Below are 144,179 nucleotides of genomic sequence, written 5' to 3'. Positions count from 1 at the left end.
GTGACCATTTTATTACAGGTAAAAACTGCCTGTCTACCTTTGAAACATTTCTATAACTTTGAAAGTTTAATATCATTAACTGTTTAACATTTTCATGTTTTTATTTAGGAAAACCTGCTTCACTTTTCTCACAGAATGATCCTGATTGGGTTCCATCCTTAAATCTGGGGCACAAAAAGTTTAAATTTGAGGCTGAAAAATCTAGAGAACGTTATTTAGGACACAAAAATCGTTCATTGTTAACAAGTGGAAATAATTATATGTCTTGTAGAAACAGCATCACTGATTTAAACTCTTCTGAAGAATCAGTTGTAGACTTTCAAATAGATAATTTTGAAAGTAGTGAATCGAATGTCTCAGAAAGTGTTACAATCGATTATGAAAACTTAGTAAATGCAAGTGTTCAAACAGATATGACTGTCACAAATATTAACCAAATAGAAAGTGAGTATATATATAAAAACAAACTTAATTATGATTTGCATGCAAATTTAGTCAAACTTCATGTGAGAACTATTGAATAGTTTGATACAGATTCAAAAGTAACATTTTACACTAGATTGCCAAATTTGAAAATTTTATGTTGTTTGTTTAACTTTTTAAAGCCTATTATAACTGAAAATGGGAACTCAGTTTTATCGTACTTTGAAGAATTTTCTTTGACATTTATGAGATTGCGTTTAAATCTATCTATTAGAGACCTTGCTTATAGATTTGAAATTTCAAAATCGAGCTCATCAAAAGTATTTTTAAGATGGATTGGCATTATGTACTTCAGAATAAAACATTTGATTAAATGGCCTGCTCGCAATGAGCCTTATGGAAACTATGCCTTTATGCTTCAGAAAATATTTTGAAACAAAGGTGGCTGTGATAATTGATTGCTTTGAAATATTCATAAATAAGTCATCTAACCTACGTGCAAGAGCAACAACTTGGTCACAGTGCAAACATCACAATACCATTAAATTCTTAATAGGTGTAAGCCCACAAGGTGTGATAACATTTGTTTCTAAAGCTTGGGGAGGACGTGTGATAAATACCTAACAGAGCATTGTTCAATTTTGAAAAACATCCTTCCTGGAGATGTTGTTTTAGCTGATAGAGGTTTTAACATTGCTGATAGTGTTGGCTTTTATTGTGGGGAGCTAAAGATTCCAGGATTTATGAAAGGAAAGTTACAACTTACTTGTTTAGATGTAGAAACAACCAGGAAAATTGTCTCTGTTAGAGTACACGTTGAGAGGGTTATTGGATTGTTATGCAACAAATATAAAGTTCTACAAAGTATTATGCCATTAGATAACTTATATACTAAAGATTCTGGATTATGCTCAATAGACAAAATTGTTATTGTTTGTTCTTCTTTGATAAATATATGTGATTCAATTTTTCCTGTGGAATAGTTTTTTAAAAATTTAACAAGATTGGATAATTAGTGAAACTAGGATTTGTAACAAAAAATAAACAATATAAACTATTTTTATTAAAAGACTACATTTTTATTTCATTTGTATACAATAATCGTGATCAATAAAAACTTTCTTTTCTTTTTTAAAGTAGTTGTGTTCTTTTAGTATTAATTTATTTTTATCTGATATTTCTTTCAAAAAAAGATTTCTATGGCTGTAAAATTTGTCAATTAGTTCTGGTAAAATACATTCTTCAAATAATTGTTTACATTTTATTATATTCCTGTCCATAAATTCAAAATCCGGAAAAATTCTTTCGCAATACCAATCTTTTGATGCCCAAATAAAAAAATCACAGTAGTTACTTGATGAAGCATATAACTGACACTCAACCTGATAGTAATATTTATGTGATTTTTTGAGAGCTATATAAACTCCATTATTTTCCAGACAAGAATTTTTAGGATTTAATAATTCACTAATGTATTTATCTCTCGCACCATATGGACACTTTATCTCCAGACAACCATTTTCACAACAATCACAATTAATAGCTGCATCTGGCGATGCACCAAGGAAGGTTTGATGAACTGAAATAAAAAGCCCACAATTTTTTGTTGAAAGTGTCAAAATCAATGCTTTTTTTTCATGGTCATTTCCCCATTTTGTTGCTGCTGTGCAAAATAGTGCTTGAATGGGGTAACATATTTGCATAATCAAACTGATTGGTAGTTGGTTGATGCTTGCGCAGCATACACTCCTAAATTTTGAAGCAGTTATACAACCTGCCCTAAAGTAAAACCAGTTTTTACTTTTTCCTGCTTGAAGTCGCGTGGTACTTTCAACATTTTTTCTTTGCTCAATTGTTATTGTAATTCTTTTTTTTTACAAAAAGCTAAGAGTTGTTCAAAGTTTTAAAATATATTGTTCTGGTAAAGATCTGAAAATGATTTCTGTTATTAGTGATGGTTCATAAGGTTTGGTAAACCCAGGAATAATTGAAAGAATAGCTGGTTTTGTTCCACATTGACTCAGGTCTAAAAATAATTTATCAGTTTCCTCTTTTGTTGGAATAGAAACATTTTTTCTATGTGTTATTTTTTTTTTTTTTAATCACGCCATGAACTTTATTATTTAAATTACATTGCAAAGATTTGGCTGAGGTAAAATCAATATCGGAAACAGGTTTGAATTCTATAAAGTTTTTTTTCCCTCTTTTTTTTTTATTGCTGATTATGATAGAGAATTTTATGCTGATTAAGAATCGTATAAAAACATAGGTCTGAAAACCAACAAAAAGTGCTCTAAATCGCTGTTGAAGTTTAAAAATTACACTAAAAAAAACGCTAATATTCGCCATTTTTCATACTCGGTTATAAATAAAATTCTTTTCAACGACGAATTTAAAAAAGCCTGGTTTCTATCGAAAATGCAAAGCAAAACTGTTAAAAAATGCCGTGCGCATCATTTTCTGATTTATCTCTGGCCCAAACCCTAACCCTGTCTCAAATCATGTACTTTTAATCGCGCCAATCCCTATTTGTCAGTCGATGTATGTACATTCAATTGCGCCAATCCCTATTTTTCAGTCGATGCAAGTACATTTTTTTTTTTTTTAAATTTTTATTTTAGGTGCCCCAAGAAGTCCTTACGGTCTTGTCACAGAGCACCGCGGAAGTGCATTTAACCAGGAAGTTCACGCCTCCTTCCTTACCGCGACGCGAAAATTTGTCCAGAGCTCGTTTCGAACCTGGATCTCCTGCTTATAAAGCAAGCGCTCTTTAATAAACGACATTTTATTGCGCCAATCCCTATTTTTCAGTCGATGCACGTACTTTTAATTGCGCCAATCCCTATTGTCAGTCGATTTATGAACATTTAAAAAGCAAAGTCTAAAATCAATTTTTAAAAAATTAATTAAAAATATATAAAATATATTAACAAAAACATTTAATTTAATTTAAATATAATTTAATTTTGACGACAATAAAAACCGGGTCGCGTAATTAAAAAAAGATTTTCTAAGCGATTGGTTTTAAAATGTAAACTTTGATGTAAAACGTTTTAAAAAAATGGTGAATATTAGCGTTTTTTATAACCATGAGCGAGATCTCATCTCGTTCTCGTTTCTCGTGAGAAATGGGACTTCTCGTGAGAAATGAGAAATAGAAAATTCTCGCGAGAAGTAGAACGAGACTTAAAAATTATATTATTTTCCAAATTAAAAATTATTATAATTTACAAAATGCTTAATAATTTGTTTTTTTAATTAATTAATTTTTTGACTCCGTGAATTAGATTTTAGTTGTTCCAGCAAGTTCAACTAAATCAGAGAGATTTTTTAGCTTAGGTGGAAATGTCGTCCGATCATCCAGACACAACTTACACCCAGAAAAAGTAGAACAAATCATCTTAATCAGAGAAAACATTGTCTTGTTTAAAAGTTTGGCAAAAAAATTCTGAATTAATATTTGAAAAAGTTGTTTACATTTGACAAATGTCATTTGTGTCTATTTGTCAAAACCATGTTTACATTTTTTTTTTTTAACTTGGAATTTAATAAATTTGTTTTCAAAAATTGTTAAATTTCTCTTCTCGTCTCGTTCTCGGTCTCACGAGAAGTACTAACTCCTCGTCTCGGTCTCGTCTCGGTCTCGTCTCGGTTTGAAAAAACCTAGTCTCGCTCATGGCTAGTTTTTTAGTGTAATTTTTTAAACTTCAACAGCAAATTAGAGCACTTTATATCGATTTTCAGACCTATGCTTTTATATGATTCTTAATCAGCATAAAATTCTCTATCATAATCAGCAATAAAATAAAAAAAAAGGGGGGGGAGAAACTGCACTAGCGCCGGAAGTTTCAAGTATGAATGAGTATGAAGTTAAGTTAGCAGCCCGACGTACTTTAAAAAAATCATTTTCATATCAAATTATGAATATAACTCCGTTTATAAACTTATAAACTGGACGTTAAATTGGTTCCATGGTTCCCCATAAGAATAGTCACATTGTAATTTATAATATATACAAATAAAAATAGATAATAACACAGCTTATGAAACAAAATTCTACAACTCATATTCATAATGATGGTACGATAATAACATAAATATTACAGCAATATGGTAACATGTACAAAAAATCCTCTTACGACTACGATTTCGTATAACATTCCGCTGCTCCGCTTACTATAATTACGGCGACCGTCTTATTTTTGAAAACAAGGCGTGCTTTTAACTTCTATTATATATTGTTCACCCTGTGGTTTTGACGATGTACAGCTGTTTTACGATCCACCGTTCCTACCCCGTCATTAGTTTATTCTAATTATACGGAACTAAACTATACCGCCATTATGGAGGACAAACAAACGTAAACAAATAGATCGGCAATGTCAACAGAAAGCAAATATTTGTCTAAGTTTGATTCTAATGCAAAGCAAAGATATTTGGAAAAAGTAAGCTTTATAAACCACGTTGACCCATATCTTCTTAAAGATACTGATTTCTCCGATAACGTAGACAGTTATCCAACTGTTACCAACTGTTATATCCAGATACTGTGAACTATTTTTTATTTGCTCCTAGTCCTCTTACTAAGGATCAATTGAAAGCATATAAAGCTCTTGATTTTTATAATCAATTTGTATCAGGTTGGATTATCAACGTTGGTTTGAAATTATTTGAGAAATATGTTCTTATTCATGGCAGAGTAGGTTACTTAATTTTTAGTTCAATATTTAAACAGAAATAGCTTTTTTGTTTTAATTGATGTACCATTAAATCCATGGATTATTTCGGAGAAGTCAGGAATTATAGTTTGCGCACATTGCAATTTCATGGCTGGTCTTGGTGAAAGCTGTTTACATGTTGGGGCAGTACTATTTCATATTGAGTGTGCAGTTAACATTAAAAGTTCAAAAACATGCACCGAAGAAAAACCGTATTGGTTACTACCAAGCTCTAAAAAGATATGGTTATCAAAAAAATACATAGAATTTAATGTAAATCGACAAAATGGGGATTTTAGCTTTCATTAAGCTGTAATTGTAGATACTGTGTTTTGAAATTTATAGAAAAATTTGAAAATCCTATCACATTTAATTTAAAACACGGTATGTGTGAATTGTATTTGTTAAATAAAAATTATGGCCATTTAGGGGGTATTTAAGACGGGTGATGGGTCAGCCGACTCCTCCTAGATCTAAATTTTGTATTCAATATTTTGAAAAATCATTAATTCTATTTATCATTCGCCAAGAAGACGTGGCTTAGTGAAAAATTGAGTCATCCTATTCCTCCTAGAATAAAGTCTAAATACTCCCCTAATTCCAATGAACTAACAAATGTTTAAATTGTTTTATGAGTGGAGTATTTTTACAAACTTGTATGAAAGTTCAAAATAATAACCAATTAACAAATGCTTATTTCGCACTAATTTACTTAAACTAGTATTGAATTTCTATTTAAATGCTCAATTAGTAAGCAACGTCCACATGGTAGTGGTTGAATCTAGTCTTTTAAAGCACCACATTTTGTTGGTATTATGAATCATTTGCTTTTACTTACCACAAACTGTATTTTATTAATGCTCTTTAATCTCAACCTAAAAATTATCATACTAAATTGCATAATTTACTGGTTTCAAACTAAAGAATAACAGATAAATGACAGATTTAATAAAATTATGTGAAAGCTAAAAATAATCTCTTAAAATAAAATTCAAAAATGAAAACAAATATGTATGTAATTCAATAATTCAAAAATGAAAACAAATATCACTTTCTTTATTGCATAAAATATATAATTTGAAAATACCTAGTCTTCAGGTAGAACAATTCTTACAGTTTCATATAATAATAACAACAAGTGTAAACAAAATTAATAATTGTAAAACATAATAAAATAATTGTAAAGTACTTATTCAGTCTTTATTAAGTCATATTCAGTCTTTATTAAGTCTTACTAACGCCCATTTCATCAACCAAATCTTCTGAAGTGACAGACACTGGAAGATTTATCCAAAAATGTTTTCTGTTTTCTGGCATTACTAGAACAAGTTTGTCAACGATTCCTTTTTTTTATTGAGGTTAATTCCTCTATGTTGAGTATTTTTTTAGGGGCATTTGTTTTAATGTTTTTTAATAAATTATTTTGTAAGAAGTTTAAAGTCTTTGGCTCTCCATTAAAATCTGTCCAGTATTCCATAAAAGTTGATTATCTTGAAAATTTAGCCATAACAACATTGTTCATTTTAAATCCACACAATGTATCTGTTTTTACATTGGTAGTCCTTTTTTTATTTTGCCACTCATAAAAATCTTTCAATTCTAAAATATTTAAATTTTGTCGGCTTTAGGAAATAAAATTATTAAGGTCTTCAAAGTCATATATATGCCTAATTTTTTTAAATTTTTTTTCAATATTTCCATGGACCCCATCAGCTGTCATATGGGTATGACCCTTAGTTAGGTATTTCATTGTTACTGATTTTGTATTTTGAAATAAGGAATTTGTTGAATTTAAATTACATACCAATGCCGTGTATAAGGTCCAATTTTTTTTCTGGTCAGTGCAATTATCAGCAAAATTTGTACATCTCTTTGGTTACTAATTAAATCCAATATTGAGTCTGTAACATTTTCAGCTTTACACCCAGCAATGGCTTCATGCCAAAGTACATAGTGGCATAAGGCATTTGGATTTAATTGAGCAAATGTTTTATTAAGTACCACTAGTCTACTGGTGAAAAAAGAAGATTTAGTATCTCGCATATTAGGAATTAATATAACTTTTTGTAAGTCCATTGAGTAGATACAAGTTAACTCAATACTCAGTTTAGAATCTTCCTTATATTTCGACGTTGCTGCTACAGCCTTGGCTATGGTTTTCTAGAAGTGTAATATTATCTGTAATTTCATTCTCAGTAGAATTTTCAATTATATTTTGATAGGTATAGCAATCTTCATATTTGTTATTTGTGGGGTTTCTTACAGATGTATTTAAACTCTTGAGAACAATAGTTTTTATGTTGAGAGCAACAATCATTATACATGGCTTTTACTGTTAGTCCAAAAGGCAAGTACATTATATTTGGTGCATCTTACAGATGGTTTGTACAGCCGTATATGATCAGCTATAATATCTTTGGGTATATATTTTTTAATATTTTGCTGTCCTCTATTTTCAGTAATAGATAACATAAAAAAATTACTGTTCATATTTTTAACTAGTTCTGTTAAAACAGAATCATTTGTATAGCCAAGAACATTTAGAAGAGCGGTCTTACATACCTGTACTTCTTTTTTTTGGAGTCTGGAAGTTTGTAAATCCTGGATTGTGACTTTTTAAAGCTATCAACAGAACCCTCCTCTGTTCTTCGACGTTTTACAGATGAAATTGTTACACATTTTGCTAAAAATTGTCTCCTCTGGACATACGTTGTCAGAGACCAATAAGTTTTCCATAAAAACTTTTGATGATCAGTGGATAGATTGTCTCTACAATTATTTCTACACTCTACAGGTCATGTAAGAGAACGGTTTGGATGTTTTGTCTGGACATTGACATTTTTTTAATTCCCTTTTTTCTCATAATACTGCTTTCTTATCTGTCGGATTAAACTTTTTCTTTTTCCTTGCAGTTTCAATAAGTTAATTATCTGGAATATGTAAAATATTTATATACATGTAAATATGATGTAGTAACAACTGCATTGTTGTAGGTATATATAAATTATTTAGTACCTTGATGTTCAGTAATTGGGATTAAATCAGGATCAAAGTTACTGTCATCCAAATCCTCTTCAACTAAAAAGTATAAATACTAGTATACAATTTTATGTGACATTTAAATATGATTTATTAACAAATGCATTGTTGTGTATATAAATTATTTAGTACCATAATGTTCAGTAATTAGAATATAATCAGGATCTAAGTCACTGTCATCCAAATCCTCTTCAACTTCTTCAACTAAAAAATATAAATATTAGTTTACAAAATGATGTGACATGTAAATACGTTATATTAATAAATAAATCTATTGTGTAAATAATTTATTCAGTACCTTGATCTTCAGTTATTGGAAAAAAATTGCTGTCATCAAAAAAATTTACAACTTCTTCAACTAAAAGATATAATAAACACTAATATAAAATATAAGATTACGTGTTAATATGTTGTGCAACTAACTAAATACTATGTGTGTATAAAACATTAAGTACTTTCATTAACAGTAATAGGAATAAAATCAGGATCTAAATCATCTTCAACGTTGAATTACATGTTAATGTAAATACATAATATAATAATTAGTAATTACTTAAGAGAACATACGTACGCGTCTTGGTAATGCATAATTGTGATCCCACTCCATATTTCTTTTTTTGATTAGTTATTTAATGTAAAAATTTAAGAATTAAAAAAAAATTGTTGCTAGTAGTTAGTTACTGTGTTTTGTTTTTGAATTTCACTACGCTTGAAATATATTTTCGGCAGATTAAAATCATAACAAATTCAAAACACACTATCTACAACTTTGTGTAGATACTGGGTTTTGTTATTATTTGTTTTATTTATCAGAATAAAATGTTGTAGTTACTGTGTGGTAACTCCTGATATAATTGTCTGTTTCCAAAGAGGATATTACATACAAATTCTGCATGAGTTAGTATCAAAGAGTATATAAAAAAGTAAATATTGATAAAAATGTTGGTTACTGTGTTTTGACGTTGTACAGTTGAAGATAAGTAGCCTTGCTTCCGCTAGGTATAGACTCAAAATGCTTAAATTTCAGCATTAATCAATTGACACCAGTTATAATTACTCTGTTGAAGATGTTTATCGGTATGTCTCTGACAAAATAATTATTTATTAAGTTAAAAAAATGTCAACTTTGTAGTATGTGTATATATAATCAACTATTTAAGTTAAACTTTAGTTTAATTTATGATTATGAGTTTATTATTATTGTATATTTTATTTTATTGTATATTTTTGACGTTAATTTTTTACTGTCTCAGCATCTCAAAACCCACAGTTGTTTTGGGACTACCATTTTTTGCATAGGTTTATTTTTTAATTTTGCTCAGAACTATTTAAACAGTTCTGAACAAAATTGACAAATATCTGTCAATTTTGTTACATATTTAAGTGTTGCAATTAAGTAACACTAGATAAATTTATTGAAAACAATCCAAGATTAAATAAACCTTTAATCAAGTTTATGAGTCTATCTTTGTTGTAAATTCATTATGGATTTAAATCTAATTTTCAAAAACTGACCCAAGTTACAATTCAAAAAAAAGCTTTTTGTAAGGACCACTAATTTTTAAACCCTTCTACTTGATGGACTTTTATAGTTTAAGTTAATATACTTATATTAATACAAAGTAATTTGTATAGAAATGTATTAGTATAGACCTTTTTGGACCTCTAGCCTTAACAAAACTTGAAGACAAATATATTATTACCATTACTGATCATGGAAGTAAATATATTGAAAAGTTAACAATTTATGTTATTACTTTATTATATAGATTTGATACTCTTCGAAAATCTCCAAAATTTGTGATTATTTTGATAAAGTCTGCTTATTTCCCTCAAACTAATCAACGAGAAAAAATTTCAAAGTTTAAACAGGTAATAATAAAGTTTAGAAGAAAGCTGTTTATTAATGATAGCATCATTGTAAAAAGGCGCTGTAGAAGTTCAAAGTTTTCTAAAGTTTTCTTTAAAGTTTGTCAATGCAGTTTAAAGACAAGGCTTTAGATATTGTAGGAAAAACTCTAATTATTAGTATTATTATTATTAAGTCAATAGTTGTAAATATTTTTTTTTAATTGACTTAATACAGAAAAAAAAAAATAAAGTTGTAAAATTGGTTTTAAAAATAAAGATAAGTTAAGAATTCCTCTATATTTCACTTTCATTTAGTTACTATCAGAACTGTGTTTGCACTTATATAGTATTACTTTTGTAATTTAACATTTAAAGTCACCTATTATTACTAAATCCACGTTTGAGTCATGTTTTATGTGACAGATGCAAAATGTCGTTATTGAGACATCTTGAAAAATGAAAGTAAAATTATTTAATTATGAGCTACATTTGTACAATTTTAGTTGTAATCGATGCCTAGAAGCATTATAAAGAATATTAAAAGATGGAAACAATGCTTTCTCCATCACAGTGAGTGGAAAAAAAAGATAGCGATCGCCACACCACTATTACCATTTTTCAATCTTCAAGAAATGATTTTTCTCGTTTTATATTTTAAACTGAAGATTTGGTTAATAAAAAACTACGTAAGATAATATATGTTAAAAAAAATAAATAAAGTTATTGAAAATAATAAATGCGAAGAAGAAAAAGTTGAATGTTTTAGGCGACATTTTGATAAAACCGCACACTTGAGAAAACATTGAAATTTTTAAATTTTAACTTTTTTATTATTATTTTTTTTAACACAACTTATATTTAAGAAACTATATTAAAGTTTTTACATTTTTTACAACAAAAAAATTTAGTTCCAACTACATATTTAATTGGTAAACATGTTTCTTTACACAACCTTTTTCGACACATCGAATTTTCGCATTGCAAAATATGTGCGTAACTGTACTCTACACTTTTTACATTTTGCAACTTTTAATCGTTTGGCTGCTAGTAATTGTTCTTCATTATTGTTTTGCTAAGGTAGCTCAGCATTGTCATGCTCAAGCATTTCAGTACCTGGCTTAGAGAGTCTACGCTTTGCTCTAAATTTTGCAACTTTCACGGCTTCTTTGTTGCTTTTTCTTCACCTTTTTGTTTGAGGAACTCGATCACATTTACTTCGGTAATACATTTTCCGTCAAGTTTTGACATGTTGCACTGCTTCGATTTCTTAACATGCAATTGATTTTTGGCTTGAAAAAACTGCTTTAACTCTATATCGATACTGTTTTTGCGACACTCAACACATGCTTGATACCTATCAAAACTTGAAACTGGTGTAGCTAAGAAAGATGGTAATCGGTGTGTAGTTGGAGTAGGTACTGCGGCGGCTGTTGAAGATGATGAAGCTGTGTCTGAGCAAGATGGTGTAGGTGCTGCGTAGGCTGCTAAAATTGATGAAAGTAGATTAAACATTTGTGTGATTGCTAATGCCTTATGATTTATGTTGTTTTTATAAGCGGAAATAAAAGCCAGTGTACTGGAAACCAGTAATTGCATGCAAGTGTGTAAAACATTTACCACTCTCGTACAGCAGTTTGAGCGAAAGTGGAAATTTTGTTTATCTAAATTCTTACATTTTGAGTCTTTCTAATGCTTTGTAAGAATTTCTTTTCATGCTTGTTTGACATGACAACAGACACCTCGATCTAATGTTTGTAGAATATGTGAAGAATGCTCTGGTAGACAAATCAAGATTATATTGTGCTTTTTGAACAGCAATACTGCTTCCAAAGTTATGTGAGTTGTATGCATATCTAATACAAAAATATGAATACCACCAATTTGCTCAGTTTTTGGTATAAATACTTCTTTCAGCCATTCAATAAGTGTATCGTGCTCCATCCAACTTGATTTTGAAATTGAATATTTGGTGCCAACTGGACCACCTCTTGCCCAGTCAGGACAAAAGTTTCTTTTGGCTTTGTATATTAAAAATGGTGGTGCAAAATGCCCATCAGCCTTGCAGCAATTATTTACAGTATAATGAATTTTTTCATTGTTCCCAGTAAGTTAATGCACGTCTTGTCCCTTTTCAACACACTACGGTTGCTTTGCTTTGAACACCCAAAAAACCTGTTTCATCACAATTCCAAATGTACGACCCAGAAGTTATACCAGTCTGGTAATATTGCTTGGCGACGCATTCAAAATAACGATCAATTATTTCTGGCGTACAAGAAGCGGCTCTTTTAGATGCTAAGTTATTCGCTTTTCTTGTTGAAATTTCTTTGGACCATCTCTTCATAAAGGCATAAAACCAGTTTTTACCAGGCTTGCCAATTTTGAATAAGTGCAATTGCTCTTCGTATTTAAGGTAGCCACATACAAAATCTAGGATTTTATTTCGGGTTAATCCATAACCCCAGTCACTAAATAATTGTAACGCATGCACCATTAATCTTTCTGTTTCATTTGAGAGTACGTTGTTGTACCTGAGCCATGGAAGCCTTTGTTGTTGTTATTTTGGCGATCTTTGAGCGTTGAGACTGGAACGCCATGTTTGAATGCAGCTTTTTTAGTGATGTTTTATTTTCTTTGATATCAGTTAATGCGGCTAGTATATCGTCTTCCTTGTATGCTTTTGTTTTTTTAGTTAACATGTTAAAGTGAGTGAGTTAAATTGAATTGAGTGAGTGATGAGATTTGATTGAGAAATAATATTTTTGATTGAGAAATTTTTGATTGAGAAACAATTGATTGAGAAATAATATAATAACTGGTTTTTAATGAGTAAGAGATGATTATATTAACAAATAACATTATAGTTCATTTTTAATTAAACTGGAATTAACACTAAATTAATTAGATAAAGATAGGCGCCAAGTCACTTTCATAAAAGAAAACTAATTATTTAATCGAGTGTACGAGTTTTTTTTACTTTTTTGATTTTTTATTTAACTTTTTGTTCTAGTTGCATAAAAATTATACTCTCAGAATTAAAATTAAATTTCCAACAAGATAGTGCTAAAATTATTTTTATATCAGTTTCGGTTCAAGCGCTATTTTGTTCGCAACCATAAAAAATATAAAAAATTTTGCCTTCCCGTTAAAGTTATATAAAAAAAGAAAAAAATGGAGTTGAATTGACATATAATTTTAGCAATTCGAATAGAGGAGATAGTTCTATGTTTGAATCTATTTTAATTTTTTTCATAGCCTTATCTGTTTAGTTTTTATTTGATAATTTCGATCAGTGTGCGGAATGATATGGTGTGCCGTTTGACCCGGTTTTACTCTACTAACTTTATAATTAATCTAAGAAAAAATTATATATATATATATAAATCAAAACACAAACACTGTACATACAGAGTATGTACAGTGTTTGTGCTTTGACGTTAAAAAACATCTGTGATGGAGATATTTTTTAACGCTTTTAAGTATTAAATAAATGAATTAATAAATAAATACATGCATAAATAATGCATAAATTGTTAAAGTAAAAATTGTATTAATATTGCAATAAAAGTATTTTATTACAAATATTGTTACTATACTAAGCTGTGGCTAACTCAGCTTTTGTAATTACATGATTGACTGACTCTTTTAGGTGGCTTATTTGTTTGTACAAGGCTACCCATGGTATTACATGCAACAAAGTTTGTACAAGATATTACTACACGGACATGAAGTTGTCAGAAGAATGGTCTTGCCTAATGGCATTCTTTCTGAAGAGGCACAGGAAGCAGGAAACAAAAATTTTAAACGTTTCTGTGAAAACTACACACGCAAATGCAGACGTTCGAAAACAAATTATAATGTATTATGCCGACTCTGGTGCTCATCAGATTGGTTATCTGATTGTGCTTATTACCATATGAATTCTTATTTTATGCATGTGCGTTTGTTTTATAAGCCGTTTACGTATTTCAAATTTTCTATGTTTTATTGCGCTACTTTTTTGTTTTTATTATTAATGAGCTAAATCTTTACCTAGGTCTAGACGTCTCACAGACGTCTCCTGGACAACGCATGACCACTTGGTACCAAAATATCTAATATTTATTAGTTATTTAAAAAAAGACGGTTGAAAATGCGATAAAAATTTATTCAAAAATACAATTATCTGCGTGTAACTAAGGAAAATATCTGGTTGTTAAGCAACATGTCCGAAGAAATTAAATAAAGTTTTGACTTTTATATAAAGTGCGACCTCGAATTGGTACTTATACCAAATTTAGTGAATATAACACTCGTAAAAAATCTGCAACTATCAAAATAGGTTGCTGCTATGCAATTTAGGTATCCATAAAACAACGTATCCATAGCAACCGAATTAAAAATATCCCCCTCATAAGAAGAGTAAACCTCATATAAATACGCAAACTAACTATAGCGTATATAGCACACATATAACAACTGCAACTCCCAAAAGTAGGTTGTTGTGAAGCAAAGTTAAGTATTCATAGCAACCCAATAAAACCAAATAAAAATATCACTATCATAAGTACTCATATTAGTATTCATGCTAAATTTAGTAAATAAAAACCTAATATTTAGTCAGTTATTAATTTTGTCCATTAAAAGTGAATTCTGGACTATGAAATTATTTTTTATTTTTTCTGTTAGAAAAAAAATGTCTGAATTTTAAATTAAAGTATCATAAAGCCAATTTAGTTAGATTTTTACCTGACTGGAGTCAAAACTAATTGAACACATTTATTGTCAAAATTTCTTGGAATACATTTATCAAATGGAGACCGGCACCAACTTTGATTTTGTAAACAGCATTAAAGCGTAAAGACCCTCAAAAGCAAAGAATTTTTAGATTTATTTTAAGGTAAGGAGGTAGGGGGAGGAGGAGAATTTAAAAGTTAAATTTATAGCAGCCGTGGTGTAGTGGCCAGAGTTCTGGGTGCGTATTTCGTAATTCTTGCGTAGCTCAACTGAGGTTACGGAAACCATACGTTCATTTTTATTTTCGTAACTATTTGATATTCACCGATGTCTCGCAGCATTTCAGTATAGTTAGAGTTGCGCACGAGTAACGCTGGGAGCGTATTCATTAAACTTTTTTTTGCGTAAATTCAAAACTGTGCGTAAATTCAAAAATTTGTTTTTAAAAAACTTGCGCGATTGCGTTTAAGAAAACTTAGGTAAGTTTCTTCGTAAGTTCAGCACTGAAAAATTGGTATTCACCAAACTAAAATGGTATTTACCAAATTTTTAAAAACATGTTCAGATCCATTTAGGCAAAAAAGATTAAGATTAATAAATCTAAGTTGATCTTTGTCATAGTCTGAACCACCTGTGTGAAACTATAACAACACCTAAAAAATTAAGTGATTAGTCAATTGTGAAGTTTGAAACGGATGGTGGTAGGTCATTTTCGATAGTGAGTTTCACACTTATTTCAACTGATAAGATATGTGAGTCAAAGCTTTGCAGTCTTGTTTCAAAGAAAGCCAAATTATAATCTCCACAAACATTAAAAATATATAGTGTCAAGCAACAGCTTGTCACTTCGCTTGCACAAGACACACCAGAAATATATTAAAACGACAGAGCTCTTTTTGACTTTATAAAAGTTAAACTCTTTGATCATTTCTTGTGACATAAAACTTGCAAACATTATCTATGGCATACAGTCTTACAGAAGTAAGCATCCATGTTGTTGGTGTGGTGTTGATGTGGTGTGTTAGTGTGATGTTGACTCCTCAAAACTATTTAAACTCAAATTTAGAAAAAAATATTGACACTAATAGTTGTAAAAAAACGTATTTTTAAACAAAAAAATCTTGAACTATTTAAAGATCAGCTATCTTTACTCTGTCGGAATCATATTGATTTTAATGACAATACTAGGAAACATTTTATAAAACAATGTTTTTTGTTTACGACGCTAATATTCCAATTGTTGAAAAAATAATAAAAATAAACAAAAGCTCAAAAAGTCCCTGGATTACGAAGAGATTAAAAAAACTGTCTAAAATTAAACAGAAGTTATATATTATTTATCAAAACACAAAAACACCTGTTTGCGAAAAAATATATGAAAACCAGCGGCGGATTTAGGTTTCGGCACATTAGGCGGCCGCCTAAGGAAAAATATTATATTACTATTTGCTTTACATTTTAAAATTTCATCGGGCAACTGCTGAAGAGTAACTATATATATATATATATATATATATATATATATATATATATATATATATATATATATATATATATATATATATATATATATATATATATATATATATATATATATATATATATATATATAAGACAAGCATACGTTTTTATAGTAATAATATACATATGTTTGTCTTAGTATTACTAAGACAAGCATATGTTTTTGCAATAATTCTATAAAAACGTATGCTTAGTCTTAGTAAATTACAAACAGCTAGCATAGTTTTGTAATATTACTGTTGTGATGTTTTTATGTGTAAGTACATATAATTTTTTTAACATAGATTTTGCATGATGTCAATTATAATATAAGCAGCACTTTTTCCAGATAAAATACAACTGATTGATGTTCCCTAAAGCTTGATGCCTAGCAATAACTGTCAGTTATATATATTTATTATTAATCAGGTTCATTTTATTTAAATTATAGAGTTGATGGTTAGTGCTAAAATTTAGAAGTTTTAAGCACTTTCTAAGAGTTGTGTTTTTTATTGGTTCAGTTATTCATAATGGGTTACCTGCGAATGTAACTCACAGCTGCGAGTTACCTTTATTTATTAAAAAATAAAATTCTAAAGGGTTGTAAAAATTGTTTGTAAATGTTTTGTTTGCATTATTTGAATTTATTTTAGATCAAATTTTGTAACTGCCTCTATAATTTAGTATTGTTGACTATTGTTTAAAAGTATTTGTCAGTTGAAGTTTCACGGGTTCTTACCTCAATAAAATTGTATTTTAATGCGATGTTGTATTCCAACATCCAAAATTTAATGGTATAATTAGCAGTGGTAAGTAAATATTTTCTTTTAATAGCATTTTGAAAATCACGTTATATAAATCTGGTATTTATCTAAAAATGTGGATTGTGCTCAGTACGGTTTTTTTTTTAAACTTTCATAAGTTTTAAAAATATTTCCATATAATCTTATGGAGTTACATTGCCAGTGCTATAGCCCTGGGCCCCACATTTTTAGAGGCTTCGGTTCATAGAAAAATATATATTTTTAAGAGAAACTCTGAAAATAAATTTTTTGATTATTCATGAAAAGAGGCCTCCTGCTTTAAAACAGTCTTGGGTCCCAAAAAGTCTTGATCCACTACTGTATATTGCCAGGGGCTCCGCCAGCATTTTTTGGTCTTTGCTATAGCTAACTTTCAGACATGGAGCAAACTCCAAACATTTATATGTTTATACTTATGTCAAATTAGGATGCTTTGCAAAAAATTGCGATGATTGGAGCCTGGGAACAAAAAAGCCCCACAATTTTATTCCAATGGTTTACATATATCAAACTGGTTTAAATGTAATAAGCTAACTTTAAATATTAATAAAAACATATGGACTCTATTCCATTCGTATGCAAAAAAGCGATTTTTACCAAAAAACTTTCCGCAACTCTATGTAGACGAAATTGAAATAAAAAACGATTCCGTTAAAAAATTCGTAGGCGTATGTCTCTATAAAAACATCTCCTGGAATCAACATATTAGTTATGTATTTACTAAAATTTCAAAAAACATTGTGATTCTATATAAAGCTCTTAACTACCTTAATAAAAATTGCTTAAGGGGCAACTACCCTCTAAATTTTTCAAAAACTAAAAAAAAAAAATTTTAACTAATATAGATCGAAAGTTTGTGCAGATTTTTAATCTGCAAAAAAAACTATATGCTTCTTAACAAGTTTTTAGCCAACATTTGTTGTTTAATCCTAAGTTTAGAAAAAAGCTCATAGTAACGCGCATAGCAACGGAGGAATGCACTTTTTTTGTGCTTTTTTAGAACTTCTGTTTCAAATAGAGATTAAGATTTATATCCTATTTGCTACCTAATATTCTATTTCTTATTATATGTAGACTTAGCCAACATATATTGCTTCTAAAATATGTTTATATCAAGTTATCAAAGCTTATTTATACAACAACGAAAACAAAAATATGAAAAAGCTAATGTGGGTGCATTTGAAACGACATAAATATTATTATTGGTATAAGTCAGTTATTTAAATTTATGAAAAACTAAAGGCACTTAACTTTAGCCGGTTACAGACTTATAAACAAGAAGTTAATAGAGATATCATCATTTAGGACGAGTGAAAGTTTTAGGGTTAACCTAGGTTTTTATGATTTCAGCACTTATCAAATAGCGATAAGTCAAAAAAATATGCAGGGAATACTATGAACCTGGTAGCTTTCACAATAAATTTTCAAAAAGTCATGTTTTTTAAGTTTAATTTTAAAAACATCCCTTTTTTATGAATTTATTTTTTGTTTTGCGTTTTCCAAGACTTTGCATTTCATGCCCGCCGTAAAAAATCTCAAAAACTATAAATGCTATTATAATGAAATTTTCAGGGATTGTACATTTTATCAATATTTGTGATATGAGTGGAGTAGAATCTCTTATTAAACTTTAGATTTTGAGTTATCGGGTTTTTTGTATTATATTTTAAGCTTTTTCTTAATTAATCAATTTGTGTTTACTTATTTTTTTAAAAAACTAAGCTTATTAAAAAATCGGCTCCACTCAATCACAGTTTTATATATTTAGAACAGTTTTGCTAAGTTACTCACTCCTTTACTCATTCTTCCTTATTTTTTTAACAGCGTAAACCCAGTTTTTTTTAGCATTTTTAGCCATTTTTATTGGTTATAGCATAGCAACGAGCTACTATTTTACAAATATTTTTTTATTTTTAATTTCAGTATAATACTTTTTGTTTGGAATAAGAAAAAAGTTAGATTTTTGCGGGTTTTTTTTTAATTTGAGGGTAGTTGTTCCTTAAGCCAATTTTATTACTGTTTTATCCGTAGTTACGTAAATTATGTTAACACTGCTTGGGGGAGTACACTCAGGGTCGTCCTGAGGGGAGGGGCGTAGGGAGTGTCTACCCCCCCCTACGAAATTTATTTGTCGGCAATTCGGACACTGGAGTCGGCAAAATTAGATCTTTAATTGGGAGTTGGCAATGTCAGCAGACGAGTACCTTTTTTTTTTTTTCCAATTTTTTTTTTTTTTTTTAGATAAGTTAGTAGAAAAAATATCTTCTTGGTTTTAGTCTGCAAAAACCAGATACGTCCCCCTTCCCTCCCCCCCTCCTCCTCATAAAAACCTCTTCGGGACAGCCCTGAGTCCAGTAAAATAGAAGTTGAAACCTCTTTATCATCGTCCAAACATTCGCATAATTAACTATGCTGATCATTTTACACATACAAAACCTATTTTTACTGAAATGAGATTATTAAATTTATTTGAACTCAATCTGATTAAAGTTTGTTGTTTCTATATTTATGGAGAAATAATTTACCCCCTACCGCTTTTAATTATATTTTCAAACTCAAACTTAACAACAAATACGATATAAGAAACATGAATTTTTTTAATGAGCCGTTTTGTCACACAAAACTTAATCAATTTTGCATTACTTATCGTAGACCCCACCTATGGCATAATATTGTTCTGCGAAATTTTAATCTACCAACTTCCTTTTATCCTTTCAAACTCAATGTAAAAAAATGCCTTTTTTTCACTTGATAATATTCTCTGATACTTTTAATATATTGAAAATTGTTATTCAACTTGGATTTTATTACTTTTTTACTTTAATTTTTACTTTATTTTTTAGTATGTTATACTTGTCTTTATTTTGCTTGCTTGTATTTTATAAGGTTCTGACAACAAGATCTTGTGATCTTCTATCAGATCCTAGCTTATGTTTAATTTTTAGCAGTTTACGTATGTGCGCATCTATAGGTTTGTAAGTGTATATATGCTTATATTTATATATGTGAGTGTTTTTCTTAGTTTAATTATGCTGACATTGGAATTTTTTTATTTATAACACCACATATATGGCATATATAATTGTACTGTGACATTTTAATGTTAGCAAAATAAAAAAATAAAAACTTTTCGTGAAATAAAAAAAGCACTATTAAATTTCATACGTTCTGGGGAAACTTCAAAAAGTCAAAATACGTCAAGAATTTTATCAATTTTCCATTGCTTGAATTTTCTGACAACAAGCTTGTGTTGAAGGTTGTGTTGAAGGTTGTTGAACGAATCACCATCTTTAATTGACAATATTTTAATAGTTCCCTAAATACTAAATTTGAATCAGGCCTTTTTATTGCAAACTTTTCTGATAATTTTCCGGTTTTCCATATAGCACGCGAAGTACTATCTAATATTGATAATAAAAAATGCTTTATGACATACAGAAATCTTTCTATAAAAAACTTAAATAATTTAAAAAACAAACTGCATATAGAACGATGGGGTAACGTTTATTCATCAACAGATCCTAATATTGCGTTTGATAATATCTCAAAGCACATCTCAAAATATCTTTGATAATATATGCCCAAAAATAACTACAGAAATAAAAAACAAAGGATACAAGAATCCATGGATGGCAATAACTTTAATTAAAACATCAAAGAGAAAACAAAAACTTTACGTAAAATTTTTGAAATCAAAAAATAAAGGTGATGAAAAAATCTGCAAAAATTATATAAAGTTTTTTCAACATTCGACAATTTTTATGTCGAATTTATGCTTATCAGCTTAATAAGCATAAATTCGACATAAAAAGGGCTTGGGCTATTATAAACCAACTAATAGGAAGAAAAAAAAAGAAGCATATTTGCTTACCACAAAAAGTAATTTCCGATAAAAAAAATTATAACAAGTGAAACAAATATATGTCAAGAATTTAACAAATATTTTGTTAATGTAGGCCCCTTTCTTACTTCTAACATTGCGCGACCAAATAAAACATTTATTAATTTTTTGGGAGAAAAACCCAACCCTAGTATAAATAATGAAAAGATAATTAAACTTGAATTTAATAAAACAAATTGAACTTAAACGCAACAAATCATGTGGATATGATGGTATTTCCAGTAAAGTAGCTATTTATGTTATCGACAACATTAGTAAACCATTATTTTATTTAATATCATCTTTATTTGAAAATAGTATATTCCCTGACAAACTTAAATTAGCCAAAATATATCCCATTCTCAAAAAAGGTGATTGCAATAATGTTTTTAACTACCGACCCATTTCTCTACTTCCAGTTTTTTCAAAAGTATATGAAAGAGTAATTTATAATAGAGTTAATAAGTACTTTACATTAAACAATTTATTATACAAAAATCAGTTTGAATTTCAAAGTAATTGCTCTACTGAACATGCTATTATTAAACTTGCTGAGAAAATATATAAGTCGTTTGATAGTGATAAACTGGTATTATGAGAATTTTATTGATCTTTCCACGGCCTTTGATACAGTTGATCACAGTATTTTACTTTCCAAACTAACATTTAAGTGGATTAAAAACTATTTGTCTAACAGAAAGCTATTTGTATTACTAGAAAAGTCAGTAGCCCTTGATATTACGTGTGGAGTTCCTTAGGGTTCAATCCTAGGTCCATTATTGTTTTTAATATATATTAACGATATGCATAAAGCTTCCCAAAAAATATCTACAATTATGTATGCTGACGATACAAATTTATTTTTTAATTATCCTGATGCAAAGACTTTGTTTGAAACTATGAATATTGAACTTGAAAATTTCAATCTCTGATTCATAGCAAATAAATTATCCCTAAATTGTGAAAAAACTAGCTTTATTCTTTTTCATAAAATAAAAAAAACCAATTAATCTTCGGTTAAAGTTGCCTAAACTGTTTATTAATAAAAATAAAATTAAACGTGAAAAACACACAAAATTTTTAATTTTTGATGAAAATTTGTCATGGAAAAACCATATTGGTTTTCTTGAAACAAAGGTTTCCTCTGTAATAGGTGTTTTGTATAAGCCAATACCTTTTCTCGATAGTAAATCACCTAATATGCTTTACTTCAGTCTTGTACATAGTCAGCTTTTGTACACAAATGTTGTATGGGCCAGCACCCATAAAACCAAATTGCTAAAATTGCAAAGTTTGCAAAATCACGCATGCAAAGCAATTAACTATTTAAATAGGTTAGTAAACCCGGCCCCACTGATGAAAAGCATGATGGTTCTAGATATTGAGAAACTTAACACATTACAGATATTAATTTTTATGTATAAGTATAAAAACAATCTTCTACCAAGCGTTTTTTCAGATAACTTCTTGATATCATTTTCTGAAAAATATAATCTGCGTTCAAATACCAGGTACGATTATCACCTAGGGAAAATTAAATCACAGCAGTCAAGTTTTCTAATTAAAGACCGTGGTCCGTCAATATGGAAACATTTCCGAAATAAAAATATTAAAGACCTAAAAAGCATTCCATCGTTTAAACGACAAACTTAAACGCATCTCCTTAATTCTTGACATATATATTATAGTTTAAAGTATTTGTTTTCAGATTTTTAAATTTTTTATTTCTTTTTCTTCTTATTTGTTTTAATATTTTTTTGTTTTCAATTTTTTACACTAAAAAAAAGAAGGGTTTTGCTTTATTGAATTTTTATCTAACTTTAGAATTTAAAGTGTTGTTTTTTTAATGAGTTACTAAAGGGGCTCTATAAAAAGGTTGTGATGATAAACGCATCAACCTTACCTTCTTTGAGTCCCTGACTGATTACTGATTACAACAGTATATATATATATATATATATATATATATATATATATATATATATATATATATATATATATATATATATATATATATATATATATATATATATATACATTAGAAAGATACAAAGAAATTAAAAACGTTTTTTATCAAGGTTTTTTATGTTTACGATGTTATTTAATTTATATGAAAAATATTGTTTAATAAGCAAAATAAAAGTTAATAACAATAATAAAATAAAGGTTACACCTTTTTTTAGCATATTAGGTGACTTTGGCCTACCGTTAAAATCAATAAATATTAAAAATGGTGTATTATTATTATGGTTCATATATAGTTATATTTTCAAATTGATATATTATGAAGAGTTATTATAGTATATGAAATTTATGTATATAAATTGTATATATTATAATAAAGTTAACAATGATCATAGACATTTACAAAAATATAACTGCTTTATAATAATTTTGCATCTTATTAAGGTTTTATACTATTATAAATTATAGTAATGTAACATCGTATAATATAATTTCAAAGTAATATCGCTTTATTTTTGTATAATATTATCAATTTATTACGGTATAATAACAATGTAACCACATAAAATCGGATCTTAATATATTTAAATTATATGCATTATGATGTGATATTATTAATAAAAAATGACAGTAAGGGATCGTCCAAAAATTACGTAAGGCAAACTTTCACAATGAGCAAAACAAAAATGATTAAAAGTTTTCCCTCGCAGAGTCTTAATTTAAAAAAAGATTAAAATAGCCTATTAAGTTTATTGAAAATCGCCGCGTAAAAGAGCCTACTTCTGTTTTTTAAAAATATTTTGGGAAGTAAAGTATTTTAATAGAAATAGTACATAGTAAGTATAATTGAAAAGTAAGTGCGTGCGTGCGTATATATATATATATATATATATATATATATATATATATATATATATATATATATATATATATATATACATATATATATATACATATATATATATATATACATATATATATATATATATATATATATATATATATATATATATATATATATATATATATATATATATATATATATATATATATATATATATATAAATGCAGAAAACTCTAAAACTTACGACCAAAAAAATAAAACGTATCTTATTTAATCAGAAGTTTACCGATTAACCTTATAGCGCATCATTTAATATATATCATATAATCTTATAACATGAAGGATTAAGATTAAAAAAGCATTTATGAAAAAATATTTGAAATAATGAAGAAATATTTTTAATAAGATGCAAAAACAAAAAATATCCAATATAAGCACCTTTTACTTGTTACAATGCCTGAATATATAATGTATGTATGGGATAATTTACTGCATGCATGAATGTGACAATTAAAAATAAATATCTCTGGGTTAGTAAAATACTCCGCTGTTATTTAATTGCTTTCAGAGTAAACTGGGGTAAGAGTAAACGAAAAAAAAAAAAGATGAACGGTTCAGCAATTTTGTTTCTTTTGCATTTATTTAAAGCTAAAACAAAAAATCTTTAAAGATGTGAGGCACCGTTATGTAGAGAATTTTGAGCTCTGTCTAAAGGTGTAAAAACTTAATCTTAAAAAATTTAATTTTGCCTTAACAAACCTAAAAATTATTAGCCTCGTAAAAAAAAAAAAAATTTTTATTTAAAAATTAACTTCAAAACTCCCAAAACTAAAATTACATTTTACTAAACAAAAAAGGCTGTTTTGTAGAAAATTTTATGACGATCAAAATTCTCTTTTCAAAAATTGAATTTGTTAGGTCTGGAAAAAAGTTATGAGCCAAAAACCAATATAAATATTTTTCGGGGAAGAGAAAATATGCTAATTGCTCACACTAATGCATTAAGATGAGCGCGGTTAAACTAAAATAAAATAGTTATTAATTAGTTATTAATAGTTATTAATTATTTAAAATAAACGTAAATAAATTTGGCAGCCTATGCTATTTATCTAAAAATCTTTGCTATTTATTTAAAAAATTACAAATTGCTTAAACATTTCAAGTACCATCTCAGCTGGCTTCATCACCTTCATCCGAACCTGCTTAACAACAACACCAATGACTCCTGCTCAAGCGTCTCAAATGTTGCAACACTTCACAGAAAGAATCAAAGGCAATTTGAAAAATGTTTTACAGCGTCACCATATTGAAACGCAAAAAATACCCAAAAGAGTCAGCATTCCAAGAGTTGAAGGCCAGTGTGTAAGTACATCTGAGGTGCTCGAGAAACTAGAGCAAGACAATGAGATCAAAAAGTCCAAGCAATTAAAGAAACGCAAAATTCATTTCAGTGAAGTTTCAGATGAAACTCAGCAAGTGCAACGTTCAAAAAAACCGAGACAAGACAAAGACATCAAAAGGTGCAAAAAGTGTCGCAGAGTTTGGGAAGAAGCATTGCCAACTCAAAACAAAATATGGAAACAATGTAAAGCTTTTAGTTGCAAGTCTCGGGTTTGTCAATTTACCAAAAAAAAAAAAAAAAAATTGGTGATGAGCTTTATGAATGAAAAAATGCCGCCAACCTGCTTCTGCCAATGAAACAACTTTTTTTTTTTAATTAATAAATAGTTTTTTTCGTATATTTGATTAAAGTAGTTTTTTCTAAACTTAACTTCTAATAAGATTAGTTTTCATTTTATTTTTAATTAATTTTGCTTGATTTTCTTAATATCCTTATTTAGTTTTGATTATCTCAATATCTTAAAAAATTGTTATTAAAAATTTAGTACACCTTTTCAAGATGTAATTGAGAACTTGAAAGTTGTAGTTAAGAAAAGTAAGATGTAATTGAGAAATACAACATATAATTTAGAAGTCGCAATATGTAATTTAGAAATTTTAAAATGTAATTGAGAAACCCAACATGTTAATAAGAAATGGCAATATGTAATTTGAAAAACAAAAGTTGTAATTAATAAATCGTAATATGTAAATGAAAATACATTATTTGTAAATGCGAATTCAATGTAAGCTTAAAGGTCATTATAATAGATCTTGGACATTTTTATAAGTTAATTATATCAAATTTAGCATTTGTATGCACCAGCAATACAGTAATATAGTAATGGAATTCAAAGATCGTTGTGTTATTTGTCAATACATTATGAATAAAAAGTCTGTTATTAAATTGAATCCGTTCAAGCATTTATTTCGCCAAATTTGTTTACCACCACTTCTGGAACAACCAGAACCACGTTGTCCAATTTGAAGACATGAAATACATACAACGGAACAAGTTGAAAAAAATATTTTATCTTCATCGAATGATAGAAGAAGTGTAATTGAATGTGCTGAGCGAAATGACGATTGAGTGACTCTAGCGCAAACTTTAGGTGTCAAATATAAGACAGCATACAATTGGGTCTGCAGCAGAAATTTAAATTTTATTGGAAGAGGTGGTTTTAAACCAAAAAAATTAACCGATGATCAAACCGAAGAAACACTAACATGGATTGAAAGTGACTGTCAGTTGACATTGGTGGCCATTAAAGAAAGAATATTAAGACAATTTAATATTAGCGTCAGCACAACCACAATTGCCAATTACCTCGAAGACAGACTATTTTTATTTAAAAAGTGCACAAGGAGCCCACTACAATGAATAGTAATGAAAACAAACAAAAAAGAGCTGAATATGTTAGGAACATTAACGAACACATCACAAATGGTAATCAGATAGTTTGGTTTGATGAAACAAATTTTAATCTTTTTTGTAGAAAAAAAGAAGGACGTGCTAAACAGGGGAAAAGAGCAATAATGAAAATACCTTCTTCAAAAGGTGCAAGAATACATTTGATTGCAGCTTTATCAACAACACATATCGTCATGATGGAAACTCGCAGAGGATCATTTAAAGCAGATTCTTGTAATGAGTGGATGTTTGCTTTGCTTAATCAGTGGGTTACATCCGGGAATCGTTTAGAGGATTTGGTCGTCGTAACAGACAATGCTCCATGTCACGCTCGTTTGGAAAGGGTGTTTGAAAAATCACCGGCTCAGTTGTTACGATTAGGACCCTACAGCCCAATTTTAAACCCAGTGGAAGCTATCTGGTCCAAAATAAAAAAAAATGTTCAAAAATGTTATTCGCATTTCACCTGTATTCGGTGCTGGGAATATGGAACAGCGAATGCAGTATTTAGAAAGAATTGTTACTGCGGCAAAAAATACAATAATGGGAGGTGATTGTACACGCGCTATACAACATACGACCACGCATTTCGCAACGATTTTAAATATGGAAGACGTCCAAGTTGGTGCTTAACTGAATATTGCAATGATTTTTAATGACGTTGTTTAAATTTAAATTTTTATATAAATAAATTATTTGTATTTTATTTGTTATTCATCTGAAATCTTAATTAAATTTTTCATAAACAAAAATAAAAAAAAGTTTTAATTGACACCTAATAGGATTTTTTCAGTTACCGCCTAAACCTCAAATGCCTTTTTTATATTATATTAATATTGTATTATTATTATATATATTTTATATTATTACAAAGTATATTAGGAATACAAAGTACAAAGAATTTTGTATTCTTTATACTTTTCTTAATTACAACTTTCAAGTTCTCAATTACATCTTGAAAACGTGTAGTTTACTTTTCCCCAATTATAAGGGGAAAAGTAAACGTTTTTTTCTTCATAAAAATCGATTTTTTTAAAGATTTTCAAAACGTTTTTTTCTTAATTTTTATCTACTTATTTGAGGTAAAAAATTCTCTTTAAAACAACAACAAAAAAATAATCATAAAAAATTTTTTCTTTAAAAAAATATTTGAATTTGAAGCTAAACCGTTTACTCTTACCCCAGTTTACTATATACAAAATAAAAAATATAAAATTGAATGTGTACAATTTTACGCTTGATTACTTCAAAAACAGTTTATTTTACGGTAACCAACCGTATGAATTAACATGATTATGGTTCAGTGGCGGATCCAGCATTTTTTGATCTTTGAGATAACTTTCAGACATGGAGCTAACTCCAAACATTTATATGTTTATACTTATGTCAAATAATGAGAGTTTGCAAAAACTTGCGATGATTGGAGGCTGGGAACAAAGAAGCCCCAAAATTTTTGCTACACCTGCCCTAAACGTGATAGCAACAAGTTGATAAAATATTTTTTGTACTATTCTCAACTAGAATTATATTTATCGATAATTTTTAAGTTTCATAGTATTATCTCTCAGCGTTCAATAATTATGACCATATAAAAATTACAACCCCCTCAGATTAAGGGGGGTTCAAACTTTATATTGTCATAATTTTTGAACGCTTAGAGATAATACTATGAAACTTAAAAATTATCGATGAATATAAGTCTAGTTGAGAATAGTAGAAAAAATATTTTATCAACTTGTTGCTCTCACGTTTGGGGCAGGTGTAGCAAAAATTTTGGGGCTTTTTTGTTCCCAGCCTCCAATCATCGCAATTTTTTGCAAACTCTCATTATTTGACATAAGTATAAACATATAAATGTTTGGAGTTAGCTCCATGTCTTGAAGTTAGCTATCTCAAAGATCAAAAAATGCTGGATCCGCCACTGTGGTTAATAATGTAGTTTTTTCCAATCCCCTCTAAAACATTATTGGCACACCATCAAATATAATAATAACTATACGGTAGTCCTTTTTATTTTTTGTTTAAACAATGAAACTACATAGCTAATCTTAATTCTCTTCTCGTTTTTTTAAAAAAAATGCGAAACTAAAATTTACCTGATACATTTTACACTTTATGAAAACAAAATAAAAAAACTTTCTTTTTAAAGAGGTTTGTGTAAATAGAAAATAAAAAAAATAAAAATACAAAGAAAAAACCAAAAGTTATTGGCGCTTATACCGAAGTATTAAACAGTTATACCGAAGTATTAAACAGTTATCAAATAAAAAAAATAAAATAATAATACTAGATAATAAATTTTTAAAAAGCGTAAAAAATAGCGTAAATATGCGTAAAAAATAGAGGGAAAAAAAATATATATATATATTTTTTATCTCATTTATATGATGACGACCAAACATTTTAAAAATAACGCTAAAAAGTAATAATCATAGTTAAAAAAAAAAAAAGAAAAATTGAAAAGTATAAAAAAATAAATCATTGTATAATTCATACACACACACACACACACACACACACACACACACACACACACGCACGCACGCACGCACACACACGTATGTGCGTATAAGCTCTCCGAATTAGAAAAATAAAACCTTTTTTTGGCCGAATTCCTACCCTTTGCCAAATACCGAACGTAAATTTCGAGGACTAATATTTAATATTTAGGGCACAGAAAAAAAGAAAAAACTTTTTTACAAGAGTGATGAAACGTTTTTTTGCAGCAATGTTTATGAAACACTCATCTATCAACATTAAGACGATGATTTTAAAGCGTTAGTTTTATTCAGAAAATTAGTTAATTTTTTGCTGTTGGGAATTATATTCAATTAAACATTTAAGATTTTCTTCTAAAGTTTTCATTTCGTCAAACTTTTTTGCTTCTTTAGCCTGTTGAATAAAACTTTTTAAGTTTTCAATTTGCTGAAGAATGGGATTTGATGCTTTTTCGACTGTAACTTGAGTAGGTCCCCATCCTAAATCTACTTTTTTTTCCCGTTCAACTAGATCGGCCTTTTTTCCTGAAATTGCTTCACCTTTATTCTTAGTTAGTGTATTCTCTGTCGGCAAAGAAATTAAATTAGTTTTCTCAACACGCATGCGTACTCGTTCTTGTTCTTTTTGCTTCAAATTTTCATAGTATTTTTCTTTTGAAGGCAAACCGGGAAGTGTAAACATATTTTCAGCTAAATAATTTGATGCGTAAGTGCGAATAGAACGCTGCAATCTTAAAGCTCCAGCATGTGGTTGTTTATCTTTGTCTGTTCCAAGAAACTGAATCCGCTTACTTAAAAAAAATTAACTTTAATTAAGATTGTTAAATAAAAAAATGCTAAGTTCATTAATTAGTCTTGGAAATACCTAATACTTTCTACAGATTCGTAGTACTTTAGAAGTTTCAATCTTGTTTCCGTAACCGACTCAAATCCATATTCAGTTTCTCCAGAACTAAATATATAAGCATAAAGTAATAATAATAATAACAATAAAAATAAACGTACACAATGATACTTTTATATATAAAAAAACAAAACGTTAACATACTTTAATGAATCAGCCATCTTTAAAAACTTTGGCAAAATCTCGTTTGCTTCATGCATGGAAGAAGTCATTTTCTTAAAAAAAAATAATTAAAATCAATATTTTTAAAAGCTCAATCAAGATTTTTAAATAAGATTGAAATTGAGAACCTATTAAAATATTCAAAAATTTATTCTAATCTTATAATATTTGGTTTTTTTATTTACTAATTCACATTTTTACTTTTTAGTTTTAATCGTTTTAAATTAGTTATATACACTTGTTCGTTTCGTCAAACAGTCTTTTTTTTTATTAGTTGTTTGTTTTGAATAAAACATTTCAATAAATTTATTATTATATAATTAATTTTTTTACAGGGTTTTATACTAGGAACTTTACTTTTCTTAACATATATAAATGATTTATCCTTAAAATCAAACTTTATTATTACGCAGGGCTCTATAGGCCAGGTGAATAAAAAAAAGCAATTGCTTTTACTCAGTAATTGGTCTGTGTTACGTGAATAAAAACTTAAACAATTTTGCCTAAGATTTTATTCACGCAAAGCTGAACAATTACTGAGTAAATTGCTTAACTTTACGTGAATAAAAATTTGAGTAAAACTGCTAAAGTTTTTGTTCACGTAAAACTGACCAATTACAAAGTAAAAGCAATGCTCATTTTTATTCACCCGGCCTTATACTTAGGGACCTAGATTCTAGGGATACTAGAACCTTTTTTAATTTTCTTTTCCATACATGATTTACCCTTAAAACCTAACTAAACTAATAAACTTTATTTTATATGCAGATTGCTCTCATCTTTTTTATTCTCATAAAAATGTTGTAAAACTTTTTAAAATAGTAAATAAAAAATTAAATAAAGTAAATGAATGGTTTATATGCAACAAACCTATGAATGTTTAAGACTAAATTTTATCTTTTCCACAAACCAAACAAAACAAATACCTCTTGTTCTATCCACTAATTTAATTAATAAAACTAACATCAATAGGCAAACATCTGTAAATTTTTTTAGGAGTGAACTTTTATGAAAACTTATAATGGAAACTTCATATACTTATTTTAAAGAAACACACCATAATTAAGCTACAAGATTTTTATTAATATATTTTATTCAGAATCGCAGACCATTTCTGTGAAAAAGCTTTCCAAACATAGTTTCTAGAAGTTAAACATTAAAATCTTAAACATTTTAAAACAGAATCAAAATGCCATTTATCACACACAGATTTTAATTAATTTTGTTATAAATGTACTTTTAAAATAGATAAGGTAAAATTTACAATAAACTAAATTTTATTGCTTTTGCAGTAAAGTAACTAGAACAATAAATAATATAAATATAAATAATACAAATAATATAAATATAAATAAACAATACTATGTGAAAACGGTACAACTCCTATTGGCCTTTTATCATGTATTAAAGAATTTGATTATTTCTTCACATTCAAGTAAACATTAATTTAAAAAACTTAAAAAAATGTTGCTCTCAAAAAACCTCATAGAGTTGAAGCAGAATTGTGTTTGCCATTGCTATTTCTCGAAGTTGCAACTGTCTAGATAAATAAAAACGAAGTAATTAAGTTAAAGGTGATAAAAAAAAAAGAGTAAGCATTTATAAAAATGTTTCACTAAGTTCTTTTTCTAAGTTCTTTCTAATAAATGTGTTTTATGATTATACAGTTTCTTACTAAACCCTGGGAATTGTGTCTGAAAGTTGTCTACTGCATACAGTAGTCCATTCTTTTCTTAGTTCATTTATAAACATATTTTAGTCAGTCAAGTTGGTCGCAGAAATAGATTTAGTTTAAAAACTTTTTAAAGCATTTATTTGAGCTTTAAAGCAATATTTATAAAAAGACTAAAGTCTAGTAAGTTAGACAAACCCTGTTTTGGTTGGATTACAAAGTTAATTAGAAAGAACTCCTCATTTTTTACTAATTTCTATTAGGTCCTTGTCTAATTAAAATGATTTCAATTTTAAAATGGCTTTTTGTGAACCTGAGTTTGACAGAAGCAGAGAGATTAAATAATTTAAACATATATCAAAGAAGGGATCAACTTAATAATATGAGAAAGAGCAACTCACCTTTTTAATATGCTATCTATGAAAACAAAAAATTCGATATGGATTTTTTATATCATACTATTATATAGCTGTCACATGTAAGTATATACCAAGACCTAATAACATATTGCAAACCTTGTAAGAATATCAAGACAAGAATCACAAACTCGTAAGCCATTGTCATCCATTGATTGATTTGATTTTATAAAAAGAGTCTCATCTAACTTTAATAAGGAAACTAAAAAAAAATAAAATCACAAGCATGAAAAAAATAGATTTCAAAATATTATGCTATGAATAATTTTATCATTAATTATATTAGATTTCACAAGGTCTTTAAAATCATGTAACAAACAGTATACTCTAAGCAGTATAGATTATAAATATTAAATAAATATTTATGTAATATAGAATACGTTCTAACTTTTTTATAAACATTTATTATATAAAAAGAATAGTATTGTATTACATATACTGAACAATCAATAAGTATTGTATTACATATAATGAACATTCAATAAGTGGTCAATTGCAGTATTAAAATGAGACATAATATAAACCCATAAGAAAAATACAAGAATAACAAAGCTATGATGTTAAATAACTTGTTTATTTTAATTTTGCATCAATAAGATGTAAAATTAATACAAATCAATAGTTTGGTAACTAAGTTGATAGTAGCCATATCTCAGAAACATAAGAACAGGAATCTGATCTTAATCTGGATCTGGAACCTGAGCATAATCAGCTGTAATAGACGTTACAGCAGATACAACATATCTGACAAAAAAAATCAGGAAGCAAGAAACTACTGGCAATTCCTAGTCCAGGGGCCTTGAAAACTAAAGATAACCCAAATTGTATCTGGATCTACTACTACTAATCATATCTAAGTCCACTAAGTTGTGGTAGCTGGTTGGTCCAGAGAGTTAGCTCCTGTTCAAAGTGGATAAAGCAGTGGAGGATGGAGAAAGCATTTATTAAATGTATTCTAAAATTATATTAAAAACGTGACTTGTATCAACAATTGTGCAGAGAGAAACCAAATCCTTGTTCAGGATATTGTAGGTAGACAAAAATCTGACCATACAATATATCATAAATTTAGTGACTAGGGACAACTGAAAGTAACTTAAAGAGGTTCTTTCTAAAATCTTGTTAAAAACATATATAATTTATTATCCCTGACTTATTCTTTTTGACATTTTTCTTTATTAAGAAAATGTGTAAAATTTTTGTTTTTAAAAAAGATTATATTATTACATATTGCTGATATTGAGAAAATGTTTTACATGATATTTTTTAAATTGAGAAAATGTTTTACATGATATTTTTTAAATAAAAAGATATTATATTATTGCCAAGTTTGAGCTCGAAAAACAAATTGTATAAAAATTTAAAAAATTAAAAACTTTTTGATCAAAATCACTACAAAATAAAACTTAAACAAAAACCATTTAAAAAATTAAACTTTTTGGAACACACACACACACATATACATATATATATATATATATATATATATATATATATATATATATATATATATATATATATATATATATATATATATATATATATATATATATCGAAAAGTAAATTTATACAAACTTCACTCTGTACTATAATATACTAATGCAACCATGTATTTATAAGGTAAATAAATTTTGTTGAAGATTACCTGGGAGCAGCATATTTAAATTGCTAAGACAATTATCACATACAACTCTGCCACACAGCCTGCAGTGATGACGACGATACGTTAAACTAAATTTCTTTTTGCAATGTGGACAGAATTCAATGCCTTTATCACTTTCCCATGGTACAACTTGCCTTTCCAGATCTACAGTTTAATAAAAACCATTAAAAATCTAATAATAAAAATTATATATATATATATAAAAATGTAAATATTTTTTAAACAGAGCCGTGTAAAAACTAAATAAATTTGATACCTTTTAATAGTGGTATTACATTTATAATGTTAAAAAACAATTTGTTTCAAAACTAAGCAGATTATAAGACACTCTAATTAGATTATACGACACACAAGCTTGAACATACTGGAAAATAAAATTAACAACTCTATAGAAATTAATGATGAAAAGTAAACCATTGAGTAATTATTTGAATGTTTTTTTTTGAAATACTTTTTATTATGCTAAATTTATTGAACCTAATATGTAATTATCCAGGCCACTGATTCCCTGAACTATTCTTAATCTAAATGAACTATTCTTAATTAAAGGAAGCATTTGATTAGATGGAGCATGAAATGTCTAAATAGACAAACATAATCACAAACAATAAGACCAAGTCGCGTCAAACAATCTTATATAATATAGAGGGATATACTAAGTAGTAGGAGTTGTATGAAGAGTTGGGAGTAGAATGAGGAGTTGTGTGGAACATTAAGTATGAGGAAATTTACAAAAATGGGTAAAGCAAAACAGTTATTCCCAGAGAAAAGAAGGTCGAGCTTAAGAAGATTGGCCCATCTAATAAAGCTATTGTTACTATAATTACTATCTAATAAAGCTATTGCTTCTCATTGGAAATATTTTCAGTTTTTGTAAATACCCCAAATATTGACTTCAAAAAAAAAAATCTTAACAAGAAACATTAGGCTAGAACCAAAGTCTGAAAGACCGCTAAAAGTTGCACTACATACACAAGTTTGGAGCATAAAAACTACATACACAAAGCAGAATGAGAAGAGCAATAAAAGCATAACTGTTTGTGTTACAAACAAATTTCATTACAACAAAGTATTCTGCACAATGTTAACAACAAATTGCGAATTAAATAAAAACCTTGACTCACCAGCTGTGAAACTCTTTAAAAAAAAGAAGCATTAAAATCAAATTCAAAAGAGACATAAATTCTGTCAGCAACATAAAAAATGGATACCACAGCAATGGTCTACTATAATCTGGAGTGAACCTCAGCTATTTGCACATGCAGAATGATATATTTGACAATCTCATGTTTCAAACCCCTGTTAATTCCAACTGTTAAGTATTCTTCATCAGGAGGTGTATAAGGTGCAGAACAAAGTGACCTATTCTTTCTCAAAAAGGGAGAGAGGATGAATGCTGTCAAATATAAAAAAGTATTAAAAGATCATTTATTTTCACTTATCAACATCCGTCATGCACAAATCTTTATGCAAGATGGTGCACCCTGTCGTTCTACAAAAACTGGCTGTGGAGCAATAACATTAAAACATTTGAACAGGTTTGATTCCCTAGATTTAAATTTTATTAAAAACCTGTGGCACGTAGGTAAAAATCAGTTGCCCTTGCAAGAGCAAGAACAATTGATGCAATTAAAGTTGCATGCCTGGTTGCGAGAGATAGCTCAAAAATTGTGTCAAAATTTATGCAATTCAATGCTGAAGAGAATCTCTGATGTGTGGAAATTAAAAGGTTACCCATAAAAATATTAACAATTGTTTTCATTATTGACATATACTTCTTGTGTTTAGTGTGTACATAGCTAATCAACCAAAAAATAAAGTTACATATAGAATAATTGACTATTACTCATTAATATAGAATTTATCAAAATTGCTAAACTTTTGCACATCACTGTATGTATGTATGTATATATGTATGTATGTATGTATGTATGTATGTATGTATGTATGTATGTATGTATGTATGTATGTATGTATGTATGTATGTATGTATGTACGTATTTATGTATGTATGTATGTATGTATGTATGTATGTATGTATGTATGTATGTATGTATGTATGTATGTATGTGCGTGTGTGTATATATATAGAGAGAGAGACAGAGAGAGAGTTTGGTTTTGTTTTGTTTTTTACTCTTTTTGTTCATTATTAACTTCATAACCAAGTCAAAACAATGTCATAATCAACTTCTGCTATTGATTTTTAAAGATAGGAAAAATTAGGGGTATTTCTCAAGTTACCTGTCAATGTTAAAAAACATTAAAGGAATACTTTAAAATTTTTCAAATACTTACAAAAAGAAATTAACAGCGACACACAAAGTAAGACAGCAAAAACTAACTTTTTCTAGCTTTGAGAACGTTTGGTAGTAAAGTGTTAGAGTTCTCTGTACAATAGATTCCACTCTTCATGAGCTAAAATTAAATTTAGAAGATACAATAAATTAAACTATTAAAAAAAACTTAACTTTAGTTTGGTTCTTAGGAAAAAATATTCTGAATGAATATTTATATATATGTATATAATTTAATAAAAATATAATGCATATAATTTGTACTATATGTATTACACAATGTCGTGTAACAACAAAACAATGTATATACAAATTTATAGTATAGCAACAACAACAACAAAAAATAATGAAAACTCTACAGTTTTTAAGAGCTAAAAGAAAAGGTTTTATAAAAAGTATGTTAACTTGGATCTTAAAAGAAGCAAAATTGTAAGTAAAAAATAAACTTTTTTTGATGGTACTTTTTTTTCAGTTCTTTTGAGTACCAACTTGACAAACTTTAAAAAAAATTTTTTTTTGCATACAGTATCAGAGAACTAAATACTAAGAAAAAAACTTTCCATTTAACAAATTACTTTTTTAAAAAAAAGTTTTAAAAAAACTAAAATTTAACTGATTTACAATCTTTTTTAATTTTAACCAAAACAAGTTTTTTTTATAGATTTGAGGAAAGAAGGTTTTATTTGGTACTGTTGTTACACAAATGTATGTAACAATTGGTTTGAACAACTGAGACAAATTAAAAAGTAATATTGTCTGAGCAGAAATGAAAATAATGTAAAATACTGAGAAAAACAAAACAAAACAAAAACATCGTTAATTTATAGAATTTTTATTTATTTATTTTTATTGTTTAGTATTTTCTATTATTGTCAACTTTAGATTTTTAAATTAAATTTAAATCATTAATATAAGCAAAATTAAATAAAATATTAACAATTCTTTTTCTCTCATGCAAAATTTTTTTTAAGTCAATATAATTTTAGCTTTAACAGAATGCTAGTGGAATGGAATGTTCATATTTTCCTTTAGTAAATAAAAAAACTTTGATTTGAACTAAAAACTAGAAGAACAAGAAATCTTTCAAAACATGTTTAATATATAAAAATTAATTTCATAAATATAAGCTTAATTATGCAAAGATACTTGCATAATTAAAGTTTCTTTCTTAACTTAAGTAAAATAACAGTAAAACATTGATGACTTTTATCTTTTGTTGCGCGGCAACAAAAGATAAAAGTCATTAACTTCAAACTCTGGTCTTTATCTTGTTCAATTAGTGCAATTATATTTTATGATTCGGTAGTAAAAAAAAATTAATTATTTTCCTCATTGACTTTTAACTGTTGTGAAAATAATAAATTCATTTTTAAAATTGGATTTTATAATTTGGCCTGGATTAATTGTAATTTAGTTGTAATTGAATGTTGGAGTAGTAGCAGCCAAAAAAATTTTCTATTGAATAATAAATATTTATTTTAAAAAAGGGTCAAAAACATTTACTTTTTATAGAACTTTTTATTTAATAAAATATATTGTTTACTGAAATATTTTAATCATATTTTAGGTGACCTGAATAAATTAAATATATATATTTTGATCATTTTATTTTTTTGCGTAATAATATTGCTACAGTTTGCAAATAAACAACAATTTTCAAAACACTATAGTTTAGCTAGAAATAAGTGATGACTGCCATTTCTCATCAAAAATACATTAAATGAGTTGTAGAAGCATAACATTTTACTTAAAATACTCACAAGCAATATATTCTCTTAAATATATCTACATGTAATTAACTTCCACACATGACTTCGATGCGTGATCATTCATGAACTGCATTTAAACGATTGCTGTGACTCTATGATACATAGTGCAATCCTGTAACTTTCTGGAAAGCTTTACTAATGCTTAAAACATCATTTAAGAAACATATATATAACGCTGAAATTTATATTTTTTAAGGAATTAAAGTTTATTTATCTAGTAATTAAAATTTCAGTTTTTCTGTTCTGTGCATGATTCCGCTTCAAACTTAATTTATTCTTTATTAACATTATTAATGTATACCATTTTTTGTTTACAAAATATTTATATAGGTTAGAATTAAATGAGAGTAAATCGGAGATGGTCAGTTTTATTAATATGAAAATAATAGACAAAACATATACAAGTTTGTGAGTGTGATTTTTTGTAAATGCCCATATGTATGTATGTAAATTTGAATCCAAAAGTGACCCAAAACAGATCTCTAAGAGCTAGGTATGTTAAATAAGTCAACTCTACCTATTAGACTTTAAAAAAAAAAAACTTTTAACAAAAAAAACTTTTAATTAAACTTCATTTTTAATACCAGTTTTGGCAGATTATAAATTATAACTTGAATTTTAGCAAGCAGAACTATCAAGAAGGGAATGGGGAAAGGGAGAGTCATGGCAAATTAATAACTATTGTTATAAATTTTCATTAAAGAACTTATTCTAATATTTTAGCAAAAGTACTTAAGTCGTAAGAGAAGTTCATAGAACTTCATCTATAAAGATACAATGAAACAGGAAATACTTAAATATTTATATATCATTTTAAACTGTGTTTAATTATGAACATTTTAAGTAATAGTTGAAATATTTTGAATGTTTATTTTATTAATAGTTGAAATATTTTGAATGTTTATTAATAAAGTTATTTAAATTTTATTACATACGTTTAAAAGAAAAATTTAAAAATGGAAAAATTTGAATATTGAGCATATGATAAATTCCATGTTCTACTTGGAGTTTCAGCACAAGCCATAACCGATGAATTGGTTTTAGTTCATGGTGACCAAGCTCCAAAATAAAGTACAGTTGCCAAGTGGGCTACTTTATTTAAGGATGGTAGAGAGTCTCAAAGATGATCCTCAGTCAGGGCACCCTCAAACCACATATACAGCTGAGAATATAAAACGTGTGTGAGCCATTATTGAAGAAAATCTGCATGCAACACATGATATAATTGAAGCCCTGACATCGAATAGTCGTTTTACAATCAACGAAATCATTCACAAGGCACTTAAAAAAAGAAAAGTAACATCATGTTGGATACCCCACGAGGGGTATCCAACATGATGAAAAGGGCTAAAGGGCTTTGATAGATCATTTCTGAAAAGGGCTAAATTTGATAGATCATTTCTGAAAAGGGCTAAAGGGCTTTGATAGATCAAAGCCCTTTAGCCCTTTTCAGAAATGGCCCATTGAGACAATGTGATATTAGTACAAGGGATGAGTCATGGTTTTATTTGAGACAAGTTGGACACAAGTTGGCTAACGCTAGTTGGGTCGGTGAAGGTGAAAGTCCAAGAACTATAGTAAGATGCAACAGGTTTCAGCCGAAAAACATGCTCTACATCTTCAAAACAACAGGTGTTATTCATTTGGGTTATGTTTAAAAGGGAGACACCATCACTAGTGGATATTATATAAAAAATTGTTTGAAACCTCTTATATGTGAAATAAATAAGCAAAGACCTAATACAGGGACTCAAAATTTCAAATTTCTCTATGATACCGCTCGACCCCATGTAACTCAAACCATCACAAATTGTCTAAACCAAGCTGGAATTACAATAATTCGCCACCCACCATACTCACCAGACTTAGCTCCATCCCATTATTGGCTATTCAAATTGATAAAAAAAAATCTTGATAACGATACTGACATCGAAAGTCAAAAAACTCGCATAGTGAAGCTACTTCAAAGTATACCCAAAGAAGAGTATAAAAAAACATTTGACAAATGGCGTGAAAGGATGCAACTTTGTATAGATAATGATGGACATTATTTTGAACATTTAATAAAATAAAATTAAAAAAAACTCTTTTTTTTTATTTATTGGGGAGTTCTACGAACTTTCCTAACGACCTAAGTAGTAGTTGTCATCAACTGTTTGTCATCAAAAGTCCTCTGCTAGAATAATAAAATATTTTTTTTGTTTTTCAATCTTGCTAATTTTGCATTTTTAAATAATATAGTTACAAAATTTCAAAAAAATACAGTTTAAGCAAAAAGACTTATATTCAAAAAAGCTTTAAAAGTTTCTATAGATTTTTTAATAATGACAATATTATTTTTATTGATATAATACAATGTTTTAACAATGACGATATTATTTATATTTCTCATATTGCAATATTTTAACAATAACAATATTATTTATATTGCTTTTATATATATATATATATATATATATATATATATATATATATATATATATATATATATATATATATATATATATATATATATATATATATATATATATATATATATAACACTATTACATATTGTTTAATACTATTCATTATTGTTATTTTTATTTTATAGTAAAAAATAAGTTCTAAATAGCAATTTAAGCAAATTTTACCTTCTCAAGCCGAATAAGAAGCTTATTCAATTCTACTACTTGTCTTTCAATTGTATTTTTTCTATGCTGGGAAAACAAATTGAAATGCGATTGGAAATGTCCTGGAAATAACACTTATTTTTTTATATATGCTAATATTGTTTTATATAAAAGCAAACAATAAAAAAAAATACACTTAAAAACTTATAAAAAATATTTTTTTAAATTGATAAATTGCCTGCCAAAACCAAAACCCTTAGTCAATCTAGCAGCACTCTTTGCATGTTTAACCTATTTGTCAGTTGATGTAGCAGCATTCCCACATTTTCTCTAGTCGATGTAGCCCTAGTAGCAGCAGGCTATAAGATAGTTGATGTGGCAGCACTCCGCGCATGTTTTACAGTAAAAAAAAATTAAAAATAAAAACATTTAGAATATTTTTATTTTTAAAAAAGTAAAATAAAACATTCCAATCTTTTAATTTGTGTGTTTTTGTGGTTTTAAAAAAACATTAAATTTAATTAGCTTCCTCAATTAAATTAATGAGTTTTGTTATAATCTAACCGCTATATATATATATATATATATATATATATATATATATATATATATATATATATATATATATATATATATATATATATATATATATGTATATATATATATATATATATATATATTTATATACATATATATATACATACATTTGGGCGTCCCAAATAACAATATTTTTGAAAAATATGCTCCCACCCCCTTAATGTGGTCTATGATATATATAAAATATTTTTAGGAGTACCGCAAGACCATTAAACATATAATGAGTTCCTAATACTATCACAAAAAAAATATTTATGTTGGGTCTGAAAGACAAAAAAACTTTTTTACCAATTTTTTGACAGTATTTTTTTTTCAATACATTTTTTATAATATAATTATCATATTTAAAATTATCTAATGATTTTTCATCATTTGAGACCCAACATGATAAACTTTTGAATACTTTTTTTTTGATAATATTAGGAACTCATTATTTGTTTAAGAGTCTTAAGGGACCCCTAATAATATTTTTCATTAAAAATTTTTTTAAAACCAGTGTTTTTTTTTTAATCATATAAAACACATTAAGGGGGTGCACTGTGGAAAAAAAACGTCTGCTTTGAATCAAAAATCAATAACTTTTTTGTTACTAAAGATAAAGTGTTGAAATTTTACGCAAATGTAAAGTAGTATATGACGCTTATTTACTTATAACTACGGAAATATTTTTTATAATAAAAAATTTTAATATAAAATTTGTAAATAAAAATCAAAAACTTCAAAATTGTCATTTTTATTTTATTTTTAACTTAACATGTTCTTAAAGTATATTAAGTATATTAAAAAACTTTGAAAGTATTTATACAGCAAAAAATACATAAAATGCTTATTTAATTGAAAAATATATTCTTATTAAATATATATATATATACATATATATATATATATATATATATATATATATATATATATATATATATATATGTATATATATATATATATATGTATATATATATATATATATATATATATATATATAAAATATATATACAATCTTTCTGCTAAACTCTAGACATAAAACAAACCCTTTTTTTTTTTTTAAATGGATCCCAAAGTGCGAGCATTTGTTATTTTTCCATTATACTTTCAGTTCAGAGCCTAATTTTAGGCTATCAAATCTGCATAGTTTTTTTGGTTAAAAAACATCTGGTTTCAATAATACATTTTTTCTCTCACCACAGAGTTTCTTAAACTCAGTTCAGATTTACACAATTATATTGGGTTTTCCCCTACATATTTAGTCTGCGGTGGTTATAAAAAACATTCGCTGTAACATGTTATGGTTTTTTTGTTCAAAATATTGTTAAGTGTTTCGGTTAGAATAAACTAGCATAATAAAAATAGTAATTAAGCAAAGCGTACTTTAAAATACATAAGATGAATATTTTTCTTGCAAAATAAGTAATCAATTTTTTTATATACATCACTAAGAGCAATAAAATCCAACATGGTTAAATTTTGTAAGATTTAAAAATCTTTATTTTTTTTAATAAATTGAGGAAACCGTTTTAAAAACGATCTTACATATATTTTTAACTTATGTTTATAATAATTTATATTTCTAATTCAAGAAACCATTTTTAAAATGATCTAGTATATATTTTTCAGATATATATAAAATTAACAAACTTGAATCTTATATTTTCGTTTAACTGCCAAACAGGAAACCCCAGCAATTTAAAGTTAAAGCTTTTTGAAAGAAACTTTTTGTATCGATGTCAAATATAAGCGCATTAATCAGACCTGATTCAAAAAATAAAAATAGTCAAAGCACTTTGTCTGGCACTTGGGGATCCCTTCAACAAACATTTTCCTTATATTAGGCTTAATTGCTTTATTACTTTGATTTTTAATTGTTGCATGTAATTAATTGATTAGCAAATATTTCAATATTTACATGAAAGTTTTAAAGAGTTTATAAAATGCTTATTATAGAAATATTCAGAATATTATTAACAATTTCTATACAGTGAGTTAAATAACCTATAGGTCGACTTTCAAAAGCTGTCAAGTATCTTCATCAAGTTCTTGAACATTTTTGCTGTATGCTTTTCTAATGCTGGCGATGTATTGATAGAAAGTGTACAAAAGAGTATGAAACACGTCCTCATTTGTAGCTAACCTAGAACATTTCCTGGCATGATAAAAGCAAAATCTTTTATAATCTTTATTACGGGATTCTTGCTCATCTACTGAAAGTTGACTGATAGACAGTACTTCAAAATGTTTTATGATATTTCCTCCGTGAAGTAAAATTTTGTGTACTGAAGACGGCCTTTAGTACCATCTATAATTACTCACATAAATGTGGGAAGTTTCTGTAGCATATGTACCAAAACTTTCAGCATTTATTATAACACCTGAGGAGAGAGCTTGTAGAATTATGTAAAGTCGCTTAATCAAATTTTTATTTACTTCAGTGATTTTAGAAAAGCAGCTTACATTGTAAAAAAATCTCCTAGAAGTATTACCATCATTGGTATTACCACTAGTGATGTAGTGATAGCACTTTTTGGCTGATGCCGATACTGATGCAGATGGATGAGAAAAGGCCGATACCAATGCCGATACTGATAAATTAACTAATTATTTAAATTTTGAAAATTCAAAACCATAAAACTTTAAATTGTGTAATCTTTTTCATTGAATCAGTACTGGTAAACAAATAATTGGACCCAAGTCAGAGTCAAATCATTATTTTAAAAATATTAGAAAAACTCTTTTAGTTTTTTTTACTATGAAAAGGAAACTTTAAAAAAAATACAGCTTTTGAGAAACACATTTTATTTCAATTTTAAAAAGAAAATGGTACTAGCTTTTTTTTTTCCAACAATATTTGCTTCAAATAAGGCTGTTACTGGAAGAGAAAAGATGAAGTTTATAGAGCAAGATAATGATTGACAGACAACTTAAAAGATTGCAAATTATATGAATCAGGAAAACAAGATGAAGAAAGCGAATTCCAAAGAACTGATATTCACAGGAAAAAACTAGATCATAGTAAAAGAATAAGACTTAATTGAATGACAAGTAACACAAGAATGAATTTTAGTAGATGGCACAAGAGACGCTAGCTCTTTAGAGCAGTGCCCATTAAAGTATTTGTAGAGAAGAGAAAGAGAAGCAACATTAGGACAATGTGATAATGGTTGGGGATTGGCTGCAAGAGCAGGTCCAACTATTTTTAAAATGCGTTTTTGCACCTTGTCTATAAGAGAACAGACATCATTGGAAGATCTCCTCCAGATCTGGCAACAGTATTCCAAACAAGGATGGATTTAAGATTTATAGAGATAAATAATAGAATCCGAAGTAAGAAAGTGACGAGCTCGATAAAGAGATGCAACCTTAGCAGATGCTAATTTTGCAACTAAATTGATATATGGTTTCCAAGAAAGATTGGAACTAAGAGTTAATCCTAGAAGATAAAGAGCAGATGACTCATCGAGTACATCACCGTTCATAAATATAGGAAGATCTAAATTATTGCAATAACGATTAACTGAAAAAAATTGGGTTTTATCAGAATTAAAGTTAACCGGCCACTGTGAGCCCCATGCTGTAGCAGAAGTGAGATCCTTCTCAAGCTCAAATGCCCCCTCCAAGTGTCTTATCAAGACAAGAATAAATTTAATTAAGCAGTTTACTTAGATATATAAACAACAATTATGTGTTGTTTAGGTATCTAAATTATTTTTAGATAATTAAGTTTTAATGAAATAAACTATAGGTCGACTTTCAAAAGCTGTCAAGTATCTTCATCAAGTTCTTGAACATTTTTGCTGTATGCTTTTCTAATGCTGGCGATGTATTGATAGAAAGTGTACAAAAGAGTATGAAATACGTCCTCATTTGTAGCTAACCTAGAACATTTCCTGGCATGATAAAAGCAAAATCTTTTATAATCTTTATTACGGGATTCTTGCTAGAATATAAAGAGCAGATGACTCATCGAGTACATCACCGTTCATAAATATAGGAAGATATATAAACAACAATTATGTGTTGTTTAGGTATCTAAATTATTTTTAGATAATTAAGTTTTTATGAAATAATTTTATTTTGTGATGTTCGATCCCCACCATGCCTCTGGTAGTACCGCGTTTAACTTGTTTCTCATGCAGTGGCCTTGTTTATCAAGGTTTGTGTTTGGGAGATATTAAGTTGAGAGAGGGTTGTAACCATAACTAAAGTAGCCTCCTCAACCGGAGTGGCCTTCATGGCTTTAGGGAGGTGAATTGAAATAAAAAAATAATAATAAAAATATAGAAATACAGTAGACTATACTTGAACACATATAGATAACAATGCTTAAATAGGCACCTTTTTAGGAATAACAGTAGAACAATACAAAATAAAATTATTTTAAAAACAACATTCTGGTAATAAAAATATAAGTACATTTAACTGTTAAGTTAAAGCTTATAAACATCATCTTAAGAATAATCAATATTGCCTGTAAATAAAGTCAAATTAAACAATTTCTCAAAAAAATTCTAAGTAATGCATAAAATTTAGTTAATTTATTATCAAATTATTATCATAATGCAGGATTAAAAAATTATAATGCTATTGGTTGGAAAATTGGTAAACTAATAAAAACAGGCTGATGCCGATACCAATTGTGTAAAAAGTGGCCAATTAAGCCACTGCCAATTAATCTGTACATCACTAATTACCACTTGACTGTTTTGGTTTGTCGACAATTAACCCTAGCTGTTCACGAAAACGTTTCTGTACCAAGGTCTTATTCTCTTTCTTTTGTCGCTCTTTTGTCACTTTTAGCTAACCATGTTTGTAAAGACAGGTTGTAGGAAATATGTAACTTCATTTCTACACACCGAATTCAGGCATGTAATGTTGACAGTCCGTATTATTACGAACTTTCATTTTCAGGCCTTGCAGACTCTTAAGTCAAATAGTTTATTTGTAGTGGAGTACTTTAGTTGGATTTTTATTTCATCTACAACAACCTTAGTTTTCTTAGGATTCTCTTTTCAAAATTCTATGCATATAGGTCGACAAAAAGGTACAGACAAAGGTGCTGGATTTCATCAAACAACTGTGTCAGTTACCTCATCAACTAATCCGATTGGTACCAAAGAATTAATAAATAAATTTGCATCAGAAATAAGTTCAGAGTCCTCTGGAAACTTCTGTTTGTACTCGCTTTGGCCAGAGGAGCCATCACAACCCTATTTACTATACAAAATTAAATGTTTAAATTTATTATTGTACACAGAATCTATAGTCAAAATTCGATCTACAGCGTGATCCAATAAATCTTGTATTTCCATAATTTTTGTATGCGTGTTCGTAATTCTTATTGCAGAAGATGGTGGATAGCAGGTCTGTTTAGTTTCTTGCAATTTGTAATATGGTGGGAATAAGGAACAGTTTTTTTTGTCTATCAACTTCCTCAAGTATAAATATTGTGCTTTTGTTAACTAAAAATCAACAAACATGCTGAGTGCTTCTTCATCCGTCAGTAAAACGTTTGTGTTTTCCATAAAACTCGAGACAGATATATATATTTTTTTTGGCAATCCCTAATGCTTCCACACACTTTGCTTCTGTTTCTTCTCCTATTGAACGTAATGCTTGAAGATATTCATTAGAGATGAGCTCAAATCCAATTTCCTCAACTAATGTGGAATTCTTTTTCTTTTTTTACTGGTCTCTGACATATCTCTATAAAACATGCACATATCTCCATAAAACATCTTCCACATTTTTTAAATGATCTAGATGGCGCAGGATCTATTTATACACTTTTCGATTTCGGTAAAAATACACTATATTCAGAATATAACCCATTGTTGTTGTTAGCTAAAAAAAAGCTTCCACTTTCCGTGACATCTTGGTTCATTGTTTATTAAACCACGGAATAATGCATCTTTGAATATCACTAACAATGAAACACAAGCTATCCTTAGAAACTTGATAATTTACTTTTAAAGCGTCTCAATTGACCTTCCTTTATCAATATAGGGAAATAATAGTTTACGTTTTGAATACTTAAAAGTTTTCATATTAAAAAGTAACTGAAGTATTTCTACTGCAAATTTGTTGCAGTGATATAAATTTTTCAACTCTTTACATATTATTTGCTAAATGATACAGTGTTCAAAAATTGCTGAAAACATTTTCACCACAAAATGCCAAAATTATAGAATGCATGTCCATCCAAATTTATTCTCAATCAAAAATTGACAAAAAAATTTATGCAAAACTATTGTTATATATAGATATAGTCTGAAACCACAATAAAAAATGGCTTTCTGTTTTCTGACATTTATTACTTTTTTATCCATAATTTTGGAAACCGCACATATCCGCACCTGATTTTTAATAAATCATTTTTATAGACACCTAAGCTACAAATCAATTATAAAAATGAAGCATGGGGAGCATGGGTTACTGCCAAAAATATCAGTGAACTTTAAGATTTTACATTTTCTAGCTCATTTTATAGTTCAATTTATTATTAAACAAAACCATGTAATTAAAAATATGAATTTTTTCTAAAATATCCATAACATGATTCTTTCAAAAATGTATAACACTTTATACTTATTCAAAAAAAGTTCTATAAAAAATAACTTTTAAAATGATGAAGTAAATAAGTTTCAATTGAACATTTACAAAAATATGAAACAGTAGGGCTTCAAAAATTATCTTTTTACATAAAATTAGCTGAAATTCCTACATTATAGTAAAGATCAACTATTAAATTATAAAAAAAATAAATAAATAAAATTTCAGTAGTGAAATTGAAATTTGAGCCAAAAACATTTATGGTACGTTTTTATAGTACTATTTTCCACAGTGGGCTGGCAGCATATTTCAAATATGTTGTTTTTAGGACATCCTAACATACATATGTACATACATAAATAAAATATTTTTTTCTCTTATCTTAATTTTAAATCAAAATATTTTATATAGATTACAATAATATAAAATACTACTATTAGAATTTGAATATATTTTATATAAATATTATTAGTAGATCAGTATAATAAAAAAAAAAAATTCTTTAGACCATTAATGTATGTGCATAATCTAGGGGATAGTCGCTGACAACTTTTAAGTCAGTATGACATCATCAATGACGTTAAGCTATAACCAAAAAACTTTCAAGAATTATTTGATAAACCCTTCCTAACATACAAATTGATGTAAATTTGATTAAATGTTTTGTAAAATAGATAATTTGTAAAAAATCAAAAAAAAGTAAAAAATATAATCTTGGCAAAAAAAAAAAAAAAATTTAAAAAACCTTTAAATTCAAAGTACAAAATATAATATTACTGGTATATATTATAAATATAATATATAACATTTGAAACATAAAAACTTTATTTAAATGTTATAATTGAATGAGAAAAACAATAACTGCATTCCCTTCACAAAAACTAAATAAAAAAATAAAAACACCTCAAGACTTATTTTTTTTTTTAAAAACAACCACATATTTTTTCAACGATAAAAAGTTTTTCTTTATTTAAAAAAAAAATATATACCAAAAAAACAAACCTATCTCTTGACTATCCCATAATGATATGTCAACTCCACCAGTTGCAGTAGTTCCGTAAGATAAAATAGAACTCTCTGAGGGATTTTCAGGCTGATATTTATTTTCAGGTTGTTTTAAAATTTTTCTTTTTGCTTTGCCAAATACTGAGCAAAGTTGTGCAATGACATGCTTCCCAACTTGATGCACATCTTCAAAATGAGAAGAAAGATTTGTTGGAGACTTTAAATCCTGAAGACAAATGGGACACAAATAACCTTCTTTTATTTCATCATTCATACTGCCATGATGTAATTTAACGTTCCATCACTTTCTAAATATGCATATACCTTTATATATATATATATATATATATATATATATATATATATATATATATATATATATATATATATATATATATATATTTTATATATATATATATATATATATATATATATATATATATATATATATATATATAACATAATATAACATAATATATTTATATATCAGGGAGTTATCTGTGTGTGTGTTTCAGGCAAAAGTGCAAAACCAGGCAATATATAAAATGTCTGCAAACTGTAATTTATTGCCTAAATTTTTTAGACGTTTTACAAATTAACAAAGAAAAAGAAAAGTAAAAATATTTTGACACAATGCCTGAAATTTTTTTTTATGTTAGTACTAAAATAAAAACTATAGTATAACATACTATAGTATGACAATATATAAGTAAAGATCTGTGACTCTTTTTTCAGAGCGTGTTTGGCATGTATGTTGCAAAGTTGTATTTGTTGATTGATTAATTTTATATCAACTTAAATTTTTTATTAATTTAGAATAGTTTAATTTTGTTTCGCTTGGTTTTTTTTTTTATTTCTAACTTTTTTGTTTACTTTATCGGTATTAAAAACTTCGTCATGTTCTGAAAAGTCCATAAAGTACGTACGCCAAAAATTTTGAAATTTGACACCCCCACCCTCTCACTTGTTGCCTTGCGTACTTTTCAGTCCTCTCCCCCCTAAAAAAAAACGTACTTTTTTTAAACACACCCCCTAACTTTTTTTTCCAATAAAAAGGTTTATTGAAAAAAAAAGGTGGAGGAGATACTTTATACGACTCCAAAGCCCTTCGTTGCAGCACAGGAACCCAATTTTAAAAACCTCTTTAAATATGTACATAAATGACAATGTGTTCATTTGGCTAAGAGGTGAATGTTATGTTCGATTCCTGGTAATATTCAGTTGTACTTTTTTTGTTTTAATAACGAATCAAATAAGAAATAAAGTATACTTTAGGCGGACGTTTTTTTCAGACACTCCTCTTTAGTAAGTCCGTAAAAAACGAGTCTTGCGCGAGATAATTAATATTGAAAACAAAGCCTAAAACCCAGTGCAGAGAATAGTCTGCCCATACCCTTAATTGTTGATGGGGGGGGGCAGCAAATTTTGTGCCCTTTTGCTAATTTTAGGAGCTTTTTATTTTAGCAAAACCTAGCGGTAAAATTTGGAAGATTTTGAGACCCTAATGACGTGTTTTTTTGTGGGGGTCTCCGACTCATTAGCCACGGCCCTGCTAAAACCTGTCTTTTGTCGACTCAAAAAATAGGTTGCCTGAAATACGCCTCGGAAAATTTGTACTTACGCATGTGTGTACATTGAGGCAAACTATACCCTCTACTCCCTTTACCATATATCTTTTTATGTTTGCAAACTAGGATCTTTAGTCTGAATTTTAACTTTTCTATTGATTAGCTGGTTAATTGTGATAAATTAAAAAGTCGAAGTACGTACTTTTGAATTAAAACTTCCTCCATCCCCCCATACAATAAATATTAAGAATTTTCATTTCAAATAAAAGTAGTTTGGCATGAGCAAGTCGCTTTCGTACGCTTTTTGAAGACCTTCCCTCTCCCCCAATGAGCGTATATACTTTATGGACGACCCCAAATGCATTCGTATCGAAGGTATGTTGAATTATTTTTCACGTTGAGTCACGTAAACTAATTAAGTGAAAAACCCAACTCGCATTCTACGTATTAAAAAGTAAATAAAAAGTTCTTTTGTTTTAAAAGTATTTTCGAACAAAAGAGTTTGCATAAATTAAGAAATTAATAAAACTTGGTACGACGTTACATTAAAAACATGAAACCTAAAATTTAAGAAGAGTAGTAGTAGAACGGGGTTTGAACTCACTTGTTAATTTTAAATATGCAACACTATGGAAACGTCCTTGCTCGAACTGATCGACAGCATCCATGACTAGAAAGACAACAACGTCTACCGAACCAGTACCAGCTGTTCGTGAAACATTTATTTAACATCTCCGGTGTTTTCTAATTTTTGACCACTTCCTGATAAATGCTGGTCGCTTGCAGATCTGAAATCAATAGCTAAGAGATGTTGGGTGCCTGCATAAAATCCATTTGGTGTTACGGCATTAGAATAGAGACGGTTTTATTGTCCATTTATTAGGATTTCTACTTTTTTAATATTCTTTACAGCATTAGACTTTTCGGGCTGTCTTGCAAAATAAGTGAATTAAGGGCAGTATATGAGAACGTACTTGAGACTCTCACATAAAATGTTTACATCGAAAAGCCACGAGGTTTGAGTTGCGTCACGTTGGTGACGTATTATTTGCTCAAAAATAAGCCCCAAGTGGCTTACGCTACCTTATGATACTTCATTAGCTACTTGTTGGGTATAGACAGTCTCATATTGCAATGCGATATTGTTGAGTGAATAATTTGGAGTTGCTGAAGTAGGCATAAACTATTTACTTAAATTTCTTTTTTATTTCCATATATTTCCACTCATACATTTTAGACTTGGTTTTACAACATGGTTTACAATTAAATTCGATATGAATGTATTCTTTTAAAGAACATAAGTAAACAGTTAATAAATTAATTTGGCCAGATGACAATCAAAGAAGAAACAGCCCTTTTTCCAGATAAAATGTATATTTTTAGAGGAAGCAAGGTCCGCACCTTGAATTATGTTGAATGGAAACTGCTGCACTATATCTTCTTTAAGTGACCCCAAGACACTGATATCTTTACGATGATTTTTCTGATTTTTTCCTCTAAATATTTTAGCAGTGAGTACGAGTGGGCATAAAATTCATTCAACCACCATTGGATTTTTCCACCTTACAACCACATCCATAATGACCATTATAACAATTAGAGCTTTAGCTAGTGCATCACAAATTAAAATATTTTACCCTTTTACTTGTATGACTTTTCCATTATTATCAATAATGTAATTTGCAATGAGGGGTCTTGCATAAAGTATGTATGCAAGAATGGGGTAGGGGGTTACCCAAAAACTTATGAATGCGTACAAGAGAGAGGAGGGGTGCGGGGTGGGTGATTAAAGACAGCAAGTATGTATACGGTGTGACTAATTCTCATTCTCTATCTATTTGAAAACTTGATTTCTTCTTTTATTAACAAAAGCATCGAGTTTCATGAGTTTAAAAAATTATTATTCTGTTATGAAACAAAATTAATATTTCTGTTATGAGTAATGTCAAAATAATTAAAAAATTTTTGTTTTTAATGCTTTGAAAAAATTATGCGTTGGAAAAGAGTTGGGGGCAAGGGGCTAATTTTGTAATAAAACATACACATAAAGTAGGAAGAGATGGGGAGCATAAAAAGCATACAGGTGTGTATAATGGGAAGGGGTTCCTTAATCAGTGGTTTTACTGCATACATGCTTTATAGATGTCCCCTAAGATTTTTTAACTCCCCCATAAAGTCTTTTCAGTTGTTTTAAACTAGCTAACTTCTGTAATCCACAAAACAACGCCACAATAAGTGGAATGGTTCACAAACATTGTCAACATGACACTAGATTGGCGAGAGAAACATATTTGCTCTTTTATGGATTAGCAGTCTGTCAATGGGTAAAGACTAACTTCATGAAGTCTATATTATTGCTCAGACCTCAAAATACCCTCTTTAATTTTTTTATTACCTTCTTTTATCAAAACCTTTTCATAACTTCATAGCGTCATAGCTTGTGCTAAAAAATCTACAGAAAAGTAATAACAATGTAATGTTTAACTCTTGTTAAAATAGATTTAACTGCCCATTGGCTAGGTCTTCTCTAAATGCCAGCAAAATATCTTTATTACTTTCATAATTACTGCTTTTACTATTTGTGGTAAGTTCTTAAATCCTTTCAGCTACATTTATGAATTTCAGTCCTATTAACTCCTATTTATGTTTAAAAATTTCACTAATTTAATAATCGTTATGAACGCTATGTAAAAATTTTGTTCAAATAAACATTCAAATAAACTGATTGCCATATGTTTGTTAACTCTGAGAATATAAAAAAGAGAGATTCGTTTCAATAATACAAACTTATGCATACATTGGCAAGATAAATATTGGAAATTATTTTCCACTTATTAAAACTACTTGAGACGGGATTGCTTTAAGACTCTTAGAGCTACAATGGTGTTAATGATGACTTTTAAAGCTACAAATATGTTAAAAAAGAAATACTCCCTATTAATAAAAGGGAGCATTTCCTTTTTAACAGAATTTTAGATGCATGCAGCTCACTTTCAATTGAAGGAGTAACATCAAAAACAGCTTTCAATTGATGGCTGAGTAGCAATCAAACATAACTGCTGTAATACTATAACAAAAAGAGTGCATAACAACACATTTACTTGGTATTCTAACACAGCGTAATATGCTACTACTATTACTACTAATATGTACTTAATTTACACGTTCACATTAATATTTTGAATATGTTATACAGTTATAAATTATAAATATAGTTCAATGAAAGCAGGCGATGCTGCTTGATTTTTTGCACAATCAATTACCAAAAATAATGTTATTTATAATTGTTATCTTAAATACAGATGTCCTTTTTAAAATAAGTACTAAAATCTAAACCGTATAAAGACTATAAAATAACTCTAGAATAGTTAGAGTGTTTTCAAATAAGAATATTGCGTCTTAAAGACGAAATAACCCGAAATAACCTAAAATACCCGAAATAACTTGAAATAACCCAAAATAACGCGAAATAACGTACGAATTAACTGTAATAAACATAATCTATTCAAATAATTAACAGATAAGACAATATTCGATATGATTGACAAATAATTAACCCAAAATAACCTGAAATAACCCAAAACAACTCAAAACAACCTAAAATAACATACGAATTTACTGTAATAAACTTAATATATTCAAATAATTGACCGATAAGACAATATGCGATATGATTGACAAATAAATAAACCAAAATATGCCGAAATAACGTACGAATTAAATTTAATAAACCTAATCTATTGAAATAATTGACTGAAACTATCACTCCTATCATTGACTCAGATTGATAATAAACTGAGTAATAAAGATATCTGCAACAGTGGTTTATCGACTTACATCAAACTATTTATAAGAAACTCAAATTAAGGGGATTCTACGTATTAAAAAATCAGATCGTATAAAAAATATTTTTCTGAGCATTTTTTAGAAACCGGGCCCTCTTGGGTGCGCCAATCATCCGTTAATTTCTTGTTATTTACAAATCGTAAAGTTATAAAGTTATATTTAAAGAAGACAATCCAGTTCATTTCTGTTTATTTTCAAAAACATTTTTTTCTTTGCTTTTTCGGCATTGTTATTGATCGCTCTGCTGTTAGCTTTTGTCTTTGACCTGGTTTCTTACTACCCTTGGGCATAGGAACTTAACAACCCAACCGGTACATTTTAATGATTCACCCCCACCCCCCACCTCATTTTATTCGAAGAATTGCCTCTGCATACAGTATACATGCATTCTCTGCCTTATTGAATGAAAGTTTGAAATGATTGTATAATAACATTTTTAATAGATTGAAATCTGTAATAAATTTTTAAGAGCCCTGCTTTGCTTTGCTGATGGTTGCCTCCATGGGTACCCTATTTTAAACGAATGTAGATAACGCACACCTTTACATAGCGCTTTATCTAACTTTGTTTCATATCATAATTAAGGCTGTCAACGGGTACCCGGGCAACCGGGTACCCCCCCCGTTGGTTACTGCTAGTGAATGAATCCATTTTTTTTGTAAAAAACTGAATTCCGGATTTTCGGAATTACAGGAGATGAAATCCGGAATTCCGGTTTAATTCCGGAATTATTATAGAAGAATTTAAAAAATATAAAGAAAAGAAAGTACATTATTTTTTAACATAAATGTATTTAGTTCAAAACAATAAAATTAAAACAAATTACAAAATAAGGAAATATTTCATATTAAAATATTTTTGAACTACATAAATAAAATTGCAAAATGAAAGTTCAATTTTCATTTTGATTTTTGAAAAAGCTTCTTAAAAAGCACAAAGTATCCAATGTTTTATCGTTGAGCCTTGATCGAATTTTTGTTGAAATGCTTCTACAGCGGAAAAAGCGCGCTCTGACTCCACACTAGTTGGTGGAATTGTTAATAAACTTTTGTAAAGATCTTCCAAAAGCATTCCGCGGGATCCCCCTTCATCGCAAAATTTCATTTCACTGCGAATTTCGGAATGAATCGATGATTTTTGTAGAACTTTTGACCGTGATTCCGAGAGTGATTCCTTTATCTTTTGCTGAAGAATTTCCTGCAAGGATAACTGAGTTTCCAATGATTCGATAGGTTTATCGTCATCCATTTTAGTAGACTCAGATACTGTCGGGTCTATTTCTAATGCTACTTCACCACTAAGTCTTTGGATTAGGGATATGATAATTTTGGTTATTTCAGTTTTCGAGCGACGCAAAATGTTCTTGTGAATTTTGGTTTTACCCCCATTATGCAAATATTGAAGAACATCGGATACCACAGTTCTTCTTCGATTAATTTGAACTTCAAACTCTTTTTTCATTTCACGGCCAATTTCTTCATTCTCATCAAAATTTTCACAACACAAACGTAAATGTTGCATCCGCAGAAAGTAAATTTGCATCAGCACGGCATAACGCGTCTACGGCTAATTTTATAGGCTTCAAATTTCTAGAAACTGTAGATATTATATTCCATTCTGAATCATTCAAAAATGTATCCGCTTTGATATCAATTATTGCCTTTTTTATTGAACTTTTCAAAAGATTAAAATGTTCTAACATGGACATCAGGCTACTCCATCTAGTCTTCGAATCAAGCAATAGCTGCAATTCCTTTCCATGATCTTCCTTCACATGTTTTTGCAACACTTCATTTTTTAAAGGGGAACGTCGAAACATTCGAACAATTACCCGAACTTTCATGATTACATTTCGCAATGTAAACTTTTCAGTAATTTCTACATCACATTCATTTCTCGTCCCCACTTGCATTCCTTCATCATCACTTAAATCTTCTTCATCAGAGTCCAGATCTAGGACACTCTCATAATCATCTTCATCTACCTCTTTCTCTGTTTTTTTGTAGATCACATTTACAATTGCAATCTGAATTGCATGAGCAAAACACAAAGTTTGTTCACATGGTAATAATCTACCCACTTTTTGCATCATAGAAGCACCATCAGTTACAATACACGAAATATCGTTCCTTATATTTAGCTGAAATGATTCTAACTTGTCCTCTAACAATTTTACACAATTTTCAGCCGCAAATCGACCATTAATTCGAGAAAGACCCGAATTCCAGATATTTTTCGACCCATGAACGTTAACATTCATATAACGTCTTTTTTCGAGAGGACGTCCACTCGTCCAATGTTAGACTAAAGCATAAATTCTTTTTTAATTGATTAATTTCAGCAATTTGCAATTGTTTAATTTTTTTAGTATAATCCATCACGACTTTCTGTATGCTGGTGGGTGATTTTGGAATATCACCGAATCCATGCATTGTTAAACATTTTCTTAAATCGTTTGACGTACAAAAAACACGAAACGGTAAACCATCAGAAGCAATCATTCTAGCTACTACGGCAGGAAAAGTTTCATCTTTTTTTCACTTGAAAAAATCAATGATCGTGTTCGTTTTTCTGGTTGTGCTCACAACACTATCGTTACTGTCAGATGTAGAAGCTGTTGTATTTTCATCAAACTTTCGCTTGTTCAAAACTGTTGTGTTTAGAACGAAGATGTGTGTGCATGGGAGTTGTACATCCACCCAATATCTTTAAAACTTGCTTGCATTGCATGCATTTCGCCACCTGATTTGTTTTCCCTCGTAGAAAATATTTCCACACTGAATTTGATGAGCTTTCTTTTGAAATGTCCATAAAAGTTTCTTCAGATTTATCTACCATACTTGGGTTGGGATTTAAAACAATAACAATGTAAGTCTACAAAATTTTTGAAACATAAAATTAATATAATGACTTACTTTGTCTGCTCTGCATACAATTTAATTTCTTAATGTTAATATTTCATTAAAAAAAAATTTTTTAATGCGTTTGCAGTAGCCTAAGCCTACTAAAATTTAAATTTTTTGAATTTATAACAATGAAAGTACACAATGCTACCATCTATAGTAAAAGTTCTTCTAAATTCGAAATTCTAAAAATTTCAAAAAAAAACTTTTGTTTTGTTTTTATATTATGTATTTATTCCGTTTTAAAAATTTTTATTACTAAAAACTGTTGTATTATACTACTGAGGATGACAACTTTGTTGTTGAAAAACGTTTTTAGTAATAAAAATTAAAATTTTTAGAACGGAAGAAATACATAATATAAAAACAAAACAAAAGTTTTTTTTGAAATTTTTATAAAAACAGTTCTAAATAACTTCAAAAATAAAATAAGAATTAAATAATCGAAATTCTAAATTCGAAAAATCCGGAACTTGCGTTTTTGAATTCCGGATTTTTAAAAATTCAAAATATGACGGAATTTCAGAATTCCGAAATTCCGAAATCCGGATTTGGATTCACTAGTTACTGCCTGGGCAGCATTATCAAATGACGGGTAACCGTTTTCCATGCAGAAAAAAACAAAATGTTTCCATTTACAAATTATCAATTCTAATTTTTTTTTTTAAGTTTTGAACCATTAATTGACATAAAACAATTTAACTATATGAAATTGGTATATAAAATAAGATTTTGAAGAAATAGTTCTAATTTCTTTATCACCGTTAGAATTTCTGAAAAATTGAATAAAAACGTTCGGAAAGTTATTTGAATTTCTGATTCGAATACCCACCTTTTATTCTTTATTATTTTATTAACCTATAAAAGCTCTGAATAGTGACTTTAAGTCATAAAAGACGCTTAAAAATGTAAAAAACCAAGAAGTAACGGTTTGTCCCGGAACGTCATGGTTTGTCACGTTATTCTTGGTAAGTTATAAACCGAAAATCACGTTAAGTCCCGAAACGTCACGGTTTGTCACGTTATTCTTGGTTCGTCTTGGTTCACAACTGCACCAAATTTTCGAGTGCGGTTATTTAATCGGAACGTCACGTTATTCCCGGAACGTAACGTTTTAATCGGGACAATTTTTTTAAAAGTGCGGCAACGTCTTGGTTCTATTGGGACAAAAGTTGCTGTCACGTAACGTCACGTAACGTTATTTTTTTGAAACGGGACGCCGAAGCTTATTAAAAACCTTGCTTATAATAAAGAGAAAACTAATCAGTCGTTAGTTGAAAATGACTTTAAATCTAAAGTAGTTCAAATGTCTGACTGGAACGGCAGGAAGAATATGACCATTTGATTCATAATTTGAATTAGAAGAAAATTTCTCTACAAATAGTTCCGCCTTATCCTCGGCAGTGCCATGTCTAGTGGGTTGGAGGTACCCAAAAAACCTGTCATTAGGACTCTAGTTTCTTAAAAATTTTCCTCCAAGTATTGCTAAAAAAAAAGCTCTTTAAAATATAAAAAAGACTCTTAAATTTGCAAATGGTTCCCCTTAAATTGCTTCCCCCTTCCTCGTTGGGGTTAGGTGTTTGAGGAGCTTAAGGCACGAAACTAATCTTTGGGAGAGGTAATGAGATCAAACTCATGAATTAAAGATAAAATTTTTGGCTCCAGTAACATTTCAATCTTTCTTTATAGAGGTTTCTCATAAATATCCAACTATTTTTTCAGAGATTAACTTTGTTATTCCCTTCGGTACCAGTTTTAACTATATTGTTACCGAATTCATTTTCATGGTACTATTGTTTGAAAAAATTTCCTTCGTATTTTTAATGAAAAACAGGACTTTTTAAGCTGCACATTAGAAATGTTTTAAGGCTAATTCCAAACGGTATTTATTAAATATAGAGTTTGATGTATTGGATTTTAAATATGTTTTTTGAAATAAATTAAAGGTTTTTAAATTATTTAAAATTTAAATTATGTAAAATATTTAGAATCGCTACTACATTTTTTTAACTTATCGTACCAATTTTTTGTTTGTTTGTTTATGGTTTGATTTTTGTTTCGATGATATTTTAAATTCAGTCTTAAAATTTTAGTGAAATAAATATTTATATTTCATTACTTTTGATAAAACATAATGCTATTTGGTAGATTCTTAACTTTCATGGTTATCTCTCTTTTGTCTAATTTTATTTCTTAAACTATATAACTTTAATTCTGTTGGTAAAGTTTGTTTTATTTCTAAAATTTTGTGTTTATTTACTTCTTTATTTAATTATTAGGTATGCAACTTTTTCAAATGTGTTAAAACCTCGATGTAACAGCTTGGCTCGGTGCTCGGTGAAAAGAGAACTTGTCTTCCTAATGCTCTGGCCAGGTTTATATTATACAGCAAACGGCAAATTGAACAAATAAAAATAAAAAATAAAAAAATATTGGCAGAGAATTGAATAGAAAGCGCTCGGTCAATTAGATTAGAATAAAATAGAGTGCAGTCTCTGGAGGAATGAGGACAATGAAAAATAAAGAGAAAGATGATCGAGTAAAGAGGTACTAGGCGGAGACACATAAAAGTTTGGTCACATGATTCAAACCTGATTTCACAACAATTAATTGAATTAGTGCGTTAGTACACCCTCAAGCCAGGTATGTGACTATTGACTATTGAGCTAAGTATGTGATTGTTGGAGTCTTTGCAAATTAAAGAATAGTTGTCATCAATACTGAAATCCCAAAAAAAAAACAGTTGAACTGAAGTTAGTCTCACCAAGAGCAAACAAGTCTGTTGAGTTTTGCAAGAGGTAAAGTTCAACTGATGAAAAGTTACTTCAAAGACAATAAATATTTGTAAAAAATAGATTAAAACAGTTTGGCGTAGCTACCGTGAAGTTTGGAAAACTTTACTTCCAGCCGTCCTCAGAACTATGAAACTGAGATTAGAGCTGTCTCTACCATCTCTAGTCTTTACTCAACCAAGAGCCTCAAGGCAAGAGAATTTTAAGTCAGAGTTTAAAAAAAAAAAGAGCAAACAAATCGAAACCGCAAAAAAAATGTGTTTACGGGTTCTTTTAAAAGAAGTCAAGACTCAGAAATTTCTGAACCCTGACTCTGATAATTATTGAGTTTAAATAAATTAATTGTACGTTTTTAATTTTATTGGTTTATAAAAATTTCTAAATATTGTATAGTTTTCTTTTAAGCTATAACGTAAGATATATTTTCAGTAAGTTTTAAAAATAATGTTTGAATAGCAAGTTTGGTTAGCAATGTTTAGTTAGCCGCAGTTCCCACGTAAAGTTAAATTTTACGCTTTTGCTAATTATACTAGTTCTAGCGTTACATGTGAGGTATGGCCATCGAGAAAAAAAATTCTTCCAGCTTGCAGTATATTACTAAATAACTTTTTTTTCAAACCACTTAGCATAAGTGTTATTACCTTTGGCTTTTGAATTAAATATAAACGCAAATATGTTCTTTTTACATTTTCTACAATAATTTCTTATAACCTATTAAAACATCCCAGGCGTTTTGGAGATCCACAGATAAATGCAATGAATGGCTGGACTAATACCACGGATTGTCTAACATATCCAGACGTACCCGTAGATACGTCAAGACATGTTAGACAATCAGTCAAAACAAATGCTTTTATTTCTTCTTGTTAGTTTTAAGTCAAGCCTCATTCAACTTTATGTTTTTAATATTCAAGTATCTAATTGTAATCATTTTTTTCATCTTTATTTATTTTAGGCTTTGTTATCAATATTACTGATCTCGTTTTTACGAACTTACTAAAGAGGGGTGCTTGAAAAAAAACGTCCGCCTTAAGTATGGTTTATTTTTATTTAATTCGTCTTTAAAACGAAAAAAAAAAACAATAAGATTTATTCGCATTTAACCAATTTAATTTAACTTTATGAAAATTAATATTTGTATGTATATTTGAAGACGTTTATTAAATTTGGATTCTGTGCCGCAAACAAAGGGCTTTGTGGTTGTACAAAGTATCTCAGGTACCTCCTCCACCTTTTTTTTTTCAATAAACTTTTTTGTTGAAAAAAAAAAGTTAGGGGGGAAGTATATGAAAAACGAACGTACTTTTTAAGGGGGGTAAGGACTTAAAAGTACGCATGGCAACAGGGGGGGGGGGAGAGTGGGATGTCAAATTTCAAAATTTTTGGGGTACGTACTTTATGGACGACCCCTTAAGAGTGAAATTTCTGAAATTCCACACAACCTCTTTTAAATAAGTTGAATTTTTGAAAATAGCCTCAAGCATTTACGGAAATAACTATTCTTTTTATGGATGTATATTTTTTGTTTATGTATATTAAGCTACTTTTTTTTCTTAATTTTTGAACGCTTGATAACTTTTTTTCCGAGGCTATAATCTAAAAAAACTAAAAGGGTAACTTAGTTTAACTAACCCAGTTTAACTTCGAGTCTAAATTGCTAGTAGCCTTGTCACCGTGTTTACTATAGTTCTTTATATCCAGGTTTTTCTGTTGCCCTTAATAATCAGCTTTTTTTTCAAATTTAAGTGTTGTTCTATCCTTTAGAAATTTCCTCTTTGAGAAAGGTATGTAATGTACATTTTGCGTATACCTACTTCAGTAGGCATGCGTAAAATTTAACGTTCATATATCTAAAATAGGTATATACCCCTTTTACATTTTTTTTAATATTACATATTCATTATATTACATGTTGCCTATACAGGGAAGATTTTACATGAAGTGGGGGGAGGGGTGCGTGATACTTCTCCTAAGAAGTTTATTTTCAACTTATAGTCGGTTTTTCAAGAAATATAGTCGGCTAACCGGCATTCGACACATTTCAGTCAAAAGTAAATAAAGCAGTCCAACAGCTTTTAGGGATTCGCGCCCCTTCATTTCATTTCTAGATTCGCCCCTGTTTATATAATATACATGTTATAATTCATATATCAAGTGATCTAAAATAGAACAGTTAAATTTTGGAAAACCTGGGGGAGGGGGGGGGGGAAAGAAAAATCATCGATAGACCTTTTCTATTTACAATATGTTTGTACAAATAATTTTCATATGTGCCGAATTGAAGTATCGTTTAGTTGCAACTATTTTAGAAATAAAATAATTCTATTGGTTAATTTTATTACGGAACTGATAAAACTCTCTTGAATCATCGAGACATAATATTATTGTATCAAGCAACTTGACGTGGAACTGAAGCTGTAGACCGCGGCATTTTGTTAACTAGGGAACATTGAAATTTAGGAGTCTAAGCATATATTTTATAACAAAATGGGTCTTACAGTTTCAGCATTATTTAATAGACTTTTCGGAAAACAAAATATGAGAATTTTAATGGGTGAGTATCTGCTGAATACTTAATTATTGAAGTTAAAGTTTTAAACCCTAAAATAATCAACATTTTCAAAAGCTATTTAGTTGCTTACTTTTTCGAAGCAAATTATTTTAATATCTTTGAAGTAAAAGTGAATGGTACCAAAGTAAAAATTGTTAAAATAAAGCATCGTGATTAGTTTAAAATTGATGACAACGAATATGTTTGATCATTTAGCCCCCCACTTACAGCTTAATGATAATATTTATAATATGCTAAAATGTGCTTTTGGAACTGAATTTTTATTTTTGCTATCGTTCCAACTTTACATTTGCAATCATTCTTACTTTTTTTTCAAATTAGTTCTTTGACATTCTATTAAAGTATTGTAAATGTATTAGTTTTCAATTAGATATTACATTTATTTTTTATTTTACAAATTAAAATTTGTAAAATTGAAATGCAATGCAGTATTAAATGAAATTTTAATAGTTTAAATACACATCAATGGCTACAGTACAAGTAGGGCATACATTTCAAATCCCATGTTTTTTTATTAGTTAATTTGTTGTTCTTAATGACTTAATAATTAAGTTAATTAGTTACAGTGGGCCTTCAAAAAGTGACTAGAGTCTTGTAGTTTACATTAGAACTTGCAATAAAAGTTTTAGTTTTAAGTTGATTTGTTTCTATTTTGCTATTTATTTAAATAATTTGCCTAAGGTAAATGTAAAAAGAGTGAAATAAAAATTTACACAATTGAGGTTTGCTAACTTTTCACAAAACAGTTCATCCTCAAATTTTATATTTTTTCAGCTATTAAAGTTTTTTCTTCCTATAAATTTTGTGAGTTTTCAACATCTCAGCCACCAGAGGTGTTGAAAGTAGTGCCTGAGTGAGCATATGGATGTTATGACATCTGTTAATGTTATAAGCCCTTCTATCCTTTTTCTTAATAAGATTTTTGATAAGTTACAAAGTTTTCTCTTTGCCTATACATTTTAATTTCTGCATTCCTTTGTCTTTTTTCTGTGGGAAACTCATAAGATTTGCCACACTTTATCATAAACTTTTAATAAATGCACCCAGAGTATTTGTAACAGCCACAGCTTAGAAACATCTGTTTTATTAGCATATGTTTTTTCTGTTGTTTTTTAAAGTTTTCAGCTTTAAAGAAGCTGAAGCAGAGTGACAACTATGTCAACAATTGATTTTAAGAGAGATCACTACAAACTTAACCTGTAAGTTTGTTAGCAATAACTTTTTCTGCTATTAAAACTGACAAACAAAAAAATCGATTTTGACTTATAAAGATTGAATGTATTGTTTCATTGTAGATGTAGTTTGATTAAATATATAACAAACAAAAGTTGTTGCTTAATATAAAATATAAATCTTTTTTTGAGTTTCAAAAGTAACAATGCTTATAACATTTTTTTTTTTTTAATGCTGCACAGTGGGCCAGCTATGGACAAAAGTTCAAATTTTGACATGATCCAATCTGTCTAAAAATCATATACAATATTCTATATATATGTCTAATTAAAGTTCTGGAGTTATTACATTTGTTGTTAAATAACTCTTAATCATCTTTCCAGAATGGCTTAATGATAATTTAATAAAAAGTTGACAAATTTTTTATAGTTTTGTTTACATTGTTACACAGTTTTTTGTTTAATTATTTTTGCATTACAACAGTATTGATTGCTATTTTATTACAATTTAACACTTTAAAGGTAATACTTAGCCAGAGTTACGCATGCTAATGTCATTTTAAGGTTTAATAAATGAATATTAGAATAGGTATAAAACAAAAGTTTAGTTTTGTTACTTGAATGTGCCAAATTAAATGCATTTTTTTTGGGGCGGGTTAGGGCAGCAAATGAATGGTCATAAACCCTTCTTTAACATGTAAGGAAGCCAAAACACTTGGTTTTATGGACGTAGACAGACGTATTCAACCTACACATTGAGTGCAATTTAGTTGCTATGGTACTAAATTTTATATAGCAACAACTTATTTTTACATTAACAGTATTATAACAGTTTTTTATTGGTGCTATGTACACTATATTAAATGCGTGTATTAAAATCAAATTCACACTTCTAATGGAAGTTATAGTTTTAATTGGTTGCTATGGATACCTAATTTTTTTATTTATTTTTGCAAAACAACAGTATTGATTGCTATTTCATTACATTTTAACATTTAAAAGGTAATACTTAGCTACAGTTATGGATTTGGTAATATCGTTTTAGGCTGTAATAAAGGAATAATAGAATATGCATAATATAAAAGTTTTATTTCATTATTTAAATGTGCCAAATATCATTGAAGTAACCTTTGTAGATGGTAAAGTTTAAATTGGTCTTGACTGATATGGCATTACCCTTATTAGTTGAGACCAATGTATCACAGTCCTGCTCAGTGTGTGGCAGTACACCAGAAGAGATTAACAATATTGAAAAAATAGTCGCAAAAATTGAAAATGCAAACTACTCTGGTCTACAGTATGGGTTGTCATAATTACATGCATGAATTAGAACAACAGAATGCTGTCTTCACTTTGCTTACAAATTAGATAACCAAAAGTGGTAGGCAGGTAGCACAAAAGAAAAGTTATCTGTGACGAAACAAAAAAAGAATCCTAGATGCCTATAAAAAGTGTCTAAGATTATTTATTGATGTGCCCAGATCTGGTGGTTCTGGGACATCCAATGATGGAAATACAGCTCGTCGTTTTTTTTTCAATCTGAAAGTATTGTGGCTGAAATTTTAAAGCTTGATGTACTACTGCTGAAAAAGTTGCATGTCATCTTGACCACATTGTCATCAACTTTGCTAATTAATGGAGATGCATGTCAAATGTGCTGCTTTTAGGAAAGTTTATTTGTTAATATTATTTCTATACTGAGCTGTGGCTAACTTAGCTTTGTAATTACATGATTGGTTGCCTCTTTTAGGTGGCTCATTTGTTTGCACAGAGCTACCTATGGTATTAAATGCCACAAAGTTTGCACAAGATACTATTACATGGACATTAGATTGTGAGAAGAATGGTCTTGTCTATTGGAATGCTCTGTAAAGAGGTGCAGGAAGCATAAAACAAGAATTTCAAATGTTTCCGTGAAAAACACATGCAAATGCAGTCTTTCGAAAACTAACTATGATGTATTATGCCGACTTTAGTGCTCATCAGACCCAATAATCAGCAGCATGAGAAAGTCAAATTCTCAAAATTCAAAATCTCAACTTCCAGAAGGAGTAAGTGATTTGCTTCAGGCTCCCACTGTTGACTCATATAAAATATGATTTCTTATTTTATGCATGTATATAAGTTTTATAAATTATTAATGTGTTTCAAATTGTCAATATTTCATTGCAATATTTTTTGTTTTATTATTAATAACCTAAATCTTTACCTAAAATTAATTACCTAAATATTTAATATTTTATAGTTATTTAAAATAGGGCGGTTGAAAATGCAATAAAAATTTATTCAAAAATCCATTTAACTTTGTGTAACAAAGGAAAGTATCTGGTTGTTAAGCAATATAAATATCCATAGCAATTAAATTATAAAAATTATGACTACAATTTAAAGTATGACCTTGTATTGGTACTCATGTCAAATTTAGTGAATATAGCACTCGTAAAAAATCTGCAACTATCAAATCAGATTGTTACTATGTAAATTAGATATCCATAAAACTAGATAACCATAGCAACCAAATGATAAATATTCCCTTCATAAGAAGAGCAAACCTCATAATAATGCTCAAACTAATTATAATGTAAATAACACATGTAAAACATCTGCAACTACCAAAAATAGGCTGTTGCCAAGCAAAACTATGTATTAGGGTGTTTCATATTTTATCAATTTTTGAAATTAAACTCGCGAATCGATTTATAAATTGACCATTTATATGAAAATAAGTTTGAACAAAAAAAAGTATGTTTGTACAATTTTTAGGGTCCCCGCCAGTTCGATTTTGGGCAAAAATGTTGGGTGTTTTAAACGCCTGGCGGGGACCTTAAAATTTATCCTATAAAATTTTTTATTCTTTTAAATAATATATGTTGGATTGGATATTAATTACATAAAAGGAGCATGTTGAAAAAATTAAGATACGCCTCCGAGTTATTAATATTTACAAAAACCTATTTTATAACTCGGTGGCGTATTTTATAACTCGGAGGCGTATTTTATAACTCGGAGGCGTATCTTAATTTTTTCAACATGCTCCTTTTATGTAATTAATATCCAATCCAACATATATTATATAAAAGAATAAAAAATTTTATAGGATAAATTTTAAGGTCCCCGCCAGGCGTTTAAAACACCCAACATTTTTGCCCAAAATCGAACTGGCGGGGACCCTAAAAATTGTACAAACATACTTTTTTTTTTTCAAACTTATTTTCATATAAATGGTCAATTTATAAATCGATTCGCGAGTTTAATTTCAAAAATTGATAAAATATGAAACACCCTACTATGTATCCATAGCAACCAAATATTAAAATATCACTTTCATAAGAAGCGCGGACCTTATATTAGTACTCATGCCAAATTTAGTAAATAATGACCTAATATTTAATTAGTTATTAATTTTGTCCATTATAAGTGAATTCTGGCCCACTGCGTGCTGCATGAATTTTTCATACGGAATGTGTTTAATTTATATTTTATATTTTTTATATAATTTTAGTTGGTTTGGATGCTGCAGGAAAAACTACAATTCTTTATAAACTGAAATTAGGGGAAGTTGTAACAACAATACCAACAATAGGCAAGTTTCATTTTTCATTTCAAAAATGTTAATTAAATTAAGTGTTAAACTTTAATTTTGAGTATTACATTATTGAATTATATGTGTGTGTGTGTGTGTGTGTGTGTGTGTGTGTGTGTGTGTGTGTGTGTGTGTGTGTGTGTGTGTGTGTATAAATAAAAATAAAAATAAACATTACTCTGAGTTTCACGCCTATTGTGATCATCAGATGTTACAAATAATTTTAGTGACAAAATAAAATTAATAATAATTACAAAAATATTATGCAGTGTCTGCTTTAATGACGTTAAAGTTGTTTATTTAAAAATTTGTTTTCATGATGACACTTTGATACCAGTTCAATTCTTTTGTTTAATAATTTTAATTTTGATATTATGTGGTACTTTTCAGTTTAGCAAAAGTTGCCAGGTCTCAAATTAAGTGTGTAAATCGCAAATTGCAATTGGTTTTCACATCTTTGCAATTATTTTTTTTTTAAAAGATTATTGCAAAGATGTGAAAACCTTTTTTTTTTCTAATTTAGCTTTATTTTTGGCCATTCTTAAAGGAATCCCTAAGTGCCGAGATAAGTTGTGTTCTTATCATAGGTAAACATTCGAAAATAAGTTTAAGGGTTGGGTTTTCCACATTACATTTAGTAAAAAATGTAGAAAACCCAATCTGATGGTGTAAAATCAAAAATAAAATAGTATTTTATGATTTTAGATTTTATTAGCTCAACTTGTTTTTAGCAAATGTCAGGATCATTTTTAAATTTGTGTTTAATACTTATATTAGTTTTGTTTTTAAATTGATTTTATACACATTTACATTTTGTAGAAGATTATATAAAAGTGCCTTCTACATAAAAATGAAGACGTCTGCACCTTACTATATATTCTGTATCTTATTTATTAGAAATCAAGAAGTTGGCCTTATAACTTATTTCTAATGATTTGGCAAAATGACAATATTTAGCCAATAATTATATGTTAATAATAATTTCCTATACGATAAGGTCAAGAAGACTTCCCAAGATATTTGCCCAATGATCCTTCTTTTTTTAAATGAAATGCTAAAACCCTACTTTTTTTAAATGAAATGAAAAATATATTTGACCTCTCACAAGGTTTGTAAGTTTCACAAATGGCTTATATTGTTAATGAATTTTAATAGCTACACAAAATATTCTTATCACTAATAACCATTAATAAAAAAGTATATAAATTTTAAAAGAAAATAAAAAAAATATATCGCTAGTCATCTCCACCTTGGTGTTTGGCAATAAATCCTTCAAAAAAAATAATTGCTGAAAAATAACAAGTTAGTAAAATGTGGATTTTTTCATAATTAGAAAGTACAATGTTTGATTTTTCCTGTTATATAAAGCCCTCAGAATTTAAGTTGACATTTGGCAATGCTGACCTTAAAGTTTTTGAGGTCAGCAAAAAATTGCTGACCTCGTTTCTATGTTTTGTGATAAGACCTTTATATGAATTTTTTTTTTGCCAATATGATGCCAACCTCTAAAAAATTAAAGTCAGCAAATTTTTGCCAACCTCATTTTTCCTAATTGCAAGGGTTGTATATAAAATTGATAGTCTTTAAAATATACAAGATTAATATTTTTCTTAGAAAATAAGTAATCAATTTTTTTTATATACAACACTAAGTATAATATAATCCAACAATTTTGAAAGATATATTATTCTTTTTCTAATAAATTCAGGAAACTGTTTAAAAAATGATCTTATATATATTTTATATATATATATTTAACTTATGTTTATAATAATTTATATTTCTAATTCAAGAGACCGTTTTTAAAATAATCTAATATATAATTTTCAAATATATATAAAGTTGATATTAAAAGTTTGAATCTTATAATTTCGTTTAACCGCACTAGGGGAAACCCTTTTTAAACTTGATTTAAGTTTTTTGAAAGAAATTTTTTTATTGGCATCAAATATTAAATACAAAAATTAATCAGATTGGATTTAAAAAGTAAAAATAGTCAAAGCGCCAGAACTTTCCTTCACAAGAAACAAAATGGCGTTTAAAATTTTGGTAATATCTTATTTAATAATTTGTTTTGGAAAGTTTAATTAACTTTTGAAGCTTTTTAGAGCTGTATAACTTTTTTCTCACCTTCAACGAGTGTCTTCTTTTCTCTAGAACTCTTTTCCGGATAGTTCTCTCTTTTAAATAGTGGTTTTTATTAATTTGTATTCAATTAGAGAAAAATTATGATCTCCTCAACTTAAAAAATGCCAAAATGAAAATAACTGTAACGTTTTTCTATTCATCCGCAAGTCTTTACAGATAAGTTTTCTGATTAGCTACAACTGTGTGCAATAAATAGGCAAAATATAGGCAGCTTGTTGCAGTTTAGAACTCAAATACACCTAAGTATGACCAGACTACATATATGTGTGTGTATATATATATATATATATATATATATATATATATATATATATATATATATATATATATATATATATATATATATATATATATATATATATATATATATATATATATATATATATATATATGTGTATATATATATATATATATATATATATATATATATGTGTATATATATATATGTCTGTATATATATATATATGTATATATATATATATATATATGTATATATATATATATATATATTTCTTTCATCTAGGATTCAATGTAGAAACTGTTGAATATAAGAATATCAGTTTTACAGTGTGGGATGTAGGTGGTCAAGACAAAATTCGTCCTCTATGGCGCCATTATTTTACCAATACTCAAGGTCTCATTTTTGTGGTTGATAGTAATGATAGAGAGCGAATGTCGGAAGCTTCAGCTGAGTTAAATAAAATGGTAATTTAATTGACTAATGTCAACAAAGCTTTTAATGTTACTATTTTTTGAATCCTTATTTAAATAACTCCAAAATAAAAATATTTAAAATGAATTTCTTTAAAATATGTATGTGTGTTAAATTGTAGGCTTTTAAAAAAAATAAATTTAGATAAATGAAGATGAACTTAAAGATGCAACCATTCTAGTATTTGCCAATAAACAAGATCTACCACAGGCCATGTCTGTTTCTGAAATGACTGAAAAACTAGGTTTACATAATCTTCGAGGTCGAAAGGTATGTCAAACAGTTTGCATGTTTACTTTTTTAATAATGTTTTTTTAAATTTATAAGATTTTTTGTTTCATTCTTGTTTTTTTAGGATACATATTTTATTATTTTTTTATGTGTAAAGATACATATTTTTTTTTATGTATATAAGCATACCTAGGCTCAGATTCAAGTAAAAAATAAGCACAGTTAAAATTGAGGTTTGATAAACCATTTAAATGGTTTAAATTTTTTCAATTTAAATTTGTAATATTTTTCTTTAATATAAACCATTTAATTCAACAAAAGAAGAATTCATACCGGTTTTTGTTTTGCATAGCAATGATTTTATGACTTTATGAAGTCATTGCATAGCAAAACATAATTCTCTATATTAAAATGAAATATAAAATTTAAAAAATGTTTGTAGAAATACTAATTTCTTCTAAGGAAGTGCTCCGAAGTTTTATTTTATTGCTCTCTCTTTCTCCACACAGTTTTTTTAATATGCATGTTCATTTTATTGTTTGACTAACTCTTTTTTTTTTTTAGATATATTATTGAAGTAAGAATATTTTATTTTTTATAGAAATATGCTTATTATTGATTTCTAAAAACTTTTAGTAAACAATGTTTCAAAAATTTTGTATGTTTATTTAAAAATACACAAAACAAGAGAAATTAAATTTTAACTTTACCTTAAACAAAAAAAATACTTCTAAAATATTTTAGTATTAGATTTTATATTATTTTTTTCTTCTTTCAACTTTTTGTATGTTTTTTTTTTCCTTTTTTTTTTTTTTTGATTTATTATTTTTATCATTTTTTCCCTTGTTTTTAGTTTATTTGTTTAATCTTTTCTACTCATTTTGAAAAATTTTTAATTTTTCCTAATATCACTTTTTATTTGTTTTCTCCGTTAATTTACACCAAAAAAATCAGTCAAAAGAAGACATCAAAATAATCAAAAAATAAAACGATAAAACATTTGTGTTGATTGCAAATTGTGTTTAATAGAATATTTTTAATAAATTACCTTTGACAGAATGTTGTTTTATGTTGTGTTACTAATTTTTATTTTAGCATTTAATAATACCATGGTTTTCTTGGTATTAAACATTCAGTTTAAATTATTTTTTAAATTATTTTTTTGCACTAAAACAAAAACATCTAATAGTGGCTGAATTAAATAAAACTTACAATATTTAATATAATTATATAATATAAATTGACTTTTTATTTTTAAATTTCAATTGTTTTATTATATTTTTCTTGTAAAGTATTATTTTCTCAATTTAAAAGTTTTTATATTGCATAACTCAGATTCTTGTTATAAAAACTGATTTAAAACCACTAACTAATGCCAGAGTATACCTAATATCATTGCAAAGCATAGGTGTCATTCCATGCCAACTGGACCAAGGTCCAACATGGGCCCCCTCAGATTTTGTTGAAACTTAGTGAGTTTGTTAATATCAATGAGCAAAGCAAATCCTGAAAATTTCAGCATAAAATCTTTTGTGGTTCATGAGATATAATCATTTGAAATTTCAGATTTTTCCAAAAATGAAAACTTCAGTAGCAAAAACATGTTTTGTTCATACTTTGAAGCTTTATATTTTAAAAACAAAATTTCAGAAAACCTTTTAGTTTTTTTTATTGTATACAACTCTAAACTTACTTTAATAAAACTTTGATATTGAATTCTTGAATGTCACATTTTTTCCATAATAGCTACCTAAAAAACCGATAAATTAGTTTGCAAGTAAAAAAATTTGATTTTTAATAAGTCAATATACAAAACCTGCTGTTTAAGAAGTGAAAATAAACATTTTTTTAGTTTCTATATATGGTAGGCTTCTAAATTTTTAGAAATTTACTGATAGGATACAATTCAGTAAAAAAATATAGACCTCTAAAATGGCTGCGGCTAAATCATAGGAAAATGTGCCTCCACTTCAAACCACCGGTAACCTAGGATCAACACTGGTTTTAATAAGTTTTTCTTCTAATTTAATAGATTTTATTACATTGATTTCAGAAAAGAAAAAAAAGTGGGTAATTATGGGGAAGTTACAAAAACAGAACAATAAAAATTACCCAAAATGCATTAAAAACAATAAAAATAAAGTTATTGTTGTACTTTAGTTTGTATTATATATTGTAATACAAAGTATGTATGAATTTAAAAGTATTTCATAATCAGTACTAGAAATAATTCTTTAATTAAGTCTGAATTAAACCCAGTTTTTAAATAGCCCTAGCTATTTCCTGCCTCCTCCCCTGTCCATTTACTTTTTAACATTCACATTTTTTCCCAAAACTTAAAAAAAAATTGTAATTAAACACTTCTCCTTACATGGTGTGTCTGGTAGTTATAATGCTAAAAGTTTTGCATTTTGGTGGTACTCACAAACACATACTTAATGGAGACCTGAAGCAACTTCAATAAAAATACACCACTTTGGTCAAAGTTTTTTAGCAAAAATCATTTATATGTTTATATTGATTCAATAAAATAAAAAAAAACGATACAATAAAAAAAACTAAAAGGTTTTCTGAAATTTTGTTTTTAAAATATAAAGCTTCAAAGTATGAACAAAACATGTTTTTGCTACTGAAGTTTTTATTTTTGGAAAAATCTGAAATTTCAAATGATTATATCTCATGAACCACAAAAGATTTTATGCTGAAATTTTCAGGATTTGCTTTGCTCATTGATATTAACAAACTCACTAAGTTTCAACAAATCTGAGGGGGCCCATGTTGAAATCCTAAAATTTTGGTCCATTTATCATGAAATGACCCATAGCTTATTTATTCAAAAATAATATTAGATAGTTTTTCTAATGATTTCCTGTAAAAAAATGTAACCTATTAGTATTAGTAATTGCTGTAACTAGTGTGAGCCAGTGAGTGTGGTATTAACACACTATGACAGTCGATTTGCTTGATTGCTACTCATTCAGCAATCAAGACCTGCTTTAAAACTGTTAACTGATTGTGCTATAACCAACTTGCTATTCCTTAAATTGGCTGATCTATTAAATAAAAGGTTTCACAACATGGTTGCTTAGTGATTTCTTTGACATATTTAAAGCTGTGACCTCTTGTTTGAGTTCGTTGAATACTACTTTTTTTATTGTTTCCAAATTGTTAAAACCGTTGAAGAATTTAAAAAGTTGAATCATATCTCCACGTTGTCTCCTTTTTGTCAAGGTATCAAGTCGAGAGCTTTTAGACGATACTCATAGTTGATTTTTTTAAGTGGTGGTATTAATCGAGTTGCACGATGTTGGACTCTTTCTAATAACTCAATTTCTCCCTTTCGAATAGGTGACCAAACTTGTACTGCAAACTCTAACAGTGGTCGCACAAAAGAAACATAAAGTATTTGCAGCAGTCTAATATCTAAGCAAACGAAGCATTTTCTAACCCGACCCAACATTTAGTTGGCTTTGCCTACTCATTTTATTCATGATTTTTCCATTTCAGATTGCTTGAGAAGATTATCCAAGATCACTTTCAGATTTTGCTATATTTAACTTTTGTTCATTGATATAAAGGGGTGATTTTTTGTTATTCGGGCCAAAGTGCATGACTGTACATTTTGAAATATTAAATTTTACAAGACTATCTTGAGTCTACTTAAAAACTAAATCAAGATCTGATTGCAAAAAAAGAGTTGATGCGCTGGAAAGGATTTCATTCAAAATTTTGGTGTCATCTGCATACAGCTTGGTTAGATTTTTTAAAGTTTCAGGCAAATCGTTTATAAATAGTACAAACAAGAGTGGTCCAATTACTGACTCTAGTGGCACACCACTGGTAATTTCTGCCCAAGAGGATACATTTTCGCCTATCACATCTTCTTTTTTTAAAAAAATGCTTCAATCCATTGTATTGTCAGACCAGATATTCCATAAGCTGTAAGTTTAAGCAACAATCTTTTATGTGGCACTGTGTCAAATGCCCTGGCAAAATCCAAAAATATAACATCAACAGGTTTACCATTCTCTAAGGCAGTTGAAATAAAAACAAGTGTTGCAAGTAGATTCGTTAAGCATGATTTATTTTTAACAAAATCGTGCTGTTGCTTGACTATTAGTTTGAACTTATAGAAAAGTTTCTTGTTTACATCTTATACCTTCCATTATTTTACATGCAATTGAGGTGAGTGATACTTGTCGGTAGTTTCCTGCTAAGGTTTTTTTTGCCTTTTTTGTACAGATGAGTGATATTTGCTGATCTAAATTGAACTGGCAGTTTGCTGGTTTTAAACGATTCTTTAAAAATATACGTAAGTGGAATGGCAAAGGCTGATGCACAATTCTTTAAAATAGCTGAATGTAAATTATCAACACCACTTGATTTGTTATCTTTTAAGTTTTTTAATCTTAGACATTTTCATATGTAAAATCTTTATTTGTCATAATGAATGTTTCAGTGGTTCTTAAATCAAAAGAAGGCAGTGGACCATCATCTTCTTTTATAAATGCAGTTTGAAAATTTTTGTTTAAGATATCAGAAGAGTGGAGTGAAATGATTACATGCCACCTCAGTATAAAAAATCAGTTCATCAAACATTTCTTGTACATTTTTGTTACTGAAGCATTGTATCCAGTCAACATTTGAAATTAGATCAGATATTAGTTCAAAATTGGAATTAGCAAACATAAATCTTTGCTTACTTTTATTGTCACGGATTGCTTTATCAGACAAGATGAAACTGAAACATGTTATTAGATGGCCTCTGGTTATATTTACCAAAACAAATTTTGAATCTATTTTGTTAACTGACTGAGTTGTAAAGATTAAATCTAAGGTATTCCCAAATTGTTCATCTGACAGCTGGAAAGTTAGTATGTTAATATGCTGATAAAGAAAATTATTTAAAATATCTGCGAATTTATATTCGATTCCATTCTCATTTGAAATTGCATCAACCCAGCCATTTGACCTGTTGATTGATGTGAAATTGAAGTCACTCATGATAAGTAAGTCTTTGAACTTAATTTTTGTCTATATATTTGCGTGCCAGGCCAAAAACCACATCAAATTCTGCCATATCCAAAAAATCATTTGGCCTGTAGATACATTCAAGTAAATACTTGTCATTTATAAAAGTAAACAACTGTCCACACTTGTTCTAGTTTACAGGGATTTAGAACAGCATCATTTAGTTTATAGGAGTCTAATAAGTTGTCTATATATGAACAAACACCACCGTCTTTTTGTCCGTCTGATCTGTCTTTTCTATACAGATGGAAACCTTTAATGTTTACAACTGAATAACTTTTAAACCAGTGACTCAAATGTAATTTCTGTGACTCAGTCACAGAAATTACATTTGGTTTGTATTGTTCAATTACCACTTTAAACTCATTTAACTTGTTATCGAGAGAGGTAGCATTTAGGTATAAACATAAAAGCTTTTTAAATTCATTGCAATCTGACACTGAGTTATGTATAAAATTATTGATCTGATTTCTTTTTGAATTTGATGATCTTATTGCCACAGAAGCCATACCAAAAGGGGTTATTGTCTGGTTTAGCTTGATTCATTTTATTTCTTTCAGTCCTGAGGTTAAAGTCTTGGAGTTTCTGAGCCTTAGTCAAATCTGGACTAAGATAAATATCTTTATGTGCGACATTACTTCTCAGAAGGACATTCTTCTGCGAAGAATATTCTTAGCTAATTCAAGTTTTAGATCGCAGCCGTCTAACAAATTTTGGTATTACATTCTCTTGATTTATGAGCTTAAAAATTTCATTTACTTTTGACTTGTCTTTTTTTGATTTCATTTCTATGCTTTCTTTAGCTGATTCGGCCACTCCATAAATAATGACATTTTTTGATCTTCTTTTTCTTTCGTCTAACTCATTAATAGCTACATTTGTTACCATCAGCTGCCCTGTAGGCTTCTTTTTTTGTATACCCTGTTTGACAATAAGCGACCAGTCACTGATAGACTTGCTTGACTCAGCTGCTTTATTTATTTATCACGGTTGTAGCTTCACTTCTTTATAATATGTTTTCTTTTTTCATCATTTACTACAAAGTAGTTTTAATAATGCATTAGTAAACTTCTGTCTTATTTCTTTTACCTTTGAAATCCAGTGTTATTATATAGAACACGGGGGGGGGGGGGATGGGGAAGCAGACTTTTTTACAGCATATCTATTACATAATTTAATTAATTGAAATCACAACAAAATTTATTTAGTAAATATGTATTTAGTGTTAAAATGTTAACATTACAACACTAAATACATATTTACAAAATTCTTAATCGTAGTCTTGCACACCTCCTCTAGAATATATATATTTTTTTATTGTTCACGTTTCATTGCATTGTAATACTAATAATATGGTTAATAATATTCGTTAGCAAATGTAATATACGTTAAACTAAAGTTTCAAGGTGATCCAAACTTGCATTTATGTTTAATTATGTTAATTTATGCCTCTATCGATATTTTTGCTTCTAAAAAAGTGCTCAATATTTATTTGAAATTAATATTCAGATTACTTATATTTTAAAAGATAGGCGCAGCAAGTGAAATCAATATTTTTAAACTCACTTTGTCTATCCCTAGTTAATGCAGTCAATAAATGAACTGTGTGCATTTATTGACCAAATTATAAAGAGATGTATAAACTGATCAAACTTATTCTATACTTACAGTGGTATGTTCAATCTGCATGTGCCCCTCAAGGTACAGGTTTATACGAAGGACTTGATTGGTTATCTAATGAATTGTCAAAGTAGTTAACTCTTAGCTTTAAAAACGTCAATTTTGCATTTCTATGAATCCAAACAGCTTATTCATTGTACTTTGATGAAATAATGAATGAAACGTTACCTTCCAAGCTTACGTTCCAGTATGAGAAAGTTACAATTTTTAAAAGAGTTTCAATGTTGCGCTGCTATGTAAAGATTGAATTTTTTTATTAATTTTTGTCATTGCTTTATAATTATATGGTTTCTTTATTGTTTTAATGTGTTATTTTGAATTTTTTTCTTGACGTTTTTTCTCAATATTTTATAAATGGGAACTCGTTACTAATTTTAAACTTAAATGTAAGTATGTTACTATAATTACGGTGCGCACATATGTTTTGTTGGATATTATTTTAATGTAAATTTGTTTTTTTTTTAAATTATTTAATAACCATTAATTTTTCTTTTCGTGATAATTATTTGGATATTTACTTTAGTTTTTTTAAATTTATTTGTAATATTTTCATCATTATTCAAATTAATAATGCAGATAAGTGACTTTATATAAAGCACCTATAGTCCCTACTCACTTCTGGCCAACATATCGGTCACGGTCATTTCACAACCGTCTAAGTCATATTTTCATAAGAAATAAATAAAAACTTTAAAAAAATTCATATTTTTTCTTTTGTTTTTCTATTTTTTCATTACAATAAAACAAACAAAAATAACTTTGTTTAATACCCAGTTCACACTAAATTCTGTTTTAAATAAACATGTTTTAATGTAAACATAGTTTTATAATAAACATGTTTTCAGTTTTCTTGCGTTCAGATTGAACGTTCTTTAGTATTTATATTAACGTTCGAAAATGGCGCTCTCAAAGAAAAACTTGATCTCGAAGTTACGAGTATTATTGTACATATCAAGGAAAAAAAGAAGACTGCAATTGCAGCACATACTGATAAACTGTATTACTGCTTATAATTTTGCGGTTTACAGAAAAATTTGGACTAAACCTCGCAGTCAAAGCTTTTGGTACGAAACAATGGTAAACTGTTGGAACGAAGATGATTGGATAAAAAACATAAGAATGTCTAAAGCAGCCTTTAATTATCTGTGCAAGGAAGTTTCACCTTTTATGCCTATACAAGGCACTAACTTTCGTAAATCTTTGCCTTTAGAAATGAAGTTAGCTGTGACACTTTACTTTTTAAGTGGATCTGCAGATTACCGAACAATAGCCAATTTATTTGGCTTAGGAAAATCAACTGTTTGTACAATAGTTCACAGAATTTGTAAACATTTTGTTGATAACTTAATGAAGAAATACATTTCCTTACCCTCAAGGGAAGAAACAATGGAGATTATAGTAAGTTTTGAAAAATTATATGGTTTTCCACAAGTAGTTGGAGCAGTTGATGGATGTCACATAAGAATAAAGGCTCCTCATAAAAATTCAGAGGACTATATAAACAGAAAAGAATATCACTCCATTATTTTACAGGGATTGGTAGACAGCAAGTATTTATTTAGAGATATTTTTGTAGGGTGGACTGGCAAATCACACGATTCAAGGGTTTTTAAAAATTCTCCCTTATATAAAGAGTGTCTGGCTAGAACCTTTTTACCTACAAACTTATCTAAAATAATTGATAATATTGAAATTGGTCCTCTTATCCTTGGTGATTCAGCATATCCCCTTAAAAATTGGCTTATGAAACCTTACTCAGATCGTGGAAATCTTAGTATAGAAGAAGCAAAGTTTAACGTTTCTCTTAGTAAATGTCGTGTGGTGGTGGAGAATGGATTTGGAAGATTAAAAGGTCGATTTCAATGTCTTTTAAAGAGATTAGATACAACAGTTGAACACACAGTCAATATTGTTACAACATGTTGTATACTACATAACTTCTGTACTTTGACAAAGCAAAAGTATTTAAATGAATGGATTGAACAAACAGAAATTGACTTAGTAAACCCTATATTAAACCACAGTTGCATTGAACTTGACAATAAAGCTGAGTTTATTAGAAATTCCATAAAAAAACATTATTTTACAACTGTTTAGTTGTAAATGATTTTTTTCAAACAATGTTGTAAAAGGCATGGTTTATTTTATTTTGAGAAAAAAATAACAAAACAAAGAAATTGCTTCACATTTTTTTAATCATAATTAAAAACTCTATCTCAGTCCCACTTTTAAGACGTTTAACATCCTTATCATTTCGGATAAGTACATTTGGTAACTTGGTAATCAATAAAGATGCATTATCTTGAACTGAAAATTCCTCTTTTATTGTGCAAGTAAGTTTTTCTAGTGTCAAATCTGCCAATGAAAGTTCTATTTCAATAAAATATAAATCTTCAACTTGACGAACTTTTAATATAACACATGGTTCTTCTTGTTTGTGGTTTTCTAAAATACTTTCTAAAATTTTATGATCAATATCAGCCTGAGAGGTCATAAATTTATTAACAGTGGCATTTAATTGTTCAAACATTACCTCACTTCTTGATTTTTTCTTTTTGGATTTTTTAAAGTAAAAACTATTATCTTTTTTTACCAACTCTTCAGATTTAGAACTTGACGGAGTAGTTTCAATGTCTATATGTTCACAGTTTACTAACTCATTAACACAATTATTAAAATTATTCACTTCTGCAGTTCTTTCAATAATAACATTCATGCCTGAGGAACTTTTCAAAAAAGTTGGTAATGTGGTTGGTTTGTCACTAAGAACCTTATCAATTTCATCAAAGCAGGATGGTTTTTTGGAAGGACCAGTCCCACTTGTATTTCGTTTATTATCAATATAATTGCGATATGCACTTGTCAATGTGTGAATTCTTGTTTTACACATCTCTTTATCTCTGTCTTCATATCCAGAAGCTTGCAAGAATAGAAAAATTTACTCCCAAATTTTTCCTTTTATAAAATCAAAAAAATATCAATATATATATATATATATATATATATATATATATATATATATATATATATATTGTGCTAACTATCAAAGAGAAATAAATATCTTGTTGTAAAAAGTACAATTTATAAACATTCATTTCCTTGTTTATTCAATATTAATGTAATTCGTAATCACTTCTTGTCTATTTGTGATTTATTTAAACTATTTAGTAACGAGTGGTTTGATTTTATTTAACAAGTTATTTCAATTTGATCCAACTTAACTGAAAAAAACAAAACAAAACCTTGTGCATGACTTCAACTTTTCTTGGATATTATCTTCTGACCATTTACTAATTAGTATTTTTGTTTCCTCATCATCCCAATGTCTAGCTCTCTTTCTAGATTTAACTTTTTCTTCAGCAACAGCTTTTTCCTCCGCCATTTAAAAACAGTTCAGGGTAATAAAACGCAATTAAAACAACCTCGCGACGTTGTTTTATTAAAACAACTTTTAACGTTGCGTGTTTTAATTAAAACCAATTTTAAATTTGATGAGAATAGTAAAATGTAAAACGCGTTTAAAATACGACAATTAAAACGTGTTTTATCGTCAGTATGAACGGGGTATAAGATAATATTTTAAACCAATTACAAAATAGTTTTTTTATATATTTTTTTATTCTGATGTCAGAGAAAAAATAGGAATTTTTAAATTTTTTTTTTTATTTCTCATAACATGAAAAAATGACTTAGGTGACTGTAAAATGATTGTGACGATTTGTCAATTGACCAACATTTAAACTTCGCTTGCGTTTTTTCTCTATATACTTTATTCTTAAATAATAGGTATAATTTTAGTTTTCAAAAAAAAACAACTGCTAAATATAAATATTTTAAGTAAAAACATGTGCTAAATATGGTTAAAAACAATTAGTAAATATGAATATTTTAAGATTAAAGCGTATATTTTTTTGTTTTTGATGTGTTTATAATTTCGATCAGTTATTTAAAATGCGTTTTGAAATTATGTCAGAAATCTTAAACACATTTTAAATATCTGATCATAAAAAATTTATTCGAGTCAGCTATTATGGGTTTTTAAATAAATGAATTACGTATACTATGTTGTAAAAATTATAATTTTTTTAATTTAGGGAAAATATCTAGTTTGCCTGAAAAATGTTACGGTATGTAACGTTGCATAATTATGGTTTGAATATATTAAAAAATTCTTGAGAAAATTTTCATATAATTTTTGAAATAAAAAATAATATTGCGTGTTAAAAATAGTTGTGTTGAAGAAAAGTTTTTTGCTTAAAATGACAAGTTGTTTTCTCCTAACTCGCCTAAGTTAAACTTGCCTAAATTTCATCTTAAGTTAATTAAGGGACGTCTGTTAACCGCCTTATCACTTTGGCGTAAATCGACATTTTTTCATATGTAACCGATATCAGTTTTATTTGTTTTGTTAAAATATATATGTAATAATTCTATATATATGTAATAATTCTCTAAAAAAAAAAAAAATAATAATTCTCATAAAACAAAGTAATTATTTTAAGGTAGTTTCAAAAAAAAAAATTTCTTTTTTAAATATAACAGTTTAGTTCTAAAATCAATTTTATAAATTTAGTTTAACGAACAAAATAATAAAACATTACAATAAAATAAAAACAAAATTAAAAAAAATTTTATTTGAGTTTTTTTCGTAAGTAAATGGCGCTTATTTCAAACATAACTGTCATTCTAACTTTTGTAACAATTATTTTTACATAAACGTTATTCAAAAGTTAATTGCCTCAACAACAAGGTTTATTGATTTTTTAAAGAAATGAGACTAGTTATTTATTCAGTCATCAATAATCATTATTTACAACTTTACTGAAATTACGCACAGTAAAAACAGTTCTTGGAAAAGATTCTTGGAAAGAATTAATCTAAATTATTCTTGGAAAGAATTAATCTAAAATGCATATTCTAATGACGAGAGAAGCAGACAACTCCTTTCTCACAACATTTGCAATTATAGCTGCGCCAGCTAAATTGAAAAGCGTGAACAAACTGCACTATTAAAGTCTACATTTAAAACAGTTAGGTGATGGTGCACTTACTGTGGTAGTTAGTAAGGAATTCCAGTTTTTAACTACTCAATTAGTGAAAAATGACGTCTTCCATGTTTCAAGTTTTTTTCAACGTCTAGTTCAAAGGCCTGGCTCCTTATTTTTAAACTATACTTAGATCTTCGATACACTAGTGTGGTTTGTGACGGCGCAAAATTGATTGAATCAACTCCATTAATTATTTTATAATTTTTAATTTACACAAAGAATATATATAAAACAGACAGGGGCTCAAAGAAGATACGGATGACTGGTGTTACCACAATCTTTTCATAGAGCCCCTTTACAATAACATTTAAAGCCCACATTGCTTTAGTAAATTTACAATAAAATATTTTTTCTGAAAAATACTACGTGAAGAATAAAAATCAATAACATAATTTACAATAACATTTAAAGCCCACATGACTTTAGTAAATTTACAATAAAATATTTTTTCTGAAAAATACTACGTGAAGAATAAAAACTCATATATACATCCTCATATGTACACATACACAAACACATATACAAACATACTTACACACACATGTATAAACATACTCGCATATATATCAGAGGTTTAGGAGATGCAATTTCATTTGTCGTTTAAAAGAGGAAGTGCTTTTCAAATCTTTTATATTGTTATTTTTTAATTGATTCCATAATGACGGACCTTGGTTAAAAATTGAGAATTTTGACACTTGCGATTTTACTCTGCTCAGTTGATAGTTATGGTTGCTATTTGACCTAAGATCGTATACCTTATCGAACTCTTTAAAAAGTCTGCATAAATTACGTCTACTATAAAACCCTGATTGATGACATCTGTAACAATATCCCGTGATTCTAATAGTGTTGTCGTGCACCCCCTGAGTTTGACGAAGCCATGCTGAACTGGAGTAATAAGTTTATTTTTGACATAATGCTGCATAATACAATTGTGGATTAAACCTTTTAACACCTTACAAGGTACCGAGGTTTTGGAAACTGGCCGGTGGTTGCTTGCCTTTAAGTTACTTACTTTTTTGAATATAGGTGTTACTTCTTAATTAGGTAGCGGTGCTTGCGCCTTTACTTCAAATACAGTATAAAAATAATCATTGAGTGTCTTAAATATGTTAAAAATGTTATCGGCCACCGATTCATTGCTTTTTTCGAGTTAATGGATTTTATCGTGAACTTTGATTTTGCTTTTGACATAAAAATTGAGTCCCTTTAGGTTTTGTTTAAACAAAGACGTTAGTGCATCTTCGTAGTCAAGTTTTATATTTTTTTTACCACTTTTATGACGGTTTATTCGGCTTTGCTATATTCTACTCTAATAAGTTAGTGTGATCCCAGCTAACACAAAACTTTCGAGCACGTTCGACGAACGTTGTGAATATTCAAGCACGTTCCATAAACGTCGCATAGTTTGCATGCACATTTTTATTAAATTAGATTTTGCTGTTTCCTGGTTTTGTAGAGTATTATAACCTTTTTGTGCTACATCTTAATTAACATAAAACATATGTGAGGAACTTACGGCATTGAACTTTTATTACTGGATTTTACTTGCCTTGCACGCTTCCGAATTAAAAATTAATTGCCTCGTTTGTATTATATCACCAACACTTTGTATCTTTTAAATAAATCAAGTAATTGATTGTTTGTCATTTTTATTTTATACGCAGCCTAATTCAATTAATTCATAGTTTTTAACATAGTTTACGTTATTTAAACACTTGTAAATAATATATATACATAATTTTACTTTTAATATTAAACATTAAACTGCGTTTATTTTAAATATAATGGAGATAAAAATAGATAAACCGCTGAAAAGTTTTAGTTTTGATTATTTTTATTTATTTTTTATGACGCATTTGTTCAAAAAATGGTGTCATTTATGTTAGTTTTTAAACTTATTTTTCTACTTTTTTATAAACAGTTACATTAATACGAGCGGCTATTTCCTAAGATCAGCTCCTTGATTTGATTGGATGAAAAAGTTGACTTAACGCTTCATCCGAATAAAATTTCTCGTTGGCCGGATTTTTGAAGGCTTGGCAATAAGCACGTGTTTGCTGTAAACGCAATATTTCTTTGTTGTCAAAACAAAGCATAATAAGTTTAGTTAAACTTGTTTAACGTTTTGAAATTTTCTTTTTTTGAAATTAAAAAACATTCAATGTATGGGGCATTCCACGTCAAGTGGAACCACCCATCTGACATCACCGACTCGGATTTTGATGAAAATTGGCTCACATGTAAGGCATAAGAACAGAAGAAAAATATGTACATCTTTTTGACTTAGGTAATTTATTTTCTGAGATATGACCTTTCAAATTTTTGACCTTTTCACTTGACCTTGGTTATTTAAAACGTCATAATTTTTCGCTATTGTACTTAGGAAGTTGATTTTAGTGGCAAACAGAAGCTCTTGCATAGACGAACAATTTTGTGTCTATACAAAAGAGTGATAAGGTCAATAAAAAAAAGTTATATGTCATTTGGTCATTTGACCTTTGAGCTTTGGTCGATGGCAAAGGTCAAAAGTCATAATTTTTTTTTTTTAGAGATTGCTTTTTTTATTGTGGATGTCCCATGAAAAAATCTTTTTGGGATTCCCATAAACAGCTTTGGGAATAATATTAAAGTATAAGTCGGTTTTAAAAATTTAATATTTAAATACCTTAAAATTATACAGTATTTTAAGATAATTTATTGAATGTAGGCCCTAGGTTATATAATAGCTACCCTATACCAATATACAATGATTTGGTGATACTTGGCCCATATATATATATATATATATATATATATATATATATATATATATATATATATATATATATATATATATATATATATATATATATATATATATATATATATATATATATATATATAATATATATATATATATATATATATATATATATATATATATATATATATATATATATATATATATATATATAGTTGAAAAGTAACAAAAATGCTTTATTTAGCAGTTTTAGCTACATAGCAGTACAGTACTGAATGCAGTATAATATTTACACCATTACCATTGCAATACATATTTGCTAATAATAAATGAAAAAAGCTATAATAATTAACAATGATGCAAGTTAAGTGCTTTGGTTGCTCCTTCAGACTCTTTAGAAGTAATGAAGTACTACAGAACAGTTGTAGTTTTGGGTTCGACTGCTAGCAAAAGATCATTCAAATCAACGGTAAAAATATCTGGAAAATCTCTGAAGGAGAAAAGTTGACTTGGACCATGAGGGTGAAGAAAGTTCATGGTTACTTCTCTTTTTTCTGGATTGCTTTCCAACACATAACCTATCCACCAGTGTTGAGCTGGCAAACATTCTGTGATGTAATTTTTTCAATTCTAGACATAGAACTGGAACTATAATCTTGTACTTGAAATTCATTCGTGGATAATGGTTTAAAGCAATGAAGTTTTTGGGTACCAGGAATCGTTTTAGCATTCAAAAATCTTTCCTTTAATATTGTGGATTCGATTTGCAAATCATTTGCAGTGAGGTATTGAAAGGAAATTCCATGGATATTTTCTCTAGCAAAGGTATATAATTGATAATTGGTCATTATTTAGTCATGGTATGGACGTTGTATGCTTGATTTTGCTGCTTCACGTTTAACAGTTACTCCAACTCCATCACAAGGGCCCTTACCATGACTTGTGGCAAAGAAATGCCATTCGGCTGGAATACCAAAATCCTCTTTGTGATAGCACAGATTTATGAAATTCTTGCAGTTTTTGTATTGTGCTGCACAGCCATAACTAAAATATGTTATTTTTAATACCTCAAATTTCACTTTTAAAAAATTAATTAGTTTACGCTGAAAAAGATGAACTGCAATTGCGTCATGAGTATTACATTCCAAAAGCAGCACATAACTTCCATTTCTATCATATTTATAATAAATAACAAAAGGATTTAAAGTTGCTTGATTGTTTGTCCAATGATATCCCTGTGCTGCATCTTGTATAATAAATGCATAATTTTCTGAAAAATCACCGATAACCAGAAATTCTCCATCTGATAAATTGTTTTTCTTCCAGTCAAAATATTTTGCCTCTTCTTGAGCAATAAAATCGTGCCTAGTAAGTGTAAACTCCCTATATATCTTTCAATAAATTCATCAGTGGACTGTATAAAGGTTTGAAGCTGGGACCTATTTGTTGTAGTCCACTGATTATACTCAATTTCTTCAACTCCTTTAATTTCAAAGCATTACAACAGCCGTTCCTTTAGCATAGCAACTCCAGGGCAATATTTACACTCGCCTAGAGGACATGCTGGCAAGGAAGGATTGCATTGGATTTTTGCCAAAGCATGTTTGTAGTTCTTAATAGAGGTTTCTAGTTCATCTTCTAGTTGTAAATCATCCATATGTGATCCGACTATCATGAGTTTAACATTTTGATGAATGGTACATACACACACAGTGAGTACCACTTGCTCCTGCAAAGACACATTCTTTTGAACGTAGCTCTGCAAACTTCGAAAACCCAATTCTGATATTTGGATACTTTTCTGAAAATAATTGATAAACTTCCTTCAAATTACTTAAAACTAATCTTTTCTGAATATGTTTTCTTTCCCCATTTTCCATAACAGATAGAAAATCTTTTTTTCCAGGCATTACACGGCTAACAGTGTCAGAGTAATAAAACTCTTTTACCATATCTTTCACATGTACAGGTAGTGATTTCCCTTTTTTTGGGTTAGGGGTTGATAAAACACCTTCGGTTATTAAAACTTCTTTTGCTTGAGATACAAGTCGATGCGAACAATTAAATTCTCTCATCACTTTTCGATTACTCCATTTAGCAACAAATATTGTCAAAATCATGATCTTTTCACTCTTACTTTGTGTTGATTTATACTTATCCTGAAGCTCTTTAGCAATGTCATCAGCACATGTGTTGGAAACTTTTTTTTTAGTTTCTTTGTATTTATCATCCTCTAAAGTATCAATAGCATCTGAATTAGTAGATAAAAGGTCTAACTTCTTTTTTACAAGTTTTCTAAGGTTTTTCTTTTTCTCCGGAATATAACTTTTAACAGTTTGTAACTTGCGTTTATCCAATGGTGACTCAATAACGACAAGGATTTATTAAAAATAGAAATTTCTACTTCCTGGCACTGACAATTTTCATTTCCCTTGTCACTACAAATATCTTGAGATCTGGAACTGCCTTGAGAATCTGACTCTGTTTTACAATTTGCAAAATTTTTATTATCACATAATCCTATTTCGGAAGGTAAGCCAGTGATCCTCTTTCGGCAAGTATCACATAATTTTGCTCCAGTCATAAGTTTTGAGGGATACATAGCTACTTGCCGACTAGAAGCTACCCTCAAGGTTTTATATTGTTTTTTCTTGTGGTGTTGGAAAGGATCATAACAATAGTGTTGTCTCTTCTTTAACTCTTTTACTTGTGCTTGAAATGCCATTTTTAATCTAAATTTAACTTGAAAGTTGCTAAAAACTAATTCCTAAGTTGTCTTTTGATGACTAATTCAATGGAAATGAATTGATTATTTTAATATAAATATATATAGCTTTAAGCCTCATATAATTTAATACTGACTTAGTATGTATTTATAGTACTAAAAATGACCTCAAAATATCGCATTTGTGAGGCCGATAAATATTAAATTTTTAGAACCTACTTATACTTTAATATTATTTCCAAAGCTGTTTATGGGAATCCCAAAAAGATTTTTTCATGGGACATCCACAATAAAAAAAATCAATTTGTAAATAAAAAAATTATGACTTTTGACCTTTGCCATCGACCAGGGTCAAAGGTCAAATGACCAAATGACCAATAACTTTTTTTTTATTTAACTTATCACTTTTTTGTATAGACACAAAGTTGTTCTTCTATGCAAGAGCTTCTGTTTGCCACTAAAATCAACTTCCTAAGTATAATAGCAAAAAAGTTATGACGTTTTAAATAACCAAGGTCAAGTGAAAAGGTCAAAACTTTGAAAGGTCATATCTCAGAAAATAATTGACCTAAGTCAAAAAAATGTACCTGTTTTTCTTCTGTCCATATGCCCAACATGTGAGCCAATTTTCACCAAAATCCGAGTCGGTGATGTTGAATTTGACCAAAAAGTGGTTCCACTTGACGTAGAATGCCCCATATGTGATATTTTACAGTATAATAATATAATGGTTAAAAATTTAAAACAGTTCACGACGCTGTGACTTTCTTTGCATTATATGTTCCTCACCGAATAGTTGGCTAAATTTCATTACGATGGAAATATTCAAAATTATATTACTACTTCTTTAATGGTACTGTTTAACAAAAATCTAGTGTTTAATTTTAATCTTTAATATATTATTAAAGATATTTAATTTGACTTCATTTCAATAATAGTTTATGTAGATCAAGTATGTAATAATATATGTAGATCACTTTGAAGTAACTTTTATGGAACAATAAACGTATTTAAAGTATACGTATATTAATAAGTGTATATATATTGGACTGGGCCATTTTTTTTCATAGTGAAATTCTGTGAGACACAGTAGCTAATCAGTGTCTCCCAGTAATGGCCTAACTATATGATTTTTTTTGCCATTTTTTAAATTCGCTTTTGCACTTTAATCGAAAGTGCAAATGATATAAATGTTTACAACTATCTTTACAACTTGACCTGATGGTGAAAAATGAGTTGTATATTTGAAATTAAAATGAGAAATGCTATACAGAAGACAAATTGTTTGCTCGGCACCAGAAAAAACTTTTTTTTTTGTTGACTTATGTGATAATACAGTAATAACCATTGTGATAATAGCAGTAGTAATAACAATAACAACTTCAATTATAATAATGACAGTAGAAATTTACAACAGTAACAATGCTAGCAGTAAGCAACCCTTAATACGGGTTATGAGTAATTAAATCATTAACAACAAAAACACATTATTAACTTGATATATTATCTAAAAATTGAATACAAATTTATCTATAAATAATATTTTAACTTTGACTCCCTAGTAATGTATTGTTTATAGTTAACGACATATAGACTGCATTAACATCAGTTAAGTTCTTTTTAAAATCTGTCAAAACACAGGTACCAGAAAAGTCAAGAAAAGCCTGCAAATACCTAAAAAAAGAAATTAAAAAATAGATTAAAATTCGTAATTAAAAAAGTATTATTTGCATTTTATTGTTGGTAGAATTAGGATAATAATATTTTAGAAAATATAAAGAATAAAAAAATAGTTATAACAGATTCGGTCTATCAACACAAAACACAGTAACAATAGCACATAGCATAAAATATTTGGAAGCACACATTACTGTGTCTCCAGAGTAATTAAAAAAAAAAGTAATTTGTTGACCACTTTCGTGTCAACAAATTACAGTCAGTTTTCCATGTTAAATACATAATATATATCCAATATAAAATAAATCCAATATAAAATAAAAGAAAAATTCTTTTCAATTGCGCTAAAAAATAGCTTTCAGCTTTTTCCAATTGCACTAAAAAATAAAAAAAACTTGCTTAGCAAAGTTGCTTAGTTCTTAAGAACCTGAAAACAAATAAGTAAAAAACCAAGAACAAACAAACATTTATTTATTAAAACTACTATATTTAAACAAATTAAATTAAAAAAAGAACAACATCAATTCTCTTTAAACAGGGGCGTGGTGGCTCATTGCACAGCGATAGAAAGAAAACTTATTAGAAATTTAAGAAAACAAGAAAAAACTTACAAGGAAATTTCAGTTACGATGGGATGTTTTCAAAATAATTTTACAAATGCCTTAAAACCTGAAAAATCACGTGAGAATAGAGGAAGACCACGCAAAACGTGTCAGCGTAGGGATGATAACATTACAATTATTTCAAAAAAAGACCCATTCACGCCAGCAACAAAAATTTTAAATGAAATTAATGAAAATATTAGTGTTTGGACAGTTAGAAGAAGGCTTTTAGAAAGTAAGTTGCCGGCTCGAACTCCGAGGAAAGTACCATTACTTGGTAGAAAGAACATTATGAAAAGAAAATTTTTTGCATAAATGGTATGACCAAAAAATGGCATAATATTTTGTGGAGTGATGAAACTAAGATTAATTTATTTAATTCTGATGGAAAACAGTATGTAAGAAGACCATCAAAGCAAGAACTTTCACCTCGCTTCACTGCGAAAACAGTGAAACACGGCAGAGGAAATATAATGGTGTGGGGTTGCTTTTCCTGGTACGGTGTGGGGCCACTTTTTTGGATCAAAGATATTATGACCCAATATGCATACGTAGACATACTAAATAATGTCATGTTACCATTTGCCGAAGAAAATATGCCGATAATTTGGCATTTCCAACAGGACTGCGACCCAAAGCATACATCCAAAGCTGCGAAAGAATGGTTTACGACCAATAATGTAAAAGTTTTAGAATGGCCACCTCAGTCACCTGATCTAAATCCTATTGAAAATGTATGGAAGCAGTTAAAACTTAAAACTTCTGGACAAAATCCAAAAAATAGAAATGAACTGTGGATGATGCTCCAGGAGGCTTGGTACAGCATTCCTGTAGAAGTTTGCAGAAAACTAGTGGATTCAATGCCGTCAAGATGCACGGAAGTATTAAAAAATAAAGGGTATGCAACAAAATATAAATAATTTGCAACCCTATTGACTTCCATCTTCATTTTTTACTTTACACCTATTATTTTGCTCGGTGTGGAATTTATTTTTTTTAAATTAAAATATATTATATATATTTAATAACCTAATTTTTATTAATTTCTGTTTATTTATGTAATAAAATAAAAGTTCTAATAAAAATTCAAATTTTCATTTTATTTGTTTGAAAGATATTCTCGTATTTGTTAATTTTTTGGTTTGCACTTATTATTTTGCTCGCCACTGTATGTGTATATATATACATATATATATACGCATACATATATACACATACATACATATATATATATATATATATATATATATATATATATATATATATATATATATATATATATATATATATATATATATATATATATATAATAACTGACCTTATTCTAATAAATCATCAATACAAACTAGCAAGTTGAGATAACACTTGTAATTATTAATATTGTTTGTATTTAGTAATATTTGTAATTAATAATATTGTAATTATTAATTATCATATTTGTGATTTGTAATTATTAAAATTGTTTGTAATACTTCAGAATAAAAAATGGTAACAATACGACGCAGAGTTTTTGTACTGATTTTCTCATAACACAATTTACCGCAAGCAAATACGATTAGTATTTTATTGTTTGTAGAACATAGCCTAACACAAAATTAAAAATCAAAGATTAATTTTTCTATTACTATATAATGATATATATTTTATTGTATAATAATATAAATTTTTTTAAATTATTTATGATTTTTTTTCTAAAATAAATATTGAAAATCTTTAAAAATTAGAAATTCTTTTTATAGATTTTGTGCTTTTATTTAATTCGGTGTTTGAACTTTTTTTAACATTTTCGCATAAACTCACAACAGCAAAAATGCCACTCTAAAAATGGTGCTGTTATTGACATAATTTAAACATAAAAGTCTTTATAACGTAGTTTCATTTAGCAGTTACTTAACTAAAAGTATTTCATATTTTTTCCAAAAATACTTTTTTACTGTTTTGTCATTTCAAAAATAAAACAAAATTAAAATATTTAAAGCTATGGAATCTTTATAATTTATTTTAAACTTCCTATAATTAATAGTAATAAAAATGAGTCGTAAATAAGTAAATTGTTAAGGTGTTCTATGTAATTGTATTTGAAAATATTTGCGGTATTCCCACACCTCAATTAAAATAAATTCGTTAAATAATATGGTTTTACGCAATTTTTAAAATGTTTTATTTGTGTATTATATAGTTCATAATTCAAAGTTTGCATAAAACATATCTTCTTTAAATGCACTTTTTGCACAGCCATCATCCTTTTTTTAATCTGTTTGAGGACAGAATATTACGGAGTGATTTGTTTATTTACATGCAATAATATAAACTGTATAAAAATAAAAAAATTTATTTATTATAAAACAAGTTTATATCTATTTCGAAACGCTACAAAAATGCAAAACATTAGTTCGATACTTATTTATATTAGCCAAATTCATTAGACGCGGTCCGCACACATGTTTACGATGTAGGGAAAAAAATAAAAATGGTAGCTTTTCAGTTTAATAAAGTATCAACAAGTGTTCCACATCTTGATATTTAGCAGGCAGTCTATCAATTAAAAAAAAAGTTCTGGTCTTGCATTTTAATTTTAATTTTTTGTCAACAAATTACGGAAAAAAAATTTTCTGACAACATATAAGAGTTCTATATATATATATATATATATATATATATATATATATATATATATATATATATATATATATATATATATATATATATATATATATATATATATATATATATATATATATATATATATATATATATATATATATATATATATATATATATATATATATATATATATATATATATATATAAGTCTGATTTTTTAAAAAAATGTTCTCTAGAACTCAATTTTTGCAAACCCTCTCATTTTTAACTGGGGCTGGGGCTGGGACCCCGGTCACTTACTACCTGAAGCCATAAAGGAACCATCAAATATGTCTCTTGTTAGCTGGCACAACAGGTAATACTGTAATTTCTTTTTGAAAGATGTTATATGAAACAAAAACTTACAATAGAATCAATTGTTTATGATCATTTATTTCTAGAAATTAGAAAGGAACTGGAAAACATAAAAAAGAAATTATAAATTTCTATCAGTTGGACTGTTTAAGTAATTCAATAAAACTATCATGTGATACTGCTAAAATGCCAGAGAACCAACTTGATTTCTCCTAAATTCAATTTCCATCCAAGTTTGAATCAAGAGGGCGTCCTAAGTCAATAAGGAAAAAAATGCTGTTGGTTTCTCTCCAACAAAAGTTGTTAACTGACCAACTATAATTGGACCAATTAAATTGCAAACTATATATAGACAAAACAAACTGTAACATAGTTGAAAAAACTCATTAATTGCAATGCAATTTTAAATTTGATGATAATTAAAATTAAAAAATAAAGATTGCAGATAACTTGTATTATTTCACCAAGGTTTTAACTCTTAACTCTTGGCGTCTCAATCGAGCGAAACGATGGAGGCCGATTTTTTTACCGCTGTTGGAGAACCTTTGTGCTCACTAGATATTATTATTCAAACCTTTGAATATATGATTGTATCCTGAGCATTATATAAGCGTTTGAAAAATGACCTTCAGCTACCTAGTGTTTGATCTTTGACAAAATTGACCTCAAAAGCAAGTAGATTTTATACTGTATTGTTAATTTCCAAAATATATCACAGTTTGGAAGACAAGTAGAGTTCATGCTTTTTATTGGTTGATGAGATGTATGTTAAAGTAACTATTACATATCATGGTGAAAAAATCTATGGTCATGCTAAGGGTGACCCAGAGAAGCTTGCTAAAACACTCTTTGCTGTATGGTTAAATGCCTATTTGCAGGATCTACATTTATTGTCAGTATGGTACCAGTATCTTATTTAGATTCTGATTTCCAGTATACTGATATTTTTAATGTAATTGTATCTATTGAGCAGTAAAGGGAAAAGTTACTGCTATAGTTTTCATGTAAATAAATAATGCTTTTTTTACTCTTTTCGATGCCATTCCTAATAAACCCTGGTGAACTAAGACAAACATTTTTTTATTATATGATTATGTCCATTTATGAAAGAATATACGTAACAATTGGCATACCAAAAAGACTAAAGAAATTCAATTTAAATTTGATAGAGGGGAGCAGTTAGTTGCTGATTGAAAAGATTTTGAGAAACTGAGAGCGTTAGAATTAAACTCACTTTTTACATTATCTTGTCTAAATGAATTGGCCATTTCTCCAAAGTCTGTAGAACAACAAAATGTGAAACTAGTAATGTGTGTCTTTTGCAAAGAAACCCTTGTAGCTTTGAAAATAAAGTCAGTAATAAACCAGAAAGAAGTTAAAGTTACTGTTGCTTTTCTGCGTATGCATGAAAAGTTATCAATGTGCAAAGATTTTCTAATGATGTAAGATTACATCATCTTTTGCAAGCTGTGATTCGAAGTGCTAAAGATACTCGCTTGCAACATTTATTGAATATTGAACAAATGTGTGAAAATATGGTAGCGATTAATGGTACAAGAAGAATAAAAACTTTTACTTTGACAACATCAGATGCAATATTACACACATTAAAAGGTTTTATATTCTTAACTATTTTTTTACTTGAAACTAGTAAAGATAATCAGTTTATTATGCTTGGTGATTTTTTTAACTGATCATTAAGAGAATGTTCTTGGTAAATTAAGGCAGGGTGCTGGTGCATCATATTTTATATCTGATCAACAAGCTATTGAGAAAATGCATAATTTACCATGCCAAGTTGTTTCTGAGGTTTGATGCAGACTTTTCTGGCTTGTCAGAACATTAAAATTGTGAGTGAGATTTTTGACATGTTGGATGATTTAGTAAGATCTATGAAAGAAGATAGCAAAATGGCATGTGTTTATATTGCTAGATACATAGTTCACATAACTGAAGTTGGTCATTTTGAAAATTTTTTTGTGTGAAAAAACTCAATAGCGGATGTTTAAAAATTCCTGGTAATACATTGCCAGGTGGGTAACACATCGTCAGTAGGTGTTTTTTTTTTACATTTTGCTCATGAAATTAGATTTTACTTCAATGGTTTGTCAAAAATTAGTTTCTAAATGTTTTAATTTGGTTAATGAAATTTATTTTTGTTATGTTCTTCCACAAATTAAAATCGGCAGTAAATAACTATACAAAATTGGCAACGTTGCGTTCTAAAAAAGAACATGTGCAAAAAGTATTAAAGCTGCATTTGATTAAACAATTTTATTTTTTATAATTAAACTATTTGAAATAAATAATTTATTTTGTGTTTTCTTTGAAATTATATGCAAAAAAAAAAAAAATGTTTTTAACCAGCCTCCAGTTTTTCGGCTCGATTGAGTGATAGCAAGGCCTGGAGTAAAGATAGCCTTGAATTTCACTAACAAAGCGATTTTTAGTAGAGATATGCAAAGTTAAAATTTTTTTTTGATGTTTATTTAAAAAAATAAGAAATCATAAAGAGTAAAAAGTAATAGTGCTTTAGAACTAATGTGTTAAGCGATAAGAATGTTAACTTCTTAGGGGTATTTTGTAAGTCTTTAGTTTATGGAAAGTTTCAAATTACTGTGTTTATTAGTACTTAGATTAAGAGTGTAAACTGTTATATTTATGATTTGTATTCTGTCTTTTTTTTAAAAGTTTAGAATTCACTATATATGGATGTATCTATTTATATTTTTTCATCAACATTTAGATTTTCTTTTCAATGTATCCAGATTTTGATATGACAATGATCATGAATTTGCTTTTGGAAACCTTTAAAAAAATCCACAAATTTAAGAAATACATATAATTGAATTGAAGTTTAATTACAAGATCACCGTTTAAAAATACTCTTACAAACTTCATAGTGTTTTTTTTAAAAGAAATGATAAATTTAAATCCTAATTCCTTCTTTCCTTGTTTTTTAGTTTTGTTGCTCAAAGGAGGAAGACCTAATGATGTTACAGTTGTTACACCTGCTGATACTGTAGATAAATTTAGATGCTAAGGATCTTCCATTATCTCTAATGAATGAGATAGTAGTTTTTGAAATTCTAAAGTCATTTCTTACAGCACAAGCGTGGAAGATTTTAAGAGCTTCTTTTTTAAAACGCAAAAAAAAAAAATGAAATTTGAAATTGTCCAATTTGTCTTCTCAATGCTCCTACATAATCGATTGAGTGTAGCAGTTGCCTTGAATGGTATCACTTTAATTGTGTCAACATAACATCCAAGATAAATAAAAATTGGTACTGTGGTACTTGCCTGTTGAATCCTGAAACTTGAAATTTATTGGTAGTTAAAGTAGGTTATTGTTAAATTTAACAATAAACTTTATTTCTTAACATGTTTTTTAATAATATGTAATGTAATATGTAATAACTGTAATATTAAAAAGAGTTTTCAAAACTTATTTATGTGTATTTATAATTACTATTTATAAAATATCTATGGAATAATTAATACTTACTCAATGTAGTTGTTTTATCTCAATAAGGTTCTAGTAGTTTTAATAATTTTAGTAGTTTATAATTTTTATTCTAAATGAAGCGGCCTCTGATGCAATGGTCAGTAACGTAGAAAGGTCGTTGGGGGTTTGGGTTTAAGTTTTTGGTAGCGGCCTAATGGGCAAATTTTGAATATAATATGCAGGGTGCGTTGAATGAGAGACTTCAGACTTCAGAAACGCGCCAAAGTCGTGTTAAAGTCTTGCTAAGTCAATGCATGCTTAAAAAAGTATTATGATATACTTCACAACTTTTATCGACAATTTGACAATAATACGACTGTTTTAAAGTGATACTTCATGTTTTCTTTGACAAAAAAAAATATTATTGCAGCCCCTCAGAAATTTATATTTGTTATAACTAATTTTCTACAATAAATAAGTCGATAAAGAAAGACATAACACAAGTATTATTTTCAGGAGATACGGCTGCTCAGTCGATGTAGCAGCACTCCGCGCATGTTCTCCCTAAATTAGTCGATCTATGTACTGAAGCTTCCAACCCCTATCCTAATTTCCACGCTTTATTCCCTCATTTTACCCGTTGTTAATTTCCGTATTTCAGCATTCTGTATTTCCGCATTTTACCCGTGACCGTTACAGTACTATAAAACAGGAATCGGTTTTATGGCTTCGGTAGTTAGATGTATTCGGATATATTATATGAATACGGTATTTATCCATCCATCGCCAAATGTTTTTCTTAATTCTCGTTAAATTGGCTCAAGTATTTTTTTATTATTAACATTATTATTATTATGGGGCTTTGAGAAGTCCTAAAAGTCTTTTCAGAGACCACCGCCCCATATAGAATAGCATTTAATAGATTAGCTCTCCATTTCCAATCTTACCAAAAGAGTTTTTTTGCCAAGCCGGGAAGCGAACCCAAGGCTTTGTTGGGGTTCAAATGTTTGACCTCTACGCAATAGTTGTCTACTACGCCACGGTTCATTGCTAAAATTCAGGTCAGAAAGTTTGATCCTATTCTAATGTTTTTTTTCTTAGTAATTCACTTATATTTTTCTATATGTCTAAAAGTTTCGAATTACATTTATGTTTATTTTGCAAGGAGAAGATCTAAACATTTCTACCGCGCCCGAATGTTTAGACGTATCTTTGATATTTTTCTATTAGTAATATGTCTAAACCTTCCAACCGCGTTCGATAGTTTGGACGTATCTTTAACTTTTTTCTGTTTGAAATACGTCTAAATATTTCTACCGCACCCAAATGTTTGGACGTATCTTTAACTTTTTTTGTTAGGAATACGTCGAGACGTACCCGTACACTGCGATAATATATATGTATGTATATGTATATATATAGTATGTATACATATATATATATATATATATATATATATATATATATATATATATATATATATATATATATATGTAAATTATGTTAGTGTATTTTACAAATAGAGTGCTTAATGTTCTTAAAGAACAGAGCAATACTAAATTAGTAAAAAACACTTATCTAACTTTTATCTTCGACTAAAAGTTTCACCATTGCTGGATCATCAGCACGAGTTACTCAATCTCAAAAAAAATTCAATTTATAGAAAAAAATATTTTCTAGGAAGCTATAAATTTTTATAAAAAATTTTTGATTACTATATTTTTTTGTTAACGGGAGTAATTATGAAATAATTTTCTTTGGAATGGGGATAGTTTAATTAGGTCATTTGTTTTTATAATTTTTTAAGAGGTATTTATTTTCGTGCCTACATTTAGAAATTAATTCAGATTTTTTATTTAATAAATTTTCTTGATTTAAATGAGTAATTATTTCAAATTTTTCTTGCAAACATAGCATACATTTTTTGGAAATGTTATTATAGGCAGGGGCAGATTTTAGAATAGACCATTGTAAATTAAAATTTTTGTTTTTTTCTTTTAAATCCCAAATATATTTTGACAGCATAGTCTCTTTTGAACATTTTTTGTGTTTAAACGATTGTTTTCCCTTGTAGGCTACTAGTACCTTCAAAAAGTGAACTAGGGCACGTTAGTAAAATAAAACTAGACAAAATTAATAACTCTATTTGGAAAAAATTAGGTTTACATCAGTGGAAAAATACCACTGATGTTATCGATTGGTTTTCTAAAATTAACAATAAAAATGAATGCACATTTATACAATTTGATATTATTGATTTTTACCCCTCAATTACAGCAGCAATTCTAGATAAAACAATAGAATTTGGAAAATCCCATTTAGAAATTACTGAGGACACTATCCGTATAATAAAGCACTGCAGAAAAAATTTACTCTATTTTGAAAAGGAAACGTGGAAGAAAAAAACCACGCACGAATGCTTTGATGTAACAATAGGAAGTTACGACGGAGCAGAAATTTGCGAATTTGTAGGTTTATATATTTTAAATACCCTAGCTAAAATAATCCAAATTAATCAATTAGGTCTTTATCGCGACGACGGTTTAATAATAATGCATAAAAAATCAGGGCCACAACTCGATAAAATTAGAAAAGATATTATTAAAGTTTTTAAAAATATTGACTTCCTAATTGAAATAAATATAAATTTAAAAATAGTGAATTTTCTTGATGTCACATTTAACCTCTCAGAAAGTTCCTATAAGCCCTACAAAAAACCTAATGACGAATTATTGTATATTAATGTAAATTCGAACCATCCCCCTCAAATTCTAAAACAAATTCCAATTTCAATTAACAATAGGCTAAACCAAAACTCTTCTAATGAAAATATTTTAAACTCCTCTAAACGCGTTTATGAAGATGCCCTTAAAAAAAGTGGCTTTCAAAATTTCGAGCTAAAATTTGAAAAGAAAATTGCAAAAATACAGCAAAAATAAAAAAGTACAGCAAAAATGTTCCAACAAATATAGGTAAAATTTTTCTAAAATTAGAAGACAAACATCTTCCTCCCTCTAATAAATTACATAACATTTTTAACAGAAATACCATTAAAGTAAGTTATAGTTGTACAAAAGATTTAGAAAGAATTATAAAAGGCCACAACTACGCGTTAATTAATAAAAATGAACATATAAAAGAAAAAAACACTGATTATTGTAATTGTAAACAAAAAATAGATTGCCCTCTAAATGGAAAATGCCTTTCGAAAAATGTAATTTACAAGTGCATTGTTTCCTCACAAAACAACCCTGATAAACAATATATTGGCTTAACCGAGGGGAATGGAAAAAACGTTATGCCAACCACAAACAATCGTCTAAACACAAAAAATATTCAAAAGAGACTATGCTGTCAAAATATATTTGGGATTTAAAAGAAAAAAATAAAAATTTTAATTTACAATGGTCTATATATATATATATATATATACAGTATAGGACAAAACATTTGCAGCCAACATCGAACAATGATAAAAAGTGTTTCTAATTTTACATGTCTTAAAAACGAAACGAACTATACTACCACAGCAAACAGTTCAGGAGTCTGGAGTCATAACATGCCATGAGATGAGCAATCAGCTGACATGTGACAGCACACAGGCAGAATTTCGTTGACAAGTGCCATTTTGCAGCGGACAAAACAAGTGCAACTTTTTTGGTTTGTTTCATTTTCTTAAGTCTAATCCGTGTCAACGTCACGGAAGTTTTTTAATAATTAAAGGAAGTATCCAGAAGTTTCCAAAAGTTTCCAGAAGCATGCAGAAGCTTTCAGAAGTTTCCAGAAGTTTCCAAAAGAAGCATCTGGAAGCATCCAGTAGCATCCAGAAATATCCAGAAACATTCAGAAGCATCCAGAACGCATCTAGAAGCTTCCAGAAGCATCAAAAAAAAGTATCTAGAATCTTCCAGAACAGGTTCACACAGGTTCATTTTACTATATAAAAGACATGTAAATCGACATGTAATTCAGTCAGTATATGGAAGTCAATCAGTCAGTATTATCAAGACAGTTTATCGAAGTGAGTATTATCAAAGTGTTTTATCGAAGAACATCAATACAAGAAGTAAATTACAAAAAGTGTTTCATTACATCAATACAGTCCACATCCAACCAAGACGTTGTGTTCCACAGACCATTATTGTATCATCACAAGTTAAATGTAACACGGTAAGACTAGAGAAGCGTGATTATTTATTTTTATTATTTTTATGACTTCAAGTGCAAAAATGGCTCCCGACAGTCTTGGATTGGAACTAAGAAAGAAAATTATTGGCGATTACGTAAGTCGAATTTCGCAAAAAAGTATTTGTGATAAATATCGCGTGAAAAAATGGACCGTATCAAGACCATGTTCCAAATATCGTTCTACGGGCAAGTTGGCAGCAGATAACAAAGGTGGAAGACCGCGTTCCACCACTTCTAGAGAAAATTCTATGATCGTCAGATCCGTCAAGAATGATCCTTGGATATCATTAGTTGAGATGCAAAAGCAATTAGAACTGCCTGTATCGGACCGAACAATCAGACGACGTGCTGTTGAAGCCGGATTGTTTTCTCGACGCCCTGTAAAGAAACCGCTAATTTCACTAAAAACCCAGAAGAAAAGACTCCTTTTTGCTACATCTCATATTGACTGGAATGTGCAGAAATGACGAACTGTTCTGTTCATTGATGAATCGAAGTTCAACATCATTGGGAGCGATGGCATTTGCCGTGTACGTCGACCGACTGGAAAACGCCTCGATTTACGTTACTGCCATAAGACCGTGAAGCATGGTGGAGGCAATGTAATGGTCTGGGGTGTTTTCTGCTAACGGTCTAGGTCCAATACATCGAAAAGATGGAATAATGGACCGTTTCATGTATAAAATTATCCTGAACGATGTTATGTTACCTCATGCTTAATGGAATATGCCAATAAAATGGGCTTTTCAGCAAGACAACGATCCGATACACGCTGCAAAAGTAGTCAAGCAGTGGTTTCAAGACAACCACCTATCGGTGATGGATTGGCCGCCTCAATCTCCGGATCTCAACAGTATCGAGAACCTTTGGGAGATTGTCAACCGCAGAATTAATCGTGAATTAAAGGTGTTCGTTATAAGGATCAACTGTTTGAACAAATCCAAAAGGCCTGGGCAGCAATTCCACAAAGTTTTATTGATCACCTGATCAAATCTATGCCTCAAAGATATAAGGCTGTGATCGACAACAAAGGATTCGCCACGAAATATTGATAGCGAAATACAGCTTGGTCAACATTTTGTCGAGTTGCACTTGTTTTGTCCAGAAGGAAATTAACTTATTTTAATACTTTTGATTAATTTATTAATTTTCGTGTACAAATAATGAACTTTGTGATGAATAAAACTTGAAGAACTTTGTCTCTAAACAGTTACATAGTTATTTCTCTAAATTGAAAAAATGTAGCACTTTTATATAAAGAAACTAAATTAGCATTATTTGGTTGCACTCGTTTTGTCCGATACTGTATATATGTATATATATATATATATATATATATATATATATATATATATATATATATATATATATATATATATATATATATATATATATATATATATATATATATATATATATATATACATGTTCATACAGAAATACAAACGTAAACATACTACTATATACACACATATACATTTTAGATCGATATATAATCTTTTTCGTCAATATAATTTTTTTTTACAAAATTGTTAACGTAACAAATTGGCTGGAGCAAGCAGATGACAATGGTCTTATAATCTTGCCCCGTTAATTTCGTATAAGTAAAATAGCCAAATAAATGTATCTTTATAAATATAAATACAATTAAATGCATTTTTATAAATATAACCATAAATATTTCCAGCTATTGTGTAAATGGAAAAAAAAAATTTTAAAACGTGTAAAAGTTTTTTAAAAAATAAGAGATTGTTACAGTAATAATGAGGTCAAGTAACTATTGTTTAACAACGCATTTAAAATGTTGAAAAGTGTTTATCGTTTTAATCTCATTTTTGAAAAATGAGTTCCACAATTGTGGTCCTCTTCTAGATTTTGAGAATTGGGATTGTCTCAAAGACATTTTTAATAATAAATAAATCAATAAGTTGGAAGTAATTATGGAATATTTTTGGGATCAAATTATTTTTTACTTTGAACATAAACTGAAAGATGCTATAGATGTTTTTTTCATAAATATTAGGAACCCTCAGTTCTTTCATTATTTGTTTAGCATTAACATATCCATTTGTGAATATGCGGCATGCTTGCTTTTGTTTTTTATAGACTAAGGCTAGTTTTGATTGGTAAGTACTTGCCCAGGCAACATTGCAGTAGGTAATGTAGCTATGAACAAATGCAAAGTATAAACTTTTTAGACATACTTTACTTAAAATATACTTAGTTTTATGCATAATCCCAATGCTTTTAGATATTTTATTTTCTAACAACTTGATATGCTCTTTCCAGCTAATATGTTTATCTAGAATGACTCCAAGAAACTTCACAGAAAATACTCTTTTTAATATTGTTTTGTCAACTAAAATATCTGGAAGTTTTAATGGTAATGTGTCTGACTTTGATGGTTTTGTGAATAGAATGTATTTGTTTTTATCAATGTTCAAGGAAAGTTTGTTGGCCTTCAACCAATCGCTTAGCTCTTCAAGCTCCTGGTTTACTGTGTTAAAAAATAGTTTTAATATATGAGTGGGTGTAGAAAGCTTGGGTGTTATCTGCAAAAACAATAAAATTCAGTATACGAGAAGATAAAAATAATTCGTTAATATAGACAAGAAAAAGCAAAGGACCTAGAATAGATCCCTAGGGAACGCCACAAATAATGGTTTCAAGGGAAGTGAAAGTTTTATTGTAATATAAAGCTTGTTTGCGATTGTTTAGATAGCATCTAAACTATTTTAGATTTTAATTTTTTATACCATAATTACTAAGTTTGTATAAAAGGATCTCGTGATCCACTGCCTTTGACAAATCGATAAGATTTATTATCAATATAGTATATTACAATTAGTTAACAAACCAACTCGTGTTACTCATCAAACTAAAACACTCATAGACAATATCTTTACTAATCATTTTTCAAAATATAACACTCAAAGTGCGATTATAAAAACCGATGTTAGTGATCATTTTCCAATCTTTTTTACTTCTAATTCAATATGAAAAGAAAAATCTGACGGGATACCAAACAAAATAATATATATAAAAAAGGGAAATATATAAAAATAGTATTAAAATTTTTTGCGGTCACTTTTCTCTAATAAACTAGCAATAACTTATTAACATCAAAGACGCAAATAAAGCTTATGAACATTTTATCTGTGAGTTCAGTAATGCTTATGAAAAAGCATTTCCAAAACAAGAAAAAAGAGTCAAGCTCAAAAACTTACAAAGTCCATGGATTTCACAAGGCCTCATCAAATCTTCCAAGAAAAAATAAAAACTCTATAAAAAATATTAAAAAAAAAAAACCTACAAAAATGAGTAGTAAAGGAATAGATTGATCCAGGTAATATCCTGCAAAACTATTTAAATATCGATTATAAAAACATTGTTATTAATGATAAAAAAAAGATTGCTGAAAGTTTTAACAGCTATTTTACAAACATCGGAAACACACTAGCTAATAAAATAACTCAAAGTAAAAAAATATTTAAATCATATAATCATATAATAATGTACAACAGACTTTTTTCATACCTCTAAAATCACAATATCCTTTTTAATAACCAATACGGATTTAAAAAAGACCATTCAACTGAGCATGCAGTAATAAAGTTAGTTAACGAAACTTTGAATGGGTTTGACAAAAATCAATATACACTTAGAGTATTTTGAGCATTTTAGCACATATACATTTTAGCTGTATTTTAACTCTTATTAATAGTTAAAATAGAGCTAAAACGTCTAATACAGCTAAAACAAGGGTGTCATCATAAAATTAAATTAAAACCTCTAACTAATGTCAAAATTTATATCTGAATGTGTAACTAATGGATAAAAGTAAAATATTTGTACTTATCAGCGTAACGGTTATATTAAAAGGTGAAGGGGGTTTGAGTTTAAAAGTTTAATTACAAAATTAAGCTAACTCTATTCACTTAGACCACTCGACTAAAAACTTTCATAAAATATAATTATAAATACATTTATAAAACTTACGGGAAACTTTTACGTTTCAAAAACACGCGGTAAACAGTCGGTTAATGGTTGGCACGGAATGCCAACAATTAGCCAACTATAGCCAATACTGGCCCGTCAATTGGACCAATTAAAGCGTGTTTACTGGTTCTAAGGTCACTTTTATGTATAATTTTTTTCTTTTAATTTTTTTGGATAACATTTAATATTCCTGCCAGTCACTTAAATAAAAATTTTGCCAAGGAATTTTCCTGTTTTTACCCATTTTTGGCTTGTTGGCAGGAATAGTAAATATTATCCATTATTGTTTATTGTTAATTTAAAATGCTTAACATATTAACACTAACATTATGAGAAATATCCTTAGGTAATACTAATGTGTCAGCAAAGCTATAGTCAGGTGCGATTTTACGGGGGTGGAGGTGGTGTCACACCCTCCCCAAAGAAGGTAATTTTCAACTTTGTCGGTTTTTTTAGTTGATAAATTTGAGTTTTGAGGATCTTTTTTTTTTTTTGGAATGCAGCAAGCACTTTTGAAGGATTCACCCCTCATTTTATTCATAGAATTGCCCCGTGTTATAGTATTGAACTTTTTGAGTAGATGGAATTTTTTTTAATTTTCTCTTTTTTTCAGAGCAAGTAAATAAAATATGTAATGGATTAAGATCTTTATTTCCTTAATTTCTTTTTAAGAAAAATTAATAATATACACAGAGCAGAACAGTTCTATAAAACATAAACTTCAATTTATTCATTAGTAGAGGAATTTAGAGTTGGAAGCACAGAATTAGCCGATTCTTTGTATGATTTTGTATGTTTCTTCTAAGCATTCTTGACCTGAGATACTGCAGTTTGTCTTCACTCTTGACTTTCTCCACGTTCTGCTGGATGAGCTTGACAGTCTGCTCAGAGCAATCATTAACAACATCAATGTAGTTCACAAACTCCTGGAATTGATGTATCCGGGAAACTTATACCAAAACTGATGCGGTAGTTCCATCCAAATACACTGCTCCATAGTAAGGCCTAGAATGTTGAACATAGTTTAGCTCTTCTTCTTGATGAAATTTGTTAATGAAGGAGGTTTCTCCTTCGCTTTTAGGTAAACATGAATTGGAGCATCTCCGCCAATATTCTATCTCTTCCAAGTGGTTTTATTTGTGTGACAAACAGAACCTTGGTCATCTTCTCCATCTGCGCATAGTTATTACTTCCTTGGAAGCCAAGACCATTACTACCAAAGAAGGGTCTAGATACCAAGTGTGGTTTCTCCACGACAACATCTTCAGTCATCTTTAACCTACTAGATTCCAGACTTCTTTTCAGCAGATCCATATCCAAACTTACCCAAAACAAACCTTGATAAAAATAACTGTTGAAAAATTAACTTTATGATGTTTTATATTGACAGAGATAACTATATTACAACATCTTACCTTCAAGTTTAATGCTTAATTTCTTGCGTGATGCTTCATAGCCAACTCCAACCTTCTTCTCAGATTTACTCAGATTAATTTACTGTTCCGCAAACTGATTAACATTATCTCGCAGATAATGGACGGTCAGAACTGAAAATCCTGTTCTTCTCCAAGAAACCAAGACTCCAGAGAGGAGACATCCAAACTCACAGTTAGCACCACCTTCAATGCAGGATAATCTAGAAAAAATTTGTTAAAATATCATCTTTGTCTAACTACATGATAAAGGAAACAGATGACAACTTTTTGATGTAATGGGGGTATTTTAAAATTAGTTTTGCAATGAAATTCTATTTCACATTCTATAACCATTTTACAACTAAATGACGGGATTGATATACATGTAAAACAATATAAAATGAACCTAAAATTTTTTTTTGAAGAGGGCAAGACACCAACTCTTTAAGCGGTTTCCTGGGATACAGATCACGGAGATGAAGATTTTTTCTTTCCATCCTCTCCAGCAACAAGGAATCTTTGTTTTTTGCAGTATTTTTTTACTCTCCTTCTTTTTTTAACCTCTTTCTTTTTCTAGTTCTCATTGCTATACAACTAACACTTTAAGTTTATCTTGTTTATTAGTTATCTAAAAAAATTGTACAATTTCACATAAATCAACTTGCTCTTGTAAATAATCTTGCTCACATAAATAACTTGCTCTTGTAGGGAATTTATTCTCTGTTCCCTGTGACACTAATGGAAATTACTTTTTTTGTTAGGTATGTTATACTTTGTTTAATATGTTATACTTCAACAGCATGCAAATCAAAAGCTACTAAAAAACCGATTCAAACAACAGTTTATAAAATTTCACAAGCGCAATTCCCATGAGGCTCAGAGCGCGTGTCAGCAATTCATAAAAATATTATATTTGATTTATTTTAAATTAAAAATAAACAAATTATTATTATAATTTGTTTGTTTTTATAATGGTTCAATTTAACTATTAATAAGACATGTGACATATTGATAACAAATATTTACACTGAAGTGAAGTGCCCACGAGGAAACATTTATCAGCTGATGAAGTTATTTGGGGGATTATTATGGATTTATTATTATTTTCTTTAAACAAATAACAATAATGGGGAAAAAAATATTTTTTAAATATATTTTTTATTACGAATTAAGTATTATATATATATATATATATATATATATATATATATATATATATATATATATATATATATATATATATATATATATATATATATATAGGCCGGCGTCTGTGGCATGAAATTTAATCACTTTTGTTAGACACATCGAGTAACTAAGTTCTAAAAGGACCAATTTGCGTTTTAAGTATCATAGAATCTAAAATAAAAAGATCCCACTCTAAAAGTGTCCCAAGCGGCCAGTATAGACCCCTAAAGTGACCCATTATCGCGTCTATTGTGTGCTGTCGATTTTATACAAATTTTATAACAGTTTATACAAATTTTTGGTCTAGAAAACAGTTCTGTAAAACAAAAACCTCATAAATATTAGTATAAAATTTTTTTTCTAGTTGAACAAAATGAATGCATGTTCTATTCACTTTGATGGTTTTTCTGACGATTTGATTTTAATTTCTGAAAAAAGACTATTATCTATTAAACAAGCCAAAAAATTATGGTTACCTTATCCTGGATATAAACAACACTTGGTTAGGTTATTTGTTAATGTTCAGCTTCTTCGTATGCCATATAGCGTATGGCATATGTCATACATTTTCTGCTTAAAAAGGAAGTTTATATATATATGTATATATATATATATATATAAATATATATATAAATATATATATAAATATATATATATATATATATATATATATATATATATATATATATATATATATATATATATATATATCTGTGTGTGTTTGTGTAAACTTCCTTTTTTAATAAAACAGAAAAGTCATTTTTTAAAATCTTTTTGAATGATTTCTATCAGAAAAATTTTTATCACCTTCACTAAAATCTCTTAAATCATTTTCATCATGCTCATTATTCATCAACAGGTAGCTTTATGAAGCAAATGAAAATAAAATGGTATTTTGCCAAATTGCTTGCTATAAATTATTAACTGATAAAACAAAAATTGAGAGAGAAAGACCAAGGTAAGTCACTTAAAAATCAAAAACAACCTTAAAATGTTTCAGATTCTTCACCAAAGAACTTCAACGCGATCGTCACCAGCAGACCAGCCGTTCTCCCAGATATATGTATCATTTGCAAGAAAAATGAAAAACTTGTATGTATTTAGTCTAGCAGTATTATTACTTTATAGTTTTTTTTATTTTTATCAAAGGAGGTTTGCTGAAGTTAAATCAGTTACCAAGTTTATTTTAATAATATTATTTATTGATTAACCAGGCAGATATTTTATTGGTAACACTCCTTCTGAAACAACAGGTTTAATTCTCAATAATACTTCGAGTTGCTGTATAGTATTAGTAGGAGTAATAGTAGTAGTAGTAGTAGTAGTAGTAGTAGTAGTAGTAGTAGTAGTAGTAGTAGTAGTAGTAGTAGTAGTAGTAGTAGTAGTAATAGTAGTAGTAGTAGTAGTAGTAGTAGTAGTAGTAGTAGTAGTAGTAGTAGTAGTAGTAGTAGTATTTAATTTTTGAGCATGGACATTTGGGGTTTCAGATGAGCCAACATCCAAATGTAAAGTAAAACTAGACGTAAAAGATAGAGTAGAAGTTTTAAGCATTGCGCAGGATCTTATTTTCTTACATTCAAAAAGAAAAAACTTACCTCCGAAACATCTAGCACTTAGTATGGCTGCTAGACAAACTACAGGATCAAAAAAGCTTATAAGTATTCTAAACGGTTTTAGAAACAGCGTATCGAATTCAGTTGTTAGATCACATGAAACAAGACTGGGTAAACTTGATATAAGCGATGATGTTATTAGTGGTTCAATTATTAACCATGGTCAATTTACCACACTTGTATGGGACAACATTGACTTTGGAGGGGAAACTTGTTCAGGTAGTGGAACGTTGCACATGGCTAATGGGATTATTATACAAATGAAGGTGCAAAACCCTAATATTGCATCAAATTAAATCTGAGATTAATTTAAAAAAAAGTGAACAGTCATTGCCTTACCCTATTATAGAGATACCACAATATATTTTAGGGCAGAAAAAGTCACCAGAATTATACTTCCTCTACAGAAATAATCCAATTTCAATTAAAAAGGATGATCATATAATAGATCAATCTTTTTCAAGATTTATAAACTTTGCTTATATCTTGTGTAAGTTTAACGGTTCTGATATTTTGCTTCCTGGGGGGACAGGCTTCAAAACCCTTCTTCAAGCGAAGCCTTTAGATGAATCTATTGTTGGTTACTTACCTGTAATTAATGCACCAGTTACTGAATTTTCAACAGTAAATGAAATTCTTCAGAAAAGTATTGCAATAGCAGATAAATTATTGCATCATATGGTTGTGGTATTTGATGAACCATTACATGCTAAAGCTCAACAAGTAAAATGGAAAAACGCTATGTTAATGGAGCGTATTATCATTCGTATTGGTGATTTTCATGCAGCAATGTCATAGATTAGTGCTATAGGTAAACGATTTACAGACACAGGTTTGCAGGTATTAACTTCTTATTGCTTTTATTTGCGCTAATTTCATCATTTACTATTCAAATTCATTTTTTTATTGTAATGCTTTCTGTTTAGACTTTTACTATTTTCAAATTTATTTCATTTAAATTTTTAGTATGTTTAAGTAGGAGTTTTACATTTGTTTTGACAGCAAAACTAGTGGCGTGAAATATGTCCTTTTGCTGACTAAAGTTCTATTTTATTAAGGTTTTATAAAAAATAGTTCCTCGGTTTTTTATATTAGCTGACAAAAGATCTACATTTGCCTACAGGTTTTCGTAGTCCCCTACACCCCCGTCGGGACAGCCCTTAGAAAAAAATTCACTCTTTTTATTTACAGGATATTTTTATTGAATCTGGTGTCGTAGCATCTGGCTCTTTGAATGGAGTGTTACGAAGGAAGCACTATAATCGTTCAGTATATGCCTATAAAATCTTATACGAAGCCTTACAACGATTAAGACTGCATTCATTCACTGAAACATTGAATTTAAATGAACTAGATTGCCTCAATACTCATATTGCAATGCTGAGAGAGAAATTTCCTAATCAGTTTTTTTTTGAATCTGTGCTTTCTATTAATTGTCATTTTAAAACAACTTTGATCCGCAATTTTTTTTTCTGAAATTATTAAAAAACCCTCCAGTTTCCAATCATTTTGCTCAATTTACATATTTTTGACTATTATTTTGTTATAGATATGATGATTTTATTCTCGAATTAAATCAACAGTCACCAACGTTTGCATTCTGGTCATCTTTTATTGAAATGATAGAATTGTTGTTATTGTTCATTAGTGCTACACGCTGCAGTGATTGGAACCTTCATTTGTGAACTATCAGATCAATTTTACCTTGGTGTTTTAGTTATGATCGAGTTAACTATTCAAGGTATCTCTCGGCATACTGGTTAGAAATGACATTGCTCAACGAAACACATCCTCGTAAGTTTGTTAACAAGGCGTTATGATTGTTTTTAGTAGAAAAGTTAATTATAAAACTTAAACACAATTAAAATAAGTGGTTTCTCATAGGGGTCAAACATGAGCTATCAAACCAATGGACAGTCCAACGGCAGACTGAATATGGCTTTTTACCAGTTGCATGTGACCAAACTATTGAACAAACAGCTAACCGTGATTGCAAAACTACTGCTGGTATTGTTATCTCTACCTTACACCAAGGAGTAGTTCATCGGTGGATTTTAGCTCAGAGTGATAGAGCTGCAGTATCGAGTGAATACGAAATGATGGCAGGCATCAATTTAAAAAAAACGTTAGTAGGGTCATGTCTTCCTCTCTGGAGCCAGCCCCTATCGTGATTTTTTTTAAGTAAGGAAATTTTAAATGTTTTTTTTTATTAATTTTTTTTTGTATTGTTTTATACAAAACTAATTTATTTTAGTAATTATATATTTTTGAAATGATTTGTTTTTAAAGTTTTTAAATTTTTTATTTGCGAATGATTTTTATTGCTTTTTTGTAAAAATGCATTTACTTTTTTTTATGGCAAAAAATTAATATATATTTTTTTGGATAAAAGTAATTGTTCAAGGATATCAATTATAAAATAATTGTTCAAGCAAATCTTCTAAATTTTATTGCAAAAACTGTAGTTTTTTTTAATATAACGTTTTATAATTCTTGATATGGTAGGTGATTACGAACATTATATGATTAGCACAGAAATATTTTTGGATCGGTTTTATTTTATTATATTTTTTCCTTAAGAAACCGAATAGGTTATGATAAATCCATTTACTATTGAAAGCAAAGAACTAATCAATATCTTAACAGGTTCTATTGCTTCCACTGATATTGAACTTGATCTTCGAAATGCCCATGATGTAGGGGATAAACAGTTTACCTCATTCGTAAAAGAAAAACTGTTGTGTGAAGATCCTGATATATTTTCAACACTAAAGCGAAATAGCTTAGAAACATTTGCTAGCTTAAAGCAAGTAACAAAATCTAAGTCTTTAAATAGTAAACTAGTTACATTAAAGAATGACAGATAATTATTTGCTAGGCTTGTGCTAATTGGTAAAGATAGAGAAGTCGATGTAAAGGCAATTTTAGCATATTCATTAAGAGTGTATCCAATGCCTTTATCGACAATCACAGGGTCACTTGTAAAAACATGTAAAGCCAAGTTACTAAATATTGTTGAATCAAAATGAAATAATATTATTGTAACCACTATTCCTACAGACAACGCGTTACTCATTGATGCTATGGCAATTTAAAAAAGCTTAAAAGCAATACCAGACACATTCAAGCAGCTAGCAAATGAAGTACTTAAACAAGTAATACGATTAGCTGCTTACCATAACTCATTTCATGTTGATTTTGTATCTGATCGCTACCCATTAATTAGCACAAAGAATGCTGAAAGAGAAAAACGTGCACAATCCGGTGTACAAGCATTTAACATCTATAGTGCTACTCAACAGGTACCAAAGCAGTGGAAGAAATGTATGTTTCTCGGACGAAATAAAGAGGAACTAATAAATTTTCTATACATGTCATGGTGTGAGTGTGATCCATAAATTCTTGGCAACATAACACTCTACGTAACACACACAAACTTGTGTAACAAAATTCAGTCAATTGACAACCTTATTGTTGTAAGTGAAGTCCATGAGATTGCCAGTGACCACGAAGAAGCTGATACAATGTTAATTTTACATGTATCACATGCGTCACTGCACTATCAAACTGTTGTTATTAATAGTCCTGATACTGATGTATCTGTGTTTGCTGTGTCAACTTGCCTTCCGTCAACTATATACTTCGAATCTGGTATTGGTAACAAACGCCGTATCATTAATATAAAGAAATGTAAATCTGATCTTGGTAAAGATTTGTCAATTACTATGACTGGCTTTCATTTGTTTACAGGTGACGATTTTTGATTTCTTAGAAAATATGGTAATGTTTAGACGGGGTAAAACTGTGAACTCAGATTTTTAAATTTATTCAAGTTTATATTTATAGTTGTTATTTAGGCTGCGATTCAACAAGTGCATTTTATGGAAAAGGAAAAGCAATGGCTTTCAAAGTCCTACGGAAGAAAGCAAAATATTTAGAAGCTTTTAAAACTCTAGGTGATTCAGAACCACTATCAGATAAACTAATAAATATGCTGGAAAAATATGTCTGTGATTTATACGGGGCTGAATAAGAAGAATCAGTTAATGTAGCTCGTTACACATTATTTAAATCGGGTAAATTTAGCGAGGAAGTGTTACCAACGAATAAAGATTCGCTTGTGCAACACATAAAAGGAGCTAATTATGAAGCTTTTATAAAAAATGATCACATGTGGCATTGATTAATCCACCAAGTCCTTTTGGAAATGTTTGATTTAATGATCAAGGTTCCATTGCCATATCTAGGATGGAATTGCCTGCTGCACCAGATTCGGTGCTTGATTTTGTTCATTGTTATTGCCGTGGTGATAGTTCCACAAAAAGAAGTTCATGCAATAAAGCTGGTGTAATTTGTACAGATCTTTGCAAATGTAATGTCTGCAACAATAACTATCCCAAGGAGGAGGATGACGAACAGTTAGACAAACTATCCGAGTCTGAGTCCAATAGCGATAGTATTACGGAATAAATGTTTACTTTTTTTTATTATATCATTGTTATTTTTATATTTTTGGACATTGAACTGTGAGATAAGCATTGACAGTAGTAATGAAAACAAACAATTCGGTTATAATAATATTTATGTTTTAAATACAGTTCTCTTTTGAAGCGGAACATAAATATGGTAACTGATAATTATCCTAAGAAAACAGCGCACAAAAATTCAAAGGCGTAGAAGTCAGGTTACCCATATCATAAATTGTCCAAAATTTTGTATAGTATAGGCAATTTAATGAGGAATACACTAACAAAATTTGAAATCACAAATATTATTTATTTGGGGGTATTTAAACAAAAAGCAAACTTAGGCTTTTTTTAGTTAGTAGAAAACGTCTTTGTTAAAATCGCAGGATGGTTTTTATATACGGCAAAGGTTTGACCTCAGTTATCCGGTTATTGTGACTCTAAAAATCTGGGATCTTTTGGGTATTATATCAGGTCATTTAGATCTTTAAAATAACGCTTTCGAAAATTAGTTACTAAATGTGTCTAACGAAAGTCTTTTTCTAGAAGCCGGCCAAATATATATATATATATATATATATATATATATATATATATATATATATATATATATATATATATATATCCTCTATTATATCCATAATCTAGATTTTTTTTTAAAAGACAACGGTAATTTTTTATTGAAATTTTGAGTTTTTCTTTTCATTTTTAAAATAAATTCTACCAAGTCATCATTAAATATGATTGAAATATCTTGGGTTGGGTTGACAGAAGTTTATTAGGCATCAGGTGGCAATAGTTGCCCCCTTCCACCCAATATCATTGTCAAATTAATGTGTTATTACATCTAAATGCATGCCATTTAGCATCAAATGAAAGTAATGTTATAGGAATAACAAAGACATTAAGAGCATAAAGGGAAAAATTTTAAACCCACCCCACCTTGAATACACAGGGGAGGGGAGTGGCAAATATTACTTTTCTATTAAAAAGCTAAATGTATAACAAAACACAAACTTTATATACAAAAAATAAATTACAAATATATAAAAACTTAATACACAAAAAGACTATATACAAATAATGTATATATTAATATATACAATATACAATATAAAAATAATTATATTAATATATACTATATACAATATAAAAAAGACTATATACACATAAAAACTTATAAAAGGCTATATGCATACACACTATACATACACCTAACGATAGTTGATGTAGATACACCTACATATGCATCTACATGCACATATTAGTAAGTGTATGTATAGGTTAACAGATAGATGGTTAACAAATGTTTTTTGTTTGCCATTCCTTTTACCACCTTCTTCTGTTATCCTTTCAGCCACTAAAAAGCTGAAATTTAAATTTAGGCAAGTCTTTGCCTTAATTCTGGGTATTCTTCCATAGAAAAGATTCATTTTGATTTAGGCACAGGATGGTTTTGGCCCCAAACCATAAAATCACTTCTTGACAAGCCTATATTTTATAAAAAGTAAAAATATTCTAAACAAAATAATAATATAAAAAAAAATGAATAAAAAAATTGAGACAAAAACCTCAATAGATTTTATTTTGTTCATAGACCTCCATAGTAATATGGAGGTCTATGAAAAAAATCAAATCTGAAAAATTATAGTAACTTAAGTAAAATTACAAAAATCTTATACTAACCTGTCTATAAACAATTTAAAAAAAAATAAAGTAAATAATAAAATAGCACAACTTATTTGTTCTGCAGCTAAATTAAAAAAGAGTTTTAGCTCTATTAACAAATTATCATTCTAATTAACTCTAAATAAATACTAAATACTCCAAATAAATACTAAATACTCCAAATAAATACTAAATACTCTAAATAAACTCAAAAATAAATAAAGTAATGAAAATTCTACCAAGTATTTCTTTTTTTCTTTTTTTTTTTTTTAGATGCAAATGCTATTAATATGAATACTTTCTTATAATGTAGTGTTAAATCTTATAGTTAGATGATCGTTTTGGATAATCCATTTTGGTAATTGCATTTCCGATATAATGATTAGTTCACGAGTCATTTGTTCAACATTACTGCAATTGGCAATAGCAATAACAATGACACCAATATATTTCCTTTTTTTATATTAGCAATGGAATGTTACCTGTTAAGACATTTCACAACAACATGTTATAAATTATCATTTTCATATGTACTTTAATTTTCTGAAATTTTCAAATTTGCAATCTCATCCTCCTCTATCAAAAACATAATTTTTCAAGCAAAAAATCATTGCCATAATATTGGCATTATATTTGAGTTTTATTTTCCTATGTATTTGCTTTTCATTTATTTTTAATACCTTTATCGTAGCCTTCAAATTACGAGTACACTCACTGTATTATTTTTTCAGGTCTCTACTTTTTGTCCTTAAAACTTTGATAATTTCTTCTTTTCATTTAGCAATTTTTAAACTAATGCTGTCTTGCTCTGGTGTTCTCTGGAAACTAAATGAGAAGACAAATAAGATTACAGAGAATTTAGATTTTTACCCAAAGTCAATTTTTTTCTAGAAAAATGCTTTTTAAATTGCCTTTGTGCCATAAACTACAGATGTCGAAGGTTCAGTAGTTAATGGAGTTAAAGCACTCACATGGTCAGAAGATGAGACTACTGAAGAATATGTAAAAGTGAAATCTGAAATACTTTGATCAGTTTGTAATAAATGTGCATAAATGTAATAAAGACAATGAATTAATGTAATAAAGACAAGGAATTATTTGAAGTAACCTTAAAAGGTTTTTTGCCTAAGTTAGTGATCTTTTTACAAGATCCATTACCTATATTATGAATAAATATGCTAAATATAAGACTATATTGCTCTGCAAACTTATTGAGTAGTTTTTTGAAATGACTCACCACTATTTGTGAATATAAAAGTATATCCCCATATATACGAAATATAGGTATATAAACAAAAAAAAACTAATTGTTTCTACGTATAACATCAGTATAAATATTACTATAAATTGAAGCAGTAATTTACTTGTCCATAATTCAATCACTAAGATATTGAAAAGTAAATGAATCGACAATTTAAGTTATCAACCTAGATTAATCATTAATTTAAGTTATTAGATTATGGACAACCTTAACTAATACTTAACTTTCATTACATTTGAAATAATATTTCTAATGTTTTCAATTATTATAGATTTATTTACAATAAAATTAATAATAAAAAAAAAAAAAAAAATGAATTTATCTACCACTAGATGACAATAACATAATTGAAGAAAAATTTTTAATTTTGTTCTGTGATATATGTATGTTTGTGTTTTTTATAATATAGCCTATATGAGATAACAACATAAACAAATTTTTGTGGTAACAACATAAACAAATGTGCTCTCCTTTCCGGTTTAGTTAGGGTTGGTTTTGCCGAAAATGTATACTCATCTAGAGTATCCTTGAAGTGTAATTAAGCATCAAAATTTTTGGATGAAATTCGGCAGATGGCAAGAAAAAAGGTTTATTAACAGTTGAAAGTACTTTAAAAAAATGAACCAACACACCTTGGCTAAAAGCTTGAGGCTTAATCAACAACAATGTTTTTAACAACAGTAAAATCGATTAAAACCTTAGCAACTATAAAAAAAAAGATAACTAAGAAAAAGTTCATTTATTCTACTTCTAAATAATATCTAAGTTGACATTAAATTCTAAAAACTAAGGGTACTAAACATGTTAGCAAAGCACTAACGCAAAACAGACTTAAAAAAACATGGCACAGAAGAAAACATTTCCGTAAAAGCCGAACTTACGCATACCTTTCATTAGGGTGTCCCATTCCCGCAAAATTTTCGAATTCCCACTCCAACTTTTAAATTGAGGTTTAGACTAAGATAAAAATAATATTTACCAAGTATTTTGAAAAAATATAAAAATTTAAGGGTCCCCCCACTTAAAAAAACCCTTTTTTACCGTCTTTTTTGAGTATTTTTGTTTGAATTGTTAACAAATATGTTCCGTAACGACTTCAACTTTTTACACAATATAATTTACTATCTTATTTAAACTGTATAAAAAATTCGACTTGAAAAAAAAAAAATTTAAGGGTCCCCCGAATTAAATAGTAAAGTCGTTTTGTAATTTGGCAACATCAGAAAGTAGTTTTTTACTGTAAAGGCTTAAATTTAGGACGATCTAAAAATTGTATTGAAATAAAAAAATTTGATTGTCTTTATTTGAACCAATAATTATTCTAAAACAATGGTTGCGTCTAAACTGGACGTTCAGCATAAAAAAAATTTCTTTTCGTGTTTTTTCTTCAGCATGGTAAATAATTCCATGTTGTTTGTTTTAAGTTGTTTTAACAAGTAAAATTTAATGTTTAATTAACATTAAGATTTCGACATACCAACAGGGGCGTCGCCTTGGAGGGGGTAGGAGGGGGAGTCTCCCCCCCCCAGAATCTAAAAAATAGAAAAGTTGGGAATTTCCTTGCCACGAGTTGGGGCAGTTGGGAAATCGGTGATAAAATCAAAAAATATTTTCTAGTTAAATAAAATCAAAATTTTTGCGAAAATCCATCAAAGATCTAATTCTTTTTTGACTTGGACAAATAAACTTTACGTTTATTAAACGGCTTAAGGCTGTATTCCACAGCTTAAGTTTATTTTCGCGCTTCTTTTTTTTGTTATCAACAATAAAAATGGCAGCTGCAAGTTTATGTTTGACTAAAAGCAGTTATTCATTTTTTTTCATACTTTCTACTTTGAAACGTGAATATTTATTTCCATGAATTGATTTTAACATTTCTGTCTTTGTATAAAAGATATGATAGCATTTAAAATGATTTTTTAATATAGTAATTTTATATAAAGCTTTTATCAGAAAGTATAAGAAAATAAATGCTAAACTCTGATATGAACGTTTTGTGCCTGTTATTACTTCCAATTATCATTATACTAAAGTAGGATCAGAATTAGGTTTGTAGGAGTAATATGCCTAATAAGAATATATAATAGGATTATTAGTCTTATTCTACTATGGTAAGACTCTTATATCTTAACACATTTATTAAGAGTGATAACTTTTATAAACATTAAATCATTTAAAAATTACGGTAAATTATAGCAACGCGTTTGTTTTCCAGCACTAACTATGAAAAGCAAATGATATATATTATAATGTTGCGTATGCAAAGCAGTATTTGATAACGACTATAAAACCATTCATGAAAGATCCGTTCATGGTGGTTTGGTAGAAAGGTTCATATAAAAACAGTGGGAGCCCCAGAGAATTCTTTTATAGCCTCCTTAGCTTCAAAAAAACGAAAAATAGAACCTTCGCATGCTGGTAACGATGTCGAAGTGGATGATGAAATACAAAGTAGTGAGCATACAAAGTTAGACTTGATAATAATTGAAACATCAACTTCAACGTGTGGTATATCCATAGAAGAAGAAACAACATCTTCTGATAAAAAATTTGAATAGGACGCAAGTTCAAAAATCCAATAGACTTGCTCTAATAGAAGAGCAAAATATAGAGGTGCAGAATTGAAAAACTGTCGAAGTTCTTATCGATAAATGCAAGACTTTGGGATGCCAAGGGCTAGCGTTTAGGGAATCAGGCAGTGCCAATCAAGGTAACTTTGTTGCAGTTGTGAATCTAATCTCTCACCACAATCCCACACTAAAAGCCTTGATTGAAGATAGAGCCCTTCGTCCATATAGAGTTACATACACGAGTCCATCGTCTCAAAATAAAATGATTAGTTTAATTGCAACTGAATTAAAGAGTAAGATCATTGATGAAATTAACAGCTCCAGTTTTTTTTCCGTGATGGCCGACACTACTCCCGATATGTCACATAAGGACATAATGAGTATAGCTGTGAGAACAACCAGTGAAAAAGGTGAGATTCAGGAAAGGCTTTTGAAATCTGTCGAATGCACTGATAAGACTGGAAAAGGGATGGCTGAGCTAATTTTATCTTCTTTACATAAAGAAGGCATTGACACATCAAAATGACTTTTCAGTCGTATGACTACGCGAGTTCAATGTCTGGATAATTTAAGGAAGTACAAAAGTATATAACAGAAGAAGTTGGCCATAATGTACCATACATACCTTGCCAAGACCACAGAACAAACACTGCTCTTGAACATGCCTGCAATGTTAAAACTTTAATACGAGAATTGTTTAATGTCCTCGAACAGTTTCATGTTTTCTTCACATCAAGCACAAAAAGATTTAGTCATTTAAAAGAAAAACTTGAAGACATTGACTGTGCAATACAGCTTGTAAACCTGTCTAGAACAAGATGGACCGCACGAGCAAAATCTGTTAAGGCTTTAAATCAGTGTTTAGAAAAGGTTATTGATCTTCCTCAGATCATCTAAAATAATAAGATTTTTGATACTAACACGAGAACTAAGGTAATGGGACTTCTGAAAAAAGTAACAACTTTTGATTTCATTAGTACTCATTTCTTCATGAAGAATATCATTGAGAAGCTAAAAATATTACCAGAAATCTTAGAATACTGTCAATGACATTGAAGTCCAAACTTCAATGTCATTGACAGTATTAATGTAATTGAAAGTACTGCCAAGTACATACAAAACATCAGTAACGATACAGATGCCATGAATAATTTGATTGAAAGTGCAGTAATGTTTTCTAGGAAATTACACATTGATGCAGAAAACGATTACGAACGACACCATAGATTGATAGCAATGGAGATGAAAGCTTTTTACCGGAAAGAATTCAAAGAGTTCATATACTCTCTACCCATGGGTTTAACCAAAAACTCGGCAGCATTAAAGGAAATATTTGCCCCTATCACCAAAGTTTTTAGTTTTCCGTTAAATAAAGATAATTTGAGTATTGAAAACTTAACAAAAGCAAACAAACTTTTTCCTCCTGGATACAAGGATCATATTCCAGACGTCCATGTGATGAAAGGCCAGATAGAAATTTTGATAGATATCTGTTATTTAGAAGGTGATGAAGATTTTAAGTCATCAAGAATACTAGCCAAGATGCTGAAAGACATTTTGTACCATGTTGTGAAGTTAAAGGATATACTGAAACAAGCCCATAAACTATGCATTTATGTAATCACAGCTGCTTATGGTGTAGCATCAAATGAGCGTTCTTTCAGCCAACTCAAGATTTTAAAATCACATCTGAGAACAACAATGAGTGACGAAAGATCGGATAGTCTTATGCTACTGAAGTGCGAAAAAGAACTTTGTAAAGGAGTTAACCCCGAACATCCTGTTAAACGATGGGTTTAATTGAAGAAACGTCATATTAAAATCAAACAGTAGACAAAAAATGATAGACTGATGATAAAATATTGTGCGTATAAGTCTTGTAATAAAATAATATTTTCCATATTCCTTTGTATCCATTTCCGTAAAATTTTAAACTGCTATATATGCTGCCAGAATGGTTTGTAAAGTTTATTGGATTTGTAAATTGTGTTTTTTTGGACTGATACAATTTCACTATGAATGGATAAAACTTTTAGACGTTTTTTGAATTGAATATTTTGTATATATGTAAAGGAAGCCATGTTTTGTTAATAAAAGTTAATAAATACTGATAATTGGCAATTCATGAGAGTGAGTGCAGTGTAGTACAACAATCAGAAGATTTTGTAAATAGGACAGAAATTAATTTCTTGAATTCTTGAATTATAAAAATTGTTGTGAAAACTATGTGAAGCAGTTGGGAAAAACAAAGTCTCTTAACCCTCCTCCCCCCCCTGGAATTTTATCACGCAACGCCCCTGCATACCAATAGTAATCAATAGTATAAATTTTTTTAATTTAAAAATTATTGTTTTAAATTTTTTATTTACTTTAAGCTTTTTGTTTTGACAATAAATTTAATATACGAATTAAGGTTAAGAAATATTTTCTAAAATAGAGTTTCAATGAAATTAGACTAGTTTTTGTAATTGCTAGGCTTATGTAATTGGTTTTTTTAATTTCAGTAAAGTAATTTGCGCCAGATTTTGTTAAACGGTATCCCAATTAGTAAGTAACTCAGTCACATGCTTCTGCTGCTGCTAGTACTGTTTTCTTTCTGTGGTAACCACAAAATTGGATCTGCGTTCACGTAAACTACCGAACCCTAGTATAGAAGAGAAAAATCATTCAGTAGAAAAACCGAGATCCACACGAAATTATCATTAAGATTATTTTATTGGATTTGGACTAGAGAAAAGTTTAAGTGTCGGTGTAAAACTTCCCCTTAAAATTGCTTTGCTCCGAAGATACCTTTACTTTAGAGAAATCAACAAGGGAAGTAGTGAAATAACAGTGTCGGCAAAAAATATTTTTAAAGTTATTTTGATTGAATTGCAAGAACTTTGGAAAAGAGCTCACTTACCAGTTTTCCAGATAACAAGTGCATTGAGTATTTCATTGCAGTTTTTAATAAATGGCAAAGTGTGCTGAAAAAAGGAAATAAGTGCCCCAAGAAATCAACGAATCAACTCTGTGACATATCAGCCGCTGACACATTTTATATATTACGTCCCTCTCGACATGCAACCTGGAAGGAGGAGTGGGAGTTTTTACTGAACCAACGGAAATATCCACAGGTAATTTCATGCATTATTTCAACCATGCTACTGTACTGTGTTTACTTAAGGTTATTGGTTATTTTTCATTTTACGTTAGAATTGCATTGTTTATCTCCAATTAGGTTGGTTCGATGATTGGTTGCGACGCAACTCATGCGCAGCGAGATAAGAACAAGTCAAATCGCAAAAAAACGTCTTGAAAACAGAGTCAATGATCACAGCAAACCTAAGAGAAGAAAAACAACTCTAAGTAACGAAGAAATAGAAGAAATCATTGAGCAAAGTGAGGATGACTCAAACAGCTCAGAAGTTGAAGTTTACACTCCTTTCCATCAAAAACGGAAAACCAAATTGTCAACCGTTGCTATTCACATCGATCCTACAACGCTAACAAAATCGTTCACAGATGTCTCTGACCGATTAGGCCTGAGCGTTAGAGATCAAATGGCTGTTGAAGCAAAAGTCGTCAAAGTTTGGGGTGCTTCATTACGTCATTTTCCAATCTCGCGATCATCAGTTAACCGTAACCGTATGGTAGAACGAGAAAAACAAGGGGTCCAAATAAAGGAGAAATATCAGGAGAAGCGCCCTCTTCATCCATCAGGTCACTCGGATTCAAAACTTGTTTCGTCACTTACTGGTAAATGGATGATTAACTTATTACTTGTTTATTGTTTTCAGCGTTTGGAAATGCAAATATTGAAAAAAACAATATAATATTTAAAAACAAACATTTTTTGTATGTAGGAAAGAAAGAAAATTTTGCGGGAATGGGACACCCTATATATGTATATATATATATATATATATATATATATATATATATATATATATATATATATATATATATATATATATATATATATATATGCATATATATATATATACATATATATATAAATATATATATGCATATATATATATATGCATATATATATATATATATATATATATATATATATATATATATATATATATATATATATATATATATATATATATATATAAATTAGTAAAAAACACTTATCTAACTTTTATCTTCGACTTGAATTTTCACCATTGCTGGATCATCAGGAAGAGTTACTAAATCTCAAAAAAAATTCAATTTATAGAAAAAAATATTTTCCAGGAAGTTATAAATTTAATTTCCAGGAAGTTATAAATTTATACTTTAATGGTATTTCTGTTAAAAATCTTATGTAATTTATTAGAGGGAGGAAAATGTTTGTCTACTAATTTTAGAAAAATTTTACCTATATTTGTTGAAACATTTTTGCTGTACGGGGGGTTGAACCAAATTATGTTTCTGTTTCTATTACACTTTTTTGCAATTTTCTTTTCAAATTTTAGCTCGAAATTTTGAAAGCCACTTTTTTTTAAGGGCATCTTCATAAACGCGTTTAGAGGAGTTAAAAATATTTTCATTAGAAGAGTTTTGGTTTAGCCTATTGTTAATTGAAATCGGAATTTGTTTTAGAATTTGAGGGGGATGATTCGAATTTACATTAATATACAATAATTCGTCATTAGGTTTTTTGTAGGGCTTATAGGAACTTTCTGAGAGGTTAAATGTGACATCAAGAAAACTCACTATTTTTAAATTTATATTTATTTCAATTAGGAAGCCAATATTTTTAAAAACTTTAATAATATCTTTTCTAATTTTATCGAGTTGTGGCTCTGATTTTAAAATTTGAAAAGAAATTTGAAAAGAAAATTTGAAAAGAAAATTGCAAAAAAGCGTAATAGAAATAGAAACATAATTTGGGTCAACCCCCCGCAAAAATGTTTCAACAAATATAGGTAAAATTTTTCTAAAATTAGTAGACAAACATCTTCCTCCCTCTAATAAATTACATAAGATTTTTAACAGAAATACCATTAAAGTAAGTTATAGTTGTACAAAAAATTTATAAAGAATTATAAAAGGCCACAACTACTCGTTAATTAATAAAAATGAACATATAAAAGAAAAAAACACTGATTATTGTAATTGTAAACAAAAAATAGATTGCCCTCTAAATGGAAAATGCCTTTCGAAAAATGTAATTTACAAGTGCATTGTTTCCTCACAAAACAACCCTGATAAACAATATATTGGCTTAACCGAGGGGGAATGGAAAAAACGTTATGCCAACCACAAACAATCGTTTAAACACAAAAAATATTCAAAAGAGACTATGCTGTCAAAATATATTTGGGATTTAAAAGAAAAAAACAAAAATTTTAATTTACAATGGTCTATTCTAAAATCTGCCCCTGCCTATAATAACATTTCCAAAAAATGTATGCTATGTTTGCAAGAAAAATTTGAAATAATTACTCATTTAAATCAAGAAAATTTATTAAATAAAAAATCTGAATTAATTTGTAAATGTAGGCACGAAAAGAAATACCTCTTAAAAAATTATAAAAACAAATGACCTAATTAAACTATCCCCATTCCAAAGAAAATTATTTCATAATTACTTTCTGTAACTTCCCGTTAACAAAAAAATATAGTAATCAAAAATTTTTTATAATAATTTATAACTTCCTGGAAAATGTTTTTTTCTATAAATTGAATTTTTTTTAAGATTTAGTAACTCTTCCTGATGATCCAGCAATGGTGAAACTTCAAGTCGAAGATAAAAGTTAGATTAGTGTTTTTTACTAATTTATTATTGCTCTGTTCTTTAAGAACATTGAACACTCTATTTGTAAAATACACTATCATAATTTACATATATATATATATATATATATATATATATATAAATATTTATATATATATATATATATATATATATATATACATATTGATATATATATATATATATTTTGAACGCCACGATGTTTATTGAGCAACGAAAAAAACAATGTATTTTTTATCTGATAATTGCTAAACACATGAAACTTTTAGTAGTAAAAAGCATGTAGTTATTTTTATTTAATCTCGTCAAAAAATCAATTATATAGCTCTGATATCATTCATCGAGCAGTCTTGCTGAATATATGCTCACAGCAAAATTAAACTTACTTATTTATATCGCTCTTTACACTAATTAGTTGAGCACTCTACTGCATAGATTCCACACCATGGAGAAAATTAATTTTAACTACTCGTTAAAAAATATACCAATACCAGACAAAACCAGTTATAAACTGCAGCTGATAGAAAAAACAGAAAACTTCATCAAGCGAATCCCCTGGAAGACATTTTTTTATTTAAATAAAATGAAAGAAAACTAGTCGTTAACAAATGAAACGTTTGGGTTCAAAACGAATAACACGCCACCCCAGTGTAAAGAATTAGAAAATTTTGAAAACGATTTACTTAACTTAATAAACCTTATAAAGTTTATAAAAGTACACAGCGAATTTCAGAATAAATTAAAAAGAGACATATTAAATATAAAAAGCAACCCGAACGTTTTATTATTCGCAAACAAAACAAATAATATTTATCAAATTTCCACTCAGGAACACACTAAACTTCTTAACGTAAACATTACAAAAGCGTATAAAAAAGCCCCACAGAAACTCGAAAATTAAATTAACCTCGAAGCTAAAAATATAGCAAACACACTCAACCTAAGCAAACGAATAAAAATAATCGCAAAGTCTGAAGCTTTTATTACACTAAAAGACCACAAAGACTCATTCCAAAACAATAAAACCTGCCGTGTATTGAACCCTGCCAAAAGTGAACTTGGTCACATAAGCAAAAAATACCTTGATACTATAAATAAAAAAACAAGAACTGTATCAAGTTTAAACCAGTGGAAAAATACCACTGATGCAATCAAATGGTTTGAAAATATACCAGATAAACAACATCGCATTTTTATTCAATTTAACATTGTCGATTTTTACCCCACTATTACATCAGAAATACTAAGTAATGCAATACTGTTTGCAAAAAAACACACAAGTATTAGCGAAGAGAACATCAGAGTCATTAGGCATTGCAGAAAGTCCTTGCTATTTTTTAAAAACGAAACATGGAAGAAAAACTTAGCACAAGACTGCTTTGATGTCACAATGAGTTGTTTTGACGGTGCAGAAGTTTGTAAACTGGTGGGCCTATATATATTAGACTCACTATCTAAAATAATAAATAAAGAAGACGTTGGACTATGTCGTGACGATGGTCTGATGGTACTTCGTAAAAAAACTGGATCACAAATTGATAGAATACGAAAAAACACAATAAGAGTTATAAAAATGATCGGTTTTAAAATAGAGATCCAAACAAACCTACCCGCAGTCAACTTCTTAGATGTATCTTTTAACTTAGAAAAAAGCTCCTAACAACTTTTCAAAAAACCAAATGAATATACATCCACTCTGATTCCACCCACCCTTCGCAAATAATAAAGCAAATCCCCATCTCTATCAACAACAGATTATCACAAAATTCCTCAAATGAAAAAACATTTAATTTATCTATACCAGAACACGAAGATGAATTAAGAAAAAATGGCTTCACTAATTCTAATTTAAAGTATAACCCCCCAAAAAAGAGAAAAAAAGACAAGAAAAACAAATATAATATAGTTTAACCCCCGTACAAAAAAAGCGTTTCTACCAATGTCGGACATATCTTCCTAAACTTAATCGACACACACTTTCCAACATCCCACCCCCTAAGTAAACTATTCAATCAAAACACCATCAAATTGAGTTTCAGCTGCATCAAAAATATCGAAAGTATAATAAAAAGCCACAACAAGAAAATTAGTTCAGAAACACCAAAAGAATACCCACCCTGCAATTGCATAAAGAAAGAAAACCGCCCTATAATAGGAAAATGTAGAGCCTCTAATGTTATTTATAAATGTATAGTATCCCCCCCCCCCCTATCACCACAGAAAAAGTATATATTGACCTAGCAGAAGGTGAATGGAAGAAAAGATGGGCTAACCACAAACACTCATTCACAAATAAAAAGATGAAAAATTCAACCACCCTTTCTAGGTATATATGGCAGATAAAAGAAAACTTTAAAATAACACCAAAATTAACTTGGTCAATAATTAAACAAGTCCCCGCCTACAGCAACGTAACAAAAAAATGCTTGCTTTGCCTTCATGAGAAACTTTGCATAATATCATACAAAGGTACGCAAAATTTATTAAATAAAAAAACAGAAACTATATCTAAGTCCGTCACGAAAACAAGTTCTTGCTTGACAACCTCGAGCCTAAAGATTAAAAAACCAAACCACGCTCAAAATAGTTGTAGTTTTATAATTGTTTTAGAACGCCACGATGTTTATTGAGTATAATTTTTAACGAAAAAAACAATGTATTTTTTACCTGATGATTGTTAAACGCATGAAACTTTTTGGAGTAAAAATCATGTAACTATTTTTATTTAATCTCGTCAAAAAATCAATTATATAGCTCTGATATCATTCGCCGAGCGCTTTTGCTGAATATATGCTCACACCAAAATTAAACTTATTTATATGCATATATATATATTTATGTATATATATATATATATATATATATATATATATATATATATATATATATATATATATATATATATATATATATATATATACATATATATATACATATATATATACATATATATATATATATATATATATATATATATATATATATATATATATATATATATATATATATACATATATATATACATATATATATATATATATATATATATATATATATATATATATATATATATATATATATATATATATATATATATATATATATATATATATGTATATATATATAAATATATATATATATATATATATATATATATATATATATATATATATATATATATATATATATATATATATATATATATATATATATATATATATATATATATATATATATATATATATATATATATATATATATTGCAGATGATACTAATATCTTGTATAAAAATAAATCTCATCATTCCTTGTGTAAGAATATAAATATAGGGTTCTGAGCACATCCTTCCCAAAATTGAACCCCTTCAAAATAAGTTTTCACACCACTACTAGTAACTCGTAATCCAGCTTGATACCATGTCTGTTAGGGTTTGCTTAGTAAGCAACCGGGGTTGATATTTGACCAGGGCTGGGTTTGATAAAATATTGCCGGGGCCGGGTTTGTGACCGGGACTGCATAAACATTTATACATCTTAAAGTATATTTTTTAATTCAAAGTTCATGTTATATTTTATATATATTTACATATATAAACATCATTGTAATCAACATGATCATCAAATCTCATTACCATCATCATAATTGTCATCATCATGATCATCATCTGATCATCTTCTCTTCGGGCAAATACTACACCATATAAATACTAAAGTTTATATAAATATGAAAAGATATTGTATTCCAGCATCTAAATAAACAGCATACATATATGTTTATATCTGTAATATAGATGCATAAAGTGTATATCGGAAGCTTTTATTTCTTCTGGACAAAAAGTTTGAAAGCTTTTATTCCTACTCTTTAATTTTAAGTCAAGCCTCATTCTACTCCATATTTTTCACCACCTTAAGCAGTTGCTTTATTAATACTTTATTTCATCTTTTTTTACAAGAGCATCTCTCTTAAAAACAAATGTCTCTTTATTATTCCACTAGCTGGATTACCTGGCGCTTTGGACGAGTTTCTGTCACACTTAAATTTGACCAAATTTATCTTTTCTAAATTTCATTGTGTTTAATGTCAGTTAAGCTGTTTAAATTTAAGTAAATGAAATTCTTATTTATTCTGAGCAGAAAATTATGAAGATTAACAAAGTTACCAAATACTACAGGTACAGTCTGTTGTTACTGGAGGGCATTCTGATACAAAACATTGACTGCTTTATATTCTAGAGCAAGTATGTAGAGATTTTGAGGTGATCAGATTCTTGAACAGGCCACATAGAGTTGGCCATGAGAAAATCATATTTTTCAAGGTTGATGCCAACAACCTGCAAAGACTGACTCTGTGACTTGTTTGTTGTCATTGCAAAAAAGACTCCGACTGGAAACTGCAGGCGCTTAAAGTGCAGAGGAGAATTCTTGTCATCGTAAATGAATGGGATTTCTGGAATAAAGACATCTTCATCTTTTGCACAACCTGCTAGAATCGTAGCTTCAATTACATGTGGCATGGACTTTTTGATGCCAAGTCGAGTTCAATTGCACAGTTTTGGTGCATCCAAGTTGCGTAAAAGAATAATCGGTGCGCCAACTTTAAGTTCAAGTTTGTGGGATGGCATGCGACTTTGTACTAAGGAATTCAAAAACTCTACAAGATATTCTACTGCATCGTCCATGTGAGTTGTGTTGTTAACTGATGTGTAAGTATGCACCTGCCCCGGAATCTTATTGATCATGTTGGTATTAATTGCATTGACAGCTCTGTTTGTTGGTGCCAAAATCGCTCTCCAACACAGCCAGGCATATTAAGTTTTCGGACCTTTAGCATACTTTCTTTGAATGTCTGGGAAAACCTTGTTCTTTAACTCAAGTAATGAGTTAACCATGTTGTAAAAATTAGCAGGAAAACAGATTCTTTCACCTTGATTAGATTGTACACTGCCCTCACCAAGCATTAGTAGCAATCTTCCAAAAATTACAAGAAAATTAACCAAGCATTAACTTTAATTTTACTAAACTTAAACATATTTTGTAAATCAAATTAAATTATTACATTTTTTTTTGATCAGAAAATAATTATATATTTTTCTTAAAGTAGTTTTAAATAAAAACATATTTTTTTTATCAGAATTAAATTATATTTGCTTAAATTAAATTATGATTTTCGCTTCAAACTTAAAGTATTAGCGTTTTCCAAGCGAAAAAATCAATCATTGCAATAAAATAAAAGTAAAATAAAAATAAACTTTTAATTTTATTTGAGTTTTTTCCTTTGTAAATAGCGCTTATATCTAACATTCATTCAAGTCATTCAAATTTTTGTTTAGTTTTTTTTTTAAATTCCAGTGCAGAAGGATCACCTGAGACTCGAGCTCGCATGTTTGTGGACCCTTCATTTTACATCAGGCCATAATGTAAAAGATGCTTTGAGACATCCATTAATTGCATCAGCAGCCGTTCCTCCTGGTATGATTGGCAATGTTTGCCGAAAATTACCAGCAAGAAAAAACAATACTCCACCCATAACCCTTTAATTTTGCCGACAATCCTTGAGTGTGTCATGTGCTGCTTTCATACCATGCTTGTGCATCATTGTTACCTCATCCCAAACTATTAGCTTGCACTATCGGAAAACATCACCCAAGGTAGACTCGGCATTAACACTGCACACTGGTGCCTCATTACGATTCAGATCAAGAGGTAAATTGAATGTAAAGTGCGCTGTTTGACTACCTTTTAGCAGTGTAGCTGCTATACCAGATGAAGCAGTGGCAAGTGCAATGTCACCATTACTCCTGACTTTGGCTAATAGCAGGTTCATCAGAGTTGTCTTTCCAGTTCCTCCAGTTGCATCAAGAAAGTACAAACCTCCATAGCTTTGATCAATTTCTTGTAACAGTTCTTGGTAAACTGCTTGCTGCTCTGCCACATGTTGACTATTGGCTCATTTTCAGACATATATTGCCTCATCTCGTCCAAGTTATATGTTTCTTGCAGGAATTCATGACTGAGTTGTTGTGGGCCATGTCGTTGTAGTAGATAAACATGGAAGTCTGGATGATGCAAGCCAGTCATTTTTAAAACCTTGTCCTCTAGGAGAGTTAAGGCCTGGTTGTACATTGCCGGTGTATATTGTAATGAGCGATCATTGAGTGCTTGGAAGAGGATATCCTCAGCCATCCAATTCTTGTATTGATCCCAGAGGGCCTGTGGTTCAGATGGGTGACAGTATGTAACAATGATGGCGAAGAGTTCACGAATTTTGAATGATGATCGATAAACAACCACTTCTTCAAGACAATCACGCCAGTGTTGGTCATCTTCAAGTAAACCACGCCGCAAATATACCTCTTGGTATGACTGACATAGAACACCGTTTACTGTCTTCAACATCTCGAAAGATGTTGGACCTCGAACTGTGAACAGGAGCAGACGTAAATGAAAACATTCAGAGAAGTTGAGGTGAACCGTGTAAACCCTTCCAATGGCTGGAGACATGAAGACATCTTGCTCTGGATCTCTTGTAACTTGTCGTCGACGCTGCTATCTCTTTGCCGGATTCTATGTGTAGTATTTCGGCACCTCAACATACAGTAAAGCCTGTGCAAATTCGTCATGTTGGCAAAGTTCATAAAAATGTAGTCAAAGTTGACCGAAACGGAGCTTCAGCATGTTGAGCCATGTTGTCTTTTCGGAAATAAACTCGCTGACCATTCTCAAGGTGAACATGAAGATGTTGAACAGTTGGGAAACGTTTGTGGATTGGGAAGCTAAGAATCCGCCACACTGCTTCATTTGTACTGATGTAACGACCATGTTGATATTGTTGCACCTCATCTTGGACTTCCTGACCTCGTGTTATCGAAAACACTGCCTGGTCCAAACCTTTGTAGACATACTTGCAAATGTACTTAATTGGTGAAACAGAACTGCAGCTCTCCACATTTATATAAGCATCAAACATCTTGCGAAGAAGTGGTGAGTGGGGAACCACCCAAAGGTTGTCAATCAGAGCATCCACCATGCCTATAACCTGTTGACCGTTTTGGAATTTATAACCTCGAACTGACTTGGTAAAGCTATTTTCTCTTGTCCTGGAGGTCTTCGACAATAAATTGGATGCTCATCATTGTCGGTTTGTGTTTGCATTAAGAATTGCCGTGGATACTTTTTTCCACACCAATTGTTGTCATTCATGCACCCAGGATTTAGATAACCTGGAAGACATGGACCATGAATCAACTGCTTGCAGACAGTTGCAAAAAGTTGTGGATCAGCGTCTTTGTCGGGAATCTCCGCACTGATTATCGAGTAAATTTGGTCCGGTCGAATCTTCTCCTTCAGCCACAACAGGAGGTGTGCATGGGACAGTCCACGTTTTTGCCACTCTATAGTGTAGCACCAGCACTGTGGCTGACCAAAAATCCAACCTATTATGATCATATCCATCAGCCGAATTAGTTTCTGATTGAAGACTCGAGCAACCAAATCATGCCGTGTGATGCTTTCTTGACCAGGATACTGAAGTATCTTTATTTTTGGCCATGCTGGATTGCGGGTGAATGTGATGAAGAGGCATAGTCTTCCATAAGTTTGCACATAAGCCATTGCAACTTGAGCATAATCATGCATATGCCGAGGACTACCAATGAATGATGATGGCAGGATAACCTGCTGACCGATATTTGTTGCATTAGTCAAAGCATCACCACGAACTGCATTTACCAAGTTGATATATTCAGTTGCTCGAAGTTGTGTCTGATTCAAGTGGATCCACTTCATCCGCTCGGATTCAACCTTTGCATATACATTAACCAAAACCTGATGAGTCAAGTCCCCGAAAGCCATCAGCCAGTTGGTAATCCCAGGAGCACTGCTTCAAATCATTAGCATAGATCCATAGAAATCCATGCAGGAAACTGTCTTGCGTGGGTCAGGATTGCCTCGGATGATATGTGGTATGAAGAAATGGTAACCAACTTGGCCATTCCAAAAAACCAATTGGTACTGTAGAGGATCATATGGCTGGTGGAATTCATTAATTCGGCTTATTGCGTTGTCATGTTTCCTAATAACAATGTCCCGTCGCTCTGGAACCTGAACCTTGCCACTTTAACAACAAATCGCTGGTGGCTCCTTCTCAAATCGAAAAGTATTACAGTAAGTGCAACGTTTGTCAATGTTGCTAATCGAAACCAGGTTTTCAGCAAATAATGCTTGTGGATGATAGTGGAAGGCCAAATTGCGGAAATTGTTCCATGTGGCAGCGCAGCGGTTAACCTGACGCACTTGTTCACTTTGTCTACAACTTTGTGTAGCCAAAGGGGCCTCAACTGCTTGTTGACTTGCATTTCGAATCTGGTTAGACAGTAGTCAGGCCTGCTGTTGTTCAGCGGCCTCAGGTGCTTGTAGATCAGCCTGCCGTAGATGTTGGGAATGCAGCCGAGCCTGCGTTTGTGCATCTGTTTCAGCTGCTCTCCTGTCACGCTAGGTTTGTATTTGGACCTGATTTTCTTCTTCAGTTTGAAAAGCACGAACTGAAGCCATGTGACGTGCAGCAGGTGACCTCCTACCCAATGCAGGATTTTTCTTTGGTGGCATGATGACGAATCTGAGCAAAATTGGTGAATCAGACAAGCTTGTAAAAAAATTCAGTGAAAACAGTAACTTATCGATGACCAAAAGGTGAAAAAGTTGTTTTAAAGGCAGTGGAGTGGTTTTGTAATGATGTCAGAAGTCCAAATTGGTGATGGGATCACTTGCAACTGTCCAACCTGAACAAAATAGGTGAATCAGATTGGCCTGCAGAACAGATTGTCAAAAGAGTTGCTTACCAATGACCAAAAGGTGAAAGAGTTGTTCTAAAGGCAGTGAAGCGGTGTTGCACTACTGGCTGAAGTTCAAAATGGTGGTAATATCACTTGGAAGATGCTTAGGAAACACTGGGATTGAATTCAGACTTGAATGTTTGCAATTCGGAAGTTCGCAGCAAATCGCGCTGAAAATCGCAATTGAAAATGGCGGGAAAATTGGAAAATGCTTTTTTGAAAAAAAAAAAAATGATATCGCTGTTTTGGGTCACTTTTGAGGGCTGAGGTGTTTTTAAAGGGTTAAACAGGCCATTTTTAGGTGGTTTGTTTAATGAAATTTGTCTCTTTCATGCATCGTTTCTAAGATACATGGTGGGGATGCCTTCCTTGCACTACATAAGGGCTTGAAGGAAGGGCCACTGGTGACCAAACATGGCCAAACCCGCCGCTCAGGCCTACTTAGTGCCTGTGCCAAGTTTGGTATTGATTGGTCCAGAGGTGTTGACGCCTATAGCTAACATCAAACAAACAATTATTGCCTTTTATATATATAGAGAAGAAGCCAATGTAAAAAGATCCCGTCTGATGTTAAGCTCTCTTATTCTCAGTTGACTAAATCTTTTATTTTATATTAGATGTTAGGTTCTAGTGACTTTTAGTAAGTCTTCAACTATGACATTAACTAAAGTAAATCTAACATTTAATCACAAATTCATGGGTCTGATCTTTTTACTTCTCCCCAGAATAAACCATAGTTATTTGCAAAAAAATCTTACTCTAATTTGACTCTTAAATCTAATGGCCATACTCTTCCTGCCAGTAAAACAGATTAACCCATTGTTAAACATCCAAATTGCTCTTGATCCGAAGCCAAAGTTAATTCTCATATAAACACTTCCAGAGTTTGTGCTTCAGATAAGATTTCCATAACAGTCTTAAAAAAGTGTTGTCCAGAACTCTCTTCAAATTTTTACTAAATTTTAAAAAAGTACGAAATAAGTGATGCAATTTTAATTTTAAAATCCAAAACTCTAGAAAACATTTTGACCTCTTCAACTATCCTTTGATTTATCTTTACTCTGTTATTAGTTTTTTTGTGTAAAGACATAGGATTATTAAGTTATTTCTTTCTAACTTCAGTATTAAAGTTATTCTTAAAGGCCTACAATTTTCTTTGTTTCAAGTAACTTTAAGGGTACCACAAGGTTCTATCTTTGCTTCTGTATTGTTTCATACCTGCAAATAACAATCTCCATGAAAATATTTTATCTAAAGTGGCTCTATTTGCTGACGACTCAACTTTATACCTCTGTCTTGACAAAAACACTTTCTGATTGCTTAGAACAAGCAGCTGATTTTAAATTTGATCTCGCTTCTGTAATAGAGATTTCTCTAACACTTGCCAGTAATTTAACCCGCTATATCTGCCAAGCTTGAGCCAATCTCCCATCGATGTGAGGTTGCGTTTCTTTCTTTTTTCTACAAATAGCATCATGGTTAATTATCAAACGAGCTGTCATCTCTATTACAATAAAGTAAAAATCATTCTTGCTTGTTTCTTATTCAACAAGTTGCATTCTTTTACTAAATCTGTCCCTTCATGCTATAAAAACTTTTATTAATCCAGTTTTTTTCCTTGCACATCAAAAAAACCATATAATTCTTAGCCAACTTCATGTTTTTCTTTTACAAAAAACCTTTAATTTTTTAAGTCTTCAGTTAATCATTTCCAAGTATTTTTACTTATTCTCTATTTTCAAAGAAACTCATAAGTTAATAGTGGTTGCTTACAATCTTGTTGGAAGTAAATTAAGTTTGAAAATAAATAAATATATGCCAGTACTTAATAAATGGTAAATGTAAATGTAGCACTAAGTAGTTTAGTGAAGATTGGAACGGTTGGAAGAGTTTGGCAATTAGATTCAAGGGTTAAATTAGAGGAAAGGTTTTATGAAAATAACGCTGACTTTTTCTGGGAAGAAGAGACGAGATTAAACCTTTGCTTTAGAGATGGAATGTTAGACTTACTTTAGTTATGACTCTGTTGAAAACTTCTAAAAGCCTGAGATAAATTACTAAAACCTGACATTAGATTTAGTAAACTAAGAATAACGGAACTTAGCACCAGACAGGACTCTTGACGAACTCTATAAATGAAATAAATATTTTATCTTGCATAATATTTAACGTAATGTTTATAAATGTCAGGTCAAGTGTATGTCTTTATAAAGCGAAGGCTGGAAGGAATTTGTTTCCTGTCATCAGTATTATTTAAAATCGGTCATGCTTATAGTAATATATAAATATGTACTTTTTTTATTTACTTTTTTTTTCTTTTTGCGTGTGTCTTTTATATAGTTGGAGGTGGCTTAGTTACTGTTTTAGCTCACCTGTAATCTACTTTATATGTACGTTTGTGTTCTGTCTAAACCTATGGCGCAGTGTTGTCTCACCCGTAAGTTGCTATCTGTGTGTTTGTGCTCTGTATGAAACTCTGGCGCCGTGTTTACTCACACGTAATTTGGTATCTGTATGTTTGTGTTCTGTCTGTTTATGTTTACATCAAATTTTGTGTTTTGTCCGAACCTGCAGAGCGGTGTTTACTCACTTGTAAATTACTTTATGTATTTATGTGTTCTTTTTATATGTTTAAATGTTCTAGTTAAATGTTTAAATCTGTTTTGACTCAGTGTGAACTCATTAAGTAACACTCCAACTATTAAACCTACCCTCACCCTTATCTTTAGTATTTTGGTAGGTGTAATATTTTTCCTAATGTATTTTTTAAATATCATGTCCGATGTTTTATGGTGCTGTTTTCAGGAAGTAGCTCCTTTTTATTTCTCCAGGTCAGGTTCAGGATCAACAAGATCACCTTGCTACTAGTATTGTGTAACCCAGTAATACCTGCCCCATACCCTACTGCATTGTAGAGTGTGCTTTTTTAGGCAAATGGTAGGAGAAACAAACTCTGAATTAAAAATCCCCAGCCTTGGGGCTCTTGGTTGAGTAAAGGCTAGAGATGGCGTCTTAATAGAAATACTCATCTTGGACAGATGTTAACTGCATCCAGCTACTGTCTTGTAGAAGGCCTCCTAAGCAAAGACTTTAGGAGTAATCAGAATAATTCTGTTAACCAGCCTTGAACCCCTTCTTCATTTATAAGACTGGCGTAGATGTAAACCTGTGTTACATTTTTTCCTGCCAAGGAATGCTGGATCTTCTTAACTTTTCTCATAGGTGTTTGCTTGTGTCTCCTTGATAGTGACTATGCAGCACCTGTGATCTCCTAATAAGGGTACAGATCTAAAACTCAACTTTAGATATGTAACATCATTAATGCTTTGATGTGTCCAAAGTTTCCCAGTTATTGCTTTCGGTGTGCATTGTGGAGGCCGCATAAGGAGCCTTTTTACGACTTAGGGCTAATTAACAAGACTGAGAAAATTGCTCATTGCTTGGTAGGCGGTTCTCTATCTATTAATGAGTCAAATTCTCTTTAAACTTAAATTATGCCAACGTAAGAAAGATGAAAAACCATCCCCACCACCTAACTGTTTTAATATATCTTTTACTAATATACGTCTTACAAAAGTTGCTCTTACTGAGGCTAATTTAAACTCCTTCTTATGATCTTATTGTTGATGAGTACCATCCTTTAATTTAAGACGCCAATAGTCACATGCTTGGCTTAGGGGTATACATACGCATCAGTTCACCCATTTCTTTGTGAAATCAGGTTTGAATCCTTAGATCATTCCTTTATGTGCTTCCGCTTAGCACTTCTTTATTTTATCACCTTTCTCTTAGTTCTTTATTGTTTCACTTTTCCCAAGACTGCACTCTTTTAGATATAATTTCTGATCAAATCGACCATGCTCTTTCTCTATACCCATCTGCCAATATTATTTTTATTGGTGAATTTAATGCTCATCACACTGAATGGCTTGGCTCTAATGTCACTGACCCTAGCACTGTTAGCACTAAAGTCTATAACTTCTGCATTTCTCAATCTCTTACTCAGGTAGTTAACTTTATGACTCGTTTTCCTAACAACCCTAATCATTTACCTTCACTCCTTGATTTATGTCTGATCTCTGATCCTAGCTTGTATTAAGTTTCTCCTTTTTCTCCCTTAGGTGGTTCTGACCGTGCAATGATCTCTTCAAATCTTTTATCTCAAACATAATTTTCGAACTCACCCTATCATCGCACTACTTACTACTACCCTAAAGCTGACTAAGACTCTTTTCGTGATTTTCTTTGTGACGGTCCTTGGGCTGACGTATTTTTCCTTGAAGCTGATAAATGCGCCTTCTATATAACCTCCTGGACTCAGGCAGGAATGGATGCTTGTATTTCTTTTCGTCGGTCCAAGTCATGCCTCATTTTACTCAATGGTTTTCACCCTCTTGTGCAGCTGCTATATCTAACTGTAACTGTAATTCTTTTTTTCATCTTTTTCAAAATAACAACTCTCTTGAGAAAAAGCAGTTATTTACTATTGCAAGAAATCGGTAAAAAATTGCTGTCAGATACTAAGCTCCATTATTCTCAGTTCACTAAATCTCGTATCTCATCTCAAAAGTTAGGCTCTAGAGACTTTTGGAAAATCTTCTACAGCGTTGTTAACAAAGGATGGCCCATACAACATTCCTGTCACAGTCTTACAAAATTTCTTCTAAACCATTTAATAAGTGCTTAACAGAGCCTTGTTTTCCTGCCTGTTGGAAAATAATATCTGTAGTTCCAATTTTCAAAAGCTTCAGTGAACATTATAAACCCTCCAATTATCGTCCAATCAGACTTCTATCTGTTATTAGAAAGGCTTAGAGTCTTTGATAAACAAATTTCTCACATCCCATCTTGAGTCAAATAGCTTGCTGTCAGACAATTAATATCGTTTTCCATCATCTTGCTCTATGGCTGACTTGCTAACTGATATGACTGAAAGATTTAACGTGCATTAGATAAAGGCGAAGAGGCTAGGGCTATTGCTCTTGACATATCTATGGCTTTCGACAAAGTTTGGCATGTTGGTCTTAATATTTCTTTTTAACCGCTTTATTAAATTCATTATCGAAGGCCAACAATTCTTAACTTGCAGAAACTCTTGAGGTACCTTAAGGTTTTATCCTTGTTCCTATTTTGTTTCTTATCTACATTAATGATCTTCCCGACAACCTTACATTTAAAGTAGCTCAACGTTTATTGAGTTCCGGTCACAAACCCGACTTCAGCTATTTATTTCGAACTTAGCCTTGTTCTTGAGCCTAACAATTTCTAACAATTAATTCGTGTTTCAATACTCTCGCTCTGCAGCTGATTTGTTACCTGTTTCAACATAAAGGTTTTATTCCTCATTTTTTAGAGATGACGAGGCAAAGGCTATTGCTCTTGACATATTAAAGGTTTTCAATAAACTCTGGCATACTGGTCTTTTTAATAAGTTTGTTTCATATGGTGTACCCCAAAAGATTTTTGACCCAAATAAATCCTTCCCTTTAAATGGCAATATTAAATTGTCCCCGATTGCTAGACCTCTTCCATCCTCTGTCTTCTAATGTTTCCTGTGTATATTAAAGATCTTCCTGACAATTTTACACCAAAAGTTGCTCTATTTTTTAATAACACATAAAATAAAGTTACATAATTTTTACTGCACCTGTGCCTTCATATTTAAAATCTTTTAGTTCAATCTTTTTTGTCATTAATGCTTTAGGAACTTAATCTTATTTTCATATTTTTGAAACTCATATAATTTACAATTTTTTAAATCTTTTGTCAATCGTTTTCTTGCTGTATAACTGTTTTTTTTTTGTTTTCTGGTCACTTTAAACTTAAACTCTGGTTGCAACATTTTAGGATAAAATAGTTTGAAAAAATATGGATAGAGGAACACAAGACATAAAAAAAATGCTTGTAATGAGTTGGTACTAGAAATACAGGTCTTCATTTTTGATCCGACAAATGGTTCATCAACTGCACTATTCATGTCATTTCAGAAGGAAAGGCAATCATGATGCTGATCAATGAATCATGATGCTTAATATACAGCAACTGGTAAACTATGTTCTTGTAATTATTAGTTAATCATTAGTAATTAAATATTTTCTTCTTACTGAATGTGAGTGAAGCAAAAAAAAAAATAAAAATCCAAATTTGATATTTATATATTTGAATACAGCTATAAATTTATAAAAACTATTAAAAAATTATAACTCATAACTATTTCTTTTAGTCCCATTTTTCTATTCTTATTTTGTATTGTTTTTTATTTATTTTTTTACATAAAATTGTAACGTATTTTTTATTACATTCTTCCTTTATTATTAAAATTTTTTTAAATTTTGTGATTGCGAAATGGTTAAGCTATTTTAATTTAAAAAAATAGTGGAAATTTAATTTTTTCATTTCTAATTTATATTTGCTTTCTTTTAGTTTGTCTACTGTTGAAATATGGTTTAAATTTAGTGAACTTTCATGATTTGAAATTTACTTTATTAATCATTAGCAAACAGTTAACGGAAAGTAATTAAACTTAACTGAATTAAGGTAAGAAAAACTTCTTATCCAAATAATGTAAGATGTTAATTGTCATATTGTTTTATAACCTCCACTCCATACTTTTACTGCAGATTTTATTGATACTTTTATATTTGCATCTGAAAAGTGTTTCTTAACAGGAAGATTTCATTTTTTTCATAACACAAGTGAAGTTTTCATAACCAAAATCAGGGAAAACAATCATTAAAACACATAAAGTTGGCAGACACCCTGTTTAAATGGTAGGTGCTAAACATACCAGCCATAATTTATAATATTAAGGGTCTAATCATCTAATATTATATCAAGTTAAAATATCATAAAATATTAGGATATTGTATCAAGCTAAGTTATGATTAATAATTTTTCTACTAATAATCCGTATTAAGGGTTGCCACCTGCTAGTAGTATATAGTAGTATATAGTTTAGCTTGTCAAGTTTAATTATTTTCTCAATTATTACCAGTTGTTTATTTTTTCTGATAATATGCATTTAACTTTTCATTTTTCAATATTCTCTTATCAAAAGATCTATTGTATCAAATCTTTAAAGCTTTGTAGATATATCATGTTGCGTCTGAGTGGGGCTTATTGACAAACTGATTTAAGTATTTTATCAATTTTAACTATAAATCGGAATTTTTCAGCACTCCTTAGTTTTCTGTCTATAGTTTACAAGGGAATGAAAAGTTTTGTGACTTGTCCATTGCCTTATTTTACATAAGAACTATGGATTTCAAGGTCATAGTTCCAGAAGAAGTTATCGCTCAGCTTTACATGAAAGCAAAAAGCTCAAATTTTTATTTACGTAAAGCTGAGCAATTAATCAAAACATTTTTGGAATAGTGTAAAAAAAATGGTGAATATGCATTTAATTGGTAAGTATGTAATTAGTAAATAATATGATTTAATGTGTTTAAGTTTTGCAAGATGACTAGTTAAAAATTACAATAAAAAGCACATTTTCTCTGCTGAATTGCAACACTTCTTTTTTTTTTTATAACGCTAGTTATCACAACAAAATGTTTATGCCATTAAATTCCTAAAACTAATGTATAGAGTGGCCATCAAACAATGAACTTTGGTTTAAATATAAGCACCGCTACAATTTGAATTTAAACATTTTAAAAAAAATTACTAAAATTAGAATTCATGTTTTTTCCTGATTGACTTGAGTTAGAGATTAATTTTTCTTTTTTTAACTCTTTTAACAAGGTGTGCTATTTAATTTGCCCCCTTATTTTGTACCTCTGAATCATTTATATGGTCAATTTTTTTTTTAACTAGATTAATTTATTTTTTTACTCAGTAATGTTATATTATAAAACTATTATTTTATTAGGCTAAAAAATATAGATCTCAAAAACTTAGATCTCTAGAAAATATATCATTACATATTAAATATCAATCTGTGCTATTTGATTTGTCGCCACTATCAGGGTTAGGGTTAAGGTTAGGGTATATATACAATGAATGTTGGTTTATAATTTTGCATTTATTAGTTTTTAAAAAATTTGAAATAAACGATAAAGAAAAAGTGGCTATTCCAAAACTTAAACTTCAGGGAATAATTTTTTTAATATTTAGATGAGGAAGATGGCATACCTAGTAAATCTTTATTAGTTTACTTTGTCTACTATATAATTAATGATTAAACCAAGATTTATTTTAATTGAGCTTCATTATTACGTAAGATAAATATATACATATTATTATTTTATAAACATCAATAAATACGAATTTCTCTCGATACTAAATTTAAAAAAAAAAAAAAAGTTTTCGCTGGATTGTTGTGAGCAGCGTCTTCAGCTTGAAAGTTTTTTGTTTATTTGTTTATATCTTATATTTAAAACGGCAGTTTTAAAAATAAAATATATACTTCAAAGAAAACTGTCGGATCCTCATTAATAATTTTAAAACTAATATTATTAATAAGGATCCGACACAAAGTTACACAATGGAAATCAAAGTCTAACTGTCAAAATTAAATAAAAAAGGTCGGTTCACAAAAGACGAATATTAGTAAATTTATCCCAGTGATCCGATACCATCTCGTATGTATGGTGTAGTGAAGACACATTAGCCTGAACAATCTTACCCAATGCGAATTGTAGTATCTACAATAGGCACACCAAACTACTGAATTTCAAATTACTTAGTAAAACTAATACAACCAATATTAAATGAAAACCCAACTCGATTAAAAAATTCGCAACAATTCGTAGAAAAAGCAAAATCGTTGGAAATATCCAGTGACGAAATTCAAGTATCATTGGACGGTATAAACTTATACCCGTAAGTTCCTCTTAAAGAAGCAACTGAAGTAGCCATAAGTTTATTGGAGGTGAGCGATAATTTAAAAAAAACGACAAAATTAAATATGAAATAAATAAAAATTCTGATAAACTATGTTTATACCGACCATACTTTTTATGGAACGATAAAATACATGAACTTGAAAACTCAGGTCCGATAGGTCTTTCGCTTATGGTAGTTTTAGCTGAATCTTTTCTTCAACATCTTGAAAAAAGAGCTCTTAAAATAGCGCTGAAAACCAATTCACTTATTGATTTAAAGTCATTTTATAGATACGTAGATGACAGTTATACTTGAGTCTTTAAAATTGCCCAAGCTGATCAATTTAAGGCAAAACTTAACCAATACAATATACTATCGAATTTGAAAGTGAAAAAAAAAACACTAAATTTCCTTGACATATGCATAATAAATAAAAAAAATGGTAAATATGAATTTAAAATACGCAGAAAAAATGCAATTAATAACATTCAAGTTGAGGTAACATCAAACCACGAACCACAAATTTTGAATAGAATATTCAAGGGTTTTTGTACATAGAGCGTTTAATGTATGCAGTCAGAAAAATATAGAAAATGAATTGAAATTCCTTATCCTTAGTATTTGTCGAAAATAGCTACAAACAGTACATATTATATAGTGTTAATGATGCGCTTATATTTACTTATATTTATGTAACACCTGTTCCATAAAATTTGAGACTGGCTTTAAACTTGAATAAAAACTTAAATAAACACGATAAAATTTTTTTTTGGTATGTTCTTAGAATTAAGTATGCAGAATAGGAAAATAAAAATAAATTTACTACAAGACTCCATATATTCGAATTTGATCAAGTCTGGTATTAATACTTTGTACCAGTTTTTGTACAGCATTTAGGTCAAGTCTACTGGCCCAATAACGAATCCGACGCTCAAGGTTTGATATATTATTTGTAGACCATCCATTTTTGTACACATACCGCTTAAGCATTGCCCCAAAATCCTCTATTGCACGAGCGTCTGGTAAGTTTGCTGGATTGTCTTTTTTTTTGAACAAATGGCACTTCTGGGTTTTTAACCATTTTGTTACCGAATTAGCATGGCGAGATGTTGCTAAATTGGGCCAAAGATGTACATGGTGTCTCGACAATATTTATTAATAAAAAATTGCAAGCGCTTTTGTAAACACTCTTTTAAATAGATCTCTTGGTTTACCGTTTGGCCAGAAGGAACAATGTAAATAGATGTGACCTCTCGAGGGGAGAGCCATCCATACAAGCAATTTTTTTTCAAATTTTGCAACATCATAACACTTTACAATGTCTGGTGTCAATTTTTGATCATTTGAATAGTATGTATTATTACCAGCCAGTGTGCTATTCGACAAAGTAAAGTATGGCTCATCAATAATAATAAATTTATGGTTGCGATATTTTGAATAAAGTCGACCACATTTTCGGCGACTCCAAAGCCTCTGTTTAGGAGTTCTGCTTGGTCTTTTTTTTCTTTTATAGCAAAGAATAGGCTTTTTATAGCATTTTAAGATTCGTCGGATGGTGCTTTTGCTACAACCCAGTCATCTAGAAGCCTTTGAAAGTGACACACTTCTTCGATTGTTAAACATTTTCCTTAATTTGATGCGGTTGCTTTGTGTATTATAAGTAGGCCTTCTTCCAATTCCAGATTTGCGACCCAATGGTTTATTTTGATCGTAACTGTTCATATATCTATAGATTGTAGCTTTTGAGTAGCCCTCCATCTTGAAATGGTTCCAAACAACGTGCTTTCTATCTTCATGTTTTTTTTTAACGTGCTTTCTATCTTCATGTTTTTTTTTTATAAAAATCATACTTTTTAGGGCTTGTTGATTTGGTATTTTAAATTGTTATCTAAAAGAAAATAATCGGAGAATTTATATGCTAATTGAAAGAGGAAAGATGAGCTTTCATTTGATACCAAATACTAATTGTTTTATCAAGCTTACTAATTAAATATCGCTAATTCAAGTTAGTCTCAAATTTTATGGAATAGTTGTTATATTTACTTATATTTAAGTATATTTTTCATGGACGAGAAAAACTTAAATTAGGTTCATCGGGAAGAGCTCCTAGTAAATGGTGGCCATACAATGTTGTTGCCAAAATAATAGGTGGTGAAGTTTCCCTTGACAATGACCTTTTATCTCAAAGTCCAAACTTTTCTAGTCAAGATTTTCAAGATGGTCAGGTAAGCTTAGTATAATTTATTACTGTATATTTTAAAGTGCTATATATATTTTTTAAAGTAATACATACAAGTATGTTAAATGTTTTTACTATAGTAGGTTTAAG

General features: G+C 29.1%; 3 protein-coding genes, 1 long non-coding RNA gene and 1 pseudogene across 4 annotated transcripts; 3 read left to right on the top strand and 2 right to left on the bottom strand.

Annotated features, from left to right (window-relative positions):
• Positions 1–1,198, top strand: part of LOC136082523 (uncharacterized) — a 1,433-nt pseudogene extending 235 nt beyond the window's left edge.
• A 4,955-nt stretch (positions 1,199–6,153) lies between these two features.
• LOC136082258 (uncharacterized) lies at positions 6,154–8,597 on the bottom strand. The gene is made up of 4 exons (XR_010639529.1): positions 8,479–8,597; positions 8,313–8,384; positions 8,157–8,219; positions 6,154–8,071 (listed from the first exon to the last, which is right to left on the bottom strand). It is a non-coding gene; the product is annotated as an uncharacterized LOC136082258 (long non-coding RNA).
• A 20,576-nt stretch (positions 8,598–29,173) lies between these two features.
• On the bottom strand, positions 29,174–48,986 carry LOC100205983 (rabenosyn-5). Its single transcript, XM_065800861.1, has 9 exons — positions 48,657–48,986; positions 40,542–40,642; positions 36,188–36,260; positions 33,828–33,989; positions 32,282–32,384; positions 31,577–31,634; positions 30,077–30,147; positions 29,894–29,980; positions 29,174–29,819 (listed from the first exon to the last, which is right to left on the bottom strand). Exons 1-9 carry the CDS (start codon positions 48,931–48,933, stop codon positions 29,327–29,329), a joined length of 1,425 nt encoding a protein of 474 aa, XP_065656933.1. The 5' UTR covers positions 48,934–48,986; the 3' UTR covers positions 29,174–29,326.
• A 13,155-nt stretch (positions 48,987–62,141) lies between these two features.
• Positions 62,142–77,414, top strand: LOC100205899 (ADP-ribosylation factor 4). Its single transcript, XM_065800860.1, has 5 exons — positions 62,142–62,322; positions 67,015–67,095; positions 69,767–69,948; positions 70,100–70,225; positions 76,888–77,414. Exons 1-5 carry the CDS (start codon positions 62,256–62,258, stop codon positions 76,969–76,971), a joined length of 540 nt encoding a protein of 179 aa, XP_065656932.1. The 5' UTR covers positions 62,142–62,255; the 3' UTR covers positions 76,972–77,414.
• A 258-nt stretch (positions 77,415–77,672) lies between these two features.
• Positions 77,673–79,133, top strand: LOC136082257 (putative nuclease HARBI1). Its single transcript, XM_065800859.1, has one exon. The coding sequence runs from the start codon at positions 77,795–77,797 to the stop codon at positions 78,992–78,994; it is 1,200 nt and encodes a 399-aa protein (XP_065656931.1). The 5' UTR covers positions 77,673–77,794; the 3' UTR covers positions 78,995–79,133.
• Positions 79,134–144,179: the final 65,046 nt, after the last annotated feature.

The sequence above is a fragment of the Hydra vulgaris genome, chromosome 07 (genome assembly GCF_038396675.1).
Source record: "Hydra vulgaris chromosome 07, alternate assembly HydraT2T_AEP".
Taxonomy (NCBI): domain Eukaryota; kingdom Metazoa; phylum Cnidaria; class Hydrozoa; order Anthoathecata; family Hydridae; genus Hydra; species Hydra vulgaris.
The sequence above is the reverse complement of the archived record's forward strand: the minus strand, read 5'-3'. Positions and strand labels throughout refer to the sequence as shown.

Coding starts and splice junctions, on each gene's coding strand:
- LOC100205983 (XM_065800861.1), bottom strand. CDS start 48,933: ATGAATGATGAAATAAAAGAAGGTTATTTGTGTCCCATTTGTCTTCAG. Junction 31,635..32,281: donor TGTCTTGATATTCTTACAAG/GTTTGCAATATG, acceptor TTATTTATCTAG/ACAGTTGCAACTTCGAGAAA. Junction 30,148..31,576: donor TTCTGCTTCAACTCTATGAG/GTTTTTTGAGAG, acceptor TTTTTTTTTAAG/AAAATGACTTCTTCCATGCA.
- LOC136082257 (XM_065800859.1), top strand. CDS start 77,795: ATGGCGCTCTCAAAGAAAAACTTGATCTCGAAGTTACGAGTATTATTG.
- LOC100205899 (XM_065800860.1), top strand. CDS start 62,256: ATGGGTCTTACAGTTTCAGCATTATTTAATAGACTTTTCGGAAAACAA. Junction 67,096..69,766: donor AACAACAATACCAACAATAG/GCAAGTTTCATT, acceptor TCTTTCATCTAG/GATTCAATGTAGAAACTGTT. Junction 69,949..70,099: donor CAGCTGAGTTAAATAAAATG/GTAATTTAATTG, acceptor AAATAAATTTAG/ATAAATGAAGATGAACTTAA.